A 144,179-nucleotide genomic window follows, 5' to 3' on the forward strand; every position below is an offset into this window, starting at 1 on the left:
AGCATATTCAAGTTTATTTATTATTTATTAGTCTGTCAACATATGTCAGTATAAGTTCCAGTAATGAACACTATCTCTGGATGCTAGCCGCAGGGAAGAATGACCAGTTAACTGATATTGCAAGACTTATTTTGTATGGATCAGCTGAAATTGTTTCGAGAGAATGTTATTGTAAAACTGTCACCAATGATATTGTAAAGCATGTGCTTATATCATGTATGATCAATATGAACTCTTTTGTTAAGATCTGGGATCAAGATGATGATGTTATTTTTGCATTTTTACTTGGTGGATGTCCAATAGAGTGTATCATGGAACTAGAAAGAGATGTAATAATTAATGTAAGCCATTTTAGAAGGAAATGGCGACATCGGCTAAAAAACATATGTATATGAACATTCTTGACTATGTCACTAATCCATGTTAATCATTTGCCATAAAATATATTATCACTGCATATTGTAATCTTCATTGAATTGGAGGAAATAAAGAATATGTATCTATCATGTTCACATTCTTGATCCTGTGCTTCCCTGTTTCCACAGGGGCTCCACCACGGGGTGACGGTGGCCCAGCCCAATGAGTTCGAAGTGAGACATCGCCCTAGCATCATCACCCATCTACCACCGCTTAGCGCGCCCATGAGGTAAGCATCGCCACCCATTTACCACTCAGATTTCTCACAGATTGTTTTACAAAACAGACAGTACTGTACTAATGCCAGTGCAGCCAATGTTGTCAGCTTTGAGGATCATTCCTTTTGAAAACACAATAGTCAATTGTTAGTACACAGTGTGTATGGGATAGAGACAAATCCATGCATAACAGGCTAGTTTATCTGAAACACAATGCATTCCTGCCCTTGCAGCTTTGTGTCTCTGTGATATGCAGATTATCATGATAGTAGTTAGAGCAGGGATGGTGATAGCATCACAACGGTGTGTTTATATACTCTGTGTTAGTGCCTGGCTAAAATGTACCAGCATTTATATTGTCAATATGACATGCTATAGCCCAATTAAGTGTATTCAGTACATCATATAAAATATTTGTCAAAATTCTCTGTCATTATCCACAATGTGAAAATACCTTTTGAAATAAGTTTGAAGTGATGGAGAGAAATGAGATGCAGCATATCAGACTTTATATTACAGTATATGTGCATCAATAGCACTGTGTTGAGTCATCCAACAGTAGATAGTCTTACTACATCACCTTGCTAATAGGCTTTACTCTTTGGTCATGAGATTATTTGTTTCTATGAATTAGAGGGTCTATGATTCATCTATCCTGACCAAAACACCCCAATAAAGGAGCTTTCATATAGTTTTTCAATCACAGTTCTATAAGTATGTTGCATAAAATTTTCGTTTTTTTACCTTCATTGAATACATGCCCAGACTTTGTAAACCAACTAATATACTACAAGAAGCACGGTATAGTGCTGTATGTTACAGGTTCCTTTGCAGTTGGAACACAGCTTGATTAACATCGTGTCAAGTGCATGGTGTCATGTGTCGTGGCCTTGCTGTCACGATATGTTTCACGACCTTGAGTATTGTTACAGCCCTGCTTTGAAGTACTCATATCGTTCATCTCACGACCAGGGGTAGTAGCAGTGCACAAATCACGACCAGGGATAGTAGCAGTGCACAACTCACGACCAGGGGTAGTAGCAGTGCACAACTCACGACCAGGTTTAGTAGCAGTGCACAACTCACGACCAAGGGTAGTAGCAGTGCACAACTCACGACCAGGGGTAGTAGCAGTGCACAACTCACGACCAGGGGTAGTAGCAGTGTACAACTCACGACCAGGGGTAGTAGCAGTGCACAACTCACGACCAGGGATAGTAGCAGTGCACAACTCACGACCAGGGGTAGTAGCAGTGCACAACTCACACGACCAGGGTAGTAGCAGTGCACAACTCACGACCAGGGGTAGTAGCAGTGCACAACTCACGACCAGGGTAGTAGCAGTGCACAGCAGTGCACAGCTCACGACCAGGGTAGTAGCAGTGCACAACTCTCACGACCAGGGGTAGTAGCAGTGCACAACTCACGACCAGGGGTAGTAGCAGTGCACAACTCACGACCAGGGGTAGTAGCAGTGCACAACTCACGCACCAGGGTAGGGTAGTAGCGCAGTGCACAACTCACGACCAGGGTAGTAGCAGTGCACAACTCACGACCAGGGGTAGTAGCAGTGCACAACTCACGACCAGGGGTAGTAGCAGTGCACAACTCACGACCAGGGGTAGTAGCAGTGCACAACTCACGACCAGGGGTAGTAGCAGTGCACAACTCACGACCAGGGGTAGTAGCAGTGCACAACTCACGACCAGGGGTAGTAGCAGTGCACAACTCACGACCAGGGGTAGCAGTGCACAACTCACGACCAGGGGTAGCAGCAGCAGCACAACTCACGACCAGGGTAGTAGCAGCAGTGCATAACTCACGACCAGGGGTAGTAGCAGTGCACAACTCACGACCAGGGTAGTAGCAGTGCACAACTCACGACCACCACGACCAGGGGTAGTAGCAGCACAACTCACGACCAGGGGTAGTAGCAGTGCACAACTCACGACCAGGGTAGTAGTAGCAGTGCACAAACTCACGACCAGGGTAAGTAGTAGCAGTGCACAACTCACGACCAGGGGGCAGTAGGGGTAGTAGCAGTGCACAACTCACGACCAGGGGTAGTAGCAGTGCACAACTCACGACCAGGGGTAGTAGCAGTGCACAACTCACGACCAGGGAGTAGTAGCAGGTACAACTCACAAGTGCACAGCTTCACGACCAGGGATAGTAGCAGTGCACAACTCACGACCAGGGATAGTAGCAGTGCACAACTCACGACCAGGGATAGTAGCAGTGCACAACTCACGACCAGGGGTAGTAGCAGTGCACAACTCACGACCAGGGGTAGTAGCAGTGCACAACTCACGACCAGGGTGTAGCACACAACTCACGACCAGGGGTAGTAGCAGTGCACAACTCATGACCAGGGATAGTAGCAGTACACAACTCACGACCAGGGGTAGTAGCACTGCATAACTCACGACCAGGGGTAGTAGCAGTGCACAACTCACGACCAGGGGTAGTAGCACTGCACAACTCACGACCAGGGGTAGTAGCAGTGCACAACTCACGACCAGGGGTAGTAGCAGTGCACATCTCACGACCAGGGGTAGTAGCAGTGCACAACTCACGACCAGGGATAGTAGCAGTACACAACTCACTACCAGGGATAGTAGCAGTGCACAACTCACGACCAGGGGTAGTAGCAGTACACAACTCACGACCAGGGGTAGTAGCACTGCACATTTGTGCACAGACCTTTATGTTTTAATTGTTGGAACCCCAATAGTCTGGATGTGAAGTTAGGGGACAGGAGAACGTGGGGAGGTGTGGATGTGTGAATGTTCAGGAGGTGACAATTGTGATGGGAGAATTGTCATTGGGGAGAAAACAAGACTCATGGGTGGTCCATGTCATTAGTGGGTACAGGGTGGCCCATGTCATTAGTGGGTACAGTGGGTGCCCATGTCATTAGTGGGTACAGTGGGTGGTCCATGTCATTAATGGGAACAGTGGGTGCCCCATGTCATTAGTGGGTACACTGGGTGGTCCTTGTCATGAGTGGGAACAGTGGGTGTTCCTTGTCATTAGTGGGTACAGTGGGTGGTCCTTGTCATTAGTGGGTACAGTTGGTGGCCCATGTCATTAGTGGGTACAGTGGGTGGCCATGTCATTACTGGGAACAGTGGGTGACCCATGTCATTAGTGGGTACAGTGGGTGGCCCATGTCATTAGAGGGTACATTGGGTGGTCCATGTCATTAGTGGGCACAGTGGGTGGTCCATGTCATTAGAGGGTACATTGAGTGCTCATGTCATTAGTGGGAACAGTGGGTGGCCCATGTCATTAGTGGGTACAGTGGGTGGTCCTTGTCATTAGTGGGAACAGTGGGTGTTCCTTGTCATTAGTGGGTACAGTGGGTGGTCCTTGTCATTAGTGGGTACAGTTGGTGGCCCATGTCATTAGTGGGTACAGTGGGTGGCCATGTCATTACTGGGAACAGTGGGTGACCCATGTCATTAGTGGGTACAGTGGGTGGCCCATGTCATTAGAGGGTACATTGGGTGGTCCATGTCATTAGTGGGCACAGTGGGTGGTCCATGTCATTAGAGGGTACATTGAGTGCTCATGTCATTAGTGGGAACAGTGGGTGGCCCATGTCATTAGTGGGTACAGTGGGTGGTCCTTGTCATTAGTGGGCACAGTGGGTGGTCCATGTCATTAGTGGGTACAGTGGGTGGTCCATGTCATTAGTGGGTACAGTGGGTGGTCCATGTCATTAGTGGGTACAGTGGGTGGCCCATGTCATTAGTGGGTACAGTTGGTGGTCCATGTCATTAGAGGGTACAGTTGGTGGTCCATGTCATTAGTGGGTACAGTTGGTGGCCCATGTCATTAGTGGGTACAGTTGGTGGTCCATGTCATTAGTGGGTACAGTGAGTAGCCCATGTCATTAGTGGGTACAGTGGGTGACCCATGTCATTAGAGGGCACAGTGGGTGACCCATGTCATTAGTGGGTACAGTTGGTGGTCCATGTCATTAGTGGGTACAGTTGGTGGTCCATGTCATTAGTGGGTACAGTGGGTGACCCATGTCATTAGAGGGTACAGTTGGTGGTCCATGTCATTAGTGGGTACAGTGGGTGACCCATGTCATTAGTGGGTACAGTGGGTGGCCCATGTCATAAGTGGGTACACTTGGTGGTCCATGTCATTAGTGGGTACAGTTGGTGGTCCATGTCATTAGTGGGTACAGTGAGTAGCCCATGTCATTAGTGGGCACAGTGGGTTGTCCATGTCATTAGTGGGTACAGTTGGTGGTCCATGTCATTAGTGGGCACAGTGGGTGGCTCATATCATTAGAAGGTACATTGAGTGGTCCATGTCATTAGTGGGTACAAAATTGTATTAGAGGGACTTACAGAAGTCCATGTTGTCAGTGTTTTACCTGTGTTATCAGGCAATGTCAGCACCCCCTACAGAGTGCCTGCCTGGGTTATCTATGTCTGATAAACCCTCTCAATACATACACATATATATATCACCCGGAGTTGAGGGTTTAACCTCGGGTCAAGGAGGCAGGGGGTAAGGGCAGTGCATGTGCATTCAAGGTCAGAGGGGTCTTAGCTGAACAAATAGAACCCTATTTATGTTATTTTTAGTTCTAATTTGTTGTGAAAAATCAATTCTGAAGTCCAGGTGATACTAACTGCCACAAGATTGGAATGCGACAATGCGAAAAAGAATCGGGAGTTTGTAAGTCCACACTAGTGCTGGTGTTTGGGATTTACTTTGTCAATGTTTCAACATCAGAATATAAGTGTAAAATAATTATAGCTTATTTGTTACTTGAAGATATGTATTTTTGAGAAAATAGATTGGTCTGGTGTTATGGCAAACTACCACGAACTGATGACTACTGCCCCAAACACAGGAAAAGATGAGCAGTCACTATGAAAGATGCATTCCTAGTAAACAACATCACATTCAGAGTGAAACATCTTGAGGGATTTTACCAAAGACTGAAGCTAACTGATGGCAAGGAATTCGCCAAAAAGCACTTATAAACTGTGCCATGTATAGAGTCAAACTCAGGCCTTTAAGGTCAATCATAGGGCCATGGTCCTCATCCATAGGGCTGCACCTCAACCATAGGGCCATGCACCTCAACCATAGAACCATGCACCTCAACCATAGAACCATGCACCTCAACCATAGGGCCATGCACCTCAACCATAGAACCATGCACCTTAACCATAGGGCCATGCACCTCAACCATAGAACCATGCACCTCAACCATAGGGCCAGACACCTCAACTATTGGGCCATGCACCTCAACCATAGGGCCATGCACCTCAACCATAAAACCATGCACTCAACCATAGGGCCATGCACCTCAACCATAGGGCCATGCACCTCAACCATAGAACTAGACACCTCAACCATAGGGCCATGCACCTCAACCATAGAACCATGCACCTCAACCATAGAACCATGCACCTCAACCATAGAACCATGCACCTCAACCATAGAACCAGACACCTCAACCATAGAACCATGCACCTCAACCATAGGGCCATGCACCTTAACCATAGGACCAGACACCACAACCATCATACCATGCACCTCAACCATAGGGCCATGCACCTTAATCATAGGACCAGACACCTCAACCATAGAACCATGCACCTCAACCATAGGGTCATGCACCTTAACCATAGGGCCATGCACCTCAACCATAGAACCATGCACCTCAACCATAGGGCCATGCATGCACCTTAACCATAGGGCCATGCACCTCAACCATAGAACCATGCACCTCAACCATAGGGCCATGCACTCCTCAACCATAGGGCCATGCACCTTAACCATAGGGCCATGCACCTCAACCATAGGGCCATGCACCTCAACCATAGAACCATGCACCTCCCTCAACCATAGGGCCATGCACCTCAACCATAGGCCATGCACCTCAACCATAGGGCCATGCACCATGCACTTAACCATAGGGCCATGCACCTCAACCATAGGGCCATGCACCTCAACCATAGGGCCACCTCAACCATAGAACCATGCACCTCAACCATAGAACCATGCACCTCAACCATAGGGCCATGCACCTCAACCATAGAACCATGCACCTCAACCATAGGGCCATGCACCTCAACCATAGGGCCATGCACCTCAACCATAGAACCATGCACCTCAACCATAGGGCCATGCACCTCAACCATAGGGCCATGCATCTCAACCATAGGGCCATGCACCTCAACCATAGAACCATGCACCTCAACCATAGGGCCATGCACCTCAACCATAGAACCATGCACCTCAACCATAGGGCCATGCACCTTAACCATAGGGCCATGCACCTTAACCATAGGGCCATGCACCTCAACCATAGGGCCATGCACCTTAACCATAGGGCCATGCACCTCAACCATAGAACCATGCACCTTAGCCATAGGGCCATGGACCTCAACCATAGAACCATGCACCTTAACCATAGGGCCATGCATCTCAACCATAGGGCCATGCACCTTGACCATAAGGCCATGCACTTCAACCATAGGGCCATGCACCTTAACCATAGGGCCATGCACCTCAACCATAGGGCCATGCACCTCAACCATAGGGCCATGCACCTTAACCATAGGGCCATGCACCTTAACCATAGAACCATGCACCTCAACCATAGGGCCATGCACCTCAACCATAAGACCAGACACCTCAACCATAGAACCATGCACCTCAACCATAGGGTCATGCACCTTAACCATAGGGCCATGCACCTCAACCATAGAACCATGCCCCTCAACCATAGGGCCATGCACCTCAACCATAGGACCATGCACCTCAACCATAGAACCATGCACCTCAACCATAGGGCCATGCACCTCAAGAGCTGTAAGCCTACAATATTGTATCCTGCTGTACATTCTTGGTTATTTGAACCTTGATTTGAACTGACTGACAGACCAGCTTTGTAAATGACATGTTACACAAGACATATGACTTAATGATATACTGCATACAGTAAGGGACTTTACAAACCAGTTTGAAATGAACATAAATTGATCAGTCGGAATCTAAGCTTGACTACACCCTCACAACCTACAGGACACAGCAGGTCAGCTGTTGTCATCCAGCACCTGAGATTCCATATAGGGGTACAAGTGTAGCAGTGTACACCGTATCCAGGTTTGATCAGGAATGACTGCACTCATATTGAAATCAACAAACAAATGTCATATCAGTTACGTCGAGTTGTTTACTCAAAGTGAAGGGTTCAATTCGATCACATTTTCACGCATGACTACCCCTGGAGTGGGAGATGTAAATTGAAGTATAGAACTTCTTTGAAGGGCAGAAGGAGAATGTTTGATTGATCGCTGGTCATAGTTTGTAATAAACTTATATAATATGAACTTGGTGTTGGCACTGTTGAAGGGTTATCAAGCATCACAAGGTACACACTAATAACTCAAGCATAGCCTGCAGAACATTAAACTACCATGTGAGATATTACAGACAGAACAAGCCATGTCTTAGAACGTGTGATGTTAGTGACACATTTGTGTGGGAGATAGTATATACGCTGTATTGATTTACTGCCAGTGGAATAAATATTTCAACAGTAAAATATATAGCTCCATAACTTGAGCACACATACAATACTACTGTACAAGCAAAGCAAAATGAAAATATTTAAACTGCAATCTTACTTCAATATAGAGGGAAAAACAATGTTTATACTACAATACTGACATTTTATTCATTTTGCCATATAGCCATATATTTTATGCATGTTTATTCATTTGTAAATAGATGTAGTTTTACTGTTAGTTTGTTGTCTATTATGCAAGGCGAGACGTCTGGTTATTTCTTTTACAGATACTAATCACATAAATACATGAAAATAGGGGAAAACATATTGAAATAGAATTTTATTTAATTCAGTGATCAGAGTTTTTCCTGCATTGCATGTAACACCATATTTGCTTGGATTGGTGTAAGTAGGCAGAGCAGACGAAGAAATATTATGGTATTTCCAATATACAATATGCAATGAAACACAAGATTATAAATGTCCTGTACTGTAAGTGCCATACTGTCCCTACACTTGGCAGCCCGGTATCTGCAAGTCCTGTAGGTAATGGATAGCATGGGAGATATGAATATTCCACAGGCTGATCAATGGAGGATATAAGGACACAAAGCATGTTTCTTAATGAGGTCTGTACTGCTCAATAAATGTAAATCTAATGGGCATCTAAATACATGCGTGTGTAATCTCTCTGATTCACCTGCTGTGGGGAAGTCATTAAAACCCCATAACTCCAACCCTCTCCCACCTCGCCAAATCCTATAATTTCCTTGCCCCTACAGGGGGTGTGGGTGTGATTTGCTGGCTTGTATTTCTTTACCAGCTTACAACGGACACCCACTTCCACCAACCACAGCCAACAAACCCATCCTTCTCCACCACTGCCCACCGAGCCCATTATTTCCCAACCTCTGCTACAGTTGGTTGGTTGGTTGTTTTGTTGTTTAATGCAGCACTCAGCAATATTCCAGCTATATGGTGGCAGTGTGTAAATAATCGAGTCTGGACCAAACAATACAGTGATCAACAGCATGACCATCGATCTATGCAACTGGGAAACAATGACATGTGTCAACCAAGTCAGCGAGCCTGACCACCCAATCCCGTTAGTCGCCTTTTACGACAAGCATGGGTTACTGAAGACCAGTTGTAGCCCGGATCTTCACGGGTTTGCTACAGAGGAGTGATTAAGCGCTATACTTCAGAACATAGTTTATCACTATAAATTGTGTGGTGATCACCATAACTTATGAAGCTGTGTTTATAACACAGGTAGTTGCCATTTTTTACACAACACATCACAATATGCCTGGAATCTGGTAATGAGCAATCACTGAAACCTTATTTCCTGATTCTGGAAGGAATAATAAGCCAAACAATCAAAGATGTTCTGTACAGAGTTGCCTCCCTTAGCTACCAGGAACTGCTGGGTTCAGTTGAGAGTTTGAATCCTGAATTTAACATTGATTTTATCCTTGTAGAGTCTGCCAGTACTCTAGCATGGTCGTGGTTTTGAAATAGGGACAAACATCTATAGCGTGCATCTCTTTGGAATTTTCTTTGATACGATCTATCTGAAATATTGCTGATATTGGCATTAAACCATAATCAATAACTGATCCTTACAAATGAAGGTACATGACATCTGATTCTTTCAGATTAGGCATGAAACAATTGGGTATAATACTCACAATATTACATTTGAAATGATAGCCAGAAAGTGTCTAAAATGTGTATCAGGTTGCCACACACAGACACAATTGGAATACACCCGTATGAAAGTGTCTTAAGCGTATATCAGGTGGCTAAAATGGCAAGTGGGGAGAGCTGACTTTTCACATTGTAGTTTTATGGATTATTCTCCGATACAAGCTGTATTTTGCCTACACATTATATTTTAATTATTCCAAAACACTTTACACGTATAAAATATTCTGTGTCACATGTTACTTTTTTTGTGGGGGTGTAATGTTTCCCAAGGTTGTGTACTGCAACATGCCATTATATAATGTGCCACAATCTGCAGTGGAGATCTGCTAACACAGACTGGTTCTTGGCAATACATTTGTCGCTTCACAAGTTCAACAGCGTAATGACTACAACATTATCTGATGAATGTATATTTTAATCCAAGAGACATCTTCAGTTTGCTTATATCCAACATATTCAACAGGGAGAGTAAGAAATTCGAGATGTTATCTGTGCACCTGTATCACATTGTCCTCGTGTTAAACTCAAATGACAAATTGGGAACAAATAAGGCGAGGAGCTACGACACCCTTTAGATCTTCTGCAATAAACTCCAGCATGGTAGGCTCAAGACTAGAAACACAAACATGTTGGACAGAATAACAGAAGTATTTCAATCTGGATGTCCCTAATGGAAGATGTGTCAACACCCGGGGAGTCTCATAATCATAGTATATTACCTTTGTAACAATACAAGTAAGCTTACTGTATCGGCCAACATGCCAGGTGACACAAGATATGGGATGAATCACACCTCATACAGTATGTGCCCTCCAGAACACCAGTATATTATTACCGGTAGTTGTGAAAGTAACTTTAGTGTAAATCCATGGTCTGGAGTTTTTAACCAATATATCTTTAGTCATGAAAGGAACTTTAATATACATTCATGGCCTTGAGTTTCACCAATATATCTTAATAGTTATGAAAGTAACTTTAGTGTACATTCATAGCCTGGAGTTTCACCAGTATATTATTAGTTATGAAAGTAGCTTAAATGTACATTCATGGCCTTGATTTTCACCAATACATCTTTAGTTGAGATAGTGTACATTCATAGCCCGGAGTTTCACCAGTATATCATAAGACATGAAAGTATCTTTACTGTACATTTGTGAAAAGATGACCACTCAGTTATCACTCACAAAAGTCACTTCACTACAGAATCCCGGCAAGCTGACCAGAGATTCATCACACACACCGTGATCACTTCTCTGAATTTTCTACTGTGCTTAAATTGTTGCATTAGACACATATGCCTTACCTTTAACAAGAATTACCTACCTAAACAGCTGTATGCAGAAAGTAAGTACTGACACTTATTTATTTGTATTTTCTTTACCTAACTCAACTAACAAGTTAACAAAATATCTTTCCATTGTGAAATATCAGTTGTGGCCCATGAACAACCCCAGATTGGGATCAGTGGAATTATGGCCACAGATTCTACAGTAATCCGCAAGCTTCCACTGTACCTGGATATCATGTAAAGGGATTCACAAAACAATGTGCCTATCTCCTGACTGACACATATCCTATTTTAGCATTCTGATATAAATGATATTCCCTACTCTAGTGTGTTGATATGAGCGATATTCCCTATCACATATGTGATCAATAGCTGTGTGTTCATGTATGCCAGATCCACAGCATCAGCTTTTGCTGTGACTGTGGAAGTAACAGAATATTGATTATTGATACATTTGTCTAGATACATATACCTGTATGCAGTTAACTATTGCACGCATTTGACGTTCCTGGCATTATGTGGCAGGTTAAAATTACTTGTTGCCAGATCTGTAATGATAACCTGAGGCCTGTATATATACAGTATTTAACTAACTTTGTGCCCCATGTCGTTTTGTAAATGTTTTGAAGCATCTTATATGAAGCCTTCATATATTGAAACTTTGAAGTAACAAGAACTATAAATCATCTTCATACAATTTGTAACATACGCTATCCTTATCTGTATCACAGGGGCCTTTCAGTATTTACGTAATAACAGAGATTGTTATTGGAAAATGGTACCAATGGTACTGCCAAATATGATGTAGATGTATTTGTTTTAGTCTGTTTGCAGTGAAAACATACCGACGAATTTCACATTTAACAAAAAGGTAAATCGAATAAAGTGAAATTAAGATAACGAATCCTCATAATTTTACCTTGCCAGTTTAAATCTCAGAATTTCATTCAACTTACAATAAAAGTCGTTCAACAAGCGATCATAGTTTCAAAGCGCTATTATTGGTTTGTATTACAAGGGGGTAAGAGCAGTAGTTGGAACAGTGAAACAAATGCACGTCGGTATGTGATGAGCATTAACTTAGACCGACCCTGCTTTTTCTCGGTGTTTCATTTAATGTGTAAACGCCCGTGTAATACAAACCAATAATAGCGATTTGAAACTATGATCGTTTATTAACCAACTTTTATTCTAAGTTGAATAAAATTCTGAGATTTAAATGTTCAACTGGCAAGGTAAAATTATGAGGATTCGCAATCTTAATTTCACTTTATTCGATTTACCTTTTTGTTAAAAGTGAAATTCATCGGTTCGTTTTCACTGTAAACAGACTATAGTGGGTCCAGGTGCTGCAATATACTGTGCAGAGTTACATCCCCTAGCTGCCAGGATCTGCTGATTTGGGTTTAAATCCTAGACATCCCTGACTATGATCCTCATGTTATCAGCATATTACCAGTGTTCTGGGGTTGTTGTTGTTTATTTAGAGCTGTATGTAATACTTATCAGAGGAGGAAGTGTTGGTTTGCTTTGTTCCAACATTAAACTAGTGAGCTGAAGAAACTGGCTTTACCTAAGTTTCCCCGGTCGGTATATAGGTATAGTGTTGGTATGCTCAGTGCTCAGAATTGTATGAGATGGTGGATGTTATATTGGCATCTGGACCTTGGATGCTAAACCAATCTACCATGTGCGGTCACAGTTCAGAAGGGAAATTATCTGTTTCCTCACTTGCTGTGTTATTTGTTGTTTAAATGAAGGACTTCGTAACACGTCCATGGAGCACCTTGTGATACTACTGCCCCTTTAAGCATGTCCCACCTCCTTGTATATAGGTATATAGGTATGTTGCAGATTAGCTTGACAGTATAATTAGATCTGTCTATTGCCACATACAAGAGTAATGGCCTGTTAGTTGCAAATACCCTTCAATCAATGTCAGGGGAATTTTTCTGAAGCAATTATGTTTTTGTCTGTAGATACCTTGCATTTACCTTGGTGTTGATGATTAATGTTACGCTGATCTCACTGCAGGTGTTTCGGTGCTTCTCCACTAGGGGTGCGCCTTTCAATATTTGGCTTGCTTGGTCAGTTGATAATTAAGATCAAATCTGGTACATGTTTATAAATAACTCCTGTTAACCTGTGATTTTCTCACACCTGTGTAATTAGGTATTATTAAGGTGTTGACTGACTTACCTGTATGCTGTGATTGCATTAGTTGGTGACACCTTCTTTTCAAATGTTCTACTTTTGGAAATAATGTCTATCTTTGGATCTTCATGGGATATTTGTATCTGAAGACTGGTGAGTGAGTGAGTGAGTGAGTGAGTGAGTGAGATTTTACACCACTTTCAGCAATATTCCAGCAATATCATGCCAGGGGACACCAGAAATGATACAGGAGGGAGGAGAAATGCAGAAAGGACACTAAGAAATGGGCAGGGGTGTACACAGTTCTACTCCATTCTGGGGTTTTTCCCAGAAGACAAAAATTAGACATTAGGAAGTAGGGGATGTATATATATAGTTTGTTAAAGAAATATGGGGGTCGGTCAGCAATATCTCACAGTTCCCCACCCTGGAATAGTGGCATGATGTCATAAAGATATCTGGTTATGGTTTAGTCTCTTAAAGAAGTTTCTGATTGGGTAATAGTTATCATTTTCAACGTTGGAGATAAAACTTCTTATTTCTTTAATCGAAAGGTTTCCATGGATGAAAAAAAAACACATAAACATTATTTATTTGGTTCATAATAATTCACAGGGACAATCTTGTGGGTTTTTCTATTTCACTTAATTGTAAAGAGTGGAACCAAACAAAATTGTTAATTGAATTTTATTGTATTTCATATTTCAGGAAAAAAACAATCCCAAACCCCTAAACTCCCCAACTGCAGATTTGTCAAAGGGGCTTTATTGTAATGTTTAGTTCAGGTACCCATAGAGATGCAGTTTAGAATCCATGCTGTAAGAGGCAGCCTTGCCACCTGACTTGGTTGTCCCATGTCACATATCCCAGTTGGGTAGATCCATGCTGTAAGAGGCAGCCTTGCCACCTGACTTGGTTGTCCCATGTCCCATATCCCAGTTGGGTAGATCCATGCTGTAAGAGGCAGCCTTGCCACCCGACTTGGTTGTCCCATGTCCCATATCCCAGTTGGGTAGATCAATGCTGTAAGAGGCATGCCACCCGACTTGGTTGTCCCATGTCCCATATCCCAGTTGGGTAGATCCATGCTGTAAGAGGCAGCCTTGCCACCCGACTTGGTTGTCCCATGTCCCATATCCCAGTTGGGTAGATCCATGCTGTAAGAGACAGCCTTGCCACCCGACTTGGTTGTCCCATGTCCCATATCCCAGTTGGGTAGATCCATGCTGTAAGAGACAGCCTTGCCACCTGACTTGGTTGTCCCATGTCCCATATCCCAGTTGGGTAGATCCATGCTGTAAGAGGCAGCCTTGCCACCTGACTTGGTTGTCCCATGTCCCATATCCCAGTTGGGTAGATCCATGCTGTAAGAGGCAGCCTTGCCACCTGACTTGGTTGTCCCATGTCCCATATCCCAGTTGGGTAGATCCATGCTGTAAGAGGCAGCCTTGCCACCCGACTTGGTTGTCCCATGTCCCATATCCCAGTTGGGTAGATCCATGCTGTAAGAGACAGCCTTGCCACCCGACTTGGTTGTCCCATGTCCCATATCCCAGTTGGGTAGATCCATGCTGTAAGAGGCAGCCTTGCCACCTGACTTGGTTGTCCCATGTCCCATATCCCAGTTGGGTAGATCCATGCTGTAAGAGGCAGCCTTGCCACCTGACTTGGTTGTGCCATGTCCCATATCCCAGTTGGGTAGATCCATGCTGTAAGAGACAGCCTTGCCACCTGACTTGGTTGTCCCATGTCCCATATCCCAGTTGGGTAGATCCATGCTGTAAGAGACAGCCTTGCCACCTGACTTGGATTTGTCCCATGTCCCATATCCCAGTTGGGTAGATCCATGCTGTAAGAGACAGCCTTGCCACCTGACTTGGTTGTCCCATGTCCCATATCCCAGTTGGGTAGATCCATGCTGTAGAGGCAGCCTTGCCACCTGACTTGGTTGTCCCATGTCCCATATCCCAGTTGGGTAGATCCATGCTGTAAGAGACAGCCTTGCCACCTGACTTGGTTGTCCCATGTCCCATATCCCAGTTGGGTAGATCCATGCTGTAAGAGACAGCCTTGCCACCTGACTTGGTTGTCCCATGTCCCATATCCCAGTTGGGTAGATCCATGCTGTAAGAGACAGCCTTGCCACCTGACTTGGTTGTCCCATGTCCCATATCCCAGTTGGGTAGATCCATGCTGTAAGAGACAGCCTTGCCACCTGACTTGGTTGTCCCATGTCCCATATCCCAGTTGGGTAGATCCATGCTGTAAGAGACAGCCTTGCCACCTGACTTGGTTGTCCCATGTCCCATATCCCAGTTGGTTAGATCCATGCTGTAGGTTACACAACACCAAATGTTTTCCCATAGACTTCTATAGTAGCCTTATATTTTTTTTAAAATAATCCTGGCTATCAACAGCCATTCCATGTGCACATGGGTACACTCTGGCCTTTAAACTACCATAAAAACACACTATCTGGCCAACTTGTCCGGCTCGTTTTGCGAGCACAGGAAGCGGAACACATCAACCCCAGATCCGCACCAAATGTCACCTACTGGAAAATATCTGTACACACAATAAGCATAAGTCATGGTGATGAAAATCACAGCACTGAATACTTAAAATTGTAGTCAGTTTTAATTACTGGTTGGATATGCTTTTAAAAAACATAAACATCTTACACTATTTCATCCAATCACAGCTGTCACATGTCTTTATCTCTTCATTTGTTTACATACGCATCTCGCTCAGTGAGCAAGCGATTCTCATTTAGTGTAGTATAACCTGTAAGAGACAGCCTTGCCACCTGACTTGGTTGTCCCATGTCCCATGTCCCATCCCAGTTGGGTAGATCCATGCTGTAAGAGACAGCCTTGCCACCTGACTTGGTTGTCCCATGTCCCATATCCCAGTTGGGTAGATCCATGCTGTAAGAGGCAGCCTTGCCACCTGACTTGGTTGTCCCATGTCCCATATCCCAGTTGAGTAGATCCATGCTGTAAGAGACAGCCTTGCCACCCGACTTGGTTGTCCCATGTCCCATATCCCAGTTGGGTAGATCCATGCTGTAAGAGACAGCCTTGCCACCCGACTTGGTTGTCCCATGTCCCATATCCCAGTTGGGTAGATCCATGCTGTAAGAGGCAGCCTTGCCACCCGACTTGGTTGTCCCATGTCCCATATCCCAGTTGGGTAGATCCATGCTGTAAGAGGCAGCCTTGCCACCCCGACTTGGTTGTCCCATGTCCCATATCCCAGTTGGGTAGATCCATGCTGTAAGAGGCAGCCTTGCCACCCGACTTGGTTGTCCCATGTCCCATATCCCAGTTGGGTAGATCCATGCTGTAAGAGGCAGCCTTGCCACCTGACTTGGTTGTCCCATGTCCCATATCCCAGTTGGGTAGATCCATGCTGTAAGAGGCAGCCTTGCTACCTGACTTGGTTGTCACATGTCCCATATCCCAGTTTGGTAGATCCATGCTCATGATGTTGATGACAGGATTGTCTGGTATATTTACAGAACACCACCATATAGCTGGAATATTGCTGATTGTGGCTAGTAACAAACAAACCTAACCAAATCTTATTCCGGTGTTTTTAGTCAGTGTGCCATAAACCAACTAAAACAGTATTAAGGCCTTAATGTCACAAACAACCCACACTGTCACTGGTATGCATGAAAGACATTAATTCATTTAACAATACATGCTCAAACCTTGGACATAGTCTAGTTCAGGAAAAGTACAGCTTAAATATGTCTGATCAAAAGATGCAAATCTACAAATATTTATGGGCTAGCTGATTCAGATCCATCGTTAGTCTCTTCGTGCTGACACTGAATATCATGATTATGTGATCTATCAAATGTATTCTGAAAATATCACAGGCAATACTGGATAACAATGATTGTTGTAGGGAAACATCTTCTTTTGTTACTTGCATCAATATTGTGAGCGGTGGTGTGGAAATAAGCATGATCCAGTTATGTGTTGTTAGGAAAATACCATGTGGGAGGCAATATCCGACTCTTGGGGAATATTTTCAGCTTATTAATACTGGTAATTAAATTATTCCACCTAACCATGTCAGTGTCGATTCAATACATTCTCAGAAGTATAATATGAAGCACATTGATTTCAAGACTTACTGGCACACTTGGCTGGACATTATTGTCTCTCTATATATGTAATCCTTAACTAATTGTCACAGGTATTCATATTTCAATTATGAAATTCATTTATTTGTAAAAGGAAATTTTTCTTTATTGATAAATTGCGACTGAAAGTAGAATCCAGCATGCTATAGGTAACTTCCTTGTTCAGAATAGGAGATCCGGCTCTGACAGACATGCTTCAACCTGAATGGCTTCTATTGTCTTCTGTTGATTCAGCATAAAACTGAATTGGTACAACAGTTAAAGGTGTCATGCAGGGCAAGGTATCAGCAACTTAAGGAAGCATGAAGTCAGCTTGTTAGGGGCCTTTCAGTATCGGAGAGTGGAGATTGCAGAAGAACAGGGTTGGGGGTTCATCCAAAAATACGAGTCTTTAGGGGAAGGTCATAAAAAATATTACACATAATTTTTTGAAGGTCATAAAGAAATGGTGATTTTATAACATAAAGTATAAGGTGGTTTTGTGTTTTTACTTTTTGGGGAAGGTCATTTTATTAACGTACAGTCACATTGGCACTGACAATTTGGGGAAGGTCATAAACAGTAATACCCCCTCCACACTTATACTCAGACCCTCTGAAAACATGAGATCAGATACACAACATGATGATTTGAGGTTTAACGTCGGCTTCTGGCTGTAGCCAATGTCGCCGACGGAGATGCACAACACCCCATCCTGGCTGTTTAAATAGGCAAAGTACTTCATATTTTCAACCAATCAGATTACAGTACACACTCCCCTTCATATTACAACCAATCAGATTACAGTACAAACTCAATATGATAAGAAGTATAACTTTTGACTGGTTCACATGTTCGGGTTCCATTTTTTGTCAGCAGAGCATCCATTAGCACAGAGGGTATTGTCATGGACAATTCATAATGACATTATCCATTGTTAATGGCACCACACATGACATTTGATGTCACTGAAGATTTCAATGAGATAGCAGGCCTGAAGTACTTTGCTGACTTTGTGAAAAACTGGCACTTTCATCATCACAAAGTCGTAAACTGCTAGTGACCTTGACGTGACACCCTTTTAGCAACCACAATGTGAAAATAAAGTGATTTGAATGGCAGATACACACCAGCATATAAATTGTTGTTTTAATGTTCTTGGTGAATTAATACTTGTTTCATATTATTATTTTTTTAAATGAAAGGAAAATTAGTTTGACCAAACTGTAATACAATAAAAAAATACAATGATAGAAAATACTCACAAACAGAGACATTTATGTTGGATGCTGTAGATTAATTTACTTGTGACACTTCAGTTCTTTCAAGGGAAAGAACACGTTTTATGAATTCTATGGTAACGTTTAACAACATTATTGCTAATGTATTCCCATGTGTATAATGCTGAGAGCACCTAATGCCACTCCGAGCTCCATATACCTGTGTCACTATCAAATGACCAACTAATGGCTGCCAGTACAGCTCTATCACAGCCCTATCACAGCCACATCACGGCCATATCACAGCCACAAACAACAGCAAACAATTTAGCTGCCTGACTTCCCCTTTTAATGTGAGTTGATCGCATTGGAAACTAATTCTGAACTAGGGTTTATGTTAGACTCAAGGTCCTGATCACCTTGGTGCCATTCAGTACGTCCTGCCGATCGGTGCCTGTAAAGCTGGTGGCTGTGTTGTGGTTGTTGGAGCAAGGTATTTAGTGCCTTGTGTCATGCGATATATGCATAACCAACGTAAAAATACCCTGGTCCATTATGCTCAAAATGAAACTGGATATTTTGATTATGTTGAATTACGTTTCCTGATTTATTATCAGCGATTAATTTGTTCCACGATGTTTCATTTAATGTCTTCAGTGACTTTATCTGCTGGTTTAATGGCATGTTTACTGTTTGAACAATTTCACAAACTTGTGGTTCCATAAAACTGGAGTAAGTGGATTTGACCTTACACTACAGGAATCCATTCTTCCCCATCAGGCGTCACCATTAAGGGTATTTTATGACTTCAGTATAAAATTACATAAAATATGCTATTATTATATGACAGTTACAGGAAGATAGCTACAGTTACTGCAGGTACAGAAGAGTGATAACAAATGTAATTAGTGTCAAAAACACTTTCCATATTCATTCTTCAAACATTTACAGCTAATGTAATACAGTAGTGATAGTCAAAATGTCTATTGTTATGTTACCGAGTATTGCATTATGGGTACAGTTAGTGCAGTCATGTGACCAAGCAGTGATGTCGGATTTTAGCGACATCATAGCTAATCATAAACATGAAAATGGTGGCCGATGATTTTGGATTGTGAAAGACTCTCTGCAAAGGATAAGACTGCCATCACATTTAAATCTAAATGTCAGTTGACATGGTGTCAAAGCATCACAAATTTGTTCACTGACATTTGCGAATCAGGTGTGTTATGGAAACAGTGTTGAAGATTGTGGGTGCAAATATAGTCATGATGCATATAAAGTCATGATGCAAATAAAGTGTCAGATAATCTATTACATATTTTTGGAATGCTTAGAAGATCAGCTCTGGTAAAGAATGACTGTTGATATACTACAGTGCATACAATTATTAGTCAAGCCATTGCAATAGAATAGTGATAGTAAAGTCCCTGTTGATATGCTTCGGGTTTTGCAGTTATTGGTCCAACTAGTGCAATATATTAGTGACAATAGAAATCCAAATGTTATACGACTGGGTTTTGCAGTTATTGGAACAGGTAATGCATCAGAATTGAGGATGCACCCTCTGTTTTCCCTCCTTTCTACCTCAGGTTTACATCCCCAATTGAACACCATCTGACTTGATACTCCCATTTGCATTCTGAGTGAGTGAGTGATTTAGTGAGATTTTATGTTGCTTCTAGCGAATTCCAGCAATATCATGGCGATGGACACCAGAAAGGGGCTCCACACACTGTACCCATGTCAGGAATATAACCCGTATCTTTGTCGTGACAAGCTAACACTGTACCCACTAGGCTACTCCAACACCCCTAAACCTAGCTAGAGGACACTTGATAGACTAGGGGTCATCCTGTGAAAGCAAAACAATAGACATGTGTCACATATAATTATTTTGGTCATCGTTTTTACAAAATATACAAGGCCATTGCGCATACGCTACTTCTTGTTTTGTTTACAGCCTGCCTTTAGTGAACGACCAAAGATTCTAGAAAGAGGCTCATTCACAAAGGCTGCACCAATCAAAGAGAAAAGGCATTTCCGAAAAGTGAGCGACTCCATCGCCAACAACTACAGCCCCAGCGCCCGTCACCTCACAGCATCGGTCATCTATGAAACAACAAAACTAGGTACAGTGCTTGAGAATTCCCGAGGACATTGTCTATTTAATAGTTCCATTTTGTTCACCGTTTGCAAAGTCAGCAACTTCTCATCATGTCAAAGCATTGAGATCAGGTCAACCAACATAGATTGTAAAAGGTTACAAGTGTTGTTACAGGAATCCTCTGAACATGATGATGTTATGGATTCTGTTACCTTAGGATGTTTGGGTGTTCTACCCTCCTACAAAGGCACTCAGTCCCCCGATTGCTGTTCCAGGATATTCTCTACATGAAACTGACTACACTTAAGACAAGGATGGTACTTTGTGAGAAAGCCGTAAATCCAGTGCTCAAATACATTGTTATTAATTTATGTCATTGTCTTCAGGATGAGCGTTGAACTAGACATGAAAAGAAAGTCCAAAATGTCCAGATAATAGTTTATAACTCATTATATGCAGACCGTTAGCTTGTAATAAAGATAAGATGAGGCTGATGAGGGATGGCCTTAAGCGTGTAATGCATATACCAGATGAAAGACTACACAACGCAGATGTGTGGATTACAATGAGCGCAGTGTGGATGGCGCCGACGGGACCGGATATATATTTTAGCAGTTTGCAGCCCTCCGCCGTGGAAAAGCAGACGGGCAAGGCATAGGCAAGTGTTTGCTTCCTCCCACGGAGACAGCAGGCAGGAAAAGCAGGCTGCTAAGGCATTGGAAACTTTTGTACTTCCTCCCGCGGAGACAGCAGGCAGGAAAAGCAGGCTGCTAAGGCATTGGAAACTTTTGTACTTCTTCCCGCGGAGCCAGCAGGCAGGAAGGTTTGGGCTGCCACTGTGAAAGGAGAAGCCAAGTATCCATTTTATAAGCTGATTTGGTGTTAAGTCCCGTCGGCACCATGCACACTCCGCCTTTTTATTAAGAAAGGTGCAAAATACAGAGGTTATGGTACAGGTTATACTTACTGTGGACTGTACAGTGAAGACTTAATATAAGCCGTACATTTAACAACCTCAGCGCCCAGCACCCCCCACCTGGATATTGCACTGTAGAAGGGAAGGGTGGGTGGAAACTTATTTGAGATGAAGCAAAATGGATAACCTGCCAGGAGCAGCAAAGGAAACGGCCGTGAAGTATGACTGCGGATGTGACATCACTCCGGAAGTGATGTAGCTGCTATTATGGAATGCGGTAATAATACACTGCCGCGTGCATTGCTACACTGGATACTTACTGTAAGCTAAGTGCTTGAAGCTATGCCAAGTAATTGTAAATGCTACCCACAACAAAATTAGCGAAATATGCTGCCTTATTACCCGAAGTTGAGACAGATGCTTAATGAAATACACTGCATACCGTGTTGGCTGCAGTGACAAACGAAGGTGAATAGAAATGACATAATTAGAATTGTAGTTTAACGTTACATACACGAGTGTATTACACTCGCCAGAGAAGTGTTATAACTGTGCAATTGAATCGCCAGAGAAGTGTTATAAATGCTGCCTATCAACCCATTTAGCAAATAATGCTAAATGTCATTAATTTGGTGATTAACAGTAGTACATACCTGCTTCATATAGATGTGTCTCTATCTTTGTGTCCCTACAAAGTGTGACACATATTCATTCAGGGGTGGTGGTTAATGTGTTTACTAGTCACGCCGAATGCCTGGGTTCGATTCCCCACATGCATATGGGCACAATGTGAGAAGCCCATTTCTGGTAGTCCACTCCAGATGGTCCCCACCAGTTCCGTAGAGCAGGTCCTCTATCATCGTCCATCTAGTGCAGCCCTGTCAGTCTACCGCACTTGGTCCCTCCATCACACAACCTTGAAGTTGGCCCTTTGTCAGCCCATCTTAGTGGTCCTTCATGGCCACACAACCTTAGGGTGGTTCCTTTGTCTCTCCCATCTAGGGTTGCTGTCCCCATCGAATCCAATCCAAGGCGTGGTTCTCTTGTCAGCCCCATCTTGGTGGTCTCTCCACACCACCCCTAGGAAGTTCCTCAGTCAGCCCATCTAGGTGGTCCTTCCACACCCAACCTAGGTGGTCCTCTGTCAGGCCCATCTAGGTGGTCCTCTCCACACCCAACCTAGGGTGGTCTCTCTGTCAGCCCATCTAGGTGTGGTCCTCCACACCCAACCTAGGTGGTCCTCTGTCAGCCCATCTAGGTGGTCCTCCACAACCAACTAGGTGGTCCTCTGTCAGCCCATCTTAGGTGGTCCTCCACACCTCTGTCAACCTAGGTGGTCACCCCAGTAATCTGTGGTCCCAGTCAGCCCATCTAGGTGGTCCTCCACACCCCACCTAGGTGGTCCCCACTTGTCAGCCCATCTAGGTGGTCCTCCACACCCAACCTAGGTGTGGTCCCTCTGTCAGCCCATCTAGGTGGTCCTCCACACCCAACAGGTGGGTCCCCCAAGGTCAGCCCATCTAGGTGGTCCCCTCTGTCAGCCCATCTAGGGTGGTCCCTCCACACCCAACCTAGGTGGTCCCTCTGTCAGCCCATCTAGGTGGTCCTCCTCAACTACAACTAGGTGGTCCCTCTCTGTCAGCCCATCTAGGTGGTCCTCTCAGCACACCCACACCTAGGGTGGTCCTCTCTGTCAGCCCATCTGTGGGTGGTCCCTTCCCCACACCCTCCAACCTAGGTGGTCCTCTCTGTCAGCCCATCTAGGTGGTCCTCCACAACCAACCTAGGTGGTCCTCTGTCAGCTCCATCTAGGTGGTCCTCCACAACCAAATCTAGGGTGGTCCCTCTGTCAGCCCATCTAGGTGGTCCTCCACACACCAACCTAGGGTGGTCCTTTCTGTCAGCCCATCTAGGTGGTCCTCCACACCCAACCTAGGTGGGCCTCTGCAGTACCCATCTAGGTGGTCCTCCACACACAACCTAGGTGGTCCTCTGTCAGCCCATCTAGGTGGTCCTCCACACCCAACCTAGGTGGTCCTCTTAGCCCATCTAGGTGGGTCCTCCACACCCACCTAGGTGGTCCTCTGTCAGCCCATCTAGGTGGTCCCTCCACACTCCAACCTAGGTGGTCCCTCTGTCAGCCCATCTAGGTGGTCCTCCACACTAGTATCCAACCTAGGTGGTCCTCTCTGTCAGCCCATCTAGGTGGTCCCTCCACACCCAACCTAGGTGGTCCCTCTGTCAGCCCATCTAGGTGGTCCCTCCACACCTACAACCTAGGTGGGTCCTCTCTGTCAGCCCATCTAGGTGGTCCTCCACACCCAACCTAGGTGGTCCTCTGTCAGCCCATCTAGGTGGTCCTCCACACCCAACCTAGGTGGTCCTCTTCTGTCAGCCCATCTGTCCTCTAGCTGTCCCATCTAGGTGGTCCTCCTGTCACTCCAACCTAGGTGGTCCCTCTGTCAGCCCTACATCTAGGTGGTCCTCCACACTCCAACCTAGGGTGGTCCTCTGTCAGCCCATCTAGGTGGTCCTCCCGCACTCCAACCTAGGTGGCTGTCCTCTGTCAGCTTCCATCTAGGTGGTCTCCTCCACACCCAACCTAGGTGGTCCTCTGTCAGCCCATCTAGGTGGTCCTCCTGCACCCAACCTAGGTGGTCCTCTGTCAGCCTTACCCCCTCTCTGTCAGCCCATCTGGGTGGTCCTCCACACACAACCTAGGGTGTCTCTATCTTTGTGTCCCTACAAAGTGTGACACATATTCATTCAGGGGTGGTGGTTAATGTGTTTACTAGTCACGTCGAATGCCTGGGTTCGATTCCCCACATGCATATGGGCACAATGTGAGAAGCCCATTTCTGGTGTCCCCCTCCGTGATGTTGCTGGAATATTGCTAAAAGCGGCATTAAACCCAACACCAATCGTATGGTGGTGTACTAGGTCTCCCAACACAGGCAGATCAGTCATGATTCTGTGTTACATATTCTAAATCACCTGTAAAAATCTACATTTCCTAACATCCTACATTATCTGTATGCTTTCAGCTTATTCTGTAGAGGAAACCTATTTTCTATCACCACGGAAACCAGCTGCAACTAAATCCCCTAGCCCAGAAGAAGCCCTCTGTGGACTAGACTACCGGAGAAAGTGAGTCTGACAGCCACCCACTCACTCACCCATTCACCTACCCAGTCATATTCATACTGATTATTTAAGGAACTGTGTTATTATTTATTTGCCAAGTTATGACTGATGATGTTTACATCAGTATTGAAAGAGAATTTTCTCAGGAAATGGTGTGGTAAAGGTACTTGATACAGGTACTAGCACCTGTCATTAACTGAAAGGTCACATAGTAAGAATACAAAAGTTGACGTTATTGATGTTACAGATTTTAAAATGCCTTGTTGAGATAAATATATTGTGGCTTTGAAGTTCATTTGCAAAATTTTCCATTTCAGTTCTGCAGGCCTTCTTGATGTTAGTTTGCCTCCTTACAATATACACCAAGATGGCACCCAAACTGATCGTCTTCCCATCAACCACCACAAAGAGTTCAAAGGTCAAACAGTGTTGCCACCTATCAATGGTTTTTCTGCTGTACCCCCAAGTGAAGTGGATTACATTGGTAGCATGCAGAATGGTGAGGAAAGAAATACATTTTTTTTACTTAACATTATCTAATAGTCCCTAATATAACAGAAGTTGACTTCCATATATTTCATCTGTTTTACTATGTGGTCCCTCATTTGTCCACCCAGATGGTCCCCACCAGTTCCGTAAGGTGGTCCTCTATCAGTCTATCTGGGTGGTGCCCTGTCAGTCTACCTACTTGGTCCTCCATCACACAACCTAGGTGGCCCTTTGTCAGCCCATCTAGGTGGTCCTTCATCACACAACCTAGGTGGTTCTTTGTCTTCCCCATCTAGGTTGTCCCCATCAATCCAACTAAGGTGGTTCTCTGTCAGCCCATCTAGGTGTTCCTCCACACCCAACCTAGGTGGTCCTCTGTGTCCGCCCATCTAGGTGGTCCTCCACACCCAGCCTAGGTGGTCCTCTGTCAGCCCATCTGGGTGGTCCTCCACACACAACCTAGGTGGTCATTTGTTCCCTATCTAGCTGGTCCTCATCACTCCACCTAGGTGGTCCCCCACACAACCTAGGTGGTCTTTTGTCCCCCTATCTAGCTGGTCCCCGTCAGTCTACCTAGGTGGTCCTATGTCCCTCCATCTAGGTGGTCCCCATCAGTCTACCTAGGTGGTCCTCCACAAAACCTAGGTGGTCCTTTGTCCCTCCATCAAGCTGGTCCCCGTCAGTCTACCTAGGTGGTCCTTTGTCCCTCCATCTAGGTGGTCCCCTTCAGTCTACCTAGGTGGTCCTTTGTCCCTCCATCTAGGTGGTCCTCTGTCAGCCTAACTGAGTGCTACTCCTTCTTATCACTTGATGGTTGTACACAGTCACCAGTAGCCTTGTATTGAGAGGGAACTGGGGGACACATTCTGCCCTTGGGGACACTGCCATAAGAGATACCCCGATTAAACTGCCTGATCAACCCGGATGAGTAGCGTCTCTTGGCTAGAGTCAACATTATCCCACCAAACCCTCTGCTACCATGGTGCAAGACAAAACCTCTCCGTCAGTTAAGATCACAGTTTACACAAAGGCATAATTCGATCTGCCATGAGACAACAAAGTGCTCACCATATCACAAAAATCAATTACTTGACAAGAAAACGTTTGTTCATACATATCAGCTATATGTGGGTTGTATTGCTGTATTGATCTGTTTCAACTGAAGACAGGTTTGTGTAAACAAGGGCTTACAGATGATAGCTGGGTATATAAGACATAGATATGAAAGTGATCACTCTCATGGAAGTGGAGATTATGTGGCACATTGATTTCTCTATTTTAATGTGACACTCATATCATGAACAGAATTTTGAAAAGAATGTTTATTGAAAGATGCCATATTCAAGTATTTACAAGGTTTTTCAAACTAATTTATTTTTTTCCTATGACACAATATGTTATACCCGATACCACATACTGAGGGACAGGCCTAAGGGACTGTTCATAATTAATGGCCAGTGGGGGGTGATGATTTTCATGGAGAAGCATGTACAATGTGAATGACCGCCCCTAAAATTTATGTACTAAGTAAGTGACCCTCCTTGCATGTCATGTACAAAATCAATGACCCCCCTACCTTCCCATATTTTTTAAGCATAATATTTTAATATTACTAACAGGAATAGTCATGGGCAGACAATCATGGGCTACTGGGAACATTCTGAACAGGAATAGTCATGGGCAGACAATCATGGGCTACTGGGAACATTCTGAACAGGAATAGTCATGGGCAGACAATCATGGGCTACTGGGAACATATTCTACTCAGGAATAGTCATGGGCAGACAATCATGAGCTACTGGGGACATATTCTGCTCAGGAATAGTCATGGGCAGACAATCATGGGCTACTGGGAACATATTCTGCTTGTCATGGAGTGACAAGCTTTGGGTAATGGGGACCAATTATGGTCTGGAATAATCCATTGGGAGCCAAGCAGACGGTAATGCAGACCTATCCTACTCTGGGATTGTCATGGAGAGACAAGCAATTGGTAGTGGGGACCCATTCTGACCTACCATATTTCCTCTTATAAGCACCTAGGTGCTTGCTTTTTCAACGGACTTCATACCCGGCACTTATTAAAGACCCAGAGCTTGTTAGAGGAAATATGGCATATGTCTTCTGACATTGGTTGTGTTTTTTGATAGGCTTTGTATGTTTTCAGTTCAACATTCTTAGTGCCTTATTAAACACTTTAGACTTCACTTGTATGTATAGTTATATGTTGTATATGGGCCCTTGGCCTCGTTACAAATAAACTCCTTTTGACTTTTGACATGACCAGGTACGATAGCCAATGTCTTACTACCAGGTTCAACAGATCAGAGCCAGACAGTGGCAGCTGAGGAGACATCACCTGACCTGGACACAACCAATCAGCAGACATGTGTCATCAGCCCCAGACACAGCTCAATTAGTTTTGAGGGAAGTGTGGACAGTGGTCGTCCACCGTCCGTCTACATCCATGACATGCCAACTGTGCCCGAGACAGCCGCAGAAGGTGAGATATCTACCAGCCACCCACTACACACTTACAGCAAGCCACCCATTAAATGCAACAAACCACCCACCAGACACTTACACCTAGCCACCAACTAAACACAACAAGCCTCCCAGAGTGTGTGTCTAATTGTTTAATCCTGAAACTGCAGATCATGATCGGACACTCAGTAGCACTGGCATGGACGTTGATGGTAACTGGAGACCCACTTGTGAGCACACTCAGGAAGAAGCAGATGTTCTAGAAGTTGAATTCCCACCATATTTCTACTCCACCCATGGACTGAGTCGTCCTAGCACTCCAGAACCAGAAGACAGAAAGAGGTAGGTCACCATGGTGATATGTATGTCTGTGGAATTGATCCAATCTGGTATAGATCTATGACCTGCATCGCTATGGGGTTTCCTCCCAAATGATTTACACTCTAACTATAACACAGTTAGGAACTTTGAATACCAACTGGATGGGCATCTGGATGTTCTGTACTGTAACTGCATAGCTAGCTATACTGCATTACCCTGCAAAAAGTACTTGATTCAGATGAACTGCTGGTCAACAAGGTAGACAGTGATCCAAACCAGTGGTTGATAGCCAGAGCAATTGTTCACGCTGAATGGGTATCAAAATTTCTGTCAGGTCAACACCAGGATTGATCTACTGGAGACATTCTCAACTCCAGGTTCCTTATGGGACAGATTTGTGTTATGACCATTGTGAATATTGTACTATGATTGGTTGAGAACCCATAGCCTTCTGATCTGAGGATCTCCACGAAGTCCACATGACCAAACAGGTTAAAATCCATCAGCAACAAGACACATTAAGGATTCCATATACTGGATGACTCCGTGCCCTGCTATGTGTACAATAATGTATCTACATAAGTTTATTAGCTTACAGGCCCATAATATAAAGTGAAATGTTTGTTACATGGTGTATAAAACACATGCCTGTCTGTGGCCAGGTACTACCAGCTGATCGAGAAAGCTATCGAGCCTTCCATGGTGGGGCCCATTACTAAATCAACCATGGACGGAGTCAACCGCTTTGTACCCCACAAACTGAGGACAGACCTACCTGCAGCCACAAGGGAGTTTAGACAAGTGAGACTTTACCTGTAGAACACTGTCTCCAGATTGTCAGAACTAAAGACAGATAACTTACAACTGGATCACAACTTCTGGTTTACTGTATTTAGCAAGTGGAGTAGCAGGAGTGCCGGAGTATCTACATCACACTTTAACGATAATGTTAACAATGAAGTAGAAGTTGTTGGCCTTAAAGATGTTACTGTTTAAGCCTTGTTTGAGGATGTTTCCATGACAACAAGATAGGCTTACACTGAAAATGAGGGTAGTACTCAGTTCCAGAAAACAAAGCATAACTTAAAACCCCATTACTAAAATGCCCATCAAAGAAAACTTCAAAACCATTGAATATTGAAAGATGAAACTTACTACGCAGATTACACACTCCGGCACAGCGATGACTTAACATAACATCACTGCCACAGGCTAATTTGCATATCACATGACCGGACTTTTCTCTTGTTTGTAATCAAACGCGCATATTCATAATAAGAAGAGACTGGACTCACGAAAGCTTGTCGGCTCTCTCTTCATAATGTTTTACATTGTTACATATATATTCTTCCACAACTGCGACAGTAAGGTCTATGACAGTACATATTTAGATATCAAACTGGCTGCATCGTTTGCTCTCCATCAGCTTCGATGACAGCACGTGGAGCCATACAACCTATGTAAACAAAGGATCGCTACGCAAATCGAAATAGTGTTACATGTTTTAGGATATTTTCTCAATGAAACTAAACCATTCTATCAAAGATGTTTAATTAGTTGTGTAGACTCGTCAAAAATAAAAGAGTTGAGAAATTTGTAAATTATATTGAATGGACGGTGCAAGATGTGACGAATCGTCACATTTTTCTGGCCTGTGGCAGAGATACTATGCTGGCTTGCCGCATGGAAGTCTGGGTAGAAGAGTGCGGAGATTAGTCTACTGGTAAACTTTTATCACTGGGATATCTAATGATGAGTTTTGTTTTCTTGATGACAAGTTGGTGTAGTGTAGTGCTCATTTCTACAGCAGAACTCCCCAAACTGTTGAATATTTCTTGCTGAAACTTAACATACATGGTTTCAGATTCCATGACTCTTGTTATATTTACTCACAAACTTTCAGAATTCCATTCCAACAGTTAGTGACCAAACTAATCTCAGATCATACAGTTATGAGCATAGAAGGACAAAATCTCAGGTAAAGGCATCAGTGCTTTGTTCATCAGGTATTGTAAGAGACTAGGTACATGATGGTCATGCTGTATCACAGGTTTGGTTTCTTCTACAGTGTCACAAGTTTCAAACTGTGATATGGTATACAACAGTAGCTGAAGATAGCTCACCTGAAATTATAAGATCAAGTTTTGTGTATCCTGGAGACCTCCCACTTTGGTAACATAAGCAGGGCTCCAGATAATGTTTCAACATCAGGAGTATGTACTCCTTATTTGTTCAATATAGGAGTACTGGAAAACCTTAAGTGTACATTTAGAGTACTGAATGGAAATTAATGGAGTATCAGTTATGTGTTTCATTTCATATATGCACCACAACATTGCTACTCTTGTGTACACAGGTCAATGAACAAAAATGAAACAATACTCTTTCAGATAAATTCATCTGTAAATGATTCAAAGAGAGTACACCATTGCCGTGGTGCGTATCTGCTACGTTTTCTACGTTATTTCCTACCGTATCGTGCATATTTTCTATCCATACATACGCCGATACGGCCCTTATCTGGGGCCCTGATAGGAGATGATACTGATTCTGTGTACAGGAGATGGACGGGGAGTACCGCCTGGCCGTTAGGAAAGCCATCCTGGACTATGTACTCATTGACGCCACTGAACAAGAGAGACTGGGGGTGCCCATGCCTGCCAAGGTAGTTATGTCCACCAACACATCTTGTATGTAACACAATTCTCATATATATAGATGTAATCTTTGAAAATACTGACAAGTAGACCAAACGTACTGACTTTGGAATGACAGTGTATTGCAAGGACGTTTCACTTTCAGCATACAATCTGTAAGTTCTCTTGGACTCAACCAGTGAGAGAACATGAAGACATTATGGGATTGCCTCATGGAACAAGTTTTAGTTGTTTTACTTAGCAGAACCTATGTATCATGACAGTGACGGTACATATATGTATCTGTATCTGTTCCAGCCTTCCAACCTGGCCGGGAGAGACGGGTTCCCCTGGCACGATACAGTCAACTCCATGAGGGACTTCATGTGCAATGAACTCTACGTCACACATCCTGTCATGAGGAAAATACTGTACCATTTCCACACAAAGTAAGTACTTAGGAAAATACCATTTGATTATTCCCAAAGTAGGTAAGCATGAAAATCATTTCCAATTTCAAGTATGTAGGAAAAGCTATACCATTTCCACATAGAATATATACAGGAAAAATACCACACCATTTCCACATAAAGCAAGTCCATAGCAAAATAGGTTTCCGTTTCCAATTATGTTGGAAAACAACACTTCCACAAAGTAGAATGGAAAGGAAAATTCTATACAGTTATCTTTCAAAGAAGTCTATAAGAAAGCAAAAATGTCAGGTGCATCCAAAATAGGATTAGATTATACCATTCCCATCCAAATGATTAGTCTGCAGTAAAATATAACACCACTTCCACACTTAATAGATTTGTAGGAAAATATTACACTGTTCTACACAAAATAAGTCTGTGGGAAAAAAGGTTTTGTAAGTCCAAAGAATTGAAACTATCATGGACAACAACTTCTTTACCGTGTCTAAGTTAAGTTTGAACTCGTTTTCCCTTTATCTGGTTTCCTCAGTGGAACAGTAAGAAGAGGTAATCAATACCAAACTTCATGTGACCACCCTTCCACTATCTTCTTAATGCCATAACCAGGACAATACTGTATCCTTTCCTTGTGATGAATGTGTCTTAGAAACGATATAACAAGCAAATTCATAATTTTTTAGCATGATACATGAAGGTGTTAAGCATTTCCAAGTTTTTGATTTATTTTCTTACTTGATATTTCTGTCCACAGATATGGTAATTTCCGACTCCTAGATATTCCTGGTTTGCGGAAGTGTATGCCTGTAACCATGGAAAGATTCTTGAAGCACGTGCAGACATCAAGTAAAAATGGGGCCAACAGACTGAAGGCTGAGTGGCTGATGGAGTGCTGTGACATCGTTGATGCACACCGAGATGAGGTGGAGGGCTGGATGCCAGAGGATTTGGTAGGTGGTTGTGACAATGTCCGTACACATCAGAATGCTGGGGGGATTCAGTTGGTTGATGTGACACATCAGGATGAGGTATCAGATGCTCTGTACAATGCCAACTTGTGTAGAAACATGATGATTCAGAAGAACATTAACTCTGTTTGATATTTCAGTAAAGTACTGTATTCTCAGTGTCCATGGTGCAGTCTATCATGTTCCAGGAGGAGAGGATGGAAAAGATGGACCATTTTTTCGGCAGCGTGGCTTCCCTGATGTCCAACTTGTTGCGCAGCTGTGTCGCCAACTCGATCTCTGACCTTGTCGACCTTGTTGAAGAGTACGCCGATGGCAACATCTATGACGGCGTCTACAGCATCTTCAAGGGGCTAGCACTCCCACAGAAACTACACCCAGTCACATTCTTCATGGTCAGTTCAGTTTACAGCTGTATGGAACTCAGTGTAGATCAATTTATAATGTGCATTCCAGAAAGTTGGTTTTTACGTTGGACTGAAATTTTGTTCATGGTCTTGACTGAGAATGTTACCCTGGTCAGAGGGAAATTGAGGCATCCCTCCCCAGTATCCCAGGCTTAGCCTGGGCCCTGTTCCTCAAAGCGATCGTAGCGCTAAGATGATTGTAACTCCCATAATTTAACATAGGCTTACGACTGTCGTGGCCCTGGACTTACATTGTCAATCAAGACTGAATGGGAGAAGTTTAGCCTTACACTAAGCCTCAGCACAATCAGGAGGTTTGCATCTGTTTGCTGTCTGCATGCTGAAGGAACATCATTGGTTGCAGCTGACTGAAACACATTGGCAACTGTCTTCATAAGTCAGTTGTAGTTGATATTTATGTACTTTCCATATGCAAAAATGAATTTTAGAATTTTAATAAAACTACACAATAAACAGTTTGCTTTCAAAATATTTCGAGAATTAGAATAGGCTTAACTGTAAAACAAAAAGAGAAATTATTGTCAAAAACTGTGAAGTATCTAATTGTTTTAATGAATTTCACGGATATGGAAAAAAATTGCACAATGTGACGTTATTACTATTCATCATGTGAGAAAACTAGTTAGGAAATAAATGTTAGTAATACTTGAAAGTAATGCCATGTAAAGAAACCATCCGTACCTATAAGTCTTTTGTAAATCATAGGAAAACATAGGGACATGGGTACCCGGTTGTCTAAAACACTTGAATTCTTGCAACACCAAGCTCACATGAGAATTCCGGCCCCTGTTTGTTGGAGAATGTTTTGTATGCAGAGAAACTGTTTCTCAACAGTAAATATGAAATATGACAGTTTTTCTTTCACAAAAGTTGTCTTGGAATATTTCTAATGCCTTTGAATTTCTCTTGCAGGAAGAGAGCTTGGAGGCAGGGGAACTGTCTTTTAAGCCTGTCTTTCCCAACATCTGTGACTTTTTCTGCTTCATTATTGACACCATGGTGGCCAGCGTCACCGACCTGAAACACATCGAACATCTGCTCTTCCATGCAGTGGACGACCTTGAAGTCAAGTTCATTAGTACTGTAAAAGATGGCGAGGAATTGGTTGAAGCTGCCAAAGCTCGAATCCGCAAGGTGGTCATGGCAAATAGTCATGGTCCGATTAAGTAAGTCAAGAATGATTCTGTGATAAATGATGAACCTGTTGGCACACACTGACCTGGGGTACATCTCACAACACTTGCCTGGTCTGGAGAATGGTGCTGAGTATAATGATATTATCTGGAAGAACAGTTGGGTGGCCCTGTTAAACCTGAGCTCTGCAGAGTTGCTTCAGAATCCCAAACTCATAACAGACCTGTGTCACTTCAGGAGTTCCTCCCACATTACACCCACATGCCATGACCTAATAATTATAATAAAATTTGAATACTGTTAAAAGTGGCGTTAAGCCCAACTCCTTCACTCACTCTTTCTGAAAAACGTCAGATCCACAAGCACAGTACTCCATACCACAATGTAATCTGGGCTGTACAACTGTGTCACAATTTATCATGTATGAAGAGTGCTAGTCTTTGTGCTATTGGATCTCCAGTAGTATAAAAATGGGACTCAGGTTTGCAACCAAAAAAACCTTTGCAGCTAACACACATAACAGAGAATCCATTATGGCAGATTAACTGGTTTCACTATTGTATCCCTTCAGGCAGGTTTTACATCCCATCTTTAGCCTGGTTATGTTGCTTGACTTTTCAGAACAGTACCAGTGCTGTTGATTTTAACATCTAAGGATTTCCTTCAAAGTCATGTTCAATGAAACTCATTGTATGTTTCCAAGGTACAAGTCCACATATGAGCCGTACAAGTACCTTCTCTCGACCAATGCCAACACTTTCACCAACAAGTTTGTGAGTCGTGACCACTCACTGCGTGAGTACGTGCGGGAGATAGAGAAGCTCAAGAAGATGGCGTCTGAGATTGGGTCGCTGCCAGTCCTTATCCCAATGCACCTCTTCCTCCTCAACTGCACCCACATCAACAAGGTAAGCTGGAGCAGACGGACACAGTGGTCTACTTTACAGGAACCTGACAGTAGAACGAATGTGTGAAACTTTTACAGATGACAATCAAGTGTTCGAGACAACATTTCCGGGCTACTTGCTGTCCCTTCTTTCCTGTTATTGAATAATTTGTCCTGAGAGGTTGTCTACAGCTATACGAAAGGATATGTCCTTTTATTGCGAAGTATACATTGGTACTTACATGTTTAAGGGGTTGTGGAGTTGCCTAATAAAGTGTTCGCTCGTCATGCACATGGGTACAATGTGTGAAGCCCATTTCTGGTGTCCTCCACTGTGATATTGCTGGAATATTGCTAACCATACTTACTCACTCTCTTACCTGTTTAAAAATGGTAGGATAAGTATATAAAGATAACAATCTGGCTAGGAAGGTTATGGAATTTACAGGAAAGAAAACAATACTTAAATGTTTAATCTACATTTTCTTTCAACTTAACATGTGTATCAAAAACTTGACTTGTTGCATCATCTGGCAATAAGTTGTCCTGACTGTTGGTAGGGACGTATGTCAAGGATGGCCTTGACCTTTAGATTGTCATTATACCAGACAGCATTATACCAATAAGGAAATAGCTAGGTACAACCAGTAAGAACTTGCATACAACCTGGTAGTATGTTAGAATTGTGGTTACAGCATTCACTCAATCAGCTGTAAATCAGGTGTTAAGTTCCCAATAGTGGTTATGCCAAAGGCCTCTCATGCATACAATATGATGAAGACTGTTTCTGGTGTTCCCCGCCATGATATTGTAGGAATATTGCTAGAAGTGGCATAGAACTGTACTCATTCACACTCCCAATATGTGTACAATGTGTGAAGCCTTTCCCCCCCTGCTTTGATAATGCTGTAGTGTAGCTTAACCAACATGATGCTATACTCACTACTGACACCAGATAAAACCCTCCACATGTATGTCAGAATGGGGGATATATGGAGCAAGTAATTACTCTTGATAAAATCAATGTTTTATCGTATTCCCAATATTTGGAGTAGGACTTATTTGCTGCACCTAATGTGTGAAAATGCAGAGCTCATATCATTACCGCTATCACTAATGATAATGTCAATGTGTCTTTACATTAAAACTCAGTAACTCACTTATTTCACATTTTTCAGTGGCTGATTGACCGTGCTCGCTCTTTGATTGACATTATGGTGAATAAAATAATCACAACCAGCCTTAACTTCAACCGTGGAATCTGTAAACAATACGACCAGATCGTCAAAAAAAGCAGCGCCCAGCAGGCCACCAACACAGAGGAGCTTGTCAGACTCATAGACTATGTGGAGAACCTCAAAGTTGGGGAACTATTAGAGCTCAAGGTGGGTCTCTCTCAGAGGAACCTGTCAGACGTACTTTGAGAGCCTTATTTTAGTAAATATTAACATTGACAGATGTTGCAGAATAGGGGAAACTGTTTATTGAACATAATAGAATGCTTCTTCTATTTCAGGACAAACTTGAGGTTGCTGCTGGTAACCTGATGTTTCTGATGGAATATGGGATGATCCCTTCCAATGACATCATCATCAATAACAACACGTTCACTTGGCCAGACAGAATCATGCCCATTGTGAGAAACACGTAAGAAACAGTAGTTATAACAAGAATTTATTTCAGTTCACCTGCCCAAAACACCAACAGCCAACAAGGACAGAACACATCCACCTAACATCACACCCACACAACAACACATTCACGTAACATCACACCCAAACAACAACACATTCACCCATCCTCACACTGAACAAACACATCCAACAACATCCCCTCTCACTCACTCACTCACCCACCCACCATTCAACCCATCCACCCATCAATACACCCACTTAACAAAGAACAAACCCACCAACCCAAGAACAGCCCCACCACACAAATGAACACATTGACACATCCATCCTCCAAACAACACCACACCCACTCCATGCAACAACACACCCATCCTCTCACCCAACAACAGTCCCACCACACAAACAAACACGCTCACCAATCCAACCTCCAATCAACACCACACCCATCTAACAACAACACCATATATCATCACACCCATCCTCCCCGCCACCCACCCAACAACCCCCCTACTGACTGACCCACCTTTGTTTGTCTGCCAGAGAGAACAAGCTGCAGAGGGAACATGACATGGCTGTGTCCAAACTCAGGGACAAGAAGAAGAAGTTCGCTGTCGAGTTGGCAGACGTGGCCCGCAAGGTCGGAGCCTTCTCCACCCGAGACCGGATGTCTGAAGCCAAGCAGTACAAGGCAGAGCTGGACGAGATCGCCATCCGACTGGAGACTTTCAAACAGACGGTAGGGACATATATGAATGTCTGCCACACAGTGCCCGTGTGTCAGTACTTCAGTTTGATCATAAGTGGGTCTCATGTGACTCACATGCAAAGAATTGTATTCCTCACATACAAAGAGTTTTATTTTTCACATAGCAGGAGTATTATTCTTTGCATACCAAGAGTTGTACTCCTAATATAAAAAGATTCGATTCTTCACATGCAAAGACCTGACAATAATTCTTCATATGTCAACCCTACAACCATATGCATGTGTATCACCATGGTAACGTTAACAGTCCCAGTAACTTCAATACCTTCGCACAAAATTGACGACAGTCGGCGTGTAGAGTTCCTTTTGTTTCCAGATGTGTTTTCTGATAGCGTATTATAAATTTTCATTGTTTACGCTATTTTCAGAAACTAAACATAAATCGTGAGGAAGTGATGCTAGGGTTTGAGCATCAGACACAATATGATGAGATCCTGGAGATCTCCACAGCCAAGGAACCGTTTGACAAGCTGTGGTCCACTGCCGTGACCTTCCATGGTGAACACGACAAGTGGATGAATGGGCCGATCCTGGAGGTCAATGCTGAGGTCGTGGAGGAAGAGGTATGGCTGTTGGAGACTGAAACCATGTGACACGGATTAATTACAGTTAACTTTAAACTGAACATTACCATTCTCATACTTAAGGGATGAAGGTACCCACAGAAGTTAAAGAGAAGAGCTATTCTGGCATTTTGATGACTTTTTTAGTAGTTTGAAAGATCATAATAATTAATTTTAAAATAACTTACATGTTCTTTACATATTACAACAAGCTTAAAAATATTCAACTTTTAGATTCTGCTTTAAGCATTAAAACATTTAAACAACTGTAAAAATGGATGAACGCATGCAAGAGACTGAATCTTTTTCAATCACAATTGTGATTCAGTATACAACCTACAGAAACTGTACTTGAATCTTGCTGTATAGGTTCAGAACCTGTGTCGTACGGCCTACAAGCTGACCAAGACGTTCTCCAGTCCCGAGTACCGCCGCAGCTGCCTCAAGGCATCTGCCACCATCAAGGCCAAACTAGAGAAGTTCAAGATCAACATGCCTCTCATCAATGCTCTGTGTAATCCTGGCATCAAGGCCAGACACTGGGACATGATGAATGAGAAGGTGAGATAGTCTTGTAAAGGAGAGACACTGGGATGTGATGGATGAGAAGGTGAGATAGTCTTGTAAAGGAGAGACACTGGGATGTGATGAATGAGAAAGTGAGATTGTCTTGTAAAGGAGAGACACTGGGATGTGATGAATGAGAAAGTGAGATTGTCTTGTAAAGGAGAGACTTTGAGCCATGATGAATGAGAAGATATGAGATGGTCTTCTGAAGGAGAGACACTTGGGCGTGATGAATGAGAAAGTGACATTGTCTTGTAAAAGAGAGACACTGGGATGTAATGAATGAGAAGGTGAGATTGTCTTGTAAAGGAGAGACACTGTGACATGATGAATGAGAAGGTGAGATAATCTTGTATTATTTGTACTAGTGACCAATAATGTTTTGTAAACAAAACCTGATGTGGAAATATTTTGTCCACTGTTTTGTCCCTATGTACATGAACAGATTCCATATATCTCCGTGTTGCAGGTTGGGTTCAACATGACCCCGAATGAGCAGACCCCGCTCCTGGAGGTGCTGCAGATGGGGCTGGAGAAGTACCTGGATGAGTTGATGGACATCAGTTCACAGGCCAGCAAGGAGTTCGCACTGGAGAAGGTGGGTAGCATCAACCCTCGCTTGGCAGAGTGGGTGGAGGGTGTAAATATGCAAGTATTATATATACAATGATATAAACTGATCTCTCATGGGTGGCACTCAAACATCCGTTCGCTTGTTACACCGAATGCCCGGGTTCAATTCCCCACATGGGTACATGGGGGCGCGGTGGGCGAGCTGGCTAAGGCACCAGGCTAGTGATCCAGTGAAGTTGAGGTGTCCGGATCGAGCCCATCTTTGACCGGGTGTAAAAACCTTGGAGTCAACTTTGTGTCAACTCTTTCAGTGTTGTCACAACCCCTAGTGTACAGTACATAACCTTGTGCACTTAAAAGAACCCACGAATCCGTTGGTATATGACCAGATGGTGGCCACATGAATACATGCAAACACCTAGTTGTGGGTACAGCAACGTGCAGTGAACTTGGACAAAGTACTGTGACTATGTGTCCCAGTCCACCCAGCTGTGAATGGGTACCTCGTTAGGATGAGAAAGCCACAATAACTCGGTGCTCCTAGTGGCTGCAAGAGTTGTATACTCCCCAGGGTGTTGAGATTGATAATACGATGTGCCATTGAGATTGACATCCAATAATCAAGGGAAAAAATACCAGCGCCTTGAGCATGCACTAGTTGCCTGGATATGTGCGCTATATAAATATCCTATATTAAATATCATATCCTATATTACAATGTGTGAAGCACTTTTCTGGTGCCATCTGCCATGATATTACTGGAATATTGCCAAAACCTACGTAAATCTAAACTCACTCACTCGCTCAATCACTGCTTTGTCTGGTCCAATTACACAGCACAGTCATATATCTGAAATATTGTTGAGTCAAGGCTATAAATCAAACAATAGTTGTGATCATAAATAATGTTGTCTCCAAGTACATCAATAGTGGTATGGTACCCAAATGACTCACTCATTTACTCACTGTGTGACTTTGTCCCTAGGCTCTGTCTAAGATGAAGACCGAGTGGGAGGCCGTCCACTTCAACTTTGTGGCGTACAAGGACACCGGCATCAGCATCCTGTCTGCCTTTGATGAGATCCAGGTGCTTCTTGATGACCATATCGTCAAGACAACCACCATGAAGGGATCACCATTCATTGGTCCATTCGAGTTGGAGGTGAACGAGTGGGACCACAAACTGGTAGGCAGATATATGATATATCACACTTGTGTGTACATACACTTGTACCTGTCACGTAACTCAACACATTTCAACTATCAACTCATTTAAAAAAACATAAGTGTTTTGAAACAAGTGGCAAGGTAAATGATATCTGACAGACACTCATTTAATCTCCATTTTTCACAGAGTTAAATATTTAAAACAATACCACTTACGTAATCAAGAATTAAAACGGAGGCTTTAATGGCTGTTTGGGCAACTTTCAACTGTCAGTCATTAAGATTATGATAATGTATCCAGTGACTGTCAAGATACTTATCACATGTTGACAGACTGTTAGACATGTAATGGATCTCATGGTTTAATCTGTAAAAAAGCTGAAAATAGTATCAGAGAGATCTCTATGGATATTTGACATAACTGTAACAGTTAGAAGTGCTCAAATGTGAATATTTTGTGTCATTTTAGCATCGAATGCGAGACATATTGGGATTCATGGCTGAAGGTTCAGTCAGCATGGCTGTACCTGGAACCAATATTTGGCTCCCAGGATATCCGGAACCAGATTCCAGTGGAGGGCAAGATGTTTGAGGAGGTGGATGACCACTGGTAGGTGACCAGGTGTAGAAGGAGGGTGGACAGTCTGCTTGAACTGTGAACTTACATCCAACATCATGTGTGTTCTTGCAGAGGCCCTGTAGTCAGGATGTTTTCACTGTTTGCTGTATTTGGTGTTGTGTTGTTTCTACTTGACGACAACTTCAACAATGTAGACAACACAATAAATGTAAAACATGTGCCTTCTGCCTCTATGAGAGGTGGGTATAGTTGCTGGGTAATGATGAAAATGCTGAATGAATGAATGAACAAATGGATGAATGAAAATCCGACAAGTGAAGAGATAAATCTATTCTGCTTTCATTTTTACTGCCATGGTCAGCATGTGTGAATTATTCTTTAAATGGTTCTAAAATCATATTGCTCATTTACTGGTTCAAATTCAGTAACATTTACCAATGAAATTCGATCATTCATCAGTGTCATGAAGCGATGAAAGTAAGAAAAAATTAATGCACACATTAAATGCACACAAGCGGGTATTTGACCTTGTTTACATTGATGCCTCAACAGGCAAACCATCATGGCAAATGCAGTCAAGAACACTCGGGCACTAGTGGTCGTGTCGCAGGACCAGATGCTGGAGAAACTGCAGCACTCGGAGGTGAGTCAACAACATCCTGGGGCCTGAAATGGTGTGATATTTAGGTCTCCAAGGAGGTAACACCTTTCAGCTTCTTACTGTTAATATATTTCAGGCTATGGCCAGTGAAACCTATCTCTATCTAATTAATTTTTGATAACTGTTTTTGAAAACAAACATCTGTTTTGATAATGATAACCTGATGAACTTTGCATCAAATAATTTGAAAATATTTGTGAAAAGGCTTGTGTGATACAAGTAATCTGATGATTAAGGTGGGAAATATACTGGGAATATTGACACCTATTGGATAACATTGTATGGTATGACATTGTGGTATGCACTCCAGTGATTACAAGATCCCTGTTTTCCAGTCCATGCTTGATGACATCCAGAAAGGTCTCAATGACTATTTGGAGAAAAAGAGACTGTTCTTCCCAAGGTAGGAACTGTCAAACACAGGTCTAAAACAGGTTCCCAACTAGTAGTTCAATGGTTTTGTATCTGACACGAAAGAAACCAGCTTAAGTTTATATTTGCTTGATTCCAACCCTTATCTGGGAGCTATTTGAAGATACTTTAAAGGATACAGCTATTTAATTGATCTTAGTGCTTATTGAAAGGTATTAAGGCATAAGTAAATTGTCCCCAAGTTCCTACAAAGACCCTAAAAAGATCTGGAATTGAAATATATATTATATGCCTTGTACAAGATGGATGAAAAGTTCATCAAAATGTAATGTGATCTAGGACCTTACCACATGTTATCTTATGTATATTGGTTCAGTGAAGGCCCCAACCACAGTGTACTCACTTTATATATTCAATCTAACTCCACTGTATTCCTGATAATTACAGATTCTTCTTCCTATCAAATGATGAGCTCCTGGAAATTTTGTCTGAAACCAAAGATCCTCTTCGTGTTCAGCCTCATCTCAAGAAGTGCTTTGAGGGTATTGCTCAACTGACCTTCAACCTTGAGAAGGTCATTGTTGCCATGGAGTCTGCAGAGAAGGAGAAAGTGGACTTCCCTCGCAAGATTATCCCTGCCGATGCACACGGTCTGGTGGAGCGATGGCTGTTACAGGTTATCTCCCTTTGTTTTGTTTGGACATCCCAGATGGTGTCTTGAGGCACGCTAGTTATCATTTCTTAGTGTTGGTTCCATGTGCTGGCAAGCAGGGACACCAAAGTGAATAGTCAGTCAGTTAAACTTTCCAATTTGCTTCATAGTAACATCGATATGATCTTTTAGGTTTTGTCTGAAGGGGCACAATTGTCTTATTAGGTTCAAATAGCGGATTCTGTTTCTGGGTTTGAAATGATCATACCTTGTTTGTGAGTTACATCAAACTGTTAACGTTCTAAGAGCTCCATCACATCCGACTCAGTTCTTATCTCACACATCAAACAGACACATTTGATAAAACAGTTCAAAGCTGTGTTAAACTCACTCACTCACTAACACACAATGTCCAAACAGGTGGAGGAGGTAATGAAACTCAGTCTCAAGGAAGAGATGACTAAAGCTGTTCTGTCATACCCCAACATCCCTAGGAAGGAATGGGTTCTCCAGTATCCTGGACAGATTGTACTGGCTGCTGGACAAGTTCACTGGACAGCGGAGGTGACTAAGGTGAGTCAAATATTCATAGCATACAAAACACAAGTAAATATTATCAAGAAAACCAGAATGTTTTAAGAAGTATTAGACTGCTGAGCATGTGAGTTCTTCCTCCAGGCTATCCAGGACAACCACCTCAAGGAGTACCTGGACAAGAGCAACAAGCAGGTGGATGAGATTGTCCAGATGGTCCGGAGGTAAACTGTCAAAGATGGCTCGGATCACTCTGGGAGCACTCATCGTTATTGATGTGCACGGTAAGATCATTTCATCTCGAAAACAATATACGAAGTTAATTTAGAGATTTAAGAAAATGTATTTACTTATGGAAAGTGAAAACTCATTTTAACAAATTGTGCCAGTCTCTGATCCCTCCAGCTAAAACTATGTAAGTTCTCAGATAGAGGAGTAAGAACAATTTTACCTTTTGAAACACAACAAAAAGTGATTTACATTAGTTTTCCAACAGCATTTTTACAAAATACTTGCATACCCAGAAATATACTGCCTGACATTGTTTAATGAGTGTCAGTAGGGTATCCCAGTGGCTAAGGTTTTGGCTAGGATTTCCACAGACCCATGTTCAAACCCACATTGATACAGGCAGTGATTACCTTAGTGTTCCCCATGTCGTGTTGACCTCTCAGCTCATATAAATACTATAAACTACGGCAGCTCGAGACACTGTTGCGAAACTGTACGAGATCAACACCCAGAGTCACCAGGACTTCTCCTGGATCAGCCAGCTCCGCTACTACTATGAGGATCGGGTTGCCATGGTGAGGATGATCACAACGACCGTGGCCTACGCCTATGAGTACCTGGGTAACTCAGGTCGCCTCGTTATCACTCCTCTTACAGACAGGTGCTACAGGTGAGACATAAACATCTTTACTTTCAAGCTACAAAAATATGTTTATAAACAAGCCAAAACTGTGAATGTATTCCATATAAATGGAAAATGTACTCTGCAACGTGAATTAACAAAATTTATCTGGACATCAAGCGTACCTATGGCCTCTGACTGTAAAAAATGTCCAAAAGATTAACCACAATTCTACAGTTAGAAGTTACTTAATTCAGATTGGTTGATCAATGGTACCAAATTAAAACTGATACACATTCTGTGTTTACATGAAGAGCTAGGTTTCCTGTAGATTAACTGCTAAATTTAAAATATGAGGCCTTACAAATTATTAAATTACTGGCAAGCTTGACATTGAAAACTCAGTATTTATATTTCTCAAATAAGAAAGAATAACATCCACAACTTCTATCACTGTAAGTGGAGGATGTGACCCCTTGTGTAATGGTTGTGTCCCCACCCTGACATGTGGTTGTGGTCCAGGACTCTGATGGGGGCGCTGCTGCTGAACCTGGGGGGTGCTCCTGAAGGTCCTGCTGGCACAGGGAAGACAGAGACCTCGAAAGACCTCGCAAAGGCTGTCGCTAAACAGGTAGCTAGAAGGAGCTGTTTCCAGTTGATAGTTCTCCTTTTTGTTGTGCACTCTGTCAAACTCGGACTGTCTTTCTCGGATTGCTGTATAAACAGGACTGAACTTACAGTCCCGACGTAATCCTTCTTTGTTGTCATAATGAAAAAGCTCTGTATCTCGGACTCTCATTATTTTGGATTTCGGACCAAAGTGTCAGCCCGATCAGGTAGTTACACGTAAAAACATTGCTTTATAATTCGGACTGAGCAGGAAGTCCGCTAGGCCAATAAACCTTGCATAAACAATCCGTTGATTGGTTTGTGTATTTTGTCTTATTTACTTAGCAGGAAGTCCGCTTGGCCAAGACCGCTTGGTCTAGCTGTAAACGCTTATTTACCTGTGATGCAATTAACACTAATTGATGATCATGTAAACTCAGAGTCAATGTAACTATGCATTTAAGAGGTCTTCAGATTCAGTGTGATATCAAATCAGGTCAAAATGTCTGAGCGACCACGAAAACGCCCTCGTACTGAAATGTCACTTGTAACCAAGATAAATCTAATCAATGATTCTGAAGCTATTCCAAAGATTTTACAGAAAGACTTGGCCGACAAATACCAAATAAGCAATCAATCTATATCTATTTTGTACTTTGTCAGTGTTTCGTCTTTATACGTATTCATGTAATATGTGTTTCATGCACAATCGTATGCTCGTCAAAGGGAGATAACTTCATTAAAATTATTAAAATCTGTGTACCTCGGACTGCTGTCCAACTCGGACATTTTAGTCGATCTCAAGCCGGTCCGAATTAGACAGAGTGCACTGTATTATGAAGTTTGTAAAGCCTGATATGGTAATTGATACAATCATGTTGCACTGGTCAATCAGTAACGAATGTGTTGAGTTGATTTCTTTTTGCAGATCAGCCCATTATGATCCAATGTTTTACTCTGATACAATAGCTCATGCATGTTGATTTGACGATGCCTTCATATATGCAGCATCAGTGGAATTTTCCAATCAGCCAGTCAGTGGTGATGCTCTGAATCCTCAATATTAGGGAGCAAAGCATTCAGACAAGCTTATCTGATTTTTGTGTAATGTAAAGTAAGGTTAAGTAAATGCAGGGATCTGAAGTCAAGGTAATGACGCCTTACCATTATATTGTTGTACATAGTTTTGTTTTGGGACTGAGCAACATGAAAACTTCACTTCACAAAGCTAGCTCAGGGTTCACCTGCCCTTACCTTCGCCAAGGTGACATCACATTAAAGCTGTATGAGCGTGTCTGATGTTAATGAGACTGTAGACACACACTGTAGTGGTGTGAGTGCACATGTATGTCCTATCTTCACAGTGTGTGGTGTTCAACTGTTCCGATGGGCTGGACTACAAGGCTATGGGCAAATTCTTCAAGGGTCTGGCACAGTCAGGAGCATGGGCCTGTTTTGATGAATTCAACAGAATTGAACTGGAGGTAAAGTCATCCAGTTGAAGCAACCATAAAATCTCACAATAAATGTTTGTAGGACATGGTGATTGATTACAGTTAATACGTATGAGTCCTTGGGGATTATGTTAAAGATGTATTCATTGATCAAGAGAAATGTAAGCCTGTCATAAGGTAGTGGTTGGAGGCATGGACCACGTTAGGTATTGATAAAACCTTTCTAAAGTAGGGGTTGGTTTGAGTTTGAAGGTTATTCTTTTTGACTGATGCTGATATGTGAACCTAGAAGTTAAACTGTTGTCAGTCATTAACGAGCCACTGTTGTATAGGTACTGTCAGTGATAGCCCAACAAGTACAGACGATTCAGCGTGCAATAGCAGAACAGAAGAAGATGTTTGTGTTTGAGGGTACAGAGATCTCCCTGGACCCAACATGTACCATCTTCATCACTATGAACCCAGGGTATGCAGGCAGAGCAGAGCTTCCAGATAACCTCAAGGTGAGTTCTAGGTTCCCCAGGCAAAGTAGAGTATCCCGAGAACCTCATGGTGAGTCCCAGGGTGAGTGGGCGGTACAAGTTTCCAGACAAACTCCAGTTGGCTTCAGATACTATAAGGCTGGGTTTGTACAATTCACAGTTCAGTCTTCTTGTTCTCAGGAGTAAGATGTTTGTTGCTTGTCTTGCAGGTGCTATTTCGAACAGTAGCCATGATGGTGCCAGACTACGGCATGATTGGCGAGATCTCTCTCTACTCCATGGGCTTTGTGGAGGCACGGAGTCTGGCCACCAAGATTGTAGCAACATATAGGCTGTGTTCAGAACAGGTAGGTCAAACAGTGGACTCAAAGTTCAAAGCTGGCAAAGTTGTCCACAAGGTTTTCTTCACTGATATATTGTTGAACTGCTCAAATTTTGGTGGCCATCTTCTGTTCCATGACATAGCAAACATATTTCATATATTATGCTATTGATGTAGTAAGGAAGTTTGTTCAAATTTTCCACTGACCTCCAGATGACAAGAACAGCTTTATTAACCCACTGCAACCCACTCACTCACTCTGTGTTTGCTCAGTTGTCTTCCCAGCACCACTATGACTACGGTATGAGAGCGGTCAAGTCGGTGCTGACCGCGGCTGGAAACTTGAAGCTGAAGTACCCGGACCAAAGGGAGGACGTGCTGGTGCTCCGATCCATCAATGATGTTAACCTGCCAAAGGTGAGATCCAACATTCTGTCGGTCTTTGTAAGACTGATAAAACAATGCTTCTGAACCTTGTAGCATTCATAATGTAAAGTTGTTTAGTTACTGATATCAGAAGGGACAAAGTAGAACAGAATCAAGTCAATGTGAATATATAGTAGTCTTCTGTGACACAACATGCTGGATCAGATTTTTCAGATTGCTTCCAGTAGGTTTTAGAAGTATCTTATAACTGTAGTTAGAAACTGTTTGAATGAATGTTTAACGTTTGGAAGTATCCTTTGTTACTGCTGGGACACTTGGTATGAAATCAAATCAATGAACCCTGTTACAACCCTCACTGAATTAATTCGCTGATGGATGTTTGCCGTCAAAGGTCAGTATTTACCTGTAACCCTCTGTTGCAGTTCCTGTCACATGACATCCCCCTGTTCGAGGGGATCATCTCAGACCTGTTCCCCGGTGTGCAGCTTCCGAAGCCTGACTACCAGAACCTGGAGGAAGCCCTGATCAGCAACATGGAGAAGCGGAACCTGCAGCCTGTGCCTTGGTTTGTGGAGAAGATCATCCAGGTCAGTTGGTTTCTGTTTTCTCTCCTTATGGTTGGAGGCACCCAAAGTAAAATATAATCTATTACTCCAGTTTAATATTGCTTATTTAGTGGATTGGGTGGTCAAGATCAGTGACTTGTTTATGTCCAACCATGTCCCAAACACTTCAGTAGAAAAGGATCCGAGGACAGACCAATATCAGCAGTGAATCTGATAGTATAGATGGTACTGGTAGTATGGCGGCTAATGATATGAGGGAGGTAATGTTCACAGAAGCATAAATATCATCCCATTTCCTTGTACTTTGTACATGTATGTGAATGTATATTCTTACTGCCCAGATCTACGACATGATCCTAGTGCGGCATGGCCTGATGATTGTGGGAGACCCGATTGGGGGCAAGACATCAGCATTCAAAACTCTGGCAGACAGCCTTGGAGACCTTCACGACCAGGGGCTTATGGAGGAGGACAGGGTGAGTGGTGCATCTTGATGATGAAGTAACATCCCCGTCTTGTGGAATCTTGGTCTGCTGATTAATGCTGTCAGTCTCTCTTTATATCTTACTATTATGATACAAATTGATATGATACTATTATGTCTTGTAACATAGTGATGAATACCATTAGCAGCAGATCTGGAAAATTGAAAAACATGTGTTTCTTTCAAAGGCAATGGGAAGTGAGTCTTTGGTGTTTCCTTTATCACAATATAATTAAATAAACTTTCAAGAAAGAAAAAGGTTGCCAATAATTCTTTTCATGCGTCACTGTTTAATCAGTTTGAAGATTTGAAGATTCAGTGGTGATGTCCAGTGTGGTGATGTCCAGTGTTGTATGTTGGGTAGGTTCAGCACAGTGTCATCAACCCCAAGGCTGTCACCATGGGTCAGCTGTACGGCCGCTTTGACCCCGTGTCACATGAGTGGACAGACGGTAAGCAGTGACAGGTGCCCCTGCCTCTCTCTGGCATACGAACAGACAGAGGGTCATGCTATGATTAATTGCATCATTATTGATAATTTTCCTTGATCTGTCTCTTATGTTTCCTTTTGCTAATTTAATAGAAGACTCTAAGTGTAGCCAATATGGCGGCAGCGTAGTTTTAAGATTGAGCCCGGTTTATTTTCAACAGCTGATTACATAATGCTGAGTGTTGTGACAACTGAAAACCTACATGTAGAAGATAAGTTACCTATTCTGTCACTTCATTTCAAGTCAAATAATTGTTATTAGTGTCAGTATAAGTACAGTAGCTTTGTAGTAAAGTTTCAAGTGGGCATGTTGTAGCTCACTGGCTTCAATTCTCAGTACACAGCGAAGAAAGACTAAATTATATCGCTAAAAACTTCTTTCACATATTCGTTTAATTTTTAGAAGGGAAATATACCTTTAGTTGAAAGGTGTTTGCAAGTAATAGTGATAGTTTTATAACTAAAAAATTTTGCTAGGGTGTATTTGAGGTGTGTGAAAAATATGACATATCGCCGATCTGCCATTGAAATACTACAGGGCGTTGTTTGAGTGTTTCTAGTTAGTGTTCAAAAACATCTTTCACATACACCTTCAATTTTTATGAGGGGAATATACCATCAGGTGAAAGGTGTTTGCAAGTAATAGTAATAGTTTTATAATTTAAAAAAAAATTGTTAGTGTGTATTTGAGGTGTGTGAAAAATATGACATATCACGATCTGCGTTGAAATACTGCAGAGCGTTGTTTGAGTGTTTCTAGTTAGTGTTCAAAAACATCTTTCACATACACCTTCAATTTTTATGAGGGAATATACCATCAGGTGAAAGGTGTTTGCAAGTAATAGTGATAGTTTTATAATTTAAAAACATTGTTAGTGTATTTGAGGTGTGTGAAAATATGACATATCACCCGATCTGCCATTGAAATACTACAGAGGCGTTGTTTGAGTGTTTCTAGTTAGTGTTCAAAACATCTTTCACATATACCTTTAATTTTAATGAGGGAATATACCATCACGTGAAAGGTGTCTGCAAGTAATAGTAATAGTTTTATAATTTAAAAAAATTGTTAGTGTGTATTTGAGGCGTGTGAAAAATATGACATATCGCCCGATCTGCCATTGCAATACTACAGGCGTTGTTTGAGTGTTTCTAGTTATTGTTCTAAAACATCTTTCACATACACCTTGAGGGGTCTGTGACAGTGTCAATTAACATTCTGTCAATGCCCATGTCATTCCACACATGCAATAAGATATTTGAATTAGTTACTAATGTAAAACATGTCTCAAAGTAATTTTTTTTTTTTTGAAAAGGACAGCTGATGTTAACATTTGTGTTCTACCCGATAGTTTTATGTTCTTTAACATGTTTGGGGAGGGATGGCCGTGGTGTATCATTTATTCTTTCATTCATTCACATATGTTCTTTTTCTTTTGTTCTTTTTCTTAATTTCTTTCATTCATTCACATAAAATTCTTGCTCTTAATTCATTCATTCATTCATTCATTTAAGCTAGGGACCGAACCAAGTCACTGTGTGCGTTGGAGCATGACGAGGCACACGTTAATTAGTACAAATGGTAAAGAAACAAGCGAGTGACCTATCCCTGTTGTAGAGTATCCCTGATTTAATAGAAGACTCTAGATGATAGGTACTAATGTAAAACTGTACATCAACCTTTCAGTAGATTAGTTTGTAACTAAAGCAGATCGTCATGCACCACAATACCTTAAAGTGTTGTCATGGTAACAGTTTTTATGCTCAGGTATACTAGCCAACACATTCCGAGAGCATGCATCGAGTACTTCCCAGGATCGTAGATGGATCATCTTTGATGGCCCAGTTGATGCTGTGTGGATAGAGAACATGAACACGGTGCTGGATGACAACAAGAAAGTGAGCTGGGCCTGACTGGAGTATTATCACCATAGTTTTTTCACAATTGAGCAAAAAATAATGTTGCTTAAATAATAGGAAAAATCTCTTCATTGATAATCATATCTGTAACAATGTTTTGAAGGCACGCAGGCACTATCAACAGCTTCACTGATAATTCAACTCTTGCTAAGATGAATTTATGTATAGATATCTTCGGATATTCATTTCTCTGGCATAACTGTAACAAAGAATTGTTCATGGCTTAAAGTCTGTTTTGACCTCCATCTGAATGTGTGTACTTCATGTCAACACCACACTAACTTTGTCTGCAGCTCTGCCTGATGAGTGGTGAGATCATTCAGATGAGCAACAAACAGAACATGATCTTCGAGCCGCAGGACCTGGAGCAGGCTTCCCCCGCCACCGTCAGCAGGTGAGACAAGATGCAGGGTGGGGGACTGTGTCATGTAGTGGGGACTGTGCACAGTCTAGTTCGTAATCTTCATAATGTCTCAGCTAGGCATGTGTAAGCAGACAAAATTACTTATTTATATTGCATGGAGTAAACTAAGCCCAAGTCTAGTCTGTCTTTGAAAGCTGGTTACAGATCTGAACAGATTCATCAAGCATTTGTCTTTTCAGTATCCAATATCTTGGAACTGAGTTTTCACTAATGGTAGCTGGATCTTTCAACAGCATCTATAACATGAGATTTGAATAGATATCATGGATCACCAAATTTTATGATATTGCATGAATTTATTTCATGCAGATCATCACTTACTTAATTACAGTTCCTGAAAAGTCATCATGTAACATAAAAGATCTGTGATATTTTGTCTGAAGTTGATTCAGTAGTAGTTCCTGTCTGGCACACCTGTATGTGATTGTTCCTGTACCTGCCAGGTGTGGTATGATCTACATGGACCCCCTGCAGCTCAGCTGGGAGCCTCTCATCAAATCCTGGATGCTCAAGAGCTTACCAGAGAATTTGACACCAGAGCAAAGGGAAACAATAAAGGTGTGGTAATGATTTCAGTCTCACTACCATGGTACAGTTTGGCTTTGGAATGATTACCGGTAATTTGTAAATATTAAAAAATACCAAATAAAATGTAAAGGATAAATGTTACTAAAGTAGGACTACATATCCACTGGGTCAGTGAAGTTGTTTGATTTGCAGATGTTGTTTGAGTGGATCCTGCCGCCGAGCCTGAACTTCGTGACCAAGTACTGCCGCCACATCCTGCCATGTCACGCCATGCATCTGACGTCCAGCATGCTGAAGCTGTACAGCTGTCTCATGGACGATGTTAGGTAGGCAGGGGGCTGTATGGACATATTGTATTGTACATTTTGTCTACCTTCACTTAAGGCATCTTCAAGGTACTTTCTGGTGACCATGAACAAACACTCTTTGCCTCTAGCTCGCTAATCTTCGTCAGAATAGACCTCATCATACATATCTCCATATACATCAGAGGGACCGCCATTAAAGTATCTACTCAGTCAGTCAATGTCAAGGCTATTAATTCATGTTGAGAATGAAGCTCTTCTGTATCTTGAAAAGTATTATAATTTTGGTGAGTTCCTTTTGCAGTTAAAACACCTTGTCAGTTATGAGCACCATGAGTGGGTGCACTATCAACCAAGGGTATGCTTGTCTTCTGTGGCAGGATTCTGTCGCTAAACTGAGATTTTTCAAAGCAAATTAGGAAAGAAATAAACCAAACTATACGTAATACATGTTCTGTTGTGGACACAGACGGCTGGGCCAGGAGGACGAAGATGAGGAGTCGTACATCCCCGAGGAAGGGGAGGAGGAAGAGGAGGAGCCGGTGCCCACCTCACTGACGGACCAGAAAATCATTGAGGAGAGAACCAACATGATCATCTCCTACTTCTTCTTCTCCGTTGTCTGGTCCATCGGTGCCACGTTGGACGCCAACTCACGGCTCAAGTTTGACGAGTTCTTCAGAACTCTGTGTGAGATGGAGGCCACAGGCAAATATCCAAGGTATGTAAAGCACCAGACTCTTTAAGGTTCATTGAGTGGTAGTGATCTACACAAGACCTTTGTTAACCTGTATGGTCAGCATGAGGTGCAAATGCTTTAAGATTATCACCTGTGACGAAAACCGATATATAAGCATTATATATAGGGCTTTAGTCGACAACGCTTGGCAGAATCCAACATATACAACATGGGTTACTCTCATTAGAGACTTGTTGTTTCAGTATGGATATGGTTATATTTGGTTACAGCAGAAATTGACTCTAAATTGTACAGGATTTATAAGTGCTTTTAGACAAAGAGTTATTGATATACATTCACAAATGTGGAAAAATAATCTAAGTTCACTTAGTGAAACAAGAATATATTTGCTTATCAAATCATCACTTACCATGGAAAAGTATTTATCTCAAATTGATATTATAAACTACAGGGTAGCCTTGACACGACTACGATTATCTTCTCATTCACTTATGATTGAGAAAGGAAGATGGGCTCTACCAAAATTAGCTTTAGAAAACTGATTATGTCCTTTTTGCAAAAATGACATGGAGGATGAATATCATGTTATCATGGTTTGTACTAAGTATTTGACATTTAGACGTCGCTACCTACCTCTGGACGTATACAAGTCTCCAAACATGATGAAGTTTATAAGTCTTTTACAAACCAAAGTTGAAGTATTAACCTTCAACTTAGCCAAATTTGTTTATCATATATGTCAGGTAAAGCAAAACTATAATCTGAATTATCCGTGAATGTGTATCTTCTTTCTAGTGCTATCTTTTGTCACGAAAGGTCTTTGTAAGGGGGTTGGGTGAGGGGAGGGGGGAGGCGGATGTTGGCAATGCGCGTTTGAAAGTATGTTAAATGTATTTTTCATGTTGGCCGTTGGCCTATTAAAGAAATAAAGTTTAACCTCTATGCTACCCAACTGTCCCTGTCAAAAATGAAAATATTTTGGAACGATGCCATGATATTGCTGTAACAATGCAGATGTTTCACCTCATTAAACCCTGTGTTTCCAGACCAAAGAACCTGAAGTTTGCACGAGGGCTGATGATCCCAAAGAAGGGTTCAGTGTTTGACCACGTGTATATCCGCCGCCAGTACGGTTCCTGGCACTCTTGGAGCAGCCTCGTGACATCCTTCAACATCGACAGCAAAGCAAAGGTAGACAACTGACTCTGGCCATACAGCATGTGGTGTGAAGTGAGAGTGGTGTAGTGGACGTGTGTGGGATGTCAGACCCGTTTCAAGGAGTGTTGCTACTAGGGATGTCATTGATCACAAATATTAATATTGATATTCATGTATAACTTAATTACTAATTATTCTGTATGCATATCGATAAAAATTACCTGCGATTTAAATCAAATTATGAACTAGGCATTGAATTATTAATTGAATATTGATATTGAGTGGTATTGATAAATGAATTTACTGATACTAAGATGCACAATGACCTCCCTAGCTTGACTGCATTAATAGAGAGGCTGTTCCATCCAGTATAGAACAGGCAGGAAATAATGTCTTTTGGACACTGTGTCTACCAGTGTGTTCATAGCTCTGCTTGTACCATACAATGAATTCTACTATAACGGACATTTCCTATGATATTTTGTTGCTTTTGTATAAAAATTCAAGTGGACTCTTTACTGAAGAAATATAAAATTCAGTTTTTGGAAAGTGAAGTATTTCGACAAATCAGCTGTTTTCATTAACAATACAAATCTATTTCCAGTTGTTTTTGAAATTGATATCTACTGTCAGCTTCTCGGGTGTGAAATATGACAGGGATTTTTCAGGTCAATATGCAGCCTTCCCCCTGTTATGCAGTACAAGTGAAACACGTCCTCTTCACGCATGAGTTTGCATTGCACGTATACACTATCTACACTATAGTCAGCATGTCAGAGTGGGTGTGTTGTGTGATCCTAGACTTCTTTACTTGTATTAATGGTCAGTAGGTATTACTTCTGTTACTGGATATCTATCTTGAGGAATTATCTGAATAGTTCTATCAGGAAAGGTTGTAGGTAGAGAGATCATGCAAGTATGCATAATGTTCTCACTTTTATAAAACTTGCTTTTTGAGTGTGTTTCTAACAAATCCATTTAGCTGATGCTTGTGCATAAACATTGCCTATCTCACACATAATGTTATTGATTTCCATGTAGTGAAAAACTTATTTTTGTCATTGTTAGGGACCATTCATAATTTATGGATGGGGTGGGGGTGGGGTGATGATGATTTTTACGGAGAAGCATGTACAATGTGAATGCCCCCTAGAATATATGTACAAAATAAGTTACCCCCCTTGCATGTCATGTACAAAATCAATGACCCCCCTCCCCTTCCCACAATTTCTAAGCGTAATTTTAAACATATTTTTACATACAAAATTTATGACCCCCTAGTCAAATGGTATTTAAGTTCCAGAGTATTTAAAGATTCTTTTGTGAATAAAGATATTTCCGACTTAAAATTCTGTTGTGTCAACTGATCTTGTATTCTGTCAGGCATTATATGATCTTGATTATCATCCAGACAGGTTCAGTCCCCAGTCCTTGCCCCTCATGCATACTTCCATGCATTAGTCAGTCATGCCTCATAACTCCAGTATATGCTATACATCAGTGATATACACCCCACCTACACTGAAAGAAGTATCTGTGTATCGGCAGCAATACTGACATTCAAACATTCAATGAAATCCTTCATGGCAAAGATGACATTATGCTGTTGGTGCTGATAGATCATGGTAATGAAGATGATTGATTGATCGGTCGAGTGTGAGTGAGTGAGTGAGTGTTATATCACACAGTGTACCGGTACAAAAATTAAAAATGTGTGTGGACAAAGGCCAAAGTGACGCACACATGACCTGTTTTCATTTCATTGACTTTTAACACATCTCAAAGTAGTGTTCTGGACACTTTTGTCTTTGAGAAGACTGTCCAATTAAGAGTGTTTTCTTTCATAAATTGACTAAAGACTTCACTTTGCTTTTGCCTGCAGGAAATTCAGGTAACCATGTTGTGTGTAATCTGTGTCTTGTCCTGGTGGCCAGTAGATGTGCTAGTCAGGGGAGATAACTGTGGCTCAGCTTGGCAGTGAAAGTATAATTCTGTGTTCTCCTGTATGTTTTCTTGTCTAAAAGTAAATGGTATATGAGGAAATGATAGATAATATCGGGATATGCATCATTTTTGCTGAAATTGTTTACATGACTTCATAGTTTAGTTCAATAACAGTTCAGTTCATCTTCTGTTCAGCTGAGACCTGTAGTTTGCTGCCATTGTTTGTGTTGTATTGTGTGTCTGTCCGTCCTGTTGATTATTGTACCCTTGATGTTTGTATAATTATTTCTGTCATTTTCATATAAATCTTAACAAAAAAAACCCATATGAATTCAAAACCTAAAAACCTACCAAAAATCAAATTTGTTTAAAGGTCATAGTTAAATAGCCAGAAATGTATCAGTGATAAGAGACTAGAGGCATGTCTGACTGTAAACATCAAATGTTTGCATGCTGAGCATGTTAAGGTACACATTGTTTACAAGAATCATACAAAGCTGTAGTATCGCCATGTTGTTAAATCTCTGCATGTCATGTCAATTTTGCAAGTGGATAAAAGTGAACTTGCATGATGACCAACACGTGCCGTTGTCAGACTATGCTTGCTGCTGTTGCTAGTATTTTCTTGTACCCATTATAAATGCATAGTTTGTTCAACAAAACCACTTGATCCGTATATCAGATCATGCCTATAGGTACTGTGTGGTTGAATAAGATAAGGGTTGAAATGGGTCTCCAGCAGCCTGTGCTATGAAGGGTTGAAATGGGTCTCCATCAACCTGTGCTATGAAGGGTTGAAATGGGTCTCCAGCAGCCTGTGCTATGAAGGGGTGAAATGGGTCTCCAGCAACCTATGCTATGAAGGGTTGAAATGGGTCTCCAGCAGCCTGTGCTATGAAGGGTTGAAATGGGTCTCCAGCAGCCTGTGCTATGAAGGGTTGAAATGGGTCTCCAGCAACCTATGCTATGAAGGGTTGAAATGGGTCTCCAGCAACCTATGCTATGAAGGGTTGAAATGGGTCTCCAGCAACCTGTGCTATGAAGGGTTGAAATGGGTCTCCAGCAACCTATGCTATGAAGGGTTGAAATGGGTCTCCAGCAACCTGTGCTATGAAGGGTTGAAATGGGTCTCCAGCAACCTGTGCTATGAAGGGTTGAAATGGGTCTCCAGCAGCCTGTGCTATGAAGGGTTGAAATGGGTCTCCAGCAACCTGTGTTATCTAGGGTTGAAATGGGTCTCCAGCAACCTGTGCTATGAAGGGTTGAAATGGGTCTCCAGCAGCCTGTGCTATCTAGGGTTGAAATGGGTCTCCAGCAGCCTGTGCTATGAAGGGTTGAAATGGGTCTCCAGCAGCCTGTGCTATGAAGAAGGGTTGAAATGGGTCTCCAGCAACCTGTGCTATCTAGGGTTGAAATGGGTCTCCAGCAACCTGTGCTATGAAGGGTTGAAATGGGTCTCCAGCAGCCTGTGCTATGAAGGGTTGAAATGGGTCTCCAGCAACCTGTGCTATGAAGGGTTGAAATGGGTCTCCAGCAGCCTGTGCTATCTATGGTTGAAATGGGTCTCCAGCAGCCTGTGTTATTTAGGGTTGAAATGGGTCTCCAGCAACCTGTGCTATCTATGGTTGAAATGGGTCTCCAGCAGCCTGTGTTATTTAGGGTTGAAATGGGTCTCCACCAACCTGTGCTTGTCACAAGAGGCAGTGGATAATAAGCCTGTTTTATTGTGTATTTTACTGACACAGTGAGACTTTGCTCAAACTATGAATCATTTGCTGATCTGGTTTCATAGCCAGGCTGCCATAATATGCTGTAAATTGTACTCAACAAAACCAACAACCCAAAGAAGGATTATAGTTTTTATAAAAAATACACCTGAAAAGAAGTTGAAAAAATACATGAAATTCTTTCATATTAATCTGGTTGATATAAAACAAATCAGGTGTTCTTTAACTAATTTTATGCAGTTTCTTTTTAATATAACAATGGGTAAGATCATTTCAAAACAGTTTTAGCTTTTTATATTATTTTTGGCTTAATCCATAATTTGTCTTCACTGGAGGCCATCCTCTATTGGTATTTCAGAGTGTTATAGTAGAAACATGAGGAAGGTTTTTGAGGTAGACGAGCTGCAGGGTATTTGTGCTCTTCTTCACCACAGTTGTGTTCTTCATGTCAATATAACCTGTTATTGCTCCCTTGCTAGGAGGAAGTTACCACGGTAAGCAAAGATCACTCAATGTGATCATGTTTGTGTAACAACTAGCTGACATTAAACAAATTAATATTATGTAGCAATGACCATTCAAATTAGGTTGTGACAATAACAACTCTTGGCAGATAAAAATACCAACACTAGAGTGAAAATACTGTTTATTGTAGTTAATAATTGTACAATGTCTACCTGTGAATGTGAAGCTATATGATGTGTCTCCAGGGAAGGGGATTCAAAGATATGTCCTATGTGTTTGTTGGCAATGTGTCTGCAATATAAAGTGTTGGTCAGAATGAATTGATGTAGGTTAATTATCAACTTTAGCAAGAAGTACTAACTGAAAATAAATAAACATTTTATTCTCTTAGTGTCATCAAGTAAAGGTGATGGGCTTTTTCTTAAATCAAAAAGGAAACAACTATTTTTATGTTTGCATTTACAATATTTAATTAATTTGTTCAACAAAAGGTGATGGGCTAACATGTACAAAAACTGCATGTGTGTTTTGTGACAATGTACCTGTGGGCATTTGTGTGCATGTCAGTGTCTTAGCTAGAATGTCAATATCTTAACTTGTATGTCGTATGCATTGTAGTAAACAGTCAATCATTTCATCTTGAGAAATATGCATTGTAATAAACAGTCAATCATTTCATCTTGAGAGATATGCATTGTAATAAACAGTCAATCATTTCATCCAGAGAAATATGTATTGTAATAAACAATCGAGCATCTCATCTTGAGAGATATGCATTGTAATAAACAGTGCATTGTAATAATCAGTCAAATCATTTCATCCAGAGAAATATGCATTGTAATAAACAGTTAATCGTCTCATCTTGAGAGATATGTCTTATGCATTTTAGTTGAGAGTCAATTATTTCATCCTGAGAGATATGCATTGTAATATACAGTTTCTCATCTTGAGAGATCAATTAATAAACAGTCAATCATCCTGAGAGATATGCATTTTAATGAACAGTCAGTCATTTCATGTAAATATCTATGGATTGTTGTAAACAGTCTATCATTTCATCCTTAGTTTTATACATTGTAAATTATTTCCTTGCTAAGGTATTACATTGTAGCAAACAATCATTTCATCCTGAGGTATATACTCAATGTCACGTTAATTCTTCTAGTTACCCAATGCCTCAAAGCACATCTGGGTGTTGCCATATCCAGCTAAACATACCGCTGGGTTCTACCCTGCCAGAATTTAATTCACCCCTTGACTGCATCAATTTAAAATATTGACTGGCCATTAGGAATCTTATAAGAGCAACAAGACTCTCCTCTGATATTCTTTGTGTGAGAACATTGTATTACATGTAGTAAGATTATATTTTCTGTCAATATCTGTGTTGGCAATAAATCTGGTTGATAACTCCAGTTATCTTAGGGATATTTTCATATTTCCATCATACACAAACTCATATGGCAAGTGTATATTTAATTAGTTCTGATTACATTATGTACTTTCCCTTTCAACAGTTGAGTAGTGTATAGTAATAGTATGGGTGTAAATTTCACAAGGTTCTTTCCTCATCCTGGTAGAATATAAATTATGAAAATTAATATTTTATTTACAACTACATATTCCTGTTCTTAGTATTGTGTCATGCAGGACCTGACTCCCATTCAATAAGTGAAATCTTTGAACGTCTCATCATCAGTTGTCTCTTAGTTGACATAATTATTCTGTTTATGTACGTAATTGCAACAGTCTTCATCGAGTTTACATGGGTAGATACATATAGCACTATGAAAATAAATTAGTCAATAATGGTTTACCTAACAATATAGAGGGTGTTTAATATCTTTGTTTAATGACTTGTGTTATTTTTGTTTAACAAAGACAAAACCACAAAGCGTGTTTGCTTCTGATGATTCGGTAAGACATCCTGTATTATATCATTCCATCCTCTCCATGCATGCACCTTGGCATCCTACTTCCCTGACAAATGATCAGCATGCCAACAGAGGAATTAAATGTTTTATTCGAAATAATCATTCCTCGCAGACAGTCGTGTACTGTACGCATATATGATCAGCGTGTTGAATATATTTGAGCAAAATGTCACTTTTTACATATTGTTCGACAGGAAGTAAAATTGTCAGAATTAGAGTATAGATATGTTTAGAATAGTTGTCTTCAGGGAAGTAGGATCTAAGTTCTCCAAGCCCACATGCTCATATATCACACAAATCTGATTATGCTGCACTTATGCAATAATAACAAGCAATGTATAGGATGACAGGTTTTTAATTTATACCTTTTAAATAAAGAACTTGTTCTCTATGCTGATTGCGTGTTATTTACCTTTACCACTGAGAGTCTGCACACAATATACCTTGTCACCTTGACTACACTGTGCACTACGCGAGACCTCTCTGCAGGATAAGATCCTTACACCTAAATCCTGGAGGATCATAATCTTCCAGCAACATGATAACAGTCTCGCATAACAGATGTCAATTTGTCTATTTTTGTTGTTCTGAAATATGAAGGTCCTGTATTATTTCATTTAGAAAATATGAACAATTATATGATTGTGATAAGTTTTAAAATACAAGAGACTGCCCTGACATTTCATATCTTTAACTCTTACAGTCGTACTAATACTTTCATTTGCCTTTATCCAACATTTACCTTCTGTTGTTTGGGGATGAAACATACATCTGGTAGTATGTCGGCTGTTGCTATGGTACCTGGTGTTAACAATGAGGTGTTAGTTGTCTTCCTTCTACACATCTGTACACATTTTCTTCAGAGGTGTCCTACATAATACCAGAGAAATTGTCATTAATCAGATGTGTAACATTTTATTTGTTCAAGAAAGAATTTTGAAGTCGAGATCAATTTTGTAACTTGCATATTATATATTTTTAAAGAAATATACCTAAAGATATGATAATAAACCCCCTAAAATCATTTTAAAATAAAATATAATCCATCATTTCATTATTACTTCATTGTTCCTATTATGATGCTGTCTTGTGTAAAATTACATCCACACCTTGTTTGTGTTATGTATGGGGGAAGTTTGTTGTCTTTATGTTTCAAGAGAAACAAGAGCTGAATACAGTTCCCAGTTGAGTGAAACTCCCAATGCCGTCATGATATGCCGGGATGCTGTGAACATATCAGTAGACAACATAATACATTCAGATGAAGCTGTGACAATAGTCTGTTTATCTATGGTTAAATAACCAGCCAGCATCACTTTACTGTTATTTTGTTGGCTTCTGACAAATGGAAACATTAATGTGTTAAAATATCCAGTCATTTTTCCATGTTATTCTTTGAATTGACGGAACAAAAAGGTAATTTGAGCAAAATGCAAATGCTCCGAAAAGACATATAATATCACTTGCTTTGCAATGGCTATAGTTTGTCTATTTACACACTTCCAAAACCCTCTGACAAAACTTCTGCTCTGTAGCTATAGCTGCCACTAAAACAGCTCTATTTTCTTGGACTACTAACTACTAATAAAATTTGAAATGCATTGATCATTAACTTTCTTTTCAAATCACAAAATCATTTGTGATCACTCAGATGAGATTATTTCAGAAAGAAATTATGTAATCATTACGTTGTGAAAATCACCATTGGTGTAGTGACTGAACCCTTCAGTCTGTCATGCTACACTACCTCCCAGCCATGTAGTACTGGATCCCACAAGGAGAAGGCTTCACACTATGTCTGGGATGATATCTGTGTCTATAGTGTAGTAAGCAGCTTTCTGGAACCAGGTCTAAAAGGGTGTCTGTATCATGTGAGCGTGACAAGCCAGTGGAAGAACCACAATAAAGTCTGAAAGGGTGTCTGTACATTCAGGATAACAAGCCAGTGGATAAACTTTGCAGTCACTTTGATTAGGTTATCACCTACAATACTGACACTGCCCACACAGAAGTGGATTATTGGTTTTCTTCAGTTTGTAATTATCGTGTCGCTTTCATTAAATACTTGTTTCTCATCTCATGCAATACATAAGGACATTGTGGGCCTGTAGTCAAGGGCCTCACGCTGCCGTCAGTAAACTCTCGTGTAGTTCCGATGTTTCTAATCTCGTGCAACACATGAGGACATTGTGGGTCTGTAGTCAAGGGCCTCACGCTGCCCTCAGTAAACTCTCGTGTAGTTCCGATGTTTCTAATCTCGTGCAACACATGAGGACATTGTGGGCCTGTAGTCAAGGGCCTCACGTTGCCCTCAGTAAACTCTCGTGTAGTTCCGATGTTTCTCATCTCATGCAACACATGAGGACATTGTGGGCCTGTAGTCAAGGGCCTCACGTTGCCCTCAGTAAACTCTCGTGTAGTTCCAATGTTTCTCATCTCGTGCAATACATGAGGACATTGTGGGCCTGTAGTCAAGGGCCTCACGCTGCCCTCAGTAAACTCTCGTTCTGATGTTTCTAATTTCCAACACATGTTTCCTAATCCGTCCCTCAGTAAACTCTCTGTAGTTCAAATCTCGTGCACATGAGGACATTGTGGGCCTGTAGTCAGTCAAGGGTCTCACGCTGCCCTCATTGTAAACTCACGTGCCCTCAGTTCTCGTAGTTCGATGTTTCTCATCTCGCGGCAACACATGAGGACATTGTGGGCCTATAGTCAAGGGCATCACGCTGCCCTCAGTAAACTCTCGTAGTTCTGATGTTTCTAATCTCGTGCAACACATGAGGACATTGTGGGCCTGTAGTCAAGGGCCTCACGTTGCCCTCAGTAAACTCTCGTGTAGTTCTGATGTTTCTAATCTCGTGCAACACATGAGGACATCGTGGGCCTGTAGTCAAGGGCCTCACGTTGCCCTCAGTAAACTCTCGTGTAGTTCCGATGTTTCTAATCTCGTGCAACACATGAGGACATCGTGGGCCTGTAGTCAAGGGCCTCACGCTGCCCTCAGTAAACTCTCGTGTAGTTCCGATGTTTCTCATCTTGTGCAACACATGAGGACATCGTGGGCCTATAGTCAAGGGCATCACGCTGCCCTCAGTAAACTCTCGTGTAGTTCTGATGTTTCTAATCTCGTGCAACACATGAGGACATCATGGGCCTGTAGTCAAGGGCCTCATGCTGCCCTCAGTAAACTCTCGTGTAGTTCCGATGTTTCTCATCTCGTGCAATACATGAGGACATCGTGGGCCTGTAGTCAAGGGCCTCACGTTGCCCTCAGTAAACTCTCGTGTAGTTCCGATGTTTCTAATCTCGTGCAACACATGAGGACATCATGGGCCTGTAGTCAAGGGCCTCACGCTGCCCTCAGTAAACTCTCGTGTAGTTCCGATGTTTCTCTGAAACTACTACCCCAGCTGGTAACAATCTCCACAGCATTTTGCAACATGAAATCTCACAACTTCTGTCATGCTTATTTCTAATGCTTTCTACAAGAAAGGTAAACAAGAGATTTGACATGTTGTGTTAATCCATGAAACATTGCAGTACCATTATCCTGTATTAACATTTCTATTGGTCATTTTCTTTTGTGTTTACCATAAACCATTGTGGATGAGTTTGTCAAAACTCTGCATCAGAACCAACCTAGTTTTCTCCGTCTCACAATTCTCTGTAATATACTGCTACAGAAAGGACCACTGAATTCTATCTTGTTCATTATAATCTGTCATGGTATTTAACTGTAGTTACATGAAAGAGTTTTGGTGGTCCTTATCTTGTTTTGAGTAGTATACTTGGACTGGCCAAACAGAATGTATTGGTAAACACTGAAGTCAAAATGCTTATATCAGTCATACTTTTATCACAAACTTAACACTTTAGATTAATACTTTCTTTATTCATTTGAATTTATCTAGTTGCAATTAACATTTCAATGTGACATTGATTTTGACAGCGAGATAGAGATCTTCGTATCATGGTAAGCTAGTCGCTCATTTCAGCTACTAACAACCTCCTGCGCCCATCATGTTGCTGTCCTAGAGAGGTATATGTTCCCCTGTTAATAAACCCCATTAGTGCATGTATCTCTCTCAATGTGGAGGTCCGTTGTCTGCGTCCATCGTCCGTCCATCTGTGCGTCAGGTCTATTTTATGTGTGTTTCTATACCAGAATAGTTGAGACGTCCTACACATGGTAATGCCATGTATCAGTAAATCATCATTAATAATATAGGATGGTAATATGTAAAATATTATTTATTATTATTATTATTGTATATTTGCATATATTTAAAACATTATGATCTATCAGAATAGCCTTGGGTCTTAAAGGAATTTTGTACCTGTTGATCAGAACATATTCAAATTTTCAATAATTGTGAAGTAATTACACATGTTTTTCAAAATTATGTGCTTTTTAAAATATGATATGAGGAAATTGAAAGATTTCTTACATTAAAACTATAAAATTTGATATCTTTAGTGTGTTTTACAATGTAAAAGTTTCCACAATATTTTGACAAATACTTACAGTAAATATCTTCAGTCAAGTAACAAGAAGAATATTTGTTTTCCGTTCATATGTTAGAGTATATGTAATGAATCCCACTCAGGAGGGCCTAATACTGTTGTGGATCTCGCTGTACATATATTACATTAAATGACCTCTCAAAATGTTCATTGGTTTTCAAGAACAATTTGTGTCTAGGTCATACTCTTGAATGAAAATGTTTTTTATTAAAATTGTACAGCTATTTGTCTATATAAGGTGATGTGGGCAATGAAAACATCCTTTTCTCAGTCACCACCCTTGGAGCCACAATGCTTTATGCCTTATCCTGAAAACCTTCAGTATGACATAGCCATCCTAGATTTCTTCCCTCTAACACGAGATGGTTAGACTGCTTGTGTATCGGTTTGGTTAAGGTAACCCTGTACCTGGCTTGTGACAGTCAAGTCATACAATATCATTCTTGTGCTTAATTACAGGTGTGAGACACAGCTAGTGGAACACCTGTTTTGTTGTAACGTTGTCATCACAGAATCCCATGGTTTTGTGTTTAGTAGAAAGATTATAATTATGATTAATTATTTTGAAAATTAACAAAATGATGGAAATAAGGTAAGATATGCCACTGTTCATCATAACAGTGACAATTGGTATATGAGCTTATCAGCATTCTTCACAGGAACAATGAAGATATTGTTTTCAAGAATGAAGCATCATCTTTCCTTTTCAGATATAAATGTATAAATGTTTTTAGCTACATAACTAAATATTTTCGGTTAGAATTATATAGATACTGGTAAGCTATAATTCACATTGGTGAGTATCATATTTCACACATGTTTTCATGTGATGGCTATTTAATGATGTAACATTTTATCCTCATTGGCTTATACATGTACAATATTAATCCCAAAATAACTGATATAATAAGCAGTAAAATATAACTGGTGATATTATTTTTTATTTTTCATGAGACATCTTAAGTTTACATGTAATATTTACCTCGGCAATCAAGATTGAAATATGACTGAAAGTCTAATATCAGGTAAATGCATCTGTATTTGATCATGAAACAGGAGATGAAACACAAAAAGACTTTCCGCTAATTGTGATTATCTCCCTTGTAGATTAATGCCCTGATCATCAACACGGTGGAGACCGAGCGACAGCGGTACTTCCTGGAACGGTTCCTCAGCAAGGACAAGCCTGTGCTGTTTGTCGGTCCTACAGGCACAGGGAAAAGCGCCATCACCAACAACTTCCTACTTCAGCTTCCAAAAGACCAATACATCATCAACAACATCAACTTCTCTGCTCAGACATCAGCCAATCAAACACAAGATATCATCTTTTCAAAACTCGACCGGTACATGTGTTTTAATTTTTTGCTTGAATATCTACTATTTGTGGTGATACACCGTTGTGTTTATTACAGGATCTAGATCCTGTTCCACAAAGTGATCTTCTTAGTTGGACTTTTACAAGTCTGTTTTAACATAAGGGGTAGTTATCATACTAGTGCTGAGATCACTCCTGGAACAAGGCCCTGTTACTTTAATACATGTAGTATTGCTGGGCAGGGAACTTGAGCCATGTTAAAGACAAGAATCAGGACTTAATGATCCATTCTGTGGAGGTACTAGTGGACTGCAGAATGGGAGCTAAGATTAACACTATGCAACTACAGCTGCTCTGAAACTGTTGCTATGCAACACTGCATTGCTATACAGCTGCCTGACCAAAACCTAAGTTGTCCAAATCAGTGAGCAATGGCAACTACCATTCTCTGTGATGTTACAACCCTACTGTAGTTTTAAATACAAATACCTGTCAACATTTTGTGTTCATTCAGCCATTGGGATGTCATAGAGATGAGAGTGGAGTTAGGTCAGTGAAGTGAAGTAAAGTGAAGGTTAGTGCCATGAGCAACCACTTGGTGATTGGATATAGGGCGCTATACAAATGGACTTATTATTATTATTTGTTAGGTCAGTGAAGTAGAGTTCAGTGAAGTAGAGTTAGGTCAGTGAAGTAGAGTTAGGTCAGTGAAGTAGAGTTAGGTCAGTGAAGTGGAGTTAGGTCAGTGAAGTGGAGTCAGTGAAGTGGAGTTAGGTCAGTGAAGTGGAGTAAGGTCAGTGAAGTGGAGTGAAGTGGAGTTAGGTCAGTGAAGTGGAGTTAGGTCAGTGAAGGAGTTAGGTCAGTGAAGTGGAGTTAGGTCAGTGAAGAAGTGGAGTGTGCAGTGAAGTGGAGTTAGAAGTGGAGTTAGGTCAGTGAAGTGGAGTTAGGTTGAAGTGGAGTTAGGTCAGTGAAGTAGAGTTAGGGTGGGGCTGGTTCAGTTAACCAGTGAAGTAGTCACAAGCTACCTATACAAATGGACTTATTATTATTAGTGGAGTTAGGTCAGTGAAGTAGAGTTCAGTGAAGTAGAGTTAGGTCAGTAGAGTTAGGTCAGTGAAGAAGTAGGTCAGTGTTAGGTCAGTGAAGTGGAGTTAGGTCAGTGAAGTAGAGTTAGGGTGGGGCTGGTTCAGTTGGGGTGAAGTTAGTGTTGGGAATTGGTTGATATGTCACAATTGATGACTGGTTCATTACCAACAAACAATCATTGAAAAATATTGGTTAGCGACATTTTTCAGATTTTCCTATTCAGGCTGATATTGCAGATAAGTATAACATGATACAACTGGCTACTTTAAAGTGATGACTAATATATCATGAACATAAACTTCCTGGTGTCTTCAAGAAATATTCAGTCATGAGGTTTCTGTAAGTGAAGTGAGTTTTCTAAGAATTAAACACATTTTCAGGCCCTGACAACTTCTAAGATATGTTCCATCGTCAAATGTTTAAAAACAGTACTTCAAAAATCGTTTGTGTTCGATTATGAGAAAATGTGATCGATTGCTTGGTCATTTGGTCACTGGGTGAAATGTGGTGGTGTTGGGGGTTTCCCGGTACCGAAGTCAAGAACTGAACATAATACATGCTGGAAGTATGTTACAATCAACTGGTGCTGATATGTTTGTTTCCAGAAGGAAGAAGGGAGTTTATGGACCGACCCTGGGCAAGAAGCTGTGTGTGTTTGTGGATGACCTGAACATGCCGGCCAAGGAGAGGTATGGTGCCCAGCCTCCTATAGAGATCCTGCGACAATGGATAGACCATGGCTTCTGGTATGACAGGTATGTAGTACAACCAGTATGTGGGGGTTCCCCGTGGTCTGTTCTTGGTGCAAATTCTGATTACATACTGTAAAATGTCAGCTGTAGAATGATTACTCATGCTATTCCTAGCTTTTCAGCTCCTGACATCCTTAATGTACCCTGCATGGTGGTACATAACATAGATTATTACTGCATTGTTCCTCTATCCATGTAATCTTTCCATCTATGGATGGGCCCACACACACCATTTCTTGAGAATTGTAAGCAGCTGTAGATTTGTAAGATTTATAGATGTTGTTGACTGTTAGTGAGTTTTCACCAAAATAATTTGAAAACAGACTCCTTCAAGATTTATCCATACTCACTTCACACTTGTATGAGACCTAATGGAATGAAACCCTTCTTTTAAAAAGAGCTGTGTGTGTGTCAGTGTTTGATTCCCACATACTTAAAAGGGAGCTGAGAATGAAGACCAGATCACACTGCTCCACTGACTTGAGTAATAACGTAGTGTTCCATCATGAATTTGGGAAGTGGCACATAATAAAAAAAGATGTTCTTATTTCATCCAGCAACAGCATCGTAATGAGACAAGGATAAATATGACCCTGTTGCAGGAAGGATACGTCAGTGTTGCAGTTGGTGGACATTGTGATGCTGGCGGCGATGGGTCCCCCTGGTGGTGGCAGGAACAACGTCACGCAGCGCTTCCTGCGACACTTCAATGTTATAGGCATTGAGACATTTGATGAAGAGACGATGAAGAACATTTTCTCCCCCATAATGGACTGGCACTTCAAGAGTTTTGAGACATCCCTCAGAAGGTTCTCTAGGGTAGGAGACAAAAATACTGTATCATATTCTGTTTCAAAGATAGTGCCTGGTATTAATGTCCAATGCTGGCAGACGTGCTTGTCTCAAGAACTTAGTCTCAACAAAGAAAAGCATCTATGATCTCTTTGGTGTTTGTAATAAAGGCTTGCTGGGCTTTTTTCACCCCTTTTGTTCTATGTACTTTTTTTTCTCATCCTCGCTTATAGCAGACTTACGAGACTTGGATCGAATCTCTTGTTTCATTCTATGATATTTTTATGAGTTCAGAGAGGACTAAACGAAACTCCTCCTCTGAGATCTTACTGTCAGTGAGTGCGGTGGAAATAAGATCGCTTATGGTGTTAAGCTTTGCTTCAGCTAGAACCCCGATCTCATTATGCTTCAATGCTTTACGATGCAGCCTGCGGGATACAAGCTTAAGCACCATCCCAAACACCCCTGTCACCCCAGCTGTTATTTCGAGCCCCATCACTATAGGTGCGCCACGATGGTAGCTAACAACCCAACACCTGCCACCCCTAGGCCCATGCTGGCTACCATAAGGGTAGTATCAGTCCCGCCCACGGCATTGAAAGCTCTATGGTACTTCTTATATAGTGCTTTCCGCTTTGTCGCGGTGTCTTGTTCTAGCTTGGCGCTTTTACATCACATAACTGCTCTCAAGCCGGAACCCGCTTCACGGTTTCCAGGGTCTTCGCTACTTCCTCGACTGGGTACAGCCCCATCCTGTGTGCCTATAATATATATTACAAAAGATATTTTAATTGGGTTTCAGTTAATAGCCTATCTAGCGTTCTGGTACTAGTTCAGGGATATAGCTCAATCCCATAATATATTTTAATTGGGTTGTATTTAACCTTCGACACGTACTTAAAGCCGATAATACTTAGATTAACGTATGTAAAAAGCGGGGTCTTAGCTCACGGCCATTAAAGAGACGAACCCCATCAAGGGTTGGTACAGGGTCGTTTCCCCGATACCTTAATAATACAACAACGTTGGTTATTACACCTGGCTTCCCAACCTATCATCATATCATCTATAATGTTAATATAACTCGCGAGTCAAACTTACATCTCCGAGATAGACGCCTATGATGAATGTGAAGTTTTCCGCGACATTTCTAAAGACCTCTTGGTGATCGAAAGTATTTTATCTCTGTCTTTACCCTCCCACTGGAAGCTAACATGTTGCCCGAAAGTGGCCTGGTATTGGTATGACTTGTATACTAGATTCGAACTTAACGATCCTATAATCATGCCGTTGTTCCTAATCTCGGAGATAGTATTATTTTGTTTCAGGAGATATAAGGTGCGGTGAGAGTTAAGTTTAGTAACCATTCAGGCTCTTTAAAATCTGATAACGACACCGCCTATACACGTTGTCTTTCAAGTGCAGGATGTATAAGGTGTTCTCACCAGGCTGGTCGAATCCCTCCGCGTCCCCTAGATCGCTAAGTGTAGTGTTGGGACGGCCCAAGACATTGCTATAATACTATTACGATATAATTTCCAACTGGTTTTCTGATAATAGTTCAGGGTGCACTTCACCCCCATGAAGTGTATGTTGTCGGGTAGGAAGATCTTGGTTAGTGATATCGTGTCTTCCACGATCACGGTGACACCCTGCAGACTGGTTTTGAGTCGACACTCCACCGCGACGTAAACGCTGCAAACGCGGATACTGTTGTTGTTTCCCCACCGAGTTTGACCCCTTACGATTTCGACATCATCCCGCCGATGGTTCCCCTAGGTAGACTTGGATGATAAGTGTTGAGTTCGCCCGGTAGACTCTTCTAGGATCTTGACCACGCCTTCGATTCAGACACCAACTGTAATACCACGCTTTGCATCCCGGTTTACCCGATAGCATGTGGGCTGCCATACTGGCGAAGTGGGCTGATGACTACGCCACGCCTCTGAGTCGGGATGTAAGCCACGAGCAGGGTTCCGTTGTTCACTTACTTTTGTTTAGGTGGTTGTCTTTATTATCCGTGAACACGCATGGGGAGCCGAGCTTAATATTGAGAAACCAGTCGGCTTTATCGGGTAATAACACCCACTTGTCATCATCGGTGAAGACGAAAGTATATGGCTTATTTTTGGTGATAGCCGCCACGCTGCTCTCAACATCGTTAAGTCGAACAGTTTGCCTCGAACGATGGGTATATTATCCAGTTATCGCCGGTGTTGACAAGGGTGTATTTAGTGTTGATTGCCGCCTTTGTGGTATCTACTATATCACTTAGGTTGCTAGTACCACCGGAGGGGACTTCAACGCTTTTGTAAATGCTGTTTTCAGTTGCAAGCGCATAATTTACCATCTACCCGGGTCGTCGAATCCGCTGTGTCCCCGAGGTCGGAGATCCCCACATTGATGCATTTTTTCAACTTCATTCCGACCTTGTGCGCTGGTCATTTTATGTGCAGCGCTATGCTAAGGTATCCTATATTCACGGACTATGATTTATATCTAACATCGATATTATCAGCTCAGGGGATGTTGCCCTGGGTTAACCTCTTATACCGCCGCAGGTGAAAACGATTCAGTTCTACCGCCGTTGTATTTCTCCGCTTTCACCGGTACAGCTCTCAGTATAGTGGAAGGGTGACCCCTTGAATGTTGTCAGTTGTGCTAACCTGGCTGAGATGAATGCACAGCTCTCGACACGGTACTAGGTCGGGTAACTTAGTGCCTGTGGTGGTAGTCGCTGGTTTTATCTCATCAGGCTGCATACCGAAAGTGTCCTCGCCAATGGTCGGCCAAGTCTCAAGGAGTTTCTCCCGTTGTTGATTAACACCACTGTGCCGCTTTTGAGTCGCTCATCTTGAGTTCGGCTCCTAGGGGTTTGAAGACCTCGCCGCTAGAGAACACACGCTGTAGTAGCCGGCGAGTTATCTGGTTGCAGCACCACCTACGAACAGTTTATTGTTGCTAGCTTGATGTTAGTCCATCGCGTAGGTAGGTTATATCGCATAGCTACTTCGAAGTTGACCCGACGAGTGTTATCGATCGCGGCGCCAGCTGAACGGCCTCACCGCCGCTATTCCTGGAAGTGTTATGTACATGTTAGAGTATATATACTCATTATATAATAGTTTTAAAATGTACTCCCTGGAGTGTTTTTACCTAAACTGGACGAGATTTCCCCACATGAAGATCGTGGTCGCTGCCGGGTTGTATTTCGCCCAGTTCATAGATGTGTTTGATAAGTATAAGTTTTCGTGACTAACTCTAAGGTAGTTCACGCTGGTTCAACAAACCGATGCAGTTCTGGCAGAATCAACTCAACTTCGCCGTGTGGTGCGCTACAACGGGGTGTGGTGTGACATTGACCGACACTCGGCGTGGATCGCTGAGTCAGTCTGTGTTCACGCTTTCACGGTACTACCAGGTCAGGCGATCCTCAAAGAGATCAGCGCATTCCCACAGGAAAAGGCGTGAATGCAGTAAACAACCAATACGATAGACGGGCCTACGAACGATTTGCAACGAATTCAACTAAACACGAAGACGGATTGGCGCTTGCGACCCGAACCATGGGTTGGGTATCCCCATCGCTCACAATATGCCCCTCGTGGAAGCCAGCGAAGTTGAAAGAATGGGATTACGAGTCGTATCATCACCTCACAACCAACGAAAGTGGGATGACCGTTACATGGCTTTCGACAACAGCAAGGATTACAGAGTCTGGAGGTTTGAGCAGGGGCAGCGGATGACTGGAAAAGTTCATGCTGGACACATCGAAAGGGTTTACTCGCGCCGGGTAATCAGGTTAAACGACTCGACCGAACGCACGCGGTGGCGCTGTTGCGCGCAGACGCAAACGCTGCTCCAATATCCTCGGTAAGGGGACTGCTTACGACGCCAGAAACAGTTCGTTGTCAACGCTGAGGATGCTATCAATGCTCCAGTTGATCTCCCGAAAGCCATCAAACGCTGCCAAAACGTGTTGGAATATGCCAGGTCGAAAGTCGACTACGCCTTCGACGTAGGGGTTGTAAGCATGGCTCCGGAAAGCGATATGCAACTGAGAGTAAAAAGTGGTGGGCTACAACAACGAAATAGTCATAGCCACGGGCGGTCAAAAGTTACGCCAACCTCGATGTCAACGCCCCCCCACGCCCCACCACCCACGAATCGGTGAAACGGGTATAGTAGCCACCCCCGAGCCTAGGGTTCAACACACACCCCTGTGGGGTCACCCACTGTGGGTTCACAGCACATCGATCGTACAAAACAGCCCTGGTGGTTGGTGGGGTAGCTTTGGGGCTTATTTGGTTAAAAATTCCTTAGCCGCTACGCATTAACCAGACCCACCACGCACGCGACGATGGCTGCCCACAGGTTTTGACTGAGCCACGTGGCAGTTTTAGCCAGAGCCCAACAACCACGAGGACGATGCTACCCAGGATGCCAGGCAGGGCAGGGCTTCGGCAGCCTTACCAGCCAGTTTAGCCAGGGCCTCCCCGAAGTTTTTATCCAGTTCCCACCACTTGGTGGTGTGCCGCCACTTGGGGTGTGGGGTACCCCACCAATGACACTACCAGGGTTGATATGATGAACCCCAATGCGTCAGAATGCTGGCGATGGTGATCCCTTTGCTCGGAACAGGATCCTAATCCTGTCAGCTAACGTGGTGTCTTGGTGGAGGACTCGATCAACGGTTTCTCGCGACACGGCTGACCTGGGATCGCTGGTCTCGAAGGAGGATGCCGCTTCTAGCCGGGTCTTCTTTTCATCTTCCAAACTACGATGATTCGCTCCTCGATGGTGGCTTTCAGAGACTCGTCCTCCGCTTCACCGAAGTTTGGCCTTTCATGGGCGATGTGGTCGCCTATCGCGCCCAGTTTGGCCGTGTTGTTCACTTATGTCCGCTTAATGGTTTGCATGGCCTTTGTCCAGCCCCCGTAGTTCCCGAAGCGGTAAATTCAACCCGGTAAGGGTTTGTTATGGTATGTGGTCAACAGCTTTTCAATGTTATCAGTCATATCTTGATCCGATGTGGTTTCCTGATGTCTTGCAGATCTTGAAGGGGAAGGGCTTTAGGTCGCTACGCATAATCTATGAAGCCTAGTTCATCGCTAATAAAGTCACCCCATGGCGACTGGTGAGTGTTGATAAAGCAAGCGGCTCTCTCGCGCTTATTCATGAGATCAATCTCCTTAATTCCCTCAGTCGCAGCGCCATTGCCATCAACAAAAACTTGGAATAGTCTCGCCCAACGGCTCTATCGTAAATTTCTATCCTTTTTAAACCATCATAAAACCCGCTGACGGCCTGCGTTGCACTAAGTTCGCCTTGGCGAAATGAGGTTTCATCATCCTCTAATGCCTGGGTATTATCCCACATATTATCCATAGGTATGTCTTCATGACCGCCTTCAGCCATTATTTAGTATTAAAACTTATATATTTCATTTATATAACAATGTACGGTAGAAAACTAGATCCTTTCAGAAGATCAAGAGAGCCTCTAGGCCCAGAGCCGTATGCCAGTCGGTGACCATCACCAACAATCCCAGCAAGATAGACCAGAACCAAACTCTGATGGTTAGATTTCCAAACCTTGGCGAAATGACCTCATTGTACCAGGCACGGCAGTTCGACTGGCGCTCAACATCACGCTGACCTCCGACAACGACAAACGCGAGCTAGTGCGAACGAGGGTCGAGCCATTATCAAGAAAACCACCATCAAGATCAGCGGTAATGAGGTGCTGAGCATCGACGACAGCGACGTGTTTCACTGCTACGGGATCTCTGGAAAAGCGAGGGAGAACGCTGGTCAATGACGGTACCAGGGTATCAGCAAATCGACCGGTCGCGCATTGGGTATGCCTTCACGGCAGACCAGTTATCCAAGATCACGGACGGTGAAAGGCCATCGCCTGCCGCACGGGAACAGGTTCTGCGTGCCGCCGACTTCGAAGTTGCTCACACGGACACGCTACCGCTTTACCAGGCCGCTGGGTGATAGGCTTTGAATACGAAAGCTAACGCTTAACGACTACAGCAAAGTAGCGCGACGCCGAACGGTGATGAGGCCAGTTACGCCACAGACAACATCTCTGGAGTTCGACATGGTCACTAGCCCGAGCTGGCCAGGCAGGTTCGAAGCCAGTACTCTGGGAAGATGGCCATCCTGTACGACCGCGATACTGAGGCATAGATCAGTCGTGCGAGATAAGAGCGACACTGTGTGGAATATCAACCTGAACGCGCCGCGCCGATCGATGAAAGGCATCCTGGTCGCCCCCGTGGAGGATTACGAGCCGCTCCGAGGGACAGCGAAGTTTTTCAACCCCGAGATTGAAAAGGTGGAAGTGACCATAGAGGGCGTGCCCAACCAGTTGTTCAGTCATGGTATGAGGCCATACCAGCAGTGGATGAGATAAAAAGCTACCGGGTCATCAAACAACACCCATACATAACCAAGGACCTGGACCTATCCTCCGTGCGTAAATCGGTGAATACCTGGCCACCAAGTACGCTGCTGTGGTTGGACATGCGATCCACGGATGACGATAAACTGCACGGTAGCGGACGCCGCGATAGACAATGGCAGCTTAAGGGATTACTATCCAGATTACTAAGAAGGCTCAACCCGCTGGCAAGTTGAAATTATATCTGCACGCGATTATGGACGCCAAGAACTTAATATAGACAATGGGAGATTCGCGGCCATCTACTGATTTAAGCCCTCAGTAGGCAACTGCCTCACTCATTTACCGCCCACACTGCCCATAGTGTGCGGGCAGACTGGCTGTGGGAAGACCGCTGCGTTGGATATGTTGAGGGTACTACAGGGATGTGTCGACCACATCGCTATCATGTGCCCTACTCTGAGCATGAATAAAACGCATTAACGGAAAGACCTTGGGTGATGATCGACCCGACGTATTACACAGAGTCGAATTCGGACCACGCCTGCAGGACTGGTTGAAAGCTTACCATATGAAATTTAAAGGGGAGTCGACGCTTGTTCATACTCGGATGACTGCAGCTTAATCGTGAGATAACAAAAAGAGAGACATGCTATCGCATCTGGCCTTCTCTGGCCGACATCGCGAAATCACAGCCGCCTGGGTACTGACGCAGAAGTTCAACTCGGTGTTGAAAGACCTAAGGAGCAGACGCGATGGGTGGCCTTATTTCACTGCAAGGACAGGGATTCGCTCGAGGAGTGTTTGAGAGAGAACGATGTGATGAGTAAATTAGAACGGAACGGGTGAAGAAACAGCTCGCTGAAACTAAACACGCTTAAGCCTGCGGCTCAAGACCCACCAACCAGTAGCATATAGGGTGTTTTAGCTTAGCAATGCTTAGCAAATGCTTAGTAAATGCTTTAGCAATGCTTAGCAATGCTTAGTATAAATACTTAGCATTTAGTTATAGCTATGGTATTTGAAGTGTTCGTCGGGTGCAACTTAACCTTCATTTCCTGTGTTTTGCCTGCATCGGGTATTATATTATTAAAACTAAAACTTACTTGTTACATTATAAGATGGAGTGTGATGAACTGCTCGAACAATTGTTGGTACCCCAATCACCACAGGTGGACGATGATGTTTAGAGAAACTGGTGGCGCTATTGCTGGTGGCAAAGCCAAACATTACTTTGGGGAGTACACTCCAGATAAAATTCACAAAATGTCAGCTGAAGAAATCGATAAAACTGTACGCTAGATAATGAGGCTAGACTAGGTTCAGAAATGACAAAACAATAGGATCGGCTATGACCCAGATATACACTGGTATTAAGGCCATACTTTCTTCCCATCCCCCGAGCTCGACTTTACCTGTGGGAAGACCTTGAGAAAGACCCCTTTATCGAACACTTTGAGCTCTATTAGCTGCGAGCTGTACCACAAAATACGGTATGTTGTTAGCCCCGTGACGGGCGGCGATTATTACGCAAAGCATTGTCAATTTGAGAGGAAAAAATAATAATAATAGTATAGATGGATGCTGCACAGGAGACCCCAAGGAGGAGAGACCCTTCAGAGGAGACCCCACCCCAACAACTGGAGGAAACCCCCACGCTAGAAAACCCCAACTGAGGTGACCCCTCCCACAGTAACCAGGCAGAAGAATCCTAAGAGAGTAGCTGCCGGTAAAAACGGTGGTGTAACCAACATAAAATTATCAGGGTGACTCACCCGAGCGACTTTTGTTAGTTGTATGCGAACTGCTGCCGTGGCTATCTCGCGGTTATATACACACTATTAATAGGGATCCCAGGGAGAGAAACCCTCCCCACAATTAGAGGTCAACCCAAGATATCATGTTATAATTTAATATTTTTATATCATATACATAATGTCTGAGGGGAAAACGTTTCAACAACGACGATACCACGCCACAGTGGTCGCCAGTCTAGCTCGTGAGGATATACCGGTTGACTAAAATGGTGCTTAAACAACCGACTATCAAGCTAGATTTCAACCTGCAGGATATGGGTATGCTCATAATGAACCTTGGTATGGCGATGGCTACAAAAGACATCCTAGTAAAACAAGGGATACTACCTGAAAATATTATGAAGTAAATATAGGATGGCTAATGATTGCCATGATGGTTGGTGGGCGTGCTAGTGAATGCCCTGGCATTTTCCGGAGTAATTTCCTCTTCTCAAAACTACGAGAGTCACACGCGGCTGAAATACAGGAAGAAAGGAAGCCGCACGATCTCGCTATTGAGAAATTACAAACAGCACAGACTGAGTACGCTTAAAAAACGCCCAGAGGATCGATTACATTAACGCAACAACTCAGGCGCTGAAAACCATGCCGCTCAAACATTCCATGATGTCGACGATGCAGCCGAAAGAATACTACTTATTAACTGGTAAACAATTGGAACCACTGAATAAACCCACACTCGCCAGTACTACACACCATCCAAGGGCAAATGGACCGCGAACTGGTATTCATAGCTGGGTATTGCAGCTTACTGCGCTTGGTTATAAAACAATTAGACTAAATACTCATATAAGTATGCTAAACATGAGACCTGCTCCATACCGATGCGCGAATACATACTTATGGGGAAGAAAGAAGCCTGTGATAGGAGATGCAGGACTCAGGGTACTGTTGTTTCCATTATGGGAAGCCCGAACTACACGCGTTCTGTGTGTGGCATAGGGGTCAAAGGGCACTACTGTTTATGTAAAGCTCACGGAGCTTAACGTGAGTCAGACATCACCTCATCTACGAATAAAAGGCCTACATAAAAGAACGTAGGCGGCTTCTAAAGATAACAGTGTAGTGAGTACTGGATTGAAACAACCCCACTATATTTTTATGAGTTACCTCCCTTTACTGTGGTCCAATTAGACATTAATTCTCTTAGGTGTGTACGCAATTATGACTACTATACTCGAAGCTTAAGCAAATCGCCAGACAGAGAGGTGTGATAGGGTATTCTAGAATGCGGAAGCCAGCCTTGTTGAGATTACTAGGTTTAGAAACCCCTCCCACGGTAAAACAATTAAAAGCTCAAGCAAAACAGCTTGGGTTCACGGGTTATTCAAACCTGGGGAGAGCCGGTTAATCGCATTGTTATCACATGCCCCCAGAGCAAAACCTCCCACTGTAAAACAATTAAAACCCAGGTTCGCTGGATTTGGGGTTAGGTGGGTATTCCCATATGACAAAACCACAGCTTGTAGAACTGTTACGGCAGAATAGAGCTATTGACCTACAGTTCATACCCACTGAGCTGCCAGCTGTAGGTAATTATTTAAGAGGCTGGCGATGCATGTTGATAGGAACATAGACATTACAGATATTAAGCCACTGATAGCTGATAAAATAAATCAGAACTAACCAGTCTGGGAAGCATCAAGTTTCAGATCACAGTTAAAATGTCACCGATAAGCAAGTTGGGGAGGGGTCACTGAGCACGCTCAGCCTTACTTCAGAGGTAGGCAAGAGGTTGTCACGCATACAGAGACCATAGACGATCGATCGATACCAGTTTTCAGCAGATACCGGAATACCTAGAACGCTACACACACTTGGGGTCCGGTGGGCTGTAGATAAAATCGATAATGTCTATCTAGACATAGCTAACTACGCGTCGCTCAGAGGCGGGTCATACCTAGACTTGCCCCCTACTATAGGAAAAACAGGCCATGGTAAACGCCAAGAATAGAGGAGACGATTGCCTGAGGGTAGCTATCAGGTCAGCCTTGTTTCCAGCTGACACTCATTCAGACAGGCTTTCTAGCTATCCCCAAGATGATGGGCCTAACTGGGATGGTATAGATGAACCAACCCCCATATCCCAGATCACTAAAGTAGAAAACAGAATAATCTAGCTATAAATGTCTTTGGGCAAAGGTAACACAACAATAGTACACAGGGTCAGCCCATCGCTGGGGAAACCCCCACCAAGTTATCAATATATTCATGATCCAACGAGGTGAAAAGTATCACTACACGCGGATAAAACATCTCAGCCGGTTGTTGCACGACCAGTCTAAACACGCTGGGAAAAACACTTTGTGTGCGATGCCTACACGGGTTTCAGCCGAGCTGATTTATTAGAATCCCACCGGAGGATTGCCAAGGTGTGGGGCAGACGGCCATATCGGCTTATTACGCCCAAGGAAGGTGACAATATCCTAAAATTCGACAACCACAAGAACCAAATGTCTGTGCCTTATATCATATACCGACTTTGAAGCCTTGGTCAAACCTATTAAGGTTGTTAGATACCCCAACCACACTCAAAACACAGGAGCATGAAGCCTGTGGGTTTGGATACGTGGTCGTCCGCTGTGATGGGGAAACGAAAAGCCCGGTAGTGTACAGGGTCCCGACGCTGAAAGGTTTCTAAAGTGTTTGCAGGAGGAAGAAAAATTATTAGGAATGCACTGTATAGAGTCGCCCCATGCGATGACCCGAGCCGAATCGACTAGCTCACGCCTGTAGCACTAATTGTCACGCAGCGACTTCACCACTGAATGGTGATTCCGTGAGAGATCACTGTCACGCAACCGTAAGTATAGAGGCGCCACTCACAGCTGCGGTAACCTCAAGCTTAGAATCAACCCTAAGATAATAAACATCCCCGCTTGTCTTCACAACTTGAGAGGGTACGACTTTCATTTGATCATGCAGGCCATCGCGAAAATCGATGGTAATATAACGCATACCCAACAACATGGAGAGATACATCTCCTTCAGCTTAAACGGCCTTAGGTTTATAGATTCAGTACAATTTCTATTGTCTTCATTAGACAGTCTGGTTAAGGCCAACGATACCTTCCCTATCACTGACCGATACACAGACGCCGAGACTAGACCCCTGCTTATGAGGAAGGGTGTGTACCCCTATGAGTACATGGATAGTTGGTCCAAGTTCGCCGAGACCAGACTACCTCCCATCAGAGAATTTTACAGCAATCTGACCGACTCGAAATATCCCAAGACGATTACCGCACGCCGATTAACGTATGGAATGAACTGGGTTGTAAGAACCTGGGGATTATCACTCTACCTGTACTTGAGGACAGATGTACTGCTGTTAGCCGACGGTTTGAGACGCTTAGGCGACATGTTTCAAGCAGTATAAACTCGACCCCGCATGGTGGTATTACACCAGCCCAGGTCTGTCGTGGGATGCCTTGCTTAAAAAGACCGGAGTTAAGTTGGAATTGCTTACAGATTATGACATGCACCTATTCATTGAGAAAGGTTTGCAGGTGGGATCTCCATGGCAACCAAACGATACGCCAAAGCAAATAATCAATACGCGAAGGGTTACGACCCTAGCAAGCCAACCAATCACATTCTTCTACCTCGACGCCAACAACCTGTACGGCTGGGCTATGAGTCAGTATCTACCCACAGGGGATTCGAATGGGTGCCACAGGAGGTCGATGTTATGAGCATCGCACCAGATTCAAACAAAGGTTATATCCTCGAGGTTGACTTAGAATACCCTGCTGCATTACACACATCACACAACAGCTACCCCTGGCCCCGAACGATGAGGGTTAACCCAGACTGGATGTCTGAGTACCAACATAACTTGTTAGGTGGGCGGGTGACAGACGTTGAAAAACTCGCGGCCTAACTTAATGAATAAGACCAAGTACATCGCTTCACTATCGCAACCTACAGCTGTACCTGTCGCTGGGTATGAGGCTGACCAAAATACACAGGGTGCTCGTGTTCGACCAGAGCCCATGGATGGAGCCCTACATCAGAATGAACACAGACCTCCGAAAAGCTTGCCACCAGTGACTTTGAGAAAAATCTCTACAAGCTCATGAACAACTCGGTGTTCGGTAAGACTATGGAGAACCTGAGGAAACGCTGCGACCGCGGAAGCTGGTTCGGTCGAATGAGGAAGACAAGCTCAGGAGACTGATAGCCAGTCCGCATTCAACCGTAGCAAGATATTCACCGATGACCTAGTTGCCCTACACATGAAGAAAAGCCACATAAAATTCAACCGCCTGTTTACGGGGATGAGCATCCTCGATTTATCCAAACACCTGATGTACGACTTTACTACAACGAGCTTAAGAAACAGTACGATGACAGGTGTGAAGTGTTGTACACTGACACGGATTCCCTGCTGATGGAGATTCAAACCGAGGACGGTAATGAGGACATGAAAAACACCTCGATTTGTAATGACACCAGCGACTACCCCAAGGACCATACCATACACAGCACGGTGAATAAAAAGGTCCTAGGTAAGATGAAGGACGAGTGTGCTGGCACGCACCATAGCTGAGTACATAGGGTTGAGGCCTAAGATGTACTCCATACTGAAAGCCGACAATAGTGAGATCCGAAGGCTAAGGGTGTTAAGAAGCACGTGGTTAAACAACACATCAAACACGCCAGATTCAAGGAAGCCCTGTTCAAGACCCGCACTTTTAGACATAAAATGAACACACTTAGAAGTGATGGCCATAGGATATAATGGACTGACTATAAACAAGACGCCCCTGTCGCCTATGGATACTAAACGCTGGATAGCTATTGATGGATAAACACGCACGCTGCACGGGCATGAGAAAATTGAACCAAGAACATAGATATATATATATGTCACGGAACCAGAAAAGTTTGAGGCTATTTACTATAGCCCGCGTGGGTACTGGAAAGGAGCTAGCGCCAGATAGAGCTGGCTAAAATGGCGAAAGTACCGCCGAGGAAGCCAAAGCGTGGCTTGAAAACAAGCCCTGTGGCAGATCTATTTGCCACCACCACGCCACGCGCCTAGAAGGAAGTTCGGTATTAACATACCTAATAGCGCTCACCAGGCAGACCTACTGTTCCTACCCCACGATAAAAGGTACAAGTATGCCTTAACAGTCGTGGATGTAGCCAGTCGCTACAAGGAAGCCGAACCCTTGACCACGAAAGATTCGGTCCAGGTAGCCAGAGGATTCGAACGTATATACAAACGCAGTCCGCTGACGCAATAACAGAGCTGCAAGTTGACCCAGGGCGGAGTTCATGGGTGCCGTGGTCACAACTGCTAGCCAAACACGATACAAAGGTCAGATGGGTACGGCCAGAGCCCATCGCAGCCGCTTTCATAGTTGAGAGATTTAATAGGACTTTGGCTGAGCGCTTATTCGACATCAGTATGCGAGAGATGGCCACCCCGGGAAGCGATCGACTGAATGGGTCACGAGGTTACCTAAGGTGGTGTCGGCAATCAACCATGAAGTCACCCGCCTCACCGTAAAAGCCGGGCAGACGCTTATCAAACTAAAATCAATAGTTGCACAGTCGGCCGCCTTCCTTTATGCGGGGAAGGAGAAACAGATACCAGACAGGGTCCTAGTGAGGTATCTATACCAGCCGGGGAACACGAGGGTGATAGCCGTAGTTTGCAGCCACCGATCCTATATGGTCAGTCAAAACTTACAACATAGATAAAGTGGATATTAAAGCAGACGAGCCTAACTTGTACTACTTGAGGGATGGGCCGGGCAGAGGTTTTGTAAGAGAAGAATTATTGATCGCACTGCACGGCACAGTGTTACCGCGATAGTGTCACGGATCAGGAAAGTGCTAGTTCAGGATAGACCCGTTAAACCGAGATGATTCAGCTATGTCCCCGTAGCTCAATCGGTTGAGTGGTGCGCCCATTATGTATAGTTTGGCGCCGAGCTATACATGTGGGTTCGTGATCCCGCCTTTGCCTCAGGAGATTCCTTTGCAGCTTTGTGTGATGTGAGGTGTTTCGTAAGGAATCAAGATCATATCAGTTGGGTCGCTTAAAGCACTTAGCTGAGAGGGGCACTCTCATGGTGAGAGAAAGGCAGCCGGCACAATTCCCAAGGGGAGGAAGCGCAACATCATCTTTCGATTTCACCCTTGGGGAATTGTGGCTGCCGGGGACATTTTACTACTTTTTAGAACCTTTCTATCTTTCTATGTCATATACGCAATCCCACACACTTCAGCCGCGGGAGTTCGTATCCCGCTAGCGTCCCAAACTTTTTTATAGTAGGGGTAATGGTAGCAAGAGCTAAGGGTCCGACCAAAGCCTTATTTGGGGAATAAGGCTTTGCAGAGGCTTTTGTTGGACCTGGTCCCGTACAATCATTCCCTCTACTACTACATCTAAACCAGTAGGCACCTATACTCACTCACTTCACTCATGAATGTTTCCACAGCAAATACACTTTAGTTTCTTGTATTTTCAAGGCATGATTGAGGGAAATATCGGAATGTGGCATGTTGTAAATTTAGATATGTGTTGCTGACTGTCAGTAGACTGTTGATGAATATAAGGTTTACTGTTAGTTCTGTCTCTGTGTGTAGATTCTACTGGGATCCACACTGGAGATTTACCAGATGGCCATCACCAACTTCCTCCCAACACCATCCAAGTCCCACTATCTGTTCAACCTTCGAGACTTTGCCAGAGTTGTACAGGTAAGATAACTGTGTGCTTGTGTATCCTAGATTCTATATACCCCAGGTCTTATATACCCTAGATCCTTTATCCTAATTATCTAAGAAATGCAAATATTGATGACCACAAGTCAAAGCTACTGGTATAGTTTGCCCTCCTGTTTTGTCAGGGTATCCTGTTGATAAAAGCGTCGGTGATGCCGGCTGTTGGCACTGCTGCAGGGCAGAAGATCGCACGTCTGTGGGTGCACGAGGTGTACCGGGTGTTCTATGACAGACTTGTGGATGACCAGGATCGCAACACTTTCTTCAAAATGGTCAAGGTAAATAGTTTTAACCAACAGCAGTTACATTCAAACTATACATGAACACTGCCTGCTGAGTGTTATCATGGAACATTGTTCCATGATAACCATCAGGTTGAGTGATTTAACATGGTCTTGACTTCTTGTAGAGCTGAAACCCAAAATTGCTTATGTTTAAATCATGGTGAAGCTGAATGGATGTGTTGTGGCCATAAAGGATCCAATTCCTGTGCTGGGATTTGACCATGTGATCCCTGGTAACATGGCTTGTCCATATGACCAGTGAGGTTAACAGCAAGGTGACAAGGAAAGATGTCATCTATGGGAGGACTCACAGCACAGCGATATACGCAGCATCAGTAGCACCTCAGATAAGAATGTAGGTGGCAGATGTTACCTGTTTGGAAACGTGGGTTATGGGTCTGGCCATGGATCAGATGATTGGCTTTACCTCCTGGGGCATGTGGACACTGGGGAGTGAGTGAGTGAGTGAGTTTAGTTTTACGCCACACTCAGCAATATTCCAGCTATATGGCGGCGGTCTGTAAATAATTGAGTCTGGACCAGACAATCCAGTGATCAACAGCATGAGCATCGATCTGCACAATTGGGAACCGATGACATGTGTCAACCAAGTCAGCGAGCCTGACCACCCGATCCCAGTAGCCTTCTTTTACGACAAGCATAGCCGCCTTTTGTGGCAAGCATGGGTTGCTGAAGACCTATTCTACCCCGGATCTTCACGGGTCCTGGGAATGCTTGAGTAATTCATGTCCAGGACACTGGGGCAGACCTTGGACCTCAGGTTGCTGGTGGGCAGTGCTAAACATCCTAGGTCTGTGGGATCAAGGGATCAGATCAGGAGATAGCATATCTTTGTTAAGAGGGCAAGGGATCTTGCTTGAGAAGGAACTGAACCTCTTTGGGCATGGTAACATCCCACAGATACTCATCCAGTGTATCCTTGCAGTCAGTGGTTGAGTCACAGTTCAAGGACAAGATGAACAACCTGTTCACCCACCTTCTGGAGCCTGGCAAGTCCATCCGTGATGACACCATCCGCAGCCTGATGTTTGGGGACTATCTCACGAAGAAAGGGGAGGACAAGCTGTACGATGAAATCCTCAATCTGGATGAGCTAAGGGAGGTAAGAACAACAGTGCCATTCACTGAATATTGACACCCTCAATGACAACAATGTATGACCTTAACTACAAACCCTTAGCTAACTTACGTTCTACATTTACTGGGTATGATCGTTATCATTACTAAACATTTGAAAAACTGGAAATATAGTTGTGAGATAGCTAGCAGTAAAGGAAAGGCTTTAATAATGTTTGTAGTATTGATGACATTTTGCATATTGTTTGTGACAATGCTGATCAACTGTTACATATAAATGACTGACAGATGTTTGTATAGATGAATATTCCTACACAAGACACATTACCAGTGATTCCATCTGAAATGCCAAATCACACCAATATTAATTATGTAGAGTGATGCTGATAACAAATACCCAAGGGTGTTTGATATTTGGACATGAATCTGTCACACCAATTAACTGCCTGCTTCAGACAATAGAGCACAACCTGGAGGAGTACAACATGATGAGCAAGGCCCCCATGGAGCTGGTGATGTTCAGGTTCGCCATCGAACACATCTCCAGAATTAGCCGAGTTCTCAAGCAGCCAAATGGTCACTGTCTCCTTGTGGGTGAGTTTGTTTTCATGTTCAGATGTGTTATTCATGAATAAATATCTCACAACCAGCATAAAGTTCTAAATATATAAGATGACAATACACCATTTTAGCAAAATTCTCAGTGCTGAATGAGTCCCAGAAGTGATGTAGGTTTTAGTGACTTACAAGTTTGATAAATACCACCTGCATGGTCATGTTCAAGGTATGCAACTCTGTACAGTAAATTGTGTCTTGTTAAGAAACTGGCTGAACGGAGGTAGTCATGGTTCCCTATAACGCCTGCTTTGCATAAGAGCTGACTGAGGTGTGGATCAATATGTTGCTTAGTTAACTGTATGTCATAGTTTGCTGACAGCATGGATAGTTGCTCATCTTCTTGACCACTGGTTTAGATGTAATACTGCTGAATGTGACATAACACATTACTCCTGCAAAGAAGAACATCAAGGTAGCAAGGGTATGGTCAATCATGTGATGGTTTGTTTGACCAGGTATTGGGGGCAGTGGTCGTCAGAGTGTCACCAGACTGGCAGCATTTATGTCTGACTTTGAGCTGTTCCAAATTGAGATCACCAAGAACTATACTACCGTGGAGTGGAGAGATGATCTGAAGCGGATGATGCGGAGAGCTGGAGATGAGGGAGTGTCCACGGTCTTCCTGTTTGGGGACCATCAGATCAAGGCAAGCATCCCAACAAGTGATGTGTAATAGATAACTCTTCAACATTGAAGATCTTAGTTGGAATTGTCATGCTTGTCATAAGAGGTGATCAGTCAGGCTGACTGTCCTAGTTGATGCTTCCCAGTTGCATGGATCAATGTTCATGATGTCAATCACTGGATCATCTGGCTCTGATTGAATTATTTATAGATTCCTGTCTTGTAGCTGGATTGTTGCAGAGTAAAAAACCGAACAAACATTCTTCACCAAGCTATCATCATGTACTCAAGAATGTTATGGCAACTTGATTGCAGAAGTTCTGCATAAAGACAATTTTGATGAGGTAATTGATATATAGATAAAATGTAACTATGGTAACTGTTACAGGATGAATCATTCCTGGAGGACGTGAACATGATCCTGAACACTGGTGACATCCCAAACCTGTATGACAATGAGGAACGCCTGGAGATTATTGAGAAGGTAGGTAGATAGACTGGAGATTATTGGTAAGATAGGTGGACATTATTGAGAACTGTAAATGCCATCTTGGTCAGCACAGTGACTGTCAATCACTATTGTCATCTTGGTGAGGATCACAATCACTGTTGTCATCTTGGTGAGGATCACAATCACTGTTGTCATCTTGGTGAGGATCACAATCACTGTTGTCATCTTGGTGAGGATCACAATCACTGTTGTCATCTTGGTGAGGATCACAATCACTGTTGTCATCTTGGTGAGGATCACAATCACTGTTGTCATCTTGGTGAGGATCACAATCACTGTTGTCATCTTGGTGAGGATCACAATCACTGTTGTCATCTTGGTGAGGATCACAATCACTGTTGTCATCTTGGTGAGGATCACAATCACTGTTGTCATCTTGGTGAGGATCACAATCACTATTGTCATCTTGGTGAGGATCACAATCACTGTTGTCTTGCAGATGCAGGTTGTGTGTCAGGTGGAAAACCTCCAGATAGAGTTCACTCCCCTGAACATGTACAACAAGTTCATTGAGCGGATCCGACGTAACCTGCATGTGGTGCTGGCATTCAGTCCCATTGGAGACACCTTCCGGAACAGACTCCGAATGTTCCCGTCCCTCATCAACTGCTGCACCATAGACTGGTTCAAGGTCAGGTCATCCTCTTTAAAACTTAGGTGAAAAAATTGCAAAATGTACTGACAGAAATGAATAGGGGAGGGGATAGAAGAGAATAGAGGAGTACATCCTGTACCCAGCCTCAGTACAGCGGAAGATGTATCGTGGTATGGTAGTTATGCACCTAACACCTTTACTTTTGTTCGTTTGAAGTACCGAACAGAGATGTTAGTCTGAAGTACTACGTATACCTTCCTGTTTACTGACATTTTTCTGGGAGTATATTGATTAAGGTTTTCTGACTCTGGGCTTAGATCCTGAGTGTATAAATCCATATATCACTGCTACCCTGTGTAACACAATATCGGTAATGCTAATGCATGCATTAAAGTAGCCTGTGTTGGTGTAGGCGTGGCCGGAGGATGCCCTGGAGCTGGTGGCCAACAAGTTCCTGGATGAGGTGGAGATGTCTCAGGATGTCAGAGACAACACAGTAGTCATGTGCAAACACTTCCACGAGAGTGTCCGAGCTCTCTCAACCAGGTCAGTACCACAGTATAGTCCGTTTGGCTCAAAAGCAGACCGATGAATTGCAGTCTAACTCAAAAACTAATAAACATATAATACTCAATGAAACGCTGATCATAATCAAAACATCAGACCAACTCCGTGAGTTTGTTGCAGAATTTATGTCCTAATAATAATAAAGTTGTTTAACAAACTATCATTAAAATATTTACACAGTTCACTATTTGTTACAAGGGAGGAGTGCAAAGAGAGGAACAGCCAGGTGTGCGAGAAAGGATGGGGACAGCACAGCACAGGTGAATGAATCAATAACTTTGTCGGCACTTGTGCTCGTGTTTCTCGTACACCTGGCTGTCCCTTTTGAGCCAAACGGACTATAGTCATGTGCAAACACTTCCATGAGAGTGTCCGAGCTCTCTCAACCAGGTCAGTACCACAGTAGTTTATGTGTGCAGAACAACTGACATTTTCCAAACCAATAGCATTACCACTGTGGAGACTGCTGACCAGAGTTAATGGTGGCAGTTGCCACAAATCTCATTCCATATATTGAGTGCCTAGGTTCGACTTTCCATGATTACAATGTGTGAACCCCATTGCTAGTGTCCATCAGTGCTGGAATATCTCAAAGCATAATCAGCTATTTAACGCAGGTACTATGAAACGATGCGGCGAAGGAACTATGTGACTCCGACTTCCTACTTGGAGTTGATCAAGACATTCAAGAACCTCCTGAACAAGAAGAGATTGGAGATCCTGACCCTGAAGAACAGGTACATGGTGGGCCTGGAGAAGCTGGAGTTCTCCGAGTCTCAGGTGAGGAACTCTACCATGTATAGTGTCCTGCACACCTTATCCAGGGAGGCACACCTTTCTTCTGAAATGAGAGAGTGAACCTTGTTTTGTTATTTCAAAAGTGGCTTCCCCAGGAGATGTTGGTTGGGTGAAGATGATATCAAAGGACATCACTAGTTTCTCTGCAGCTGACGCTGGTTAGCTGTATTTTGTACTCTCAAGTCATTGTTTTCACTAATTACAAACTGAAACAGTTTGAAAACTTATTTGTAATGATAAAATGAATCTAACTCTTTTGTCCTTTATAATCAATCAAATACATCATCACAAGCTTTAAAGATTTAAACTTGTATTAGCTCATGTTGATGTATTTTGGTATCAAGACACACTGGGTGATATTGTCTATAACTGCTACAGTTGCTAAGGTTTCAGCTACGTCAGTGGGGTGTGGACCAGACAAAACAATGGTGACTAGTTGCGCATGATAACCCACTATAAGCTAGGTCATGTGACATCTCACAGGATTCTGGGTAGCTGCAGATCATGGCATCTCTTCTTGCCCTGTAGATCAACGTGATGCAAGAGGAACTCATCGACCTGCAGCCGAAGTTGATTGAGACAAGCAAGGAGACTGAAGAGCTCATCAAGATTATTGAGGAGGAAACGGTGGAGGTGGAGGAGAAGAAAGGACTTGTCGAAGCAGATGAGGCTAGGGCCAACAATGCTGCCATGGAGGCAAAGGGTATCAAGGTGAGTCACATAGACCATTGTAGTCAATAAGGGTGTCAAAGTGAGTTACTTGGACTGTTGGAGTTACTTGGACTGTTGGAGTTACTTGGACTGTTGGAGTTACTTGGACTGTTGGAGTTACTTGGACTGTTGGAGTTACTTGGACTGTTGGAGTTACTTGGACTGTTGGAGGTACTTGGACTGTTGGAGTTACTTGGACTGTTGGAGGTACTAATGAGTTATGTTATTCACATGGACCATTGGTGTCAAGGTAAATCACATACACCTTTATTGTTACATACACTGTTGGTGTAAAGCTAAGTTGCATGGAACATTGAGATCATGGTGAGTCACATGGATTGATGGCATTGAGATTATTCATGTAAACTATTTTGAACTTGGCTAATGTTATTACTTGCATTGTGAAAAAGGCTGAGTGTATATTGTTGACTAATGCATTTCCTTTAGGTATAATATGTTATTCTATATGTTTGCATATTTTCCATGTAAACAGATGGGTAAATGTTTACTGTGTTACTTTTCTTGACACATGTAAGTTTCTTCTTCAAAGGATGAATGTGAGGCCAAGCTTGCTGTAGCTCTACCTGCCTTGAACGCTGCTGTTGCCGCTCTCAACACTCTGAAGCAGAACGACATCTCCATTGTGAAGAACCTCCAGAACCCTCCGTCAGGGGTGAAGCTGGTGATGGAGGCTGTCTGCATCATGAAGGTAGGCAGACGCTGGATTTCCAGAATCACTTGAACATGACACTGCACCAACATTTGGCTGGGCTGAGGCATTGATGTTATATTGTTAATTCAGTGTGCTATAAGTGAAGTTCTTGAAATGTTGATGATGGTGTTTTTGTTGTGACTATATTGTTCACATTTGTAAGTGGTTGTGTGCATGTTTCAGGGAATCAAACCTGAGAGGAAGCTGGACCCAAACGGCAAGGCTGGAGAAGACTACTGGGCCCCTGCCAGGAAGGTAAGTAACTTGGTAAATATAGATGTGAGTGGAAGACTACCAGCAGCAATCAACTGGAGTATCACATGTCTGAGTTGCAAGTAGGTTGTTGTACATATTAACCATGTAATTATTCTCTGTAATAATATAGAAAGTATGGATTACCCTACCACAGGGTCAGTGAATATTTTGCTGGAACTATATGTTTGGGGAGGCACCTGGTGTGACAGGAAAGAAACACAATACTTTAAGCTTTTTGCTGAACCCTTTTAATTTATGTGTGAGCCTGTAAACACAAACATAATAAGATGACCATGCTAAAACTGTTTTAAAAAAAAAATCTTTTCTGGAAGTTAGTCCTTAAGAAAAATAACCTCAATGCTGACATGTAAACTTTTGACCAAGCAAGCCTGTAGGACAAATTTGAGTATTCCTCATGTGACATATGTCGGTAACGCCTTCCCTCACTTGTGTGTGCTGCGCAGATGTTGGGAGACATGAAGTTTCTGGAGTCACTGAAGGAGTATGACAAGGACAACATTCCGGCAGCAACCATCAAGAAGATCCGGGACAAGTACATCAACAACCCCGACTTCGACCCGGCCATCATCAAGAACGTGTCATCAGCCTGTGAGGGCCTGTGCAAGTGGGTCCGGGCCATGGATGTTTATGATGGTGTCATCAAGGTGAGTGGCATCTGATCATGGAGATAGTGAGGGTGAGATGTGTTCATTTTGTCACAGAGTCTACCAGGGTAGTCACTAAACTCCTTTAAGGCTGTTGGACCCAGGTGTGATATGATGTTTTGTCCGAGATACGGACATCTTACCGGTGCTCCTGGATTTCACCTAAGTAATGCACTTGTAAGACCTGCATCACTTTGGGTTTTCCACCCACAATGTCTTGATATGCTGTGTTCCCCGACCGCGTCAAACCAAAAGACGTTAAAATATGGTACTTGTTGGTCCCTGCCTGGCGCTCGGCATTAATGGGTACAACAAGGACTGGTCGGCTCGGAGTCAGTATAATGTGTCTGAGTGGGGTATTGATGCTTCACTGCGGCATGGTATCTCAGTGGGCTAGCACTATAAAACCAGCTTCAGTCTGGGCTAGTACAAGCAGCCGCACATACACATACACACGCATGCACGTCGTCATATGAGCGAAATATTCTCAAGCACGACGTAAAACCCAATTTCACCTCACCTCACCTGATATGCTGTGATATAACTGAATTAAACCCAACTGGCTCACTCACTGATGACCTGTAGGTGGTGGCTCCCAAGCAGCAGAGTCTGGCAATGGCAGAAGGAGTCCTTGAGGACCAGATGGCCAAGCTGAAGGAGAAGCAGGCAGAACTGAAGACTGTCCGTGACAAGCTGGCCAACCTAAATGACCATCTCAACCAGAAGCAGACCGAGAAAAAGGTCAGGGCAGATTTCTTTCAGTATCAAAGATGCTGCTTCAACAAAGCAGAGCTGTCAACCCCTAAAGATGGTTTGGAGTGAGACTGAAAAAAATAAGCCAGGGTCCAGCTGGGGTCATGTCGAGGGCGACGCCCTGGTGGGGGGTCTCTTGGGGGGGCGAGGCCCTCCGCCCCCGAAAATGAAGTTTAGTGATTTTCAGGAGCATTTGGAGCCTTCTGGTGGCATTATTTTGACACTAAAAGATGCATGCTAATAAATAATAATAAGCCGAATCATTCGCATAAACATCGTTTTAGTACTTCGTTCATTCAGGCGTTCTTTCAATGTTCAACTTTACGCAAAAACGAACGAAAATGCGTATTAATTTTGAAATTATTTTTGGCTACCAGATATGCGTGAGATTATTATTTGGAGGCGTGAGAGCGTGACATTTGTCAATAAAGCGTGAGACTCACGCCAAATGCGTGAGAGTTGACAGGTATGACAAAGCCTCCAGAAATGCTCTCCCAAATATTGTCATAATGGTTTAGTAAACAACCTAAAATATAACAGAGATACAAGTTGCTCTTCTTCTGTTCTTTATCTGTTTGAAGTCATTACAATTTCATACATCTTCACAACTACTTTTAAATATCAATGTTAGAATCTGACGTATATCCACATTACAGAACTTGGAGGACAACATCGAGTTGACGAAGGTGAAGATAGAGAGGGCCAACAAGCTGATCAGCGGCCTGGGTGGGGAGAGGTCACGGTGGACGCAGAATGTCCATGAGCTCAGCGAGACGTATGACAACATCGTGGGTGATGTCCTTCTCTCCGCCAGTGTAGTAGCCTATCTGGGACCTTTTATTCTGGATTATAGGCTGGTGAGAAAAGCTTGATGTACAGTGCTACCTCATAATCCCAACAGTGGCCTCTCCACTAACATTGTGTTGATGAACATGGTTCCAGATTAACACAACAATAATAATGTCTGTGAGTCAGATGTGTTGTCATCTGTGATCTCTGTATGTCATCTGTGACAGATCTGTAATGTCTATGTGTCATCTGTGACATTTTTTACTTCTGTGAGACATCCGTAACATCTGTGTGTTGTCTGTGTCATCTGTGATCTCTGTATGGCACCTGTCTATCATCTGGGACACATCTGTGATGTCTGTGTGTCATCTGTGAGACATCTGTAATGTCTATGTGTCATCTGTGACATCTTTGACATCTGTGAGACATCCGTAGCATCTGTGTGTTGTCTGTGTCATCTGTGTCATGTGTGTCATCTGTGTTGCAGGAGTGTCTGAAGGAGTGGTATGACATGTGTAAAGACAAGGGGATTCCAGTATCTGAGACCTTCTCTCTGTCAAGCACTCTTGGAGATCCGGTCAAGATCCGAGACTGGCAAATAGCTGGTCTCCCAGTGGACAAGTAAGTATCATAGTGTGAAAGTATCCTTGACTCTACAACCTCTGTAAGTAGAAGTGAGTCTTGTCTTGTATCTTTGACTGCATAAGTAAGCTGTCATTGTATCTGAACAAAACACATTCAGTAACAGTTATCCAAATATATGAACTATTGTGTGTGTGTTCTTTATTCAATGCCACATGCAGCTGCATTGCATCTGTATGAAGGTCTGGATTTGATTGAGTCTGGACCAGACAATCCAGTGATTGGTATTTTTAGTAACGATCAACATTGTCAGTGTATCTGGACACACCATCAGCTGTGTCATTAAGCCTGAACCACTTTTCAATTCAGTCTCCTCTTACGACCAGCGTAGGTTGCTAGGGCCAATTCTAACTCACACTCACCATGGGTTGTGAATTTAGTTGCCCCTTATCAGAAATCATACTGTTTGTATTTCATATTTGTTTCTCAGGGATATAGAACTTTGCTGAATACTTTTTAAAAGAAATTAGTTTGTATGTGAAAAATGAAATTTCCATACCGAGAATTTGCCTTGTACTTGTCATACCTGTATCTCAAAGTCAAGCAAACTGAACCAGCTTGTGTAGCTCTCCCAGTTGTTTAGTTTCCTCTTATGTCTCCCTTCAGCTACTCTGTGGACAATGCTATCATACTACTCTGTGGACAATGCCATCATTGTGACTTGCTCTTCCCTTCAGCTACATAAGTCTTCCTTCACATGGGCTGTCTGTTACTCTGGTGGACATTGCTGGAATATTGCTAAAAGCGTTGTCTCTTAAACTAAATGCTCAGTCAGTCAGTCAGTCAGCTGCTCTGTGGACAATGCTATCATTGTGACTTGCCTCTTATGTCTCCCTTCAGCTGCTCTGTGGACAATGCGGTTGTCTCTTAAGCTAGCCTAGTGGTTAAAAGTGGACAAATGCTTGTGACTTGTCTCTTATGTCGCACGCCAAGACCGGGTTCGATTCTCTGTGGACAATGTGTTAAGCCCATTTCTCATTGGTGTCCCCAGCTACTGCGTGATCATTGCTGGAATATTGCTCTTATGTCTCCCTTCAGTGGACAATGCCATCATTGTGACTTGTCTCTGATGTCTCCCTTCAGCTACTCTGTGGACAATGCCATCATTGTGACTTGCCTCTTATGTCTCCCTTCAGCTACTCTGTGGACAATGCTATCATTGTCTCCCTTCAGCTCTCTTCAGTGACTTGCCTCTTATGTCTCCCTTCAGCTACTCTGTGGACAATGCCATCATTGCTTGTGACTCTGCCTCTTATGTCTCCCTTCAGCTATCATATGTCTCCCTCCCTTCAGCTACTCTGTGGACAATGCCATCATTGTGACTTGCCTCTTTCTATGTCTCCCTTCAGCTACTCTGTGCTATCATTGTGACTTGTCTCTTATGTCTCCCTTCAGCTACTCTGTGGACAATGCCATCATTGTCTCTTGTCTCTTATGTCTCCCTTCAGCTACTCTGTGGACAATGCCATCATTGTGACTTGCCTCTTATGTCTCCCTTCAGCTACTCTGTGGACAATGCCACTCATCATTGTGACTTGCCTCTTATGTCTCCCTTCAGCTACTCTGTGGACAATGCCATCATTGTGACTTGCCTCTTATGTCTCCCTTCAGCTACTCTGTGGACAATGCTATCATTGTGACTCTTGTGACCTCTTATGTCTCCCTTCAGCTACTCTGTGGACAATGCCATCATTGTGACTTGCCTCTTATGTCTCCCTTCAGCTACTCTGTGGACAATGCCATCATTGTGACGTCAGCCAACCGATGGCCACTAATGATTGACCCTCAAGGTCAGGCCAACAAGTGGATCAAGAACATGGAGAAGGCCAATAAACTGGAGGTGGTCAAACTGTCTGACCCCAACTACACGCGAGGACTTGAGAACTGTCTTCAGGTAAGACTCCTGGAACTCAGTCAGAGGGCAGATGTCTCTGCACACTCTGGTCTTGACATTCTTTGTTTTCCCAGGGAGCCACCTGGATCCTCATTTTGTTTTAGGCATTGAGTCCTGAAGTCTCCTGAGTGGAGAGATGTGAAGTCATCAAAAGGTTCAGACATTAGAAATAGCCATAACACAGGTACTTGATTAATCTAGGGCACACAGAACTAAATTTTATTGCACAGGTTTGCTGTGTATGTAACTTCAACTACAAAGTTATTTATTATGACATATGTTCAGTTATTGTGATGTAATCAAATTTCATGATTAAAGTTAATGTGTTTGAATCAAGTTCCTTTGTTTCAAGTGAAGCAGGTATGATGTTTGCTGACATTCGTGTATTGTATGTTGTACAGTTCGGCAACCCCTGTCTACTGGAGAACATTGGGGAGGAGCTGGACCCCATCCTGGAACCCATCCTGCTGAAACAGACATTTAAACAGGTCAGGAGAATATCAGTAACTGGTAATAGAACTCATTCCAGCTGGAATATCATGATAATTCATTACCATGGTAATCACACCATAATTGAAGACATTCCAGGATAGAACAGATCTGACAGCAGTGTAAAACTCACTCACTTATTCACCTCTGCTCTAGACATGTAGGATCACTGTTGGCAGTGTTGCTTTAAAAGATTGAATCATCAGATTTAACACACCCATATGTACTGAAGAGTAGTGTCAACAATCTTATTTTATCGTAACAGCTCTGTGGCTGATGTGAAAGTAGTTTCCAATATTTGCAAGGGAAGCTAGTTCAGTATGTTTTAAATCTCTGATTTCTTATTTCCTGCTTGTTTCAAGGATGTAAGTAAATTGTTACTTCTGACTTTGCATGTATAATACTAGTGTCCGTGGGATATGTATGTTTATCACTAGTGTTTTTCTATGAGATATGCATGTTAATCTCCAGTATGTGTAGGATAGGTGTGTTATGCATGTTTATCACCAGTGCCTGTCTGTAGAATAAGCATGTTTATCTCCAGTGTGTCTGTAGGATAAGCATGTTTATCTCCAGTGTGTCTGTCTGTGTGTGTCTGTGGATATGGGATAAGCATGTTTATCTCCAGTGTGTGTGTGTCTGTGGGATAAGCATGTTTATCTCCAGTGTGTGTCTGTAGGATATGCATGTTTATCTCCAGTGTGTCTGTGGGATATGCATGTTTATCTCCAGTGTGTGTCTGTAGGATATGCATGTTTATCTCCAGTGTGTGTCTGTGGGATATGCATGTTTATCTCCAGTGTGTGTCTGTAGGATAAGCATGTTTATCTCCAGTGTGTGTCTGTGGGATATGCATGTTTATCTCCAGTGTGTGTCTGTGGGATATGCATGTTTATCTCCAGTGTGTATCATGTTTATCTCCAGTGTGGATAATATGCATGTTTATCTCCAGTGTGTCTGTAGGATATGCATGTTTATCTCCAGTGTGTGTATGTAGGATAAGCATGTTTATCTCCAGTGTGTGTCTGTGGGATATGCATGTTTATCTCCAGTGGGTCTGTAGGATAAGCATGTTTATCTCCAGTGTGTGTCTGTGGGATATGCATGTTTATCTCCAGTGTGTGTCTGTAGGATAATGCATGTTTATCTCCAGTGTGTGTCTGTGGGATATGCATGTTTATCTCCAGTGTGTGTCTGTAGGATATGCATGTTTATCTCCAGTGTGTGTCTGTGGGATATGCATGTTTATCTCCAGTGTGTGTCTGTGGGATATGCATGTTTATCTCCAGTGTGTCTACGGGATATGTATTTTATCTCCAGTGTGTGTCTGCAGGATAAGCATGTTTATCTCCAGTGTGTGTCTGTGGGATAAACATGTTTATCTCCATGTTTATCTCCAGTGTGTGTCTGTGGGATAATGCATGTTTATCTCCAGTGTGTGTTTGTGGGATATGCATGTTTATCTCCAGTCATGTTTATCTCCAGTGTGTCTGTACGATATGCATGTTTATCACCAGTGTGTGTCTGTAGGATATGCATGTATATCTCAGTGTGCATGTGTCTGTAGGATATGCTTGTATATCTTCATGTTTATCTCCAGTGTATGCATGTATATCTTCAGTGTGTGTCTGTAGAATATGCATGTTTATCAGCAGTGTGTCTACGGTATATGTATTTTTATCTCCAGTGCCTGTCTATAGAATATGCATGTTTATCTCGGGGGTGTCTGTGGAATATACGTGTTTATTTCCGTGTGAGTCTGTAGGATAGGCATTTCTATCTCCAGGGCCTGTCTGTAGAATATGTATGTTTATCTCCAGTGTGAGTCTGTAGGATGTGCATGTTTATTTCCAGAGAGTGTCTGTATACTAAGGATATGCCGGTTTATCTCCAGTGTGTGTCCCTCTGATATGTATGTTTGTAAATGTAATGTGTGACAATATAGACAATTTATTGCTGTTGTAGATCTTTCTTTTATAATAGACAGTGATGCTAATAAAGGAGATGATACTAAGACAAAAATATGTATTTGGTATATTTTGTACTCTAAGTAGTTCATAACTGATAATTCTATTACTTTTGTAAGGTTCTACCTGATGTTGCTTGGTTAATATGTTGACAGCATAAACAAATATCCTATTTGGAGGTTTTGAAACAGTTTTAAGTTTAAAGCCAATTTTTGTTATCAACCAGTACTTGTTCTTAAGGGATAACACTGGTGTGTTTAGAAAAAGAAATAATTTCCCATGTTTAGATTAAAAAGAGGAGACATTATGAGTCAAATAACATTTTGAAATGTTTTATACTGTCTGTTGTAAATGTTGGTTATGGCGTGTGAACTATCAAGATTTATCGCTCTCTCCTCTGTTTCCATCAGAACGGCCTGGACTACATCCGGATTGGAGAACACATAGTGGAGTACAGCAAAGACTTCAAGTTCTACATCACAACCTGCATGAGGAACCCACACTACCTGCCTGAAGTGTCTGTGACGGTGAGTGAACAGACCCACACTACCTGCCTGAGGTGTCTGTGAAGGTGAGTGAACAGACCCACACTACCTGCCTGAGGTGTCTGTGAAGGTGAGTGAACAGACCCACACTACCTGCCTGAGGTGTCTGTGAAGGTGAGTGAACAGACCCACACTACCTGCCTGAGGTGTCTGTGAAGGTGAGTGAACAGACCCACACTACCTGCCTGAGGTGTCTGTGAAGGTGAGTGAACAGACCCACACTACCTGCCTGAGGTGTCCTGAAGGTGAGTGAACAGACCCACACTACCTGCCTGAGGTGTCTGTGAGGTGAGTGAACAGACCCACACTACCTGCCTGAGGTGTCTGTGAAGGTGAGTGAACAGACCCACACTACCTGCCTGAGGTGTCTGTGAAGGTGAGTGAACAGACCCACACTACCTGCCTGAGGTGTCTGTGAAGGTGAGTGAACAGACCCACACTACCTGCCTGAGTGTCTGTGAAGGTGAGTGAACAGACCCACACTACCTGCCTGAGGTGTCCATGAAGGTGAGGTGTCCGAACAGACCCACACTACCTGCCTGAGGTGTCCATGAAGGTGAGTGAACAGACCCACACTACCTGCCTGAGGTGTCCATGAAGGTGAGTGAACAGACCCACACTACCTGCCTGAGGTGTCCATGAAGGTGAGTGAACAGACCCACACTACCTGCCTGAGGTGTCCCACACTACCTGCCTGTGAGAAGGTGTCTGTGAAGGTGAGTGAACAGACCCACACTACCTGCCTGAGGTGTCTGTGAAGGTGAGTGAACAGACCCACACTACCTGCCTGAGGTGTCTGTGAAGGTGAGTGAACAGACCCACACTACCTGCCTGAGGTGTCTGTGAAGGTGAGTGAACAGACCCACACCTGCCTGTGAAGGTGAGTGAACAGACCCACACTACTACCTGCCTGAGGTGTCTGTGAAGGTGAACAGACACCTGCCTGAGGTGTCTCTGTGAAGGTGAGTGAACAGACCCACACTACCTGCCTGAGGTGTCTTTGAAGGTGAGTGAACAGACCCACACTACCTGCCTGAGGTGTCTGTGAAGGTGAGTGAACAGACCCACACTACCTGCCTGAGGTGTCTGTGAAGGTGAGTGAACAGACCCACACTACCTGCCTGAGGTGTCTGTGAAGGTGAGTGAACAAACCCACACTACCTGCCTGAGGTGTCTGTGAAGGTGAGTGAACAAACCCACACTACCTGCCTGAGGTGTCTGTGAAGGTGAGACAACAGAATTCACTTTCATCTAGATATGATACATTCACAAAGATGTTAAAGTATTTTAATTTTGTTCTTTGGGACTCACCTTTTATATATCCTTCTTGCTGTAGATTCGTGAGTGAGTGAGTTTGGTTTTATGCCGCTTTTAGCAATATTCCAGCAATATCACGGCGGGGAACACCAGAATGCTGTAGATTAATAAGGGAATACACATAATCATTTTTGGGAACAAGTGTGTGAAATTTCAGCTTCACAGTAGCCTACATCATAGTCCCTAAACCATATTATATTCTCTGTGACCCAACCCTTTCTGGAATACAGAAGCCCTTAATAGAGCAAGTCTAGATTTTGTCTCAGGTTCAGGGTCTGTCAAACACATCAAACTGCCCTCCCTGGCTGATCCAGCATCTCTACCAGTCCCAGGTCAGGAATCATAATAGTTGCATCAGCCAATGTTTAATCAGCAAATACAGGGTGACACAAGAAGCTAGAGATGCTCAGACCTAGTCCAACACAGCTAGGTTCATCCAGATATCTTAATTGCAGGTGACTCTCCTGAACTTCATGATCACCCCGCTGGGTCTGGAGGACCAGCTGCTGGGGATTGTGGCCGCCAAGGAGAAGCCGGAGCTGGAGGAAACAAAGAACCAGCTGATTGTGGAGAGTGCCAAGAACAAACGCCAGCTGAAGGAGATTGAGGACAAGATCCTGGAAGTCTTGTCAACATCCCAGGTGAGTAGATCTTAAAGGTCAACATCCTAGATCTGGGAGGTCCTGTCAACATCCCTGGTTTCAGTTCTTTATATGGTTGATTTACAAATTGGTCAATGATTGTGTCCAGTGAAAGCTAACTTGTCTTGATATCTGAAGTGGACTTCATTCTGTGTCTTAAAATGGACATTCCAGAAGCATCCAGCATATGTAACATACACGTTTTGCTAATGTCACCAATCTTCACATGGTAGTTCCAGAGTTTGTCTGATGGATGAGGATGTGGAACATGTTATCATGTTCTCTTTCCAGTCAATTTCTTGGACAGCCCCTAATTATATATATATATCATTTAGGGAAACATTCTTGAAGATGAGACAGCCATTGAAATATTGTCATCAAGCAAGGTTCTGTCTGAGGAGATTTCAGAGAAACAGCAGATCGCTTCACAGACCGAGGCAGAGATTGACCAAGTCAGAAACGGCTACAAGCCAGTGAGTATTTTATGTTCATGATAGTCTTATATTTGCCTAACACCTTGAATGATGGTTCCTGTGTGGTTAACAGGCTTCAGCCATGATGTGGAGGTACAGCCAGATGTAAATATACATATAATAGTCATATCTATCAACAGGAAGGTGAACAGATCACATCTGTGATTTGTGTGCCCACATCTGTCAGTACTAAGGTGAAAAGATCATATCTGTAGTTTGCGTGTCTATCTTCGTTTCAGGTAGCTAAACATGGCAGCATGCTGTTCTTCACCATCTCCGACCTGGCCAACATTGACCCCATGTATCAGTACTCTCTCACCTGGTTCATCAACCTATATCTACAGGTAATGCTCTGTTTACAGGTAATGTGCAATCTACAGGTAACGAAGCAATCTTCAGGTAATGTCCTATCTACAGGTAACATGCAATCTGCAGGTAATGTCCAATCTACAGGTAACATGCAATCTTCAGGTAATGTCCTATCTACAGGTAACATGCAATCTGCAGGTAATGTCCTATCTACAGGTAACATGCAATCTGCAGGTAATGTCCTATCTACAGGTAACATGCAATCTGCAGGTAATGTTCTATCTGCAGGTAACATACAATCTGCAGGTAATGTCCTACCTACAGGTAACATGCACTCTACAGGCAAAGCCCCTCCATCTGCCATATCTAATTACAATGTATCCTAGTTCAGATGGCTCTAGATCCTGTAGATGACCTCAAACTCTATATATGTTTCAGTCTATCATGAACAGCGAGCCATCTGAGCAGCTGAATGTGAGGATCTACAACCTGAATGACCACTTCACCTACAGCATCTACAAGAACGTCTGTCGCTCCCTGTTTGAGAAGGACAAGTTGCTCTTCTCATTTCTCCTGTGTATTGGGCTGGAGAAGGGGAGGTGGGTGCCACTCTCTCTGATGACTGTTAGAAAACAAAATACCAGTACTAATAGTCAAGCCAAAACAAGCCTGTTGATCCATAGCAAGAAATAAATACTGTTTCAACTAAGGTCTCACAAAATATAAATATGTCCTGTATAGATGTTTTGTGGAACAGTTTGTTGGTCTGGTGGTCCTTCACCACATGTGCTTGAGTGTGTCGTGTTTCCTTGTACAGAGGTCTTGTGGATGACCAGGAGTGGCGCTTCCTGTTGACTGGAGGCGTGGCGCTGGAGAACCCATTTCCCAACCCTGCCCAAGAGTGGCTGCCGGAGAAGTCATGGTCTGAGATTGTTAGATGTTCCTACCTACCAGCCTTCCAGGGATTCATGGATCATTTCCAGAAGAATGTTAGTTCATATCATTTTTCTCTAATGAATTTTCGTTTTATATTTTCATACTCACAATAATAGAACAGTTCCTTAGTATTAAAACAGGACTAGATACTATATTCTTACGATTCCTTAAAAAATTCTTGAAACTTGATGCTAAGTGTCAGAAGAGTAGTTTGCAGGTCAATGTTTAATTGTGATGTGTTCCCCAGATCACGGAATGGAAGTGTGTCTATGACTCCACAACGCCCCACACAGAGCAGCTTCCACAACCATGGGGAGATAATCTCTCCCGGCTACAAGAACTCATAGCTCTCCGCTGTCTGCGACCTGACAAAGTAAGTTCAATCGCATCGCATTCTACTTCTCAAACCATGGAAGTTATCTTTAAATATTTCCCGTACCCAATTTAATTATGTTATACACATACACAACATATTTCACAAGACTTCTCCTCACCTATTTCTTGAAAAGTGAAGTCTCCTCTCCTGTACCTTCTCTACTTTCATCTCCTCCTCTACTTTCATCTCCTCCTCTTTCAGCCCTTTGCTCTCTTTCTGTCTGTTCCATTTTCTCACACATCTCTCTTACAACCTTTCTCTCTTTGTTGTCAACTCTCTTCTTCTCAAACTTTCTTCCTCCTCTCTTCCTCTGCAGTCTTCTTTCACCTCTGTCAACTTCCTCCTTCCTTCTCTACATCATCCTCATGGTTGACATATGACCCCCAGATTGTGCCAGCTGTCCAGACATACATCCAGGAGAGGATGGGTGCGATCTACATAGAGCCCCCGACCTTTGACCTGTCTCTCTGCTATGCGGACTCCAACTACTTCTCTCCGCTGATCTTCGTCCTATCTCCCCCCGGAGCAGATCCCATGGCTGGACTGTATCGCTTTGCCGAGGAAAAGGGTAAATGAGTTCTCCATGATGCCCTTTGAACATCTATGTGTGGTGTGCCGTGAGACTGCTCTAGCATAGTCAGTAGGGGACTGGCAATTAAGTGTACACTCCAAACATTTATATTTTAAATAGCTATGTGTCATTACAATAATACTATATAGAATTTAGCTAAAGATTTTTTCCAAGTGCTCTCTAGAACAGCATTGTAACATGTAAGTAACATGTTTGAAGGAAGTTAAGCTGGTAGGATGTGCAGCAAGAGCTAAGGCTGCCCATTCCATGACTGGTGTATGGTGTCTGGAAGGTACTCTCAGGGGAGTCTCACCCATTTCAAATGTTTATCTCACTGAAGCATCAGACAGATGATGATTACCACAGAATCCATTGTACAGACTACAAGGGCCTTTCAGACTGCCCCTTGTAAACTATTGTCAATTTCCCAATCTGATAAGCAATGCTTTAATTGGATGAAAAGTTGATTGTTTGTGATCTTTAAATTGATGGCCTCAGATCCTTGTTTAACATTAGTGATCATTGAGACCTGATTTCAGTGAGACTGCCCCATACCATATCTCTCACAGCTTTCTAATAGTGTAGAGTGTTTATCAAGTAGTGTTGTCATGTGTTTGGATTGCTGTGGCTGAATTAGAACCTATTCATTAGTGGTCACTTGCTGTGTGGACTTCACCTTCATTCTTTACACTTTCATACATTGTACATGTTGTTTCTTACAGGTTTTAAGGGAATTTCAAACGTTAACTAATTAATAAATTTAAAACTTGGAGAAAAGTAGCTTTCAGCATTATTAACTTTTGAAGCAATGTGTTTTAAAATTATGTACAGATCTAGGAAGGCCTTTCAACGTTTTCCTGCTCAAAGTATGATAATCATAGAACGCAGAAACCAGAACTAGTAAATAACATATTACTAGTATTAATTACTTTCAGTTACCATGTTAGTATTTATACTGATGTATGCAAAGTTCACCAGTGTCTTGTGATATCATGGGAATCGATGATGTCATAAAGGCAGTTTCATTGTGGGGATATCTACCGATTGAAAATAAGCAACAAGTTTTGCATTCTGGGGTGAAGTATATTTGTTTCAAACTAAGTGAATTAGTGATTAGAAAAAACAATTTAGCTGACAATGTCCATGTTGAAAGTTCCTAAATACATAGGTGTTGGAGATGTGACTCACTTGCAAATTTTGTTGACCAATAACTTTTATTTATTTTGTGCACTAATAAGATAGCAGGTGTAAGTAATAACAGCTGTTGATTCCATCCATGTGTGGCTTTCATCCCTCCATGAATGAAAACCTTCCAAGTTTGAATTTAACATGCTATTAACAATGATCAAGGTTTACTTTTGAACTAACTGGGTGATGCTTGTTTCAGTGTTTCTAATCTTTGATATAATTCTTTGCCTGCGTCTATCAGGAATAGTTCCGTCGACAAGTAGCCGGGGGCCAAGTGGCCCAGTGCAGGCAAAGGCGGATGAATATAGGCTCAAAATGTCCGTGATTGGGAGAATTTCAGCCGAAGATTCATACTCCAGTATGTTAAGGAGAAATATTTCCAGGAACACTACATATTGTAGACATACTACTTTCCTAAATATCCTGCCTTGTCATGTTCTGGTCTGTGTCTAATATGCGGTGTCAGGATTCCAGTTCTTTTAATATTTTTCTTTTTTAATAATTTTCTGTTGTTTCTTTTTGTTTGGTCTTTGGTGTAGTTTGTTATGTTTTAAGTAGTTTTGTTATTTATCTTCAAGAAAGGTCAAACTAAAACCTACTCAGATCTAATATAATGGAAAATATTCTGCCACTTCAAATGTAATGAAAACATTTCTTAGGGAGAAAAAATACATTAATGTCTTGTGATCACAGTAGAGTAATTTTGTCATTCACCCAGAACCATTAAAATTTCCTTTACTTTAGAAATTTTAGTTACATTAAAACAATTAGCTATAATTAAAGTAAAGTTTTCCAGTTGATTACACAAAATATTTATCAATATCTTTATTTTATATTTCATTGTCTATATAACAGCATGTTTGCATGATGGTGCTTCCCACACAACTAGTCCTTGGTTCTTTGTTTAACCATGTCATTAGTTTATTGGTATATATTGTCAAGTTGTCTAAGGTTTTCATGGCAAAAATGGTAAAGGAATTATTTCAGCATTGATGATCGGTGAGAACTATAGTACCAATATGGAAAACAACTATTAGAAGTATCAACAAGGATATCACCGTCATCATGTATAGACTGATATCCATGTGCATGACAGCATGTCAACAACTGTCGGATTCATCTCACACAAGTCTCATGCTACCTACTTGCTTCAGCTGTATTTCCTTTCTATATAGAAAGCATCAGTCCTTGTGTTGGCAGTCCTGCCTACTGGTATTACTGATTTTATGCTCTAAAATACCAGTAGTTTCCATCCAAACCAAGGTTTCCATGACAACACATGCACTCTAAACACTTTTATTGGTGCACAATATATTGATTTTTATAAAATTTATAATAAACAGGATGAATATATTTTTGGTTATTAGATATTAGGGCAACACTAAAATGAAAAAGCAGTTTAGTTATCAAGGATTATTTTGGTCCTTAAATTAAAGGTTTAGTCACCTTCACGCGCCAAGTTAATATACAATGGAGTATGTTTTCTTTTGAAGATGTTTTAAATAAACATATTTTCAATAAAACACTTAGTTTAAATTCATTTACTGATTTAACAATAAAATTATGATACATGGTCTTAGCTCATAATTGCATGCTATTACAGATAAAGGTGAGCCACTGTCCTGCTCTTATATGTGAAAACTGTTTTCCTGAGAACCAGTAATATTCCTACCTGTATCCTGTCTGCTTGTATTACCTCCCATCTCCTGTATGTTGTCTCTACACACATCTATGTACCTTGTCACACAGACTTCGCTTAATGCATTCCACCACATGTAGTCTGCACTCTTCTTTTCAGCAATGTATTAATGACTTATAATTATGAAGTTATTTTGGTCACTTTTTATGAGTTGATGATAAATCCTAATTTGTAAGTTGGAGAAAAAAATAAATTGTTACAAATTCTGTTGTGTGACTATGTTGCCATGTACAGATTTGTTTATTAATTAAGCATCATCCTGTGTATGCTGTTGTTTAGTTCTAGTATCATGTATGATGAGTCTTATCTAGCCAGTGTAAAGACCACTCAGCTTCTTGATGCTATTCCAGGATCCTCGGTAATGATGGTATCGGTACATCTACAGCACTCAACCTTTCTAGGGTTATATCTCCATGTTGAATCAAGCTGAGGAGTGTTGCTTTGAGATAAACATGTTAGCTAACAAGACAAGTAATTATAATGTATCTGATCTGGTAACAACTATTTGATTGAATCAAACTGAAAGCAGTTCTAGTGTAAAGTTAATTTCACTTAGTGAAAAATATTGATTATATTTTTTTCAGATAAGGCCAGATCAATTTAATGTATTGGTTTATGGAATATTATTAATGATATGGTAGTCTTGAAATATTAATATATTTTCAGACATGATTCTATTCACTGTAATCATTCTAAATCCTTGTTGTAATGAATTGCTACACTACTATGATTGAAGAAATTGGTCTCATTCTAATTATCAAAATGTTTTACAATCATTTCTTGAATGCTTGCTGAAGAAGCTTCACAGAGTCCAATGAACAGATTGTCTTTTTTTTCAATCTTGATCTGCGCAATGTATGTGTAAGTCGAGAAGTTGTAAAGTAATGGCACAGAATCATGTTGTCTGACCAGTCAGTGTGTTTTCCTTACAGGATCCGGCAACAAAGGCCTTGCCACGATATCCTTGGGCCAAGGTCAAGGTCCTATTGCTGAGAAGATGATCAGTGAGGTAGTGAGGCAACGCCATGTTTGTCTGGGGTCACTGCAGTCACATACAAGTGTTCCTATTATTTTGCAGTTTGAAATTTATACAAATAAATTTGTCCAATGGTCCTATATATTTATTAAATGTATTTTTATAACTGACTGACAAAAACATTTAATAATAGAAACAAAATAACGTGAGTTTTGCCATGAAAAATATAGGGCTGACAGGAGATTTTGTCACCATGACAGAGAAGTTTGGTTTTGATTCCTTCGTAACTAGTTAGTATCGATGCTTAAGAGGGAACATTTTTTTATTGTATACCATCCAATATAAAATGAAATGCCTAGTGTCAAAAGAGCATAACTCTAAAATATATATTGTTTACAAGATTGTCAATTAGATCTAGACTAGCAGATTACACATTTCATGGCTGAGTAATTTACCATGTGAGCAACTTTTCCTCAGTGTTTGTGGCAGAAGTCTAGTAGTAAAAGCCTTTGCTTGTCACACCGAAAGCCCAGGACCAGTTCCCAGTATGGGTGCAGTGTGTATGTTCCAATGTGTGTCTGTGAGACAGTGTATGTTGTTTGTGAGTATATCAGGCAGTGTGAGCATATCAGCGGGACGTATTGGTCTGTCGCTGCAGAACTGTCACCTGGCTGGCCTCCTGGCTTGGGGAGCTGGAGAGGATCTGTGAGACAGTGAGTATATTTTGGTCTGTTTGTGAGTATATCAGGGAGTGTGAGTATGTGTTCTCGGAGCATATCAGGAGTGTTTGTGAGTATATCAGGGAGTGTTTGGGAGTGTTTGTATATATCAGGAGTGTTTGTGAGTATATCAGGGAGTGTTTGTGAGGGTTTGTGAGTATATCAGAGTCTTTGCTAATATATTAGAGAGTTTGTGAGTATATCAGGAGTTGTGAGTATATCAGCTTGTGTGGTAGTGTGTCATCATTTTGACAAATGGTACTAAATCTAAGTACATTTCTGCCACTTTACCTATTGTAGGTTATCACTGACCCCAGTAGAACTAAACCGACATTCCCGACTCTGGCTGACGAGCTACCCATCACCAGTCTTCCCAGTGTCCGCTCAAGATGACCAGAACGGGTCAAGCTATCCTCAGATCCCTCAATGAACCCCTGGCTTCTTCACCAACAAACCAAAGGTAAGACAACTGCAGAACATTTTACTTGCTCTTCACTCATGTGCCTGGCAGAAGCATAGAGCCTTTACCTGCAATGTTATCTATGCCCCCATCAAAACGTCAGACCTTGTTAGACTTTTAAGAGGTAATCTCTAATTATCTAACATCTCTAATCTATATATATAATTTACAGTATCTTTTGCTGGGAGACAAATCACAAAGGTACAGACAAGGTTCACTGTCACTAGAACATTTTTACCACCATTGGGGATATATACAAGTTCATGTGTGGTTCACTCATGTGCTGCCACTATATACAAGTTATGTGTGGTTCTGCACCTCCTTGTAGGGGAGCCTATAAGTTCATGTGTGGTTCTGCACCTCCTCTTGTATATACAAGTATGTTACCTCCTTGTAGGGGATATCAAATTATTACGTTATAATATGGATTATGATGGTTCTGCACCTCCTTTGGGATGATAGCATGTTAGACTTTTAAGACCTCCATGGGGGATAATACTCTCCATGTAGGGGATATATACTAATGTGTGGTTCTGCATCCATCTAATATATACAAGTTCATGTGTGGTTCTGACCTCCATGTAGGGTATATATACAAGTTCATCCACCTCCAGTATATATACAAGTTCATGTGTGGTTCTGCACCTCCATGTAGGGGATATATACAAGTTCATGTGTGGTTCTGCACCTCCATGTAGGGTATATATACAAGTTCATGTGTGGTTCTGCACCTCCATGTAGGTGTTTGAGAAGCTGCTGGTTCTTCGGGGTATATATACTGTGTTTCTTCCACTTGCTCTTCGTTCAGGAGAGACGGAAGTTTGGACCCCTTGGCTGGAACATACCATATGAGTTTAACGAATCAGATCTCCGTATCTCTGTGAGACAGCTGGAGGTAAGTCACAGTGCTGAACATGGCCAGTAAGACACATTTCATCAAGAGATATTCAGAAAGTTGAAGACACTGTATCAGGTCATAACATCGCAAGTCTTCACATGAGGTATTTCTGGGCCTCATAACCAAATACTTGTACCAGTATATGGTGTAACAAAATTAAACAATAAGTTCATTAAAGGGTTTATTCAAGTAAAAATTGGATAAAACAACACACAGACTTGTAAAACTAATTATGTTAAACTTTGCTTTTATTTATTTGTTTTCAGACTGTATATCTCACTATGCTAGAGTACTGAGCCATGGAGTCTTTACCCCTGGACACATGCTCTGGCCCCGCAAAACTTAAATCAACCCACAACAAATATGAGCTGTTTGTGTTTACTTGTTGTAGATGTTTATTAGCGACTACGAGGAGCCCCCCCTCGAGGCCCTCACCTACTTGACAGGGGAGTGCAACTATGGTGGGCGTGTCACTGACGACCAGGACAGACGCCTCATCATCAGCATCCTGGAGATCTTCTACTGCATTGAGGTCATCGATGATGACAGCTACTGCTTCTCCTCTAGCGACCTGTACTACGCGCCCCCCAAGGGCAGCTATGAGAGCTATGTGGAGTATATCCGGAGCCTGCCCCTCATCCCTCACCCAGAGGTCAGTTGGGTGTTTTGTCCTGTTAGAGTTCTGTAACCTTTCTTGTAACTGGATCGAGTGGTCAGGTTTGGTGACTTGGTTGATTAGGTGTCATCATGTGAGCATGCCAGCCAGTGTTCTGTCTTTGTGTCTTGAACTCAGTTAATGATTAGTTCAGAGATTTGACAATTTGGTCAGCAATGATGGTGTTGTGGTCAGAGAATATCAATTTACCTGGTCTTCCTTGTTTGCAGGTGTTTGGTCTACATGAGAATGCAGACATCTCCAAAGATCAACATGAAACACATCAGATGTTTGAAGGGATTCTCCTCACCCTCCCAAGACAGGTAGGCGGCCATCTTTAAACTAACATCATGCTTCCCTGATCACTAAACACAACTTTTTACTACCAAATCTAAATAACTTTTTTTTAAAACAAAGCATATGAAAAACACATTTCAGTGTTTAAGCATATTGACACCTTAAAAGCATACTTTATTCCTGACAAGAACAATAAGTGAATCAGAGTGTTTTACTTTCCAAATCATATAGGGCAGTATAATAATTTTGAATCATATTATTTATTATTACTAAATGGACAAAAAGTTATTTCTAAGTAACTACTTGTGTGACTGTTTCTTCAGATGAAGGTAATTACAAATCAGTATTAGGACATTTTATTTTCCTATTATTAGTGAAATAGAAAACCAGTTATTATTGTATAAATTTGTGCACATACATGTAACCAAGACGGCTCCAGGTGTGGTCATAACGACTGTGTTTTATCATTTGTTGGCTCGTATCAGGATGAGGTACAACTGATGTTAGATAGAAACTCTCTTCATCTCACTGTTCAAAGTGGTGTTCAAACTCAATTCACTCACTCACTTTTCATCTCAATATCAACCCATTAGTTTGTATTTAATTCTTTTTCTCAACAGTGCAACAATGTCTGTGTGTCTAACTCTTCATGTTGTTTCCTGATCTTCTAACAACTATTAATGTTTCATATTCTGCAGTGTTGCATGTGTTCTGGTGTACTGTACTAACCACTCTGTCACGCACTTGCTGTACAAACACTGAAGGACAGAGGGACACCAGTGTTGTATGTGTTCTGGTGTACTGTACTAACCACTCTGTCACGCACTTGCTGCACAAACACTGAAGGACAGAGGGACACCAGTGTTGTATAAATGCCAGTAACTCTGGTACCTAGGGAAATACCTTGACTGTTCCATATATGTCCCCATTGTGAGATTCCAGATGATACGAATGCTCCGTGTCTTTATGTATGTCCTCCAACACTGAGATTGTGGATCGGAACTGATCCTCAGTTGCTGATGTGTGTTTCCCACTGAGGAAAAGAAAATGCGTGTGAGAGCCAATGTTTTAGCGTGTGTCCAGTAATGATAAAGAAATATGATAGCTTCTTTCTGAAATCTCTCACATCACCCAGTTCAAGTTTTTGTGGCTACATTGATGATGCGTCCAAAATCTTAGTTGTAAATGCAAAAGTCTATTCCACAAAGAGATTCGGAAACAGTCACCCACTGTAATTAGAGGTACTGAAGGGACACTGGAAGATCAATTGTTCATTCGTACTGATGTTGATGTTTGCCAGACATCAGGGGGAGGAAACTCAGCCCAGGAGATCATTGAGGACCTTGCAAGTGACATCCTGTCCAAGATACCACCCGACTTCAACCTGGAGGACGTGCAGGTGTGTATATTGGTTATAATAGCCAATGTGCTATATTGGTTATAATAACCGATGTGCAGGTGTGTATAAAGGTTATAATACCCAATGTGCAGGTGTGTATACAGTTTATAATACCCAATGTGCAGGTGTGTATACAGGTTATAATACCCAATGTGCAGGTGTGTATACTGTTTGACATAATTACTGTGTAGGTGTTCATGATTTAGCAGTTTGGGTCACAAATAGAATTGTATTTGGTTTCAGATTTAACAGTTAGAAAAGGATAATAGTGTACAAAAAAGACATCTTTACATATTTCTGCTTTTGAAATGTTTCTGTTATTTGTGTTTTGTGGTAAGTAGGAAGGCGTTTCCTATCCTCGCGGTACTTACGGATATCGGCTGAAAAAATAACACAAACAATTCTTATCGTATGAATGCTTGTTGTTTTTAAATAAAGGGCCTTCTCCTCTAACAACTACATCTATCAGCTGCTAGATCCATCAGGTGAATTACCACTCGTTAGCCCGGTGATAAACAATACCATCCACCATTGACGAAACAAGGCTTCTCCCATTCTAGCGGTATTACCAGGAATTAACGCTAATGAGTGTATGTAAGAGCAATCCTTCTGGAAAGGGTGGGAAAAAGTAATGATATGTCCAAGTTGGTATAAACTCCCCAATATTCGTGACACTGCAAGATTTTGATCACTCACAGACTTGGTCCACTTCCTAGTTACCAGTCGGTGATCTAAACAACCATTAAGTGTCCGGGCATCGGCGATTTCGGCAGAAAACGTGTTTACTGCGAGAATAGGAAACCCGCGAGAATAGGAGATGGACCTATACTACTGGAAATTGCGGGACTCGGGTGTCACCAATGAAACAGCTTTTACATCAACCTCTGTAAGATTGGCAATGACCAAGTTTCTCTGAGAGACACAGTGTGATGAGTTTCCCGTCTTCTCCTAGAACAAATACCCTGTGCGCTACGGAGTCCATGAACACAGTCCTGGTGCAGGAGCTGATCCGCTTCAACCGCCTCATCAGGGTGGTGAGGCAGAGCCTGCAGGACATCCGCAAGGCCATCAAGGGGATGGTGGTGATGTCGGCCGAGCTGGAGGATGTGTTTGATAGCATGATGGTAGGGAAGGTACCCGGCATGTGGGCCGCCAAGTCCTACCCTTCACTGAAGCCCCTGGGCAGCTACATCACAGATCTTCTGGCTAGGCTTCAGTTCTTTAAGGTAAATCATGGTCTCTCTTGTCAGAATGTCTGTCAATAAGTCTTCAGAGCAGTCAGCTGGCAGGCAACTCTGTGACAATATTAGGCATTCAACACAGCACCAATTAGTGTACAGCACATAATTCACTCTGCAGAATTATGCCCCCTTCACATCGCAGGATGCTCTGATCACAGGACACATTTGTGATTGATTACAAGAACTGATTATTAAGTACTTGATTGAGTGAGGTACTGTACTGGAACCAGTTGTTTCTAACTTTGATGACAACATCCTTATATCAATGGGTCATTAACATGCTGGAAACAAACATGCCTAATAGGTAATATGAGCTAAATACAATGATAAACTATGTTTACCATACGTTTGATTTGAAAGAATTCCATACTACTTGCCAGATGACAGGAAGGAGAAAGTACTAATTGATACATTGGAATGGTGGGAGAATTAGTAAGAATGCCATTAATCACTGGCAACATATGGAAATCATAAAGGTTTCATTAATGATGGTTGAATGATGGCTTTGTACAACCCAATTGAATATCACCATAAACTAATGAAACATTTTAAATATATTTAACTATGATGTATTGTGGACCCATTAGCTACTGGTACAGACTGGTGGTGATCCCACTTGCACAAAGCAATCTTAACTATGACAGTTATTATGTCAACTGTAACATAGACTTATGATCATTGTTACGCTAAGATGGCCTGTGTATGTTTATATATACCTGGCTGCTGTCAACCACTTGTCTGTGGTGCTGGAACTCAAATATATCAAACAAGCTGTATTTATATGTTACAATGTGTTCCAGGACTGGATATTCAGTGGCATACCAACCGTGTTCTGGATCTCAGGGTTCTACTTCACTCAATCCTTCCTCACTGGTGTGCTGCAAAACTATGCCCGACGCTACAAGATACCCATCGACCATCTTGGATTTGAGTTTGAAGTCACCACTCATGAGAATCTCATCCAAGCAAAACCAGTAAGATCTGTTCTGAACGTGTGAAGAAAACATATATTTGGAACGGATTCAATCGTTCTTCAGGGAGGTAGTACAATGACTGCAGCATCATGCCAAAGACGTGGGTTCTTGTCCTGCCAGAACCATGTATGATGTGAGAGTACTATGGAGTCTCTTTGTGGAGAACATGTGTTAACAGAAGCTTGTTTGTCTGTACTCAGCAGTAATCCAGAGGCTGCCTGTAAAGAACATTATCTGGACTAGACAATCCAGTGATTGATATTGTGACCAATTAAGTGACTGAGCATGACAAAGTGATCCATTATGTCACCTCTGACAACCAGCATAGGTTGGGGGACCAATCCCAACAGTGTACAGTGAAATGAAATAGCTGGTTCTGTTTATGAGTAGGATTGTGAAAATACATGAGACAACATGTATCTTAACACTAAAGTCGGTATACATGATACAACATGTATCTTGACACCAAAGTCGCTGTTCACGATACAACATGTATCTTGACACTAAAGTCGGTATACATGATACAACATGTATCTTGACACCAAAGTCGCTGTTCACGATACAACATGTATCTTGACACCAAAGTCGCTGTACACGATACAACATGTATCTTGACACCAAAGTCGCTGTTCACGATACAACATGTATCTTGACACTAAAGTCGCTGTTCACGATACAACATGTATCTTGACACCAAAGTCGCTGTTCACGATACAACATGTATCTTGACACCAAAGTCGCTGTTCACGATACAACATGTATCTTGACACTAAAGTCGCTGTACATGATACAACATGTATCTTGACACTAAAGTCGCTGTTCACGATACAACATGTATCTTGACACCAAAGTCGCTGTACACTATACAACATGTATCTTGACACTAAAGTCACTGTACATGATACAACATGTATCTTGACACTAAAGTCACTGTACACTATACAACATGTATCTTGACACTAAAGTCGCTGTACACGATACAACATGTATCTTGACACTAAAGTCGGTATACATGATACAACATGTATCTTGACACTAAAGTCGCTGTACATGATACAACATGTATCTTGGCACTAAAGTCACTGTACATGATACAACATGTATCTTGACACTAAAGTCGCTGTACGCTATACAACATGTATCTTGACACTAAAGTCACTGTACATGATACAACATGTATCTTGACACTAAAGTCACTGTACACTATACAACATGTATCTTGACACTAAAGTCGCTGTACACGATACAACATGTATCTTGACACTAAAGTCACTGTACACGATACAACATGTATCTTGACACTAAAGTCGCTGTACATGATACAACATGTATCTTGACACTAAAGTCACTGTACACTATACAACATGTATCTTGACACTAAAGTCACTGTACACTATACTTTGACATGTATCTTGACACTAAAGTCGCTGTACACGATACAACATGTATCTTGACACTAAAGTTACTGTACACGATACAACATGTATCTTGACACTAAAGTTGGTATACATACTATCATACAAAATGTATCTTGACACTAAAGTCGCTGTACACGATACAACATGTATCTTGACACCAAAGTCGCTGTACACAATACAACATGTATCTTGACACTAAAGTCGCTGTACACGATACAACATGTATCTTGACACTAAAGTCGCTGTACACGATACAACTTGTATCTTGACACTAAAGTTGCTGTACACGATACAACATGTATCTTGACACTAAAGTTGCTGTACATGATACAACATGTATCTTGACACTAAAGTTGCTGTACACGATACAACATATCTTGACATTAAAGTCGGTATACATGATACAACATGTATCTTGCCACTAAAGTTGGTATACATACCATGATACAATATGTATCTTGCAAGTAAGGCTGCAGTACAATGCATGATCATTTTTGTTTTAGGTATGTAACATGATTGGTACCAATACTAGACCTTATCATACCTAAGTGTGGAATATAGCATAGATGTGGACCCAAAGCCTGTTTGAAGTCATTACCGATCTCTTCACACAGAGGGATATACTCTTGTGTTGTGTACATAGCATTAATGTTTCAGAAAAACGGTGCCTACATAGATGTGGACCCAAAGCCTGTTTGAAGTCATTACCGATCGCTTCATACAGAGTGATATACTCTTGTGTTGTGTACATAGCATTAATGTTTCAGAAAAACGGTGCCTACATCAAGGGTTTGTTCATGGAAGGAGCTCGATGGTGTCGACAGACACGAGTGATAGCAGAGTCACAGCCCAAGATCCTGTATGACCCCACACCAATTGTATCCTTCTAATGTGTGTTGACTGCAGAACGGTTGTTGGTTACTGTGGGTGAGGGGAATGAGGGGAGGGTCACCGTGAGGGTCACACTGATTGTATTCCTGGGGACCAGCCAATTGTCAGCTTCACCAGGGTAAACTTGCTAAATATTTACCTTGCTTCACTGTTTACCTATTTTATTTGGGTGTAACTTACATAAAAGTCCTCTTTGGATCAGTAAAGTAAGTACACTGATTTGAAATAAGCATGTAACAAATGAGGTAATGAATACCTACAGCTTGTTCAGCTTAACCTGATCAAGTGCATACTAATTTTTTTGCGTGACCGGACCGTGTCACAACAGGTTGGGTCTATTATTGTGAAGGGGTGCACCTCTGTCAGTTAATTGTAAACATGTCCGAACAGCCCAGACAAGGTCATTAACATTCTCTGCTCCCCTATTTAACGAGGTTAACTCGACATGCCGTTTGTGACATTTGACCTCCTGGGTCATGCATATGTAGAGTAGCTCAGGTCAAGCTGAACAAGCTGTATATGCTGTACTAGCTATATTTTATGTACTGTACATCACAGTTGAATTCCTTAAGTGATTCAGATCTGGTTAAAGCCAGGAGAGAAGTCCCAGTTTGCAGATGAACTAACATATTCCTGTCCTGGTGAGTGGTGGCCTAGCGCAGTGGTGGCTGATAACATCTCATCTAGTTCTCGAAACATAACCTTCAATGTTTGGAATACAAAACCAAAAATCTGTGTCCGTTACTTGATCAATCAGTGTAGGGTTAGTATACTTTCAAAAAGTATTTCAATGTTAACATCAGAAAATATGCATCAATACAATATTGCTCATCATCAATTTGAAAAAAACACATCAGAAATAGAAAAAGACATTCTGAGACCTAACTTTCCATCCTGTTCATGGCTGCACAATCATGTCTAGAAGGTGTTATATTTCATTGCTTCATGAAATCCACAACCTTGAGAAATTCTGTCATACTGCACATCTTTTGATAAAGATAAACATTTCAAGCAGATTTGGACCAGAAACTTCAAAATAATAAGAAATGAGTTTGGTGTATCAGAGTCATAGGACATGGAGAAATATATACCTTTACATCAGTGGATGAGACTGTCCTGAACACATCTGTCATACACATTTCATAGAGAGATTATCAGAAATAAGTTTGGTGAACTAGGTATATTTCTTGTTCATTCCTTTACACTGTACCACACATTTTTCCTAGTGTGCAGTGCAACTTCCACTCACTTAAAAAAAAGGTGGTTAAAGTGTTGGCTCGTCAAGCTGAAGACCCGGGTTTGATTCCGCACATGGGTACAATGTGTGAAGCCCATTTGTAGTGTTCCAACTGATATTCCCAGAATATTGCTAAAGGTGGCCTAGAACCATACTTACTCACTCAATTAAAACCATGGCTTTGGATTTAGAAAACCTCAGCACTATGAGTGAGTGAGTTTAGTTGTGCACCGTACTCAGCAATATTCCAGCTATATGGCGGCGGTCTGTAAATAATCAGACAATCCAGGAATCAACAGCATGAACATCAATCTATGCAATTGGGATATGATGACATGTGTCAACCCAGAGAGCAAGCCTGACCACCCGATCCCGTTAGTTGCCTCTTACGACAAGCATGGGTTACTGAAGATCAATTCCAACCCGGATCTTCACGGGTTCAGCACTATGAGAATCATACCACCCATATTCAGATTAATTACAAAGTTATGGCAGTAAGATGGTTTTGTAGAACAGTTTCATGGATCACAGGGAACTGGAATTGTAGGACATTACAAATGATGTGTCTGATTCCAGTGTACAAGACTAGCGCCAGGCGTGGGGTGCTGTCCACTACCGGTCATTCCACCAACTACGTATTGACCATCCAGCTGGCCACAGACAAACCAGAGAGTCACTGGATCAACAGGGGGGTAGCCTTGCTGTGTCAGCTTGACGACTAGCTATGTACTGAACATACAGAGTCACTGGATCAACAGGAGGATGTCACCCGACGATTATCTATGTACTGAATATCCTCAGCAGGGTATAGTGCTCGATGCCGCAACAGAAGCTTTTTCAAATGTTCTCTGGAAATCCTGAAGCATCATCTTGCTGGAACCACAATGATGGCGACCCCTCCCAGTATGGACACAGCAGACTACTGCAAGAGACTAAAGTGCTGGAAGTGTAACAGGCTACCAACTCCTGCACCACAGGCTTGTGTGATGCTTAATGTGCTAACCTCAGGACTAAATCTAGCTGCTGACGTACAGGGGACATCTTGCTCAACCAAAGGTTATTTACAGCAGCCATTTTGGATTCTTTCAGGGCCATTTTGTGGGCTCTCAGCATGTGGTGTTTCCTCCACCCAGTCAGCTGCCTTATGGCCAAGTTGCAGTTTCTTGGAGAGTAGCATCACAAGGATTCACGTTGTGGAATGGATGTATATTGTATGTTTAGTTACTGTTGAAAATGTTCATGAAATACCTTGTGACTATAAATATGAAAATGATATTATTTCCAATTAATACTGCAGGAAATATAAAGGTTATGTTTATGACAGAATACATGGACAGAGGAAGGTAGTATTATGTAATTACTATGTCAAATGAATACTGCAAGAAGTATTATGTAATTATTTGAATACTGGAGTATTATCCTATGTCAAATGAGTACTACAAGATGCAATTTGTAAATTGTTTTCAGTAAATACTGAGTTGTTATGTACATATAATGTTAAATTATTATTCCAACACATAATGTACATATTGGCAAGTTGATGCTGCAAGAGGTATGTATTTATTATGCCAAAGTCATACTGCAAGGAGTATTCTGGTATCCATGGTTTGTGCTGACAATTTTACACAACTCTTGATTAAGTATATATGTTGTCATTTCATTTTAATGACACTTTTATTAGATTTTACACTGTTATGTTAGTTATGATGATATTTTTTGTTATGCCACATCTTTGTAAACATAATGATCCCCTACAGGCATTATGAAGTATATTGTAGTGACCTGCTCGCCACCGTGGGGACCTGATTCAGGCATTATGAAGTATATTGTAGTGACCTGCTCGCCACCGTGGGGACCTGAATTCAGGCATTATGAAGTATATTGTAGTGACCTGCTCGCCACCGTGGGGACCTGATTCAGGCATTATGAAGTATATTGTAGTGACCTGCTCGCCACCGTGGGGACCTGAATCAGGCATTATGAAGTATATTGTAGTGACCTGCTCGCCACCGTGGGGACCTGCTCATCAGGGGGACATTATTATAAGAAGTATATTGTAGTGACCTGCTCACCACCGTGGGGACCTGAATCAGGCATTATGAAGTATATTGTAGTGACCTGCTCGCCACCGTGGGGACCTGAATCAGGCATTATGAAGTATATTGTAGTGACCTGCTTGCCACCGTGGGGACCTGATTCAGGCATTATGAAGTATATTGTAGTGACCTGCTTGCCACCGTGGGGACCTGAATCAGGCATTATGAAAGTATATTGTAGTGACCTGCTTTGCGCCACCGTACCTGAATCAGTAATATATTGTAGTGACCTGCTTGCCACCGTGGGGACCTGATTCAGAGCATTATGTGCTGCTCAGGTGGGGACCATGAATCATCTCCAAGAGAAGGTCCATAGTGCTCATAAGGATTCTGCTAACTTTGTATGTTGTACTGTCTTTGAATGAAATAAGAGATAATGAAATAATGAGACAATGGAGTATGGGAAAAAGAGCTTTTGATGTATTCATGTTTTAAACAGAACATAGAGAGTAACCAATACGCCATAAGGAATTACGGTTTATCTGTCCTAAGTGAATGATTAGTGTCAGTCCTGTGTTTTTGGTGATGGACGTATGGTATTTATTGATAAGGGACAGAATACTGGTAGTTTTGAGTTTTGATTAGTTTGTTCTATGTCACAGACGTTTAAAGATAAACAATGAAGCAAAGAATGTATGAAATGTCTTACTTCAGAGGGCAGCCTAATGTTCACATGAGAAGATGACAAGTTGTGATGTCATGAACAGAGGCTGTATGAAATGTTGACCCCTTACTTCACAGAGGGCCTTGTTCAACATGAGAAGAAGACAAGAGGTGATGTCATGCCCCTTGTTCACAGAGGGCAGCCTATTGTTCACAAGACATGTTGTGATGTCATGAACAGCCTATTGTCATATTGAAGACAAATTGTCAACAATGAGAGGCTAAACAGCTTCAGTTGTCAACAAGCACTGGGAATCACTAAATGTGAACTTATCACTAAATGTGAAACTTATCCAAAGGTTATTACACACCATCATTCTATCCTTATGACATATAATATAGGCTTCATATGATACAAGATTTAGGTCAATAAATGATTCTTCCTTTACTCATATAAGCTGACAGGAAGCACAGTATTTACAACACAGAACAAGGGGGTGTTGTCCCATTCAGTATTACATTATAAAACCCTGTCTACTGCTGACCCAAGTCCTATGTTCCCATCATACAGTGAAACCCTGTTATTCTGGATGGAACTCCAAAATATTAACAAGTGTTCCAGAATAACAATTCATGGTTACAGTGTATTATTCCTATGTAAATATATATGTTGAGTTTCCATAGTAACAGGGTATGGAATAAGGGTGTTTTGTTTTATCAAGATTTGCAAATGTTAATTAGTAGGAAAAGCTTTCCTTTAGCATATTATGATCTTACCGTCCACTGGTATATAATTTTGGTTATGTCATATATGTGTAGTCACCAACTGTTTTATGTGATCTATATATCTCCCAGCACAGGTGATTGTACACCTAGCAGGTGAGACGAAACCTCACTGATGTTTTTCAAAATATTTTTCAGTAAAGCTAAACTGAAATTCTGATATTTGTCAGTGTTGGAAAGGGAATGTAATGGATCTTATTAGTACCACAGGTGTTACAATAATAATCAAAAATTATCACTGACAGTTAAAAAACAAATAGATTCTGTTAGCAAGATATAAAAAGTCCATGATTAATCAAATACCAAATGTACTACCTCATATTTTCGGTGAATTTTGATATTCATTAATGATTTCACACAAAAAACGCATTACAAAATCTTTTCTAATATTGTTTGTTTCATTTCATAATTTCTTCAACACAAAGATGCTTCTTTTATGTCCTGTTTTCTTTCGTGGATTATAACATAAACCTTTGTGCGCATGCATTCATTTCTTTTCATTCATGTGATTCTTGTAATATTCAAATGTTGTTTCGCAGGGTGGTTGGACTCGAGTTACATAGTAAATAAATAACTGTAAATATATTTATGAATGTTACATGTACTGAAATGTACAGATTTCAGTTTCAACCAGGTATCAAGATATTTCACAGTCAACAAGTGCTGGATCTAAAAACTTCACAGTATGAACCATTATAAGAAACCAGCTTCTATATAAAACTTGCCTAATGGGCCCCTGAGGTGGCTCAGTAGATAAAGCACTTACCATCCTGAAGCCCTGGGTTGATGCCACTGTAGTTATTATTGGTGACCCCTTTTGGGGTATTCCCTGTTATGAAGTAAAATCTCACTTACTGTTTGTGGTAAATTATTTATCTATTGTTAGCATGTAAATATATGTCTGTTATATAGTACCCATTCTTTCTATGTCAAGCTTTGATAGACATGATAAACCTTGGTCATTGACTTATGTAGACCAGTAAATGCAGTATAATGTATTGATGAATCCTATCTGCTCCACCTATAGTTAATAAGACGCATTGCTTCATCAGTATTTGTTCCATTGCTTGTATTAGGTAAAGCAGTCTTTGTGCTGATTCAGCAATATATGTGCCTTTACGCATTTGTTAAGTCTACTCACAAATATAAACATTTGTGTACATATGTATCATAGTCATTTCATGCCACACAACAAATACCATGTAAATATATACTGCCCTGTGTATCTGTTCTCGGTACACTGGAGGGCCGAGATGCAGGGCCGAGATGCTGGATGCAGGGGATGTCCACACCTCTTTACCAGACACAACAAACGTCCACTGTACCCTTGGTCAAGTCACTTTATACTTGTATATATTATGTAATTCCCTGTATTCAAAACCCTGGATCCACATCTGTGATTTTCACACATATGAGTATTGAAAGTGCTTTGCTTAGTGCATTATGTTCTCAGTATATCTAGGTTCAGCTTAGAAATACAATACCTTATCATTCAAATTGTTGTATGCAACAAGACAACATGATATAATCTGTGTATCATGATTGAACCTTCCTGTTGTTCAAGTATTTACCAAACTGTTTAGACATAATATATAGAATGTTTCTTGTTAAAATATTAATGGATGAACAGTAGATATATACAGAATATCCAAGTGTCCTCTTAGCAAGTATATCAGTACAAGTAAAGAGAATTTGTTGAATTTTATCAACTAGTGATCTCACCCAAGTGATCTCTCCTGCAGAAACAAGTTTGGGAGATAATTATCAGTGTACAAACTGACCAACCCAAATATTTTGGGTCTTCCAAATTAGTTTTTCTCAAAGTTTTAATAAATGTCATCAAACAGATAAATATTGATGATGCAGCAGAAGGTGAAACATGAGCAGCTGCACTGTATAATGTTCAGTATTTCCATATGACAGTGACTCAACACTGCACTATTTCAACTGTATGGGTACTGTTCAATAAGGGAGATAACTCCTTTGTATTTACCCAAGGCATAATCTTAGACTATAGTGAACCCGAAGACTAACTACAATCATTGCTGGGCGCTAGTTTCAAGTAGTGATAGAACAATTATTACACAAGAACATTAGCTAATACCTGAGACTGCTGTAAGATGTAGTGAAATATGTACATAGGTACTCGGTAGTATGTTTTATTTACATAGGATCACTGTCTGATTGTATATCGTCTCACTCAGGACTAACTGATCTGTGATAACGCTGCTGTGATCTGTGACTGCATGTGATAAATAATGTGATCATCATTGGATGTTTGTATAAACATGTGATAACCATTGATATCACAAACAGTGATACTGTTGTATGTTTGTATCTATGTGATAACCAATCATGTCTCTACGCAATATTCATGTTGCTCTTGAAACAAGTTTTGTTACTGTCAATCATTTACACTTGCAATAAAATCTTTTTCTATGCATTTAGTTTTTGCGTCTTTCTAGTTATGAACTACAATTTTAGTATTATATATTTAATAAATGTGACCTGTGAAGATCCGGTTAAGAACTGGTCTTCAGCAACCAATGCTTGTTGAAAGAGGCTGACTAATGGGATTGGGTGGTCTGGCTCTCTGACTTGGTTGACACATGTCATCATATCTCAATTGTGCTCATGTTGTTGATCACTGGATTGTCTGGTTCAGATTCAAATATTTACAGACCACTGACATATAGCTGGAATATTGCTGAGTGTGGCATTAAACAACAAACAAATAACATATTAATGTTTGTGTAAACAACGTGAAAAGAAATATATCACTCTATTATTGTTTAATTTTAGGTAGGGCCTAAAACACGATCAGTGTTATTAAGAACATACATTACATACTTTAACACAGACTTATGACAGCTGTAATGCTACGATCAGTTTGTGGAAAAGCTTGCTTGGTATACAGTCTCTTTTCACTGAGAAACATATTTTTCTTAAAAATCAAATTGCAATATATATATTTTGTGTGTGATTAAATACAAGAAGCCTCCATTCTTATAATGTGATGAAGAAACAGCTTAGTAAAATGCAATGCCTCTCAAGAAACAGCTTGTGTTGAGGTTGAATTGCCAGTCCAAGAGTTACCTCCCTTCCACCACTGACCACCCTTTAAGGTCAACTTGGTAGGGAGAAAACAGATGTTCTAGAATGTGTAAGATTATTCAAAACTCACCTGTTCTGCAAAATTCTCTGCCATGTTGTGTTCTTATAACCTGAGGTGGATTGTCAGTAGTATGACAAGCTGTGTATCACACAGTACTAAGACCACTGTCAATGTAAGAGTATTGTTTTTAAAATATAGAATCCTAATTTTACAGCTGGAGAGGCTGAATGAGTTATAATTTATGATCTCGGTGGCATTATTTTAGCCATCCAGTGACAACTGAGAAGGAAGAGGGATAGTGGGAATATGATGGATAAACTCCATACCTTACAACCTCGCATTTTAACAGGTTTAAACCACATACTGATCAAATGTTTAAAATATATTTCTACAAGTAAATGTGCTAAGTTCTAGGCATCTGCATTAAATGAGCAGTTTTTTTATTGGATTCAATATTTATGACAATACATGGCTGTCATCACTGATCAAGGTAACTATGCAGTCCAAGTATATCAATGAACATCGCAGTGCTGAACGAAACGGAGCCTGATACAGAATGGGAATAAATTCTTATTGGGAATGATACTTATTGTCCTATCCTTGGCAATTTGGCTTTCAGCTAACAGATCATGACTTTATCACTGTTGTTTGAGTAATGCAGAAATACACAAACTAAATGAAAATGTCAAATGCACCTTCTTCAAACAAAAAAACGTCCAAATTGATATATATTTTGATATATGTTTATTTTTCTGTATAAGCAGAGATGTGACGATTGTGATGTGGAGATGATGACAACACATGTAACAAATGAATCTGTCTATCAATGTCACCCATTACTGACTTGCATAATCCACAACACGAACCTTCACTGGACAATGTACAGATACATACAACATGCACTTCAAATGTCAAAGCAGAGATTGGGTTCCTGGTATTCATGTTATCCAATCTGAGACAACAAGTCTGTGATTCTATGCCAGGAACAGTAATGCTGTTGCCGACCCCCTTTTGGAACACGGAATTTGGGGGTTCTATTTGGGTCTCAGCAATGTGCTACTCAGGATGCAATTGTTTTTGGCATGCAGATTCCTTATGTAAATACAATAACTGTAGACACAAAGAACTCTTCCTACATATTTTACGTTTTTTTATGTGTTTTAAGCAGTATTTAGTGTTCAGCAAGACTCAAGGTATACATTAGATGTTATTCAGAATTCATGGGAGGGGGTTCGCACCTTTAGTATGGATATTGGCATCGAACAAATGACCTATAGAAATAATATTTTAGCCCCAATAATCCCTCAGCGCATAATTTGAGATTTCAGCTACAATTTCTTGCCCAGTCAAGGCACAAGGGTACAGGTCCTTAAGACAAGGGTACAAGTAATACTGCTCAGACTAATATGAACACACTTCGGTCTTACTTTGAGAGCCAGCGTATTGGCTATATAATGTCCGAATTCTGATGTGAGGGTGGATGATTCCTCCACTTCACTAACGATGTTAACAAGTGGCAAGTGGAGGTAGTCATGTGGCAAGATTTTAATACATACTAAACTCCAGAAACTAATTTTGTAATAAACCTTTGAATCAATAGATTGTTCGGCTTAGTCTATTAGCAGAAACACCTCTTGTAGCTAGTAGAGACAAAGTGTGTATAACAAGACAATGTCGGTGTGATGTCAAGTATCAACATCATATTTTATCCTCCGGGGTGGCTCTGTTTCCGTCAGTGATCGCCCTGAATGAGTGAGTGAGTGTAGCTTTATGCCGCTTCTAGCAATATTTCAGCAATATCACGGCGGGGGACACCACAGATGGGCTTCACACATTGTACTGATCACCCTGAAGCAGGAAGTTTCTCTGCATATTTAACAGTAGTCAAACACAAAAATGTGATGACATGATCCTAAACATACACTGTAGTGAAAAACCAGTGTAATGTATAAGATATTTTGCAACAGATTAATACATCATAATTCAAAATCTGTCCAATATGACACAGCTCTATCAATTTACAGTTTTAGCTGAAGTATTAAAACTAAAGGCATGAGGAAGACAGAGACACAATAGTTGATTACCTCCCTTAGCAACACTGTAGAACAACAGGAAGGACAAGCTACATGCATTAAGCACTGAACTGTACCTGCTATTTGAACCAGAGCCTTGAGCTTCACTGATGAATCAATGAAAACTGGGCATCCTTACCACCCTCATGTAAGAGTGATCGTGTTTCTTGCCACACTCGGTAATATTCAAGCCTTATGGTATGTAATTGAATCTAGGACAGGAAAACCGGTGGTTGATGAATCTCTTAGGATGAATCTGGTTGAGGGATAATGAAGCACTGAGTGACACCCCCCACCCCCAGAGAATGTGATGAATAATGGCATTGCACAACATCATCATTTTATCACTGGATATCAGGATGTAGTAAAGCTCTCTTTCAGCACCAAATATTTCCTCTCTCACTGTCCTGTTTTGCCCAGTATTCAGGCAGATAATGCTGCAGAAGGACGAGGCACATCGTTCATCTCCTGCGTCTTGTGCGAGCTCGTCTCCGCTTATCATTACGGGAAAGGGGCTTGGGTTGTAGGCGCCCGATGTTGGATCCCTGACGCTTCTTGACATTAACATTCTGTTCGACCAGATTGGCTAGATGACCCTGTTCTGCCAGCATCGACAGGAACGTCATCAGAAACTGATCATAGTTATGGGTGCGGCGGCAGTCATCAATCTGGATGGGGAAAGACAGTTTCATGGCAGATAGAATCAATTGGACTGAGTGAGTTGGATATCCAGCTAAGTATATAATACCACCTTTAAGATCAGATATGTCAATGTATGTCAGGTAGGTCTTGAATAGGACTGGATTAGTTATGACTTGACGATTAATCAGTGATGACTCCAATATTTAGCTCATAATGTACATCAGGATAATGGAAGCATGAAATTAATCTGAAAATTGCAGGTGTCGATATTTTATAGAGAATTTACTGGTGATAACTGACATACAGGAACTGATACAAGGCCAGGGACACTTGAGATACAACTTACCTTGTACTTCTTCCGTTTCTCATTCTCATCCTTGAGGTTGGCCTCACATGTCTCGATCTCATTCTCCACATTCTTTAGAAGGTCCAGCAGATCCTGTCAACATGAGTGAGTGTGTGAGTGAGTGAGTGAGATAGTGAGATAGTCAGTGAGTGAGTGAGACCTTAATGTGACAAGAGAGCCTGCTGCGAAGCAAGCCTCCGAGCAAGGCCCATGAGCACAGATATAATGCTGATAGACCTAAAAACTTAATCAGAGAGAATGACGATTCGTATCCATGACCATAGGTTTAGTGTCATGCCCAAGGGGCAGAGAATGTGACACTAGAGACCATATAATAGATATAATTATATGGTCTCTGGTGACCTTACACAACAGGGCCCTTATTCTTGAAACATTTGTAGCCCTAAGAATTCTTAGCTTTGACCATAGCCAATGTGTTAAGAATGGGTTTAAGAAGTTCATATGGCTACGAGGATAGAATAGCTACATAGAATAGCTAGCCTGGGCCATCCCTGCCCTCCTGGTCTACATGAAGACATGCTGTGTAACAGCACTATCCATGAATGAAACTGTAGATAATGGCAAAGAAAAGTGAAATGAAATCAATAATACAAAATGACCATGTCCATGTGACACTCTACTACCTTGGGAGAAAACCCTTGTGAGCTGCTGAAACGATGTTTTGACTTGGACTTGATCTCCGACCCATCTGACCTTGACCCAAGAGTCTCGTCTCCTTCTAGCTTCATTTCACCTAGAGAATAACACAGATGTACTATATACAGTTCTGGACAACTCATCATGTACTAGTCCAATCACAGCTATTATTTATGGTAAGAACGTAAAGTTTCCACTAGTGAATCAATCCTGTGAAGGTTACACATGAAGGACATGACAAATGTTGGAGACTATTTTTCCTGTGAGTTGACACATAGGTTTGTCCAGAGTCCAATGTCAAAACAGATCATGCTGTGCGATGCTCAGATAGATCATTGAGGAAAATCATCTTTAAAATTAAGAATTGTAACAACATGATGAATGCTTTTATAGAGTGACCATGGTTAGAGAACTTGGTCAGTTAATCCCATATGATTAAATATGATATAATATAACTAACAACTCCAGGTCATCAGCAGGTACTGTCACAGATGTGCGACTACCATACAGCTGATATAACATTTGTTACACATGGCCAGTTTCTAAAGGACACTGTGTACTAAGAAAAGCAAGATTTATGGATGTCAACTTCTTTATTGTGAATAACACGACGTTTCGTAGTGTATGCTTGCTCCTTCATCAGGTGTGTATGCTTGCTCCTTCATCAGGTGTGTAAAGCTTGCCTTCATCAGGTGTGTATGCTTGCTCCTTCATCAGGTGTGTATGTCATCAGGTGTGTAAGCTTGCTCCTTCATCAGGTGTGGTGTGTATAACTCCTGCAGGTCCCTTCATCAGGTGTGTATGCTTGCTCCTTCATCAGGTGTGTATGCTTGCTCCTTCATCAGGTGTGTATGCTTGCTCCTTCATCAGGTGTGTATGCTTGCTTCTTCATCAGGTGTGTATGCTTGCTCCTTCATCAGGTGTGTATGCTTGCTCCTTCATCAGGTGTGTATGCTTGCTCCTTCATCAGGTGTGTATGCTTGCTTACCTTCATCAGGTGTGTATGCTTTCATCAGCTCCTTCATCAGGTGTGTATGCTATTGCTGTGTATGCTTGCTCCATCAGGTGTGTAAGCTTGCTCCTTCATCAGGTGTGTATGCTGCTCCCTTCATCAGGTGTGTATGCTTGCTTCTTCATCAGGTTCATCAGGTGTATATGCTTGCTCCTTCATCAGGTGTGCTATGCTTGCTCCTTCATCAGGTGTGTATGCTTGCTCCTTCATCAGGTGTGTATGCTTGCTTGCTTTCATCAGGTGTGTAGGTTGCTCCTTCATCAGGTGTGTATCCTTCATCAGGTGTATAAATGCTTGCTCCTTCATCAGGTGTGTATGCTTGCTCCTTCATCAGGTTCATCAGGTGTGTATGCTTGCTCCTTCATCAGGTGTGTATGCTTGCTCCTTCATCAGGTGTGTAAGCTGCTATGCTTGTGTATGCTCTCCTTCATCAGGTGTGTATGCTTGCTTCATCAGGTGTATATGCTTGCTCCTTCATCAGGTGTGTATGTGCTGTGTGTATGCTTGCTCCTTCATCAGGTGTGTATGCTTGCTCCTTCATCAGGTGTCCATATGCTTGCTCCTTCATCAGGTGTGTATGCTTGCTCCTTCATCAGGTGTGTATGCTTGCTCCATCAGGTGGTAAGCTTGCTCCTTCATCAGGTGTGTATGCTTGCTCCTTCATCAGGTGTGTATGCTTGCTCCTTCATCAGGTGTGTATGCTTGCTCCTTCATCATTGCTCCTTCAGGTGTGTATGCTTGCTCCTTCATCAGGTGTGTAAGCTGCTATCAGGTGCTTGCTCCTTCATCAGGTGTGTAGGTGTGTATAAACTTGCTCCTTCATCAGCTTGCTCCTTCATCAGGTGTGTATGCTTGCTCCTTCATCAGGTGTGTATGCTAAGCTTGCTCCTTCATCAGGTGTGTATGCTTGCTCCTTCATCAGGTGTGCTATCAGGTGCTTGGTGTGTAAACTTGCTCCTTCATCAGGTGTGTAAGCTTGCTCCTTCATCAGGTGTGTATGCTTGCTCCTTCATCAGGTGTGTATGCTTGCTCCTTCATCAGGTGTGTATGCTTGCTCCTTCATCAGGTGTGTATGCTTGCTCCTTCATCAGGTGTGTATGCTTGCTCCTTCATCAGGTGTGTATGCTTGCTCCTTCATCAGGTGTGTATGCTTGCTTCTTCATCAGGTGTGTATGCTTGCTCCTTCATCAGGTGTGTATGCTTGCTTCTTCATCAGGTGTGTATGCTTGCTTCTTCATCAGGTGTATATGCTTGCTCCTTCATCAGGTGTGTATGCTTGCTTCTTCATCAGGTGTGATGGCTCCTTCATCAGGTGTGTAAGCTTGCTTCTTCATCAGGTGATGGAGGAGTAAGCATACACACACAAAACCGCCGTGTTATTCACAAAAAAGAGGTTGACATCCATAAATCTTGCTTTTCTTATGTATTCCACTTCTAAATGCTCTTCATAGATTTGACACTGTGTATTCATACCACATTTCTAATTGTACAAAAGTATATTTTAACAAAACAACCATGTTAATATACCATGATGCAAGGCAGGAAAAGTTAAAGTCTGCCCGAGACACCTGCCACACTCACCGTCGTTGAGGAACTGTGGACTACTCTGACAAGAAGGGATGGTGAAACTGCCGGGGGAGGAGAACACGCTCCCCACCTCCGACGCTGTGTCTGTACTCTCACTACTCGGACCCGGTGAACCGCCAAACTTTGTCTCTATAGTCAGTGGCTTGGTGACATCCGTTAGCGACACGGTTCGTGGGATCGTTATGCTCCCATCCTTCCCCTCCTTCATGGAAATCTGAATCTTGACGTTCTTATCCCTCACTGCTGAGTCAGCACTTTCAGAATGTTTCTCCTCATGTTCGTCCTTCAGGTCCACGCTGGTAATGTCATTTGACTCCTTGTGATTTGTTAAGGAGACTGCTTGCTTGGAACACTCGGGCATTTCAGAGTCTGTTGATTCAAATAACTTATCTCTTGCATTTTCAACAGTAGCTTTGGAATCTTTGGCTTCGACAGTGTCCATGTGATTGTAACTACTTCCCCTCTCCACCGCTGTCAGCCCTGGTGTGGTCACCTTCACCATCTACAACACACAACAGCACCGGTGGTGGAAACATGATCAGATACCACAGCAGTTCAGGGCCCACAAAGTGATCACAGTGCTTTGACTGCTGCATAGTTCTATGATCGTTTTGTGGAATGCAGCCCTGACAGCAATTCAACAAATACTCACTCAGTGGTTTCCAAAGCCTGCAGGGCATGTCACATTGAGTCTGTTAAGAAGAAACAGGTGAATGTTTGGCTGGTCAGCTTATTTGTGCTATTATTTGCATAATCTTTCAGTTTGTTTTAATTACAAAGTGTGTCACTACTCTCCAGCCCAGAGCTGTCCATGTACACTACACATATGAACATAAAGAACATTGATTCTATCATATTACTTTAGGTAAGAATTGATTGACCTTAAAATTCATTAAGTATACACTGTTTGGCAAGTTATTATATTACTATACCGGTAGGTAAGGATCGGTTGATCTTTAACTTCATTAAGTATACACTGTTTGGCAAGTTATCATATTACTATACAGGTAGGTAAGGATCGGTTGATCTTTAACTTCATTAAGTATACACTGTTTGGCAAGTTATCATATTACTATACCGGTAGGTAAGAATCGGTTGATCTTTAACTTCATTAAGTATACACTGTTTGGCAAGTTATCATCTTACAACAATTCAGTGAGTTCCCTCACAATGACATGCACTTAGGTCATACATTGTGACTACATGATGTTCATTTCAGCCAGCTCTTACAAGATTGGTGTACCTGTTCTGCTATGCTGTGAAACCACTGACACTGGTAACAGCTGAAAAATGAAACTCACTGAACCTGACTCACATGTGGCCAGTTTCCTGTATTCAGGAGAATTTTTTTTTTAAGCGGCAAACTCTGCAGTAACTTCCACAAGAAATAGTTCTAAGTTCCTAAACCTGGCACAAATAGTGGAAATAGTTCTGAGTTCCCTAAAATAGTGGCACAAATAAGTTCCTATACCTGGCACAAACAGTGGAAATAGTTCAAAGTTCCTAAACCTTGCACAAACAGTGGAAATAGTTCTAAGTTCCTAAACCTTGTACAAACAGTGGAAATAGTTCTAAGTTCCTAGACCTGGCACAAACAGTGGAAATAGTTCTAAGTTCCTAAACACAAACAGTGGAAATAGTTCTGAGTTCCTAGACCTGGTACAAAATAGTGGAAAACCTGGTACAAATAGTTCAAAGTTCCTAAAACCTGGTACAAACAGTGGAAATAGTTCTAAGTTCCTAAACCCGGGAAATAGTTCTAAGTTCCTAAACCTGGCTACAAACAGTGGAAATAGTTCTAAGTTCCTAAACCTGGCACAAATAGTGGAAATAGTTCTAAGTTCCTAAACCTGGTACAAACAGTGGAAATAGTTCTAAGTTCCTAAACCTGGCACAAACAGTGGAAATAGTTCTAAGTTCCAAACCTGGCACAAATAGTGGAAATAGTTCCACCATCCACAAATAGAACGACCCATAGTTTCAACCCTAACCAGACGCACCAAGGCTATCTGCGACCCAGCCCAACTCCAAGATGAGATTCGACCACCTCAAAACAACCTTCATCACCCTCAACGGATACCCCAAACAACTTGTAGAGCAGACCGTAGCCACCATCCTCCATCAACAAAATGACCGTCCACCTAAACCCGAACCAGCTCCCATCCGGATCAACATTCCCTACCAAGGCCAGATTAGCCATCACATCAGCCGACTTCTTAGAAAAACTGCCGGTGTTGATGTGACGTTTTATTCTGATAAAACTTTGAAATCCATCTTGAGAGCAAATGGAAGAGGTTGCAGCAACCAGACCAAACCCAATCCCAGAGGATGCATCTACAAAAATTGTTGTGATTGTGGAAGCAGTTATATTGGAGAAACTTGCCAGCCCTTCAATATAAGACTACAAGAACATAAAACTTTAGTTGAAAAATCTTATCTCAGATCTGCCCTCTCAGAACACATTATAAAAAATTCAAATCACTCTATCAACTGGCAACACACTGAAATCCTGGCTTCCAACATCAGCAATATGGCACAAAAGAAAACTTCTTGAACCAATCAACATAAGAAGATTAGTGCCTGAGATCAACAGGGATCAAGAGGTTTTCCTCCCTAGCATTTGGCATGAAATGCATGTGGAACCGGGTTTTGTAAATATCTCTTCATCCAATGACCCAATCGATCTCAAACTGTGCAAGTGGATGTTTTGTCAGACAACCTACCGGAAATCACATTGTAAATCACCAATTTTATGCATTTGTATTAAAGAATCTGTCTATGTAACTGTCAACAAAATAAACAGCAGACCGCAGACTGCTTGCAGAGGGAGTGAGCCAATGACCTGTAACAGCGGCAGTGGTGGGTCATAAAGGTAAATGCACGTGCAGTTCATGATAGTTACCTGTGCATTGCACAGTGATAGGCGGTTTGATACTTCTAGCTGTCATCATGAAAGCTTATTCAGATGATGCTAAGCGTTTAATTAGAAATGTGTTGAATTTTTTTTTTTAAAAGAGAGCAAAGCGTGAGCAAACCCGATTTATGAGGTGTCAGATGACATGAAACGTTACAACTTTTGCTCTTGGCATGAAAAGAACATCGTGCTAAAAATTGTGAAAAATAACCAACAACCAATAAACAAAACCTTGTACAAGAAGGTAGGCATCCACAGTTAGATTCTTTTGACATCAGGGTCATCAGAGATGTCATTAGCGGCTATTTGCTAGAAATGAACACCTCTTCATACCTGTCACGTGCATAGCTGACCTACATTGACGAGACGTTGACCTTTATGACCCAACACTGCCGCTGTTACAGGTCATTGGCTCCTCCCTCTGCAAGCAGTCTGCGGTCTGCTGTTTATTTTGTTGACAGTTACATAGACAGATTCTTTAATACAAATGCATAAAATCGGTGATTTACAATGTAATTAGGTTGTCTGACAAAACATCCACTTGCACAGTTTGAGATCGATTGGGTCATTGGATGAAGAGATATTTACAAAAAAACGGGTCCACATGCATTTCATGCCAAACTATAAGCCTCCCTAGCATTTGGTGCATCACCAAGAAATCATACTCTTGTTCTTAATTTACATATCTGGCTTCCTGTACATCAATATATAGATACTGTATTGTTCACTATGATCATTATCCACCTGACGAAGGGGCAAGAACCAGCCAAGAAACGTTGTGAGATATAAATCAAGAAGTTGTTATCCATAAGATTTGTCTTGCATTAATATCTTTTGTCTTCAAGATAATGAATTAATTTACCTAGTGAAAAAAAGGAGCATGCGTGAGCCAAGACTACCTTTGCATTCGTATACATTCAAGGTATGCAGCTATAAACCATAAGTACTGTTGTCAACAGCCCTGACAGACATGCACTGAGGAGAGACATGGCGCTGAGGGCAGACCAGCTGAATATCCGGTTGTATACACAGCTAAATGAAAACTTCAACAAATGTTGTTGTAACTTCTTTGAGGCATTTAGAAGTTGGAGCAGTAAGGAAGGATAACAATAGATGAATGAACAACTTCTTCATTCCAGTGAGGTGAGTGAGGTGAAATTGGGTTTAACGTCGTGCTTGAGAATATTTCGCTCATATGATGACGTGCATGTGCATGTGCGTGTATGTGTATGTGTGGCTGCTTGTACTAGCCCAGACTTAAGCTGGTTTTATAGTGCTAGCCCACTGAGATACCATGCCGCAGTGAAGCATGAATACCCCACTCAGACACATTATACTGACTCCGAGCCGACCAGTCCTTGTTGTACCCATTAATCCGAAGCCAGACAGGGACCAACAAGTACCATATTTTAATGTTTGGTATGGCGTGATCGGGATCGAACCCCATCGACCTTCTGCACTCCGGGCGGATGCTCATTCCAGTGAGAACGATGTGTAGGTTCTAAGATTGTAATCAAGATCACCATCACTTGCTTGACAATGGTGTTAGAACTGTAATAAAGAGTTGTTCATCCAGTTATTGTTATCCTTCCTAAATGTTCTTATGTTGGATCTGAGATTAATTTGGTCAGAACGATATCTGCTTGAAAATATAAACATCATTTATCAAGGGAAACATATTTCTTTTGCTTCTGCAGAGGACAAGGAAGACGGCTCACATCCTTGATCTGCCTCGTTGAAGAGTAAAGGCACTACAACTAAGTTTCAGATTTCTTGGAGTTTTACATTCCAATGTTTCAAGGCTGTCTAAACACATGGGAAACACTCATCTCAGATCCATGGATTTACTCAGAGCTAAAAAAACAACACTTTCATTTACTTTAGCTATACTTATGCTAATGTGTCATGAACTTAATCATGACAGAGGTCCAAAACTGCCATGTATAAAAAACAAGGCTTGTTGTTAACAGTTTGAACATCTTCATATGTTCATGTTAATGTTTTAACACTTTCTGTAGCTTTACAGGGTGCCAATGTACAAAGCAGCCTTAGTCCTACACCAGTCATAAGTCTATGTTATGGCATGGCATCACCTTAGCACTAAGATCACTTTGTACAATGGCACCCTGGTGGGTGAAAAAGGACCCTTATTCTAGCTTGTCTTCCACTCAAGACCAATACGGCAAGACATACACTGATCTGCCTTCAGGAAAGATCACAAAATCAACCTGTGAGGGATGATGCAGTTTTCACGTTACGATTATGCCTTGTGACTTGTCCTGTAAACACAGTGAATCAAAATCTCAGTAAGATATAAGATTTTGTGTGAGAAATAAACAATATGCATGGCACACACAATCATGCTAACACAAGGACCGTTAAATGTACACATGCAGTTCAAGGTTAATCTATCAGAGTGTAATAGAATACTCAAGTGCAGATAACCCAGCATGACATGTATAACACTGTCTGTGTACATGAGCAGGGGAGGTTACTGTGTTAGTGCTGGCTCAGTACGAATGTTCATCTATTCAAAACAAAATCTGAGAGTAAATGTGAAAAAGTGTAACAAAACTGGTGCAACACAAAACTGTCAAGAACAGGAACACGAAAACAATCTGTGCTCATACATTGTTAATGAACAGACCAGAAAAGGTATGTGTTGAAAGTTATAACCTGATGTAACCATGGCAACAATGATACACACCTATCATGACAGTTATTTTGCTTGTGTTGCTATGCAACCACATTAGGATGGGTCCAACTGTGACCAACAATCAGCAACACAGATGTGACATGTTTCACAACCTGGGCCCCGTTTCAAGAAGTGATCTTAGCACTAATGTTTATCAAAACTCCCATACTTTAACATAGGCTAGGATAGCCATTGCACTAAGATCTCTTTGTAATTATTGCACTCCCATGTGTATCATACAGAATTTATTAAATTTGTGCAAGAATTCATGTTTTAACCTAGCTCTCACATGGGAAGTTGATGATTTTGGACACTTGTTTCATAAACATGATAAAATCAGTATGACATGTTTGTTTCATAATCTCTATACATTTGATGGGGAAACATAAATATATGAACATTTACTATTTGACTGTTTTGTTATGTTACACATCGCATAGATCAGTCTGTTTCCAAACAACAACCCGATGTAGTATAAACATCTCCAGTTCTTCATCGTCTTACATACACCAGTTTCTCAAAACCACCCATACATGCATAGGCCCTCTTTGTGGAGTAGTGGGGGATGAGTGTCAACCGATGACGTGAGTGAGTATAGTTTTACGCCTCTTTTAGCAGTAGTCCAGCAATGCCACAACGAGGGGCACTAGAGATGGGCTTCTCACATTCTACCTACATTCTTAACTGATAAAGTGAGTGAGTATAGTTTTACGCCTCTTTTAGCAGTAGTCCAGCAATGCCACAACGAGGGGCACTAGAGATGGGCTTCTCACATTCTACCCACATTCTTAACTGATAAAGTGAGTGAGTGAGTATAGTTTACATTCTACCCACATTCTTAACTTTGAGCAGTAGTCCAGCAATGCCACAACGAGGGGCACTAGAGATGGGCTTCTCACATTCTACCCACATTCTTAACTGATAAAGTGAGTGAGTATAGTTTTACGCCTCTTTTAGCAGTAGTCCAGCAATGCCACAACGAGGGGCACTAGAGATGGGCTTCTCACATTCTACCCACATTCTTAACTGATAAAGTGAGGGGCGTAAGTAACTCAAGGAGAACACATAACACCTACTTAATAAAATGACTGACTGACTGAGTTTGGTTTTACGCCGCTTTCAGCAATATTCCAGCAACATCACGGTAGGGGAGACACCAGAAATGGGCTTCACACATTGTACCCATGTGGGGATTCAAACCCAGGTCTTCGGTGTGACGATTCCAGCCAACGCTTTAACCACTAGGCTACCCCACCGCTCTACTTAATAAATGAATGTATTGTAATGAGATTCACACCATTTTGTGAGTCAGCAGCAAAGTGTTCAGCAGCTGGGCAGAAGACTGGCACATGCTGCATAATATATAGAGGATACCAAACGGACATTTTTCAAAATGAGCAAAAGCGAGTTTGATACCAATTCTTTAACGAGTTTAATAAAAATGGTATTTCTCGGAAGCGAGTTTAGTATTCTGTTTATTACTCTCAAACATAAATTGATAGAAATTGCCTACATTGTGATGACTTTCAGCTTTCCGCGAGTCAAGCAAGATCTTATGCAGTATCTTCCATGGGCGAGTTATAAATAAAACCTCTTGTGTGATGTAATGTGAGTATTCCATTGTCTGCTCAGTTGCTAGTTTCCCTCTGGCTGTACCCAGCCAGTGGGTCAATTTGTCAGGTCAGTGTCAGAGAACGTATACTCAGCATATGGTCTCTGTTGGTGTACACAAGACCATTGAAGGAGACAATGCAGAGCAAACTTCATGTAACATAACTACGGGTAGTTACCCGTGGCAGTCTATTCCCACAAGGCACAGAACACTACACAGACTGATGTATCACAACACATAATCCTCAATGCTGTGGATTCACATGACAGGAGGGATAGTCTAATCTACGAGGTATCAAGCATATCAGTTATACAATCTCATCATAAGGTTGTTTACTCAGATTTGATACCCCTCTTTGGTCCAATACAATCTATGTTACCATGGAACTATGTCTTGAAATCTACAGAAACCAAGTAACAATATCTAGAAACATGTAACAAGTTTGTGAACATTTTAAATTGCATATTTACCAAGTAGAAAGTGCCTGCTCTCAAAAACCCACTTACAATACATTTTGATTTCTCAGAGTTGCCTGACCTGTCCTTGATCCACAAAGCCATCTTAGCATTACCACTATCATAGGTGAGGTGAAATTGGGTTTAACACTGCGCTGGAGAATATTTCGCTCATATGATGACGTGCATGCGTGTGTATGTGTAGGTGCGGCTGCTTGTACTAGCCCAGACTGAAGCTGGTTTTATAGAGCTAGCCCACTGAGATACCAAGCCGCAGTGAACCATGAATACCCCACTCAGACACATTATACTGACTCCGAGCCAACCAGTCCTTGTTGTACCCATTAATGCAGAGCGCCAGGCAGGGACCAACAAGTACCATATTTTAACGTCTTTTGGTATGACGCAGTCGGGGATCGAACCCGCGACCTTCCGCTCTCCGGGCGGACGCTCTAACCACTACACCACGGAGGCGGTACCAATATCATAAGCCTCTGCTTTAGTGCAAAGATCTCTTTGTGGATCGGGCCCCAAACCACTATGAGTTTGTCAGGTATTGACGGAGAGAAGTATCAAATTAGAGTAAACAACCTGATTGCAATGACACTGATCAGTTAAACAGTTGGTTTGCTAAACATAACACAAAATAGTCTGTTTACGAACAGAGAAAAACAAAAGAACTCTACAACTAGGCAGGGTAAGTTGTCTTGGTGTCACGGCCGACAGGGCAGAAGAAGCTGACAACATCCAACAACCTACCTTGGTGTCCAGCAGCTTTGGAACAGAAACAAACTACATGGTCAGTCCACAGAATATTTGGTCATTCACTGGCAAAGTTGCGACAATCAGCTGGTTGAAACACTTGAAATCCCTCCTCACTGTGATGGTCTATCCCTCTCCCAGCTCATCCCTGATTGCTACACAACCTGGTCTTCACCTAGGAATCTTCTACCCTCCAGTTACCTCCCCTGTCCCAGCCCTGTGAGTCCTCTACCCATTAGTTTATCCAACCACAACCTATTCTCACTTGTAAGTCGTCTTCCCCATGAGTTTACCCCATCCCTCACCTGTAAGTCGTCTACCGACTAGTTTCCCCTTCCCCTACCTAGTCTCACCTGTCTGCCCTCCACCCATCAGTCCCCCATCCCTCACCTGTAAGTCGTCTACCGACTAGTTTCCCCTTCCCCTACCTAGTCTCACCTGTCTGCCCTCCACCCATCAGTCCCCCATCCCTCACCTGTAAGTCGTCTACTGACTAGTTTCCCCTTCCCCTACCTAGTCTCACCTGTCTGCCCTCCACCCATCAGTCCCCCATCCTTCACCTGTTCATCCTCTACTGACTAGTTTTCCCCTTCCCCTACCTAGTTTCACCAGTGAGTCCTCCACCAATCCGTTCCCCCTTCCCCACGTTGTCTCACCTGCTGCAGGGCTTCCAACACAATCTGTCTGTTTGTCTTCAGAGTTTGCAGCTTGTGTTCGTACAGCTGACGTTTACATGGCACTACAGCCATCAGGTTGAAGCGGATGTCGTGGTATGGCTCCCTGTCAACACAACATGGTTCTGTATCACCTGGCACTTCCCGAGATAACACTGTTATTTAGGCATACAAATTCTTAACACTTTCATTGAATTGAATTTGAACATAAGTTGTTTGCCCTTGTTTAAATAAAGCTGGAAAAAATATATGATTAAAGTACTGTCGGAAATAGAAAAAAAATGTTTTTTTCACATTTAGATCCACAATTTATGAAGTTAATATGTGAAAGTGTGAAATATCTGTTAAACTAAGTTCGGCCTAACTACAGCCTCGGTGGTAGGGAGATAGGAAACGACTTATTTGGAACAGACCTTGGCTTTATGCTAATTAGTGTGCGATGATATTGTATTACAAAGGACACTTCTTAAATGCCTATTTAGAAATTAGAATTAGCTTCATTAGAAATGATAACTGACGTACAAAATAATATTTTTATTTGTGAAACACTTAAGGATGTAGCTACCATGGAGTCTCACTACCACTATAAAAACAAACAGACATGGGGGGTCGTCTCAAAAGCAAAACCAGGTCGGATGTCGCAGACGATGGTTGGGGTCGGGCTGGGATATAGAGATATCAGCTAAGATAAGATAATCCTTTAGGGAAATTAAACTGGGGAAGTAACAATTTACAAATAATATCCAGTCCTGTTGATCTTAGGGTTGCCATGCTACCTATATATTTTGAGACATTTAATAAGATGGCTGATTTAAGCCTTTCTGTGGGTATCATACTGTTTTACATATCTCAACATAAACTTTATGAAAAAAAGACACGTTAGATGTTAATCAATATTTGAGACATATTCAACACACAAGAAAATGCATAGAATATCTTTGAGATGACCCCTTGTGCCTGTAGGCAGCACGTGCATTCCATGCTCGGTGTGTCGACGGTCCGTCATCACACCTAGCCGAGAGACCTAACTGTCATCTATAGTCTGATCTATTGTTTTAAGCAGCTATTCATATTTTTTCTAAGTTTTGCCCGAGTTTACGAGTAAACATGCTTTTCTGGATATCCTATTACGCATCCCCTGAACACCCAGTTAGGCCCATTTGGGTTATTTCGACATATGCTATTTGCAATTGTGTAAATTTTAGGGATACAGAGTAACAGCCAAAATCATTTTTCTTCTATTTCCGATAGTACTTTAATAACCTCCATTTGTGCTCAATCAATTCATCATGTACAAAACAATTGAGAAGAACCTATTATACAAACAACTCACCCGCCGGTTGCCATGCCCAGTCTGTCGATGATGACCGAGCGGAACTTCTCTGTCCAGTACTGGTTCGACTCACACGGCCCTATACACAACACAGACACTGGAGCTTTACCTTCATGACTACATGACACACCCTGCACCCAAAGAACAAATACATGTACATCACTTTCCTTTTCTTTCAAGCATAGAAAACCAAATAATTTGATATTCATAACTGTGATGGCGGCTAATATTGTTTTCCTGTGTTTGGGTGTACATTTGATCACAGGAAATCTTGAATCACACAGACAACAGATTTTTTATAAAAGTTAGAACTACCAACCATGATCAATGGGATATGGCTTGAGGCCGTCAAGTTCAAACAATCGACCATTGATGGGGACATAGCTGACAAAGTGGAAAGCCTCCATGGTCTTTGTTGTGGAGATCCCAGGCTGCTTCTCAGGGAGATGTCTCGGCTCAGGTCTGACAGAAGAACAGTTGAAGGTCAAGCAATGTCATGATTCTACCTGACCTACAGACACAGTCAACACTGGCTACACATGCTTAACAGAACACGCTTGACAGGGGAGATTAGTAAGTATTGCTATTTCACCTATATGACAACAGTGGGACACCAGTGTACACATTGCATCTGGTCCTCTGCATGAAAACCATTGCTTTTGCCACTGCAGGCTATGGGAATTAGAAGAAGCATAAAGACTGACTGACTGACTGAGTTTGGTTTTAAGCCGCTTTTAGCAATATTCCAGCAACATCACGGCGGGGGACACCAGAAATGGGCTTCACACATTGTGCCCATGTGGGGATTCGAACCCGAGAAGGATAAAGAGAAACACATTAATACATGACACTAATGGTGCAAGATCAGTATTTTATACATCATACATTAATTTCAACTTAAGAAGTCTAGAGAACAAACTTTTATGATTCATATCAAGTTCCCACAATTAGAGTACTCTAGTGAGAGTGGAACACTGTTTCGCCTCGCATTCAGGACTCTGTCTAGACCAGCTCAGGATACAGAAACAAGAATCTGGATCAAAGTCCCGTCTAAAGTTTATCCACATCTGACAAGACTCCCTGCCATAATTCAAAAGCACCAACTGACAATAACTGATTGCAACACTGCCAAAGGATATATATTTCTGGTCTGTAGTTACCTTGCATGACTGTTGTGAGCCCGAGCCAGCTCTGGCATATTTCCTATTGCGAAGCCTTTATCCTGTAAACAATGAAGTACACATCACTAATAACCTGTTGTGGCAATAAAAACTGTATTTCATAATCATAGACCACAGGAGGAGATTCTACCATCAGCATGATCAGAATCTTCCAAACATGGCTGGAATTTCTCTTGTAACCATAGTAACAAAAAGACATGGCTTGCTGCTGTACAAACCTCTGGACTCATGTTGCTTGTGAATTCCTTGAACTTGTCCAAGGTTTCTCCCAGCTTGACCTTCCCCGAGTTGAGTAGTACACTCAGCAAGGCATGAGTGGCACAGGAGTTGGGGATGATCTGAAAGATTATAGACCAGAGTCACATCCCTGTCATTACAGCTACATGCACCACACATCCTAAAGGATTTTAGCAACAGTAACAAAACATACCAACTTTCTGACAAAAGAGACAGAATGGTAATATATTCTGAAATACACATACTTCTTTCAAAAGGACAACTTTACAACGTCCAATTCAACCCTTATCAGAAGACAGTATACAATCATACTCATAACCTCTTGTGGGTTGTATAGTTCCGCACATTTATCTGTCAGCTGGGATATGATGGCATGCATCAAACAAGTCAGCAAGAACAACCACCTGATCCCACGATCCCATTAGTCACCTCTCACAACAAGCATGGGTTGTTGAAAGCCAATTCTTACCTGGATCTTCATTAATCATGAACATGTACATCATTGTTAGAACTAGAAGTTTAAACATTATAAGGATGTGAAGTGAAGCAAATATAATTTCATGCCACAGCCAGCAAGTAGCATATCATCTACATCAAGAAAACCTGTAATTAATCAAGTCTGGGTCAGACAAACAAACACTGAATGAGACACCATCTGTGCTGTTGGAGCATGTTGCTCCACCTGTAGCAGCCATGTCCTGTACCAACCAGATGCTCATTTTATCACCTCCCACAACAAGCTATGGCGAGGCCAATTCAGAGTTGCAGACACAACAAGGACAGAATGCATGCATGTTGATGAAATAATACTATACAATTACAGACTCTTGTAGAGGTCGATATCGGTTATTATTGGCGTGAATAAATCAATATCTACCAATTGTGGTACAGGAAAAATACTACCTATATAATACAACACAAGGTCATCACCTGTTTGGCAAAGAAGATGCTGTTGACAGCGTTATCATCCATAACACAGGATTCATCTTCTGTAGTTGTCTTCCTGCGACATCTACGCTCCTCGATCCAGCGAAACAGGAAGATAAATCCATACACAGTCCTGAAAACGAAATAAAATATTACTCTACTATTTCGTTTTGTGACCACTTCAGACATGATATGCATAGGTCTACGGTGAACCAATGACATAATCAAATGTAATAGGCCTTTTCGTTTCAGTTTCAGCATCTAAATAATATATTTTCAGTGTGTGGAAATATCATCAAAGTTCAAGAAACCATTTTACATTTCATAAAAACACACTTTCTTTAAAAATTGAATGTATCACTACTCTTGCCCGATATGATTTTGAATTTGTAGTGCCACAGTGATACCTCTGTGTTGATTTGTGAACTTAGTTCATTTTAGAATACAACAGGTGATTACAGCACATCTGTTTGTGAAATGTTTTTTTCACACCCAGTTCTTTCATGAACTGATGCACAGTGACCTGTTTAGTTCCAGCTTGGGAATGAACATGTTGAAGAATATTACAAAATGTTAAACTCAGTACACTAAAGAGGATGACTGTGTCTGCCTGTCTACATTACCCATCGATAGGCTTCTGCAGGTCATAGATTTCCTCCACTTGAATTCCCTTCACCCCTGATAAGAAAACAATAACAGTTTAGAAACAATCTAGATGTTAGAAATTAGAATGTAGGTATGTTGCAAGAAACAATATTTGGCTGATAGTGATACAATAACTGTACTGTAACATAACCAATCATAGCAGCTATATTCTTGCATCCTTAAAATTGCATGTCAGTCAGACGTTTTAAAAATGTGAACAACTTTTTACTTTTGCAAATGGATGACCATCATATTTAAGTGTCTGCTAATCCATTCTAAATCATTTTAGAAAGCTATGGAGAGCAAAGGACCAGATCAATTTTACCAGCAAGAATATTTTGTTGCAGGAAACTATTATCATGTTAGTTTATTCAAATAACTCAAATATGAAAATATGGACAAGAGTGCATTTAGCAGTTCTGTGATAATGAAATCTGCTCACCAAAGTCCTCCAGTAACAGGGTGAATAAACCTGAAATACAGAATTGTTTCACTATTATGAATCAGTTAGATTTACTTGAACTAGTAGTATCACCAGAATATAACATGAGTGAGTATGGGTTTACGCCGCTTGTAGCAATATTCCAGCAATATCACGGCGGGGGACACCAGAAATGGGCTTCACACATTGTACCCATGTGAGGAATCGAACCCGGGTCTTCGGCTTGACGAGCGAATGCTTTTAACCACTAGGCTACCCCACCCCCCCAAAATATAACAGGGACACATGCATTTTACCACTGTGTTTACATTAATTCTGCTGCCCACGACAGTACTGCTATCAGCATGATCAGATTGAATAGAATAAAAGAGCAATTAACCTAAATATGAGCAATTAAAAAGCACTCCACTTGCATTTGTATCATGATGAAACACTGAAATTGAATACCAAAATACTTCATGTACAGTGGAAGCCCTCTAAACCGACAGCCCTCCAATCCGGCATGCTCTCAATATCGGCACTAGAATTTGGTCCCGGCAGAAGCTAGTTAATTTATGATCATATACACGCCCTCTAATCCGGCGTCAGTCTATTCCGTATTTCGGCACAACAAAGACTGCCCAATTGACTGTTTGTACAGTAATTAACGCTCTCTAAACCGGCATCCTGTATCTCGGCTCTCCTGTTGATTGGTGGATTGGCTGAACGTGTATTGACAACTTAGTGGATTACCATCGGCATTAAGCTCATTGATGTTGCCTGATAAAAGGAGTATGGATAAGGATTTGGCCTAAGTAGGTGAGGTAAATTGGTGAGTGACACGTGTCACTTGTATAACAAATTAATTGTTGTGTAAACAGTAAATTTGACAAAATTAACACACTGATGCATGATTCTTTTTTGACTGCCTGTTAGTAAAAACATGCCCATTTCTGGCCCTATTTTGAAGAGAAAGCTGTTCAGTTTGCTTCAGAATTAAATGTCAACGAGTTTAAGGCATCAGATGGTTGGCTTGCACGCTTGCTTCAGAAGACAATGTCGATACAACATCAAACAGTTCAAAGTGAGAGACAATAATATGATGACTATCAACACGCGTTGTTCAGTCGTATTTTACTGCATAGGAAGATCAGAAAAAGAAAAAGTTATCTAAACCGGCATTTTTTGTCGGTCCCAACGAATGCTGGTTTAGAGGGCTTCCACTGTATATCGAATATTGGACCTCAACATATACATGTTACTCAAAACTAGAGTATAATGTTGGTCATACTTTCAACCCCAAACTCACTTTGCT

General features: G+C 41.9%; 4 protein-coding genes across 5 annotated transcripts in view; 2 read left to right on the forward strand and 2 right to left on the reverse strand.

The window, feature by feature from the left end:
- The window catches only part of LOC124253022, a 1,111-nt gene extending 879 nt beyond the window's left edge, over nucleotides 1-232 (reverse strand). Inside the window, exon 1 of the mRNA XM_046686738.1 lies at nucleotides 1-232. This exon is cut by the window's left edge and continues 86 nt beyond it. Within this exon, the coding sequence (XP_046542694.1) occupies nucleotides 1-5 (5 nt within the window). The 5' untranslated portion in view covers nucleotides 6-232.
- A 25,038-nt stretch (nucleotides 233-25,270) lies between these two features.
- Nucleotides 25,271-107,027, forward strand: LOC124252955 (dynein axonemal heavy chain 3-like). Its single transcript, XM_046686655.1, is given in 75 exon segments — nucleotides 25,271-25,360; nucleotides 27,665-27,853; nucleotides 28,005-28,176; nucleotides 28,818-28,956; nucleotides 30,716-30,820; nucleotides 31,110-31,240; nucleotides 31,977-32,172; nucleotides 32,379-32,585; nucleotides 33,531-33,784; nucleotides 34,456-34,660; nucleotides 35,817-36,023; nucleotides 36,155-36,285; nucleotides 36,813-37,008; nucleotides 37,407-37,601; nucleotides 37,971-38,162; nucleotides 38,638-38,766; nucleotides 39,727-39,927; nucleotides 40,378-40,398; nucleotides 40,400-40,518; nucleotides 41,041-41,131; nucleotides 41,485-41,552; nucleotides 41,969-42,197; nucleotides 42,594-42,746; nucleotides 42,852-42,929; nucleotides 42,931-42,991; nucleotides 43,410-43,608; nucleotides 44,083-44,191; nucleotides 45,534-45,653; nucleotides 45,956-46,126; nucleotides 46,315-46,452; nucleotides 46,701-46,844; nucleotides 47,237-47,401; nucleotides 47,722-47,856; nucleotides 48,229-48,316; nucleotides 50,123-50,253; nucleotides 50,568-50,668; nucleotides 51,142-51,256; nucleotides 51,419-51,552; nucleotides 52,001-52,252; nucleotides 53,278-53,422; nucleotides 55,272-55,280; nucleotides 63,412-63,435; nucleotides 65,094-65,332; nucleotides 66,996-67,145; nucleotides 67,745-67,961; nucleotides 82,766-82,879; nucleotides 83,029-83,181; nucleotides 84,134-84,310; nucleotides 84,741-84,879; nucleotides 85,359-85,549; nucleotides 85,916-86,011; nucleotides 86,478-86,669; nucleotides 87,046-87,179; nucleotides 87,818-87,980; nucleotides 88,527-88,709; nucleotides 89,260-89,418; nucleotides 89,605-89,676; nucleotides 90,141-90,341; nucleotides 90,927-91,082; nucleotides 91,751-91,951; nucleotides 92,371-92,504; nucleotides 94,248-94,419; nucleotides 94,821-94,907; nucleotides 95,271-95,273; nucleotides 97,286-97,402; nucleotides 99,193-99,378; nucleotides 99,714-99,851; nucleotides 100,091-100,195; nucleotides 100,599-100,759; nucleotides 100,978-101,149; nucleotides 101,344-101,469; nucleotides 101,860-102,040; nucleotides 105,863-105,939; nucleotides 106,521-106,619; nucleotides 106,926-107,027. Coding segments are annotated over 74 exon segments (10,464 nt in total). The 5' UTR covers nucleotides 25,271-25,350; the 3' UTR covers nucleotides 106,530-106,619; nucleotides 106,926-107,027.
- LOC124253023 (dynein axonemal heavy chain 3-like) lies at nucleotides 107,015-117,951 on the forward strand. The gene is given in 12 exon segments (XM_046686739.1): nucleotides 107,015-107,085; nucleotides 107,827-107,980; nucleotides 108,375-108,635; nucleotides 108,869-108,961; nucleotides 109,421-109,426; nucleotides 110,236-110,334; nucleotides 111,287-111,306; nucleotides 111,308-111,560; nucleotides 112,376-112,549; nucleotides 114,735-114,845; nucleotides 115,439-115,499; nucleotides 116,672-117,951. Coding segments are annotated over 12 exon segments (1,449 nt in total). The 3' UTR covers nucleotides 116,818-117,951.
- A 5,468-nt stretch (nucleotides 117,952-123,419) lies between these two features.
- LOC124252943 (ubiquitin carboxyl-terminal hydrolase BAP1-like) overlaps nucleotides 123,420-144,179 on the reverse strand; it is a 21,749-nt gene continuing 989 nt past the window's right edge. The window contains exons 2-14 of one of the 2 annotated variants that reach the window (XM_046686631.1): nucleotides 142,886-142,915; nucleotides 142,422-142,476; nucleotides 141,802-141,931; nucleotides 140,853-140,972; nucleotides 140,614-140,675; nucleotides 139,773-139,915; nucleotides 139,454-139,532; nucleotides 138,103-138,226; nucleotides 137,444-137,458; nucleotides 129,003-129,510; nucleotides 126,397-126,506; nucleotides 125,753-125,845; nucleotides 123,420-125,432 (exon numbers count right to left, since the gene is read on the reverse strand). In XM_046686631.1, the coding sequence (XP_046542587.1) occupies nucleotides 125,226-125,432; nucleotides 125,753-125,845; nucleotides 126,397-126,506; nucleotides 129,003-129,510; nucleotides 137,444-137,458; nucleotides 138,103-138,226; nucleotides 139,454-139,532; nucleotides 139,773-139,915; nucleotides 140,614-140,675; nucleotides 140,853-140,972; nucleotides 141,802-141,931; nucleotides 142,422-142,476; nucleotides 142,886-142,915 (1,676 nt within the window). In that variant the 3' untranslated portion in view covers nucleotides 123,420-125,225. The remainder of the gene's footprint in view (nucleotides 125,433-125,752; nucleotides 125,846-126,396; nucleotides 126,507-129,002; nucleotides 129,511-137,443; nucleotides 137,459-138,102; nucleotides 138,227-139,453; nucleotides 139,533-139,772; nucleotides 139,916-140,613; nucleotides 140,676-140,852; nucleotides 140,973-141,801; nucleotides 141,932-142,421; nucleotides 142,477-142,885; nucleotides 142,916-144,179) is intronic. The other variant, XM_046686632.1, reaches the window with a different exon arrangement.

This window comes from Haliotis rubra, unplaced genomic scaffold (assembly GCF_003918875.1).
Source record: "Haliotis rubra isolate DU_JTF1 unplaced genomic scaffold, ASM391887v1 Scf53, whole genome shotgun sequence".
NCBI lineage: Eukaryota > Metazoa > Mollusca > Gastropoda > Lepetellida > Haliotidae > Haliotis > Haliotis rubra.